The sequence below is a fragment of the Sphaerodactylus townsendi genome, linkage group LG04 (genome assembly GCF_021028975.2).
Source record: "Sphaerodactylus townsendi isolate TG3544 linkage group LG04, MPM_Stown_v2.3, whole genome shotgun sequence".
Lineage (NCBI taxonomy): Eukaryota > Metazoa > Chordata > Lepidosauria > Squamata > Sphaerodactylidae > Sphaerodactylus > Sphaerodactylus townsendi.
Window position 1 is genome coordinate 68,636,160 of NC_059428.1, and position 121,896 is coordinate 68,758,055.

The following is a 121,896-nucleotide window of genomic DNA, read 5'->3' on the forward strand; positions in this document are numbered from 1 at the left end:
CCCGACCTAATGAACAATTCTTATTCTATTCACAGTAACAGAAAGTCAAGCGAATGTTTTTGTTATATTTGTTTTAGATCAGGGTCATGGGGGAGTCTAGATGGAATTTTTGTCATGGAGGAGGGTTTGTGACAGCCAAGTGCTTTGTCAGTTGCCCACCCGCCATATCTTGTGGCAGCAGTGGCCGCAGAGGTGTACAGCCTACAGAGACATGGGGTCACCTATTACCCCCTGTGCATTCCATTGAGCCCTGCCCCCCCACCTCCCTGCAGGCCGGCTCAGGAGCTGGCCTGCAGAGGGGGGGTGAGACTAGGCAGTGGGCAGCCACAGTGCCCACCTGGGCTGCCCACTGCCGCCGAGCCCACCTCCTTGTGCAGGCCAGCTTTTGGCCTCCCCAGGCCCTGCCAGCCTGCACAGAGGCCTGGGGGCGGGGCTCAGTCTGCATGGAGGCCAGGGGCAGGACTCAGCAGCAGGGTTGTCTCTGGGGGCCATTTCTCCCCGATATGCCTCTGTGGTTGAGTGGGTTTTAGTTATGGTGTAGACTAAGTTGTCAGTAAGGCAATATTAACAAATAACTGCTGGATTATGTGCTGTAATTATAGAGCAAACATGGGGAGGTAGATTAGGAATCTGAGATGATTTCTACTACTTCTTCCCTTTTCTTCTCCTGGAGCGTTTCACATCAATGGCTTCCTTTCACAACACAAAAAATAAGTTTATTGTCTCTTGTTTGGAAAGATTCAGTGATCAGTGGTAACAAGTTATTGGTTAGTGATCAGTGGTAAACAGTGATCAGTGGTAATAGGTTATTGGTTAGTACAGCAAGGGACAACAGAATTCTACTGTAAAACAGTTACAAATTCACAAACCTACAGACTGATTGAATAGATAGGCCATTCTGTCAGACAGACAGATTTTATTTGGAGCTCCTTAAACCCAAGAATCTCAGCTAAATAGGACTAGCTTGAGGGGGGCTTGGGGAAATATTTCTGTTAATCCTCTCACAAATCCCTCCTAGCAGCCTCCTTATCTTTAAATTTCCCTGCTTCTTTCTGTTCTTCATTTATAACCTAACTTCCTCCAACATGGGAAGCCAAAGCATCCTACATCATTCTCCTCTCTTCCATTTAATCCTCGCAACAACTCTGAAAGGTAGCTTAGGCTGAGAGTGTGTGATGAGTCAAAAGTCACCCTGTGAGCTTCCACAGCGGATTAAGGATTCAAACCTGGGTCTTTCAGATCCTTACTTGAAACTCTAACCACTACACCACATTGGCTATTGTGAGGTGGCTGCTTTTGAATAATAACATGCAGCCAGACTTGAGTGGGTTAAGCAGGTCATGTAGTGGCAAGCCACCCAGTCGCTGCTGCTGCACCTTGCCTGTGTGAGTCCCTGCCTCAAAGGCCAAGACAGCCCTGAGAAGGGACATTCCCTTATTATAATTCCTTCCCTGCCTTTTACTTACCTGCCTTTTACTTACAGAAACCAAGACTTAAGGCTGGTAATACTGTAGTAGTCATCTCACAAAGATCACTGAGGGCATTTGTTTCTTAAAGGCACAGGTGTTGCTTCTATCATTTGGGAGACTTTTAACCCTCAATGTTTTTGGTTTTTTAGATTTCAAATGTTTCTGTAAGCTTAGTAAAATCAGGATGACTGTGTTATCTCTATTTATTATCTTTGAAAATAGTTTGGGGGAATCTAAAGTAAGAGAACTTCCTATGTCATAAATAATGTTTGCCATTTCTTACATGGCTGGGATTATGACAAGGAAGAGTGCATCATGATTACTACCCCAATGTTATCCAATGTGTTGTTTAGTATTTTTATTCTCTGTTTTCAACCTCAGCCAGTTTTTTTTCCAATGGCAAATCTGATGTATATACTGCCCATTCCTCAATTTTGGTTAGATACTAAACTCCAAAGCCAGTAGTAAGAAAACCCCGAGGTTCTAATCTTCAATAATATGTGTACTTCTCTTCAAAAAGGCCTTCTACCTGTGCATATTATCCAAGTTGTTTCTTGCCCTTAGGTTTGCTCGCAATCCAAACAATCATGACCTAGATTTTCAGCCTGCAATTATTTGTGGATTTCATCTTTCTAGGCCATGTGATGCCTGAGTATCCAAATGGGGACACCCAAATGTCATTCGTTTCACCTGCAATTATTGCACTTGTAATGTTGTGAGCACAAAAAAGCAGCTGGATAATAATTTGGCCTGAAGTGACTGGAATATACAAGACACCTAATTTATAGGTTCAAATCACATACTGTGCCAGTTTGGTTTGTACATTCCACCCACTTACATAAACTTTCTGCCTCCACATCTGCCTTGGTACAGTAGGTCACCTGTGGACGCAGAGATGCTCCTGCAGACACCGTGACACTCTGATAAACACCACATAATAATTGCCACCTTCTCTGTGACCCACTTCACACAAAATGTACATGAACACATTTATATCCACAAACATATTAGCAAAAAAGAAAATACTCCAATGTATTTATACATCCACACATGCACACAATCCTCAAAATATTGTCATTTGAACTAATATTGCCCTACTGATGCGATAAAAATACCTTTCTTTTAAAGAGGAGTTTGCCTTATTATAATTAGAGATTGTTAAGGAAGTGGTATTGTCAGTTCTCTTGAAAATGAAAGATATAAGCGGTTTAGATACATTCTTTCCAATGCAAGGTTTTTTTAAAAAAATACAATTCCTACATTTTGGAAGGAACATATCTCCCAAATCCAAAATGTATTTGTTTTATTTAAAACATTATGCCACCTTTTCACCCAAATGAATCCCTCAAGGAAGTGAACATTAACTGATTCAAATATTTCAGCATTAAAACAACATTTAAAATAAAGAATCTAATTGTATAAAAGGCTAACCATGGTAGCAACAACTCACTTCCAGCCAATCACCATGCACAGGTCACTTACAGCCAATTGCCACACACACATATAACTTGGGGGCAGGGCTTACAGAGAACAGGAAAAAATGACATAGAAGAACAGAATATGGCAGTTACTATTTTGCACACTCGCCATTCTCCCCCACTGCTAAATGAGGAGGAGCAGGCACAGACATTGACCAGTGCCCATTGGAGGGTCCCAACTGCTGATGACCACAATTACACTGTTAACTGTTGCATAATAATACAAGCATCAAGGAAGAGGAGCAGGTGTCTGGGAAGAGGAGGAGAAGGAGGATGGACATGGTGACATGAGGCCAAGAGGGGAGGAAAGGCAGGAGGGGTCGCCCTCTCAGTGGCTTCCAATAACTCTTGAATGCCAATGAAGGCATCTGGGAAGAGGAGGAGATCGAGGAGGTAGCTGGTGATGCGGGGTCAAGGGATGAGGAAAGGCAGGACAGATTGGCCCCCCTCGATGGCTGCCATTAACACACTAACACATTTCTAGAGCCCACTGCATTTCTTCATGCAAGGGCTTTACTGCTTGTCCTACTATATAAAAGCCCAGTATTTCAGACAACTTACTCTTTAAAGTGAAGGACTCTTGGAGATGTAGTCCAGAGGGTGCCGTTTCCTAAAGAAAGAGGGGCCAACTGCAGGACAACTCCCACAATCCTTCTCATTCAGCTGGTAACACATTTAAAGCTCAGGGGTCCTCACAGTGCTGTCCTAGTCCTTGCCTGTCCTAGGCCTTCCCTGCAAAGCCAGGACCTAGCTTTGCAAATGCGGGGGGGCACATATTGAGTTGGAAAAAACTCTTTCCATCTTCACAGACACCCTGCTGCCCCCTCCCTTAGCAAAGCTGGGGTGTTGAGGGGGCACAATTTCAGTATTTGCCCTGGGCACCATTTCCTATAAATACAAACCTGACCATGTCTCGTGAACAGGAAGCATTAGTTTTCTAGACCTCTTAATTTATTTGCAAAATAGGATTTATTGGTAGCATATGAAATAAACAAAAACACTTAATATTTCAACCAGAAAGGAAGTCCAATAATCCTTATTGAAGGTTTGCCAAACAAATAAAAAAATCCTCAACTACTGGCATAAGATGATAGCAGGAGAAGGGAGCTTCAAGGTTTTGGTTCCACCTCCAAGAAGACCCTTTCTCAGGTATAGCCGCAGATTATAGGGGCACTCAAAGCAGGGTCTCTAAAAATTACCAAAAAGGACAGGAAAGCCTAGAGATCAGGAGGTTTCCAGATAAATTAGAACTGGTTTCATCAAAGCTTCCCCAGCATGGCCAATTGGCCATGCTGGTAGGGGCTGATGGGAATTGTAGTTCCTGAACATCTGGAGAGCCGCAGGTTCCCTACCCCTGGTATAGAAGAAGGCAGCCCTTCAGTTATGCCGGCCTTAAGTCTTATATGGCATTGTTACTACCAGCACTGTGAACTGGTGGCTTGGAACAAATTGGGAACCAGTATGGGCAAAAGTGGAGCAATATAGTGTCCCAATGATCTATTCCAGTTAACATTCTTGCCACAGCATTTTGTACGAACAGTAGCTTCAAGACAGTCTTCAAGAACAGCCCCACATAGCAGTAATCTAATACAGATGTTATCAGGGCATGCACCACAATGACATGGATGAATGAAGAATTATACCCCAAATTTATGTCCATTGAAGTTTAATTTTCCCTAGGGTGAAATGTGTTAACATTGTTCTGAATATCCACATTTAGTTCAATGAAGAAAACCTAGCTTCTGTCCTAAATACAGTTACCCCCTTCTAAAACTACTGAAGTTAATGGGCTTAGGAAGTATAGCTCTGCTTCAGATTGCATTTATATTTCCTATCTGTCTTGAGGAGGAGGGGAAAATCCCAGCACGAGGATCCAGGAGTCCCAGTCCTGGCTGCAAGTCTATTACCATAAAAAGATGGAATTTATTTCACTTCAAAAAAATAAAATAGAACTTGTTTCATGATTTGTGAGATTGAGATGGGGTCATGTCTATTAGAGGCCCATGTGGGACTGCCAACTGTGGTTTAAAAATTATTGGAGATTTGGGGTCAGAGTCTGGGGAGGCAGAGTTTGGGGAAGGAATTCAGCAGGAATGTGATGCCATAGAGTTCACTCTCCAAAACTGCCATTTGCTCCAGAGGAACTGAGCTCCACGGTCTGAAGATCAGTTATAATCTGGAAAACTCCGGGCCCAACTGAAGTCTGGCTTCCCAAGGCCCATGTTACAATTTTTTAATAAACTGCAGTTCATAGATATAAACTGGACATGTTAAGGCAGCCTTCCTTGCTTCATACCTTCTGCCTGAAAATATTGTGATGAAACCAATCCTCAGTTACAAGCACTCACATTTACAAGAACTGAAATTCACCTTGCATGAAAACATGGGGTTCAATGTATCAAACAAACTGCATGCTGCAAACACTCACTTGGCGCTAATCATCTGCAGCACCCTTTTGAGTTAACACAGAATATAAGCAGATACCTTTATTTACTCTTCTTCCATCTTATTCTCCAGATGTTCAAATTAGGATCTCATTTTCTGAAGGATTTTATTTACATGTTGAATGAAAACTTGGTTGAGTATCTGAAATAAAATGGTACATTCACACTCTGCAGTGACCATCTTTGGCCAGCGGGCTCTAAACACAATCAACATGGTGCTGCCGTCTTGATGTAAATAACTAGCTTTACTGTTTACTGATGACAGATAAGCAGTGTCTCCCACACAGGGCCCTTCCCACTGCCACTTGACCCATGAAAAAAATTATGACAAATGGTATGAATTGAGACATCATCAAATGTAATCATTTGGGGCTTTTATGTTCTAATAATATTTTCTCATAAGCAAAGAAACAGAAGTGCATGGTAGGGAAACTGGTCATAAGTGGATTTTCTGGAACTCTTTGTACAATGACCCCTGTGTATCTTGCACAAGCCACACTTAATTTAAATGTAAATCTAGGAGAAAACAGACACTGAACTATTCACTGCCTCAGGGCTATCATATCTTCTCCATTTGTAGAAAGGGTCACTGAGTCCAAACCCAGAAATGATCTCTTCAGAAGTATTGTCACAAACAGTGTATGTGCTGAATATCATTTTTAAAAAGGACAGAAAAATTAACATTCCACTTTTTTAGAAGGGCTAACTCAGATATCTGTTTTTTAAAGTTAATTGTTATTCTGTCTTTGCTGAAGCTTGAAGATTATAAATCTCTGTTCCCAACTCATGTTTGTTTTGCTATGTAGATTTGTGCAGATTGTTTCATAATACTAATCCAGTTTTAAAATAAATGACTTTATGACTGATGCAATAGTTGACAAACATGTATGTGTGGGGCAGTCTCTTATTAAAAGATATGTTCCTGCAATTTTCACTTTATCCATTTGCTGCAACAATACCTGTGCAATACTGATTTATCATCATCATCATCATCAACCTTTTATTGGCATGAGTTTAAAATACAACAGAGAGGTTGAGGAGAATCAAGTTAAAATAAGTAAATAAAATAAGTAAAAAACATTTCCAGCAGTTAAAACAATAAATAAATAAATAAACTAAAATCTGTGGCGAATATGTTGTGCCAGCGCCAGGAATTTGGCAACGTCTAGGGATCTCTGAGGAGACTGATCACAAAGCAGATAGAAAGATTTGACCTTGTCTGATGAGTAGGCATAGTTCTCAGTGTATGGGTCTATATATTGTGTCTTCTAGATGAAGCATATAGTTAAGCAATCTAGGAGGATGTGCTCGATTGTTTTTGATGGCTTTTTTGTGAGCAGGGACCACGTTCTTTGTTGGTATGGGATCTGGAGAAATCTGCCGCTCAGGACTGCTGCTGAGGGTAGGGCGTTCAGTCAGACTAGCATTAAAAGAATATACGTCGGAGAATGCGGCGAAGATATATTGTAGAAATACCTTGGTAGCCCTTTACTGACGAGGGGAAGGGAGGAGCCCTCAGGTTAAATGCCCTTCATGTGCTGAGTAGAAAGCAGTTGGTTTAGAAAAATTGGCGTCGAGTAGCTTATAGCGACAGAAGTTTGACTAACTGCGCTAACCGTCCATGTTCATGAAGAAGTCTAAAGCGAAGCCTAATGAATTAATTTTTTCCTTGATCAGAAGACTCCAAGTGGAGAGGTAGGAATCCGAAAGCATTCGCTTTGTTAGGCTGTCCTGCTCTGATCGAAAATGGAGGCGCAGCCAGTATCGAAGCGAGGAGAGCCATATACGTGTTTCGAGAAGATTTAGACCTAATTCCGAACATAAAGAGAGATATGACACGGTGTTCGAAATTCCAAGTAGTTTGCGAAAAAAGCTAGATACTGATTTATCTAATACTGATGTATTTACACTACAAAGCAATCCTGATTTATAACTCAGACCTCAATACACTTTCACAGTTTTTAAAGCAGTGGAGAAATCCAGCCTCTTTTTCAAACCTGATTCCACAAGCAGATTTTGCCCCTTGTGAAATGCTGGAAGCCCCAAGAGTAAAGGGGAATGTCTATATGACATTTTGCTCATTCTGAGTATGACTTACGGTGTTCCCAAGGCTAATCCAAAGGAAAAAAACACAGCTGTTTTCTCCAGCTTAAGGGGGCAACTCTGGGATCATTGTGGATGGAGTTGTTCAATTTGACACTCCAATCACACCATTGTGATTTTCTCCGGGCAGAGGTGTAGCAAGGGAAAATGGAGCCTGGGCGGCCGCTGTGATGCTAGAATCCACCCCCAAACAGCATCACTTTCAGTGTTTAAACTGGGGACCTCAGGTTCTCCCTTTAAATCCATGCCGGGGGGGGGGGTGGATTTAAAAAGAGAATCTGAGGAAATTTGGGGGGTGCCTGCTGCCAGGGGTGCAATTGTTAAGCTAGCAGCACCAGACTTTCAGGGTATCTCTAGGAGACTCTCCTGGTGATACCACCCAGGTTTGGTGAAGTTTGGTTCAGGGAGTCCACAGTTATGGACCCTCAAATGTGTAGTCCCCATCTCCTATTAGCTTCCATTGGAAACAGTGGGGGATGGGGGCACCCCTTTTGGGAGTCCATAACTTTGGACTCCCTGAACCAAACCTCACCAAACTTGGGTGGTATCATCAGGAGAGTCTCCCACCAAATCCCTGCTAGCCTAAAAACTGCACCCACTGCAGGCCAAAAACTGAAAAAACACTAAAAAATGCAAAACCCCCACAAATGGGGGGCAGAGCTTTGGATATGTAATGGGGGGGTTAGGGTTACCTACCTACATCCTTGATCAAAATGATATACCAGACAATGGGTGCAGTCCAGTGTCAGATGTGCTTCTGTCCCACTGAACTAAAACAGACATATTAAATACAAGGTTAGGAACATTTCTAAATATTCGGAATCTGCTATTTCAAATATTTGAAAATGTATCTTTGAACTTTACATAACAGATCTAAAATGAAGACAAATTGCAGGTTGACCACCATGTTGTTCTCTATAAAGACTGAAATCAAGTAAACAACATTTAATTACTAGTTGCGGAGTAGAATAATGTTGGTTTGTCAAACTGCCAATGGCACAAGCCTAAACTGGATAATCCACACAGTAGCCGTGATTTAAGTTTATGGAGACAAATAAAATAAATGTTAGACCTCCAACCAAGGATATACATAGTTTTATCTTCCTGGAAAGGTTACTAATGCTTCACACTGCATTCATGTTGTAATAGGATAATAGATCATAAAACATTTTCTGGAATTTTAAAACAGTGAATCCTCCACAGGTTCTGAAAAGTGTGTTTGAGGGTCAGTCTCTGTGGAGTTTACAACAAAAAAAATACAAAAAGATGTTAATATTTTGCATTTCACTCTTAGTAGGGGAGTGGAATTTCTTAAAGCAATTTTTTATTACTGTTCCCAATTAGTTTTGTGGCTATTCTGGGTCATGTGCAAGAATGATAATGCATACTTAGGTTAGACATGACCAATCCTAGTTTTTTACATTTAAGTGGAACTGTTACCAAGAATGCTCAGAGCACACATGCAAACTCTGTCTACCCATGCACTCCTACATTTCCATGTCAAGGAATGTTTTGCCTAGTCTTGAAATGAGCACAAATTTGGACAGTACCTCAGGGATGGGCTTGGAATAGCAGGCACTGAGGGAGACAATATTTGTTTAAATATTTATTGGATATATAAAATTAATAGAAAGAACATTGGGAAATGCAGGTAGATTGAAAGAACAATATAAAATACTATGTATTGAGAAATCATGGAGGTGATCCAAAAACATGGTTCTGACTCAGAATGGTATGTAGGGATTATACATTTTTTGTCACATAAAAATGAAATGGGTTCTCTTCTACCAAGTTTCTCTACTTCCATTTTCCTTTTAGCAAATGTTTTGAATTTTAAAGCAATTTTCCAAGCATGGAACATGTAAATCTTCAGAATTTTCTACACAGTGTACAGCAAAAATGGTCTACTATCACAATATTATTAATGCTCAACATGAGACTTTTACAAACATTGCTAAATACTTCACAATGGGTTGGACTCTATGGATGTTCTGCTAGCAGGAAACTGAATCATTCTTCAGCTTCCCCTTTCCCAGCATTGCCCTAGAAAGGCATTTCTGGAAAGGAGGAATTGTTCCAGATAAAAAGTTGCAAGGCTACAGTGAAGAGGAGAATCAGGCAAGATCATCCCTTTTCTCCTGTTAGCAAAACATCAATAAAATACAGTCCTATATTAATTTTGTTTACCTTCACCATAATGCTGTGAAATAAGTTACTGTCACGCATAGTTCCTCATCTTTTACAGATGGAGAAACAAAACTACCAAATTCACAAGTGACTTTGTAGCAAAGGTGGAACTTGACCATAAGTTTCCAAACTTCAGTTTAAAAATTTTTAGATTGCATTTTCCCTACACAGGTGGCTTTATGCTGTAGCATAAACCAGACATTGCCAAGAACATGCAGTGATAAACAAGAAATGTGTTTTCTACTAGGAGTGAGGAGATGAGTCATAAGGGAGGATGCTTGTGGCAGGACAAGATAAGACCCCTGGATGACTAGGCTGAAGGGCAAGGCTTGTATCAGATTGTATGTATTGAGTATGCTTAACAGGCTAACACATATTAACTTCTCCTCTTGCTCTGACAACAAACTGTATTATAATGAACATACAGGAAGAATATGGGAGGGAGCCACATATTAAAGAGAAACCTGTAAATAGGCAGACTGGAAAGTTGTGACTGAGTACCCTTAGCCAATGGGGAAACAGAGAGGGTATGGCGAATTTGGGAGAAGGAAATAAACATGAAGTGGATGTGTGTTTAGGCAGAGTCTGCCAGTGTGGGGCCGGCTCCCCTTTATTTGCAAATAAAGTTACTTAAAACTCTCTTCTATTGGCTTGATATTTGGTAAAGAAATATTGAGCACCACAATAGGAAGTACTTCATAAGAAATGTCAAAAATGTGGGGCTTTTGCTCAGATTTTGCCATGCTGAAGTGTACCAAACACAGCTCCTCAAAATCACTAGTATACTAGCAAAGTCAGTAAAACAACACGAAGATCTGTACAGTTACGTGTAGTAGAACAGCTCTGATTTGACCTGCAGGCTCTATTTCACCCAGCCCTCTCCCCGGGGTTCCTAACTCCTCCTGGAAAGTCTCTCTCTCTCTCTCTCCTCTCTCTCTCTCTCTCTCTCGGTTAACAGCTGCCACCCTCAGACCTTCATAGGAACTTCCCACAGGAGAGGTTCAGGATCCTCCACCTTCCTTTCCAACTGAGGCCTTTCCTCTGTATCTCCCGCTTCCCCACTCCTGGGTACATGGGAATGGTTTACGGTCTGGTATGCCCCTGGAAGAATATTTGCTTGTCAACTCTCAGCCCTTCCCCTCCTGGCACTCTTTTCATAAAATAGCATGTCCAAGGCAGTGGAGGTCTATATGGTACAGAGAACTGCTACCAACCTCCAAGGTTAAAAATATTTATTTAAAAGAGAATATTTAGAAGCATACATTTAGCACAGCACCAGAGGGATAAACACAAATCTTCTGCCCCTTCCTCTATACACATCCTATCAGTTGTTAGCTCTTACGTTGAGGATGTTACAGCTGACTGCAGATACTCCATTACCTGGAAGATGTCCTTCAGCACCTTGGGCAAGCACATGGCCAAAATGGCTGCCTCCTCCAGAACATAGGTAAGAGCTCTGTCCCCTTCAATGGTCCCAGCCAGAAAAGAGCTTCCTCCTGACTCCCAAGAGTTTTATCAATTCCCAGTCCCCACCCCCTTGACCTGGTCAGTCTGGGTCAAGGAAGTTTTTCCAGTTCGCTCCAGGTATCCTCTTCCTGAGGCCCTTCCATCCTTTTAAGACCTCCCAGTCTGTGATACCTGCTTGCAGGGTGGGGGGAGATATAACACATTCCATTGGCTTTCTCTACCTGTTCTAGTGTTTCTAAAAGGAAACTTCCTGCCCAAAGGACAAAAAAAAATGCTTAGATGTTCTCTTCAAAACTCAAGGTGGAGGGGAAGCCATTTCTTCACATGGGTAGGTATGGTTCTTCTAAATTAAATTAGTGTATAGGGTCCAGTCTTGTTGAGAAACAATTATCCTTTCCACAACACAGCTATACCACCTTCAGCAAGCACTTGCATAAGGAGGAAATAGTATTTTGAGGAAAAATGTCCAAGGGGCTGGTCATTACCTGATGTGAGTGCAGACATTGAAGAAAGAATCATAGACACTCCCTGGAAAACCTGCATGAAAAGGAAAGGGTATTTTGAGGGGGGAAAGTCCTATGGGCCTTCATTATGTGACAGCAATCTTTGAGGACCTTAGGCACCCCCTAGAAGACTATCTGTGAACAACGGCTCTATTCATGTTTCAATGCAATCAGAGCTGACCCTTGCTACAGAATAATATGGAATGTATATATGCCTGAATCCAAATAACAGAGTCTTATGGCACCTGGAAAGCACATGTGTTGTGCTATGAGCTTCTTGTGAGCTACAGTTCAGTTTATAAGATGCGAAATGTATTTGTTAAGGCTTAAAATGCCACAAACTTTATTATCTTGACTGCAGCAGACTAAGGTTACTCCTTGAGAATGTGCCCATAGTTCTGCATGTCAAGCTCTGACATTTTGTTTCCAAACACTAATCTGACATATGGCAAAAAGTTTCGACAACATGATTTTTTGTGGTGAGACTGTGAACATTTTCTTCTTATGGAAAAATGTCTATAATGAAACTAATCCAAACAGTGTTTGCATGGTGCTTGAAAATGTTTGGATGCACAGTCTTGACATGCAGTCTGGCACATATACTAGCAGGGCTTACGAAACAACCAAACCAATAAAAGTGACTTGAAAATGGAGACACCGACATTTTATTCTTTATGCAAATTCAGCATCAGAAAAAACTCCCCACAGTAGCTGAGGTTGCAATAGCTTCCTACATGTATGAACTGTTAATCTGGTAGATTTTTTTACAGACCTGCTCACCAAAGAAAAAAAATTGTTGGCTTAGGCAATCACAATAAGGCAATCATAATGAACAGCAAATGTCTGAGTTTGCTCACTGCATTCTCTTGGTATCACGTCTGTCTTCCCACTTTTAAAACTATTTAGACCTTTTACAGGTATTTATTATTAATTTACTTCTTTTATTCCTTTCTTGTATACTCCTAGTGGGGACCCAACATGGCTTACATCATTCTTCTCTTTTCCTTTTTATCCTTACAATAACCATGCATGGTAGGTTAGGCTGAGCATGTGTGACATGCCCAGGTTCACCCATCATGAGTCTCTTTCCATGGCAAGGCAGGGAATTGAAACTTGGTCTTCCCAGATCCTAATTCAACTTTCTAAACACTACATCACACTGGTTTTCTGGTGAACCACTGTAGGGTTGCCACTCCAGGTTGGGGAATTCTTGGAGATTTGGAGGGTGGAGCCTGAGAGTGGCAGGGTTTGGGGAGGGGAAAGGTCTGTTTGGGGTAAGTGTGGGCATGATCCACAGTGTCTGCAGATGGGGGGGACACTTGGGATTTAGATGTATAGATGAGCAAAGCAATGAAAGTTTCCTATAATTTAACAGGAAGATGGCACACAGCATAAATATAACTTATTCAGGACACTATTAAAAAGTGTTTTGGAAAAGAACTTTGCACAGCTCTCTCCCCCAAAATCATTTCAGCCTGTTTTATTCCTCTCAATTTGGGGTTGGGTGAATATGGTGCCCGGTTGGGCCACCTACCACCACAGAGTGCTATGCAGGTTGGCTTTTGCCCAAAAACTGGGGCTCAGGGGCAGGGTCCCACCCCTGCCCTGCTCTGGCCTGGCCTGCACGGAGGTTGGGGGTGGGGTTCAGGGGCATGGCCCCCAGACCTGCCTTTGAGCACAGGGGGCAGGGGAGTGCGCAGAGAAGGAGTTTTCTCCGGGTACCATTTCCCCTCGATATTCCACTGTGCTTATGCCTGCCATTATGTAAGCTGCAACAGATTCTCTGTGAAGATTTTTTGTTTTGTTTTGAGGGGGATATTTGCAAAGCTACGGTGACACACATATGCACATTATTGCAGCTTCTGTAATTGTGTTACCATAGTGAATCTTTTTTTATCAGCTCTTTCTTTGAATCTGTTCTTTCTTGCTATAAGGAGCTATGTATATCAGATGTAAGACCCACACTTTCTAATTTCGCAATATTTTGAGTTGGGTTTAGTATCCAATCAGCAATCCAAGTTAGTCTAGCTGCATAATAATATAATTTAATATTTGCTAATGCTATTCTTCCTCTTTTTTTTTCATCTTGTAATACTTTAAATCTTACTCTTGCTCTTTTGTAGGCCCAGATAAATTTCTTAATGTATGTTTGCCACATCATCTGCATAGCTTTTCATCTTATTTTTTTAATCATATATTTTCAAACCTTTGATTCCAGGATCTTGTCTGATTCTAGTGGACATCCTTGTCTTGTTCCTTTTTCGATTTGAATATCTTCTGTTAAAGCACCATTAATTAAAATTCTCACTTTTTGTCTAGTATTTATTCTTTGTATCCATTCTAAAAATCTGGGACCACAATTTAAATGTTCTAGAATCTTTAGCATAAATTTCCAGGAAGTATTGTCAAAAGTTTTCTCTGAATCTAAAAAGATAAACATAGTCTTCTTTTTCAATATTTGAAAGTTCAAAGGCATCAGTCACATATCATATGTTATCTTTCATGAACCTTTTAGGAACAAAGTCTGTCTGATCTTCATGAATCATCTCATGAATACAATTTCTCAGTCTTTTAGCCACAATATAAGCAAATAATTTATAGTCCACATTTTTTAAATTTTTATTTGTGTATACAAAAAAACCAAACATATAGGTCGAGTCACCCTCTGACATATCGTCATTATAATTTTTACACTATCACATATATACAGTTTTCAAAAGATAAAAAATATATTAAAAACCTAAATAGACTTCCTTGTTTTAGTTCAGGAGTTAATTTGCCTTTAGAATATGCATCTTATTCCATTCAGTAATCCATATCTCATTTTAATCTCTAGGTTTCTTCCTAAGAGCTTTGCTTAAATTTTTCAGACTTAATTTTTATCTCGATAATCGTCATATATCCAAATAATTGACATTTCAAGATAATTAATACAACTTCATCCTATGCAATTATAACATTAATTAGAATCAAGTCAAAAAACAAATAACAAGATCAAGCATACAAACAAAAAAACCATAATCGCTATGCTTATCGTGTTTCATTTTACAGCACACTTATTAGTTATCTAGTTTAATTACAAAGAGAAAAAAGTAAGAGAATTCTATAGTTTTATCAAGTTTACTTTCTTGACATTTTACATATCCGATCTTATTGCTTTCGTTTGTTGTTTCTTAAATTTATTTCATTTCATTTCCATCTTCTTTCTAGGTACTGGCTGAAGGTCATCCATGTTTTTTCAAACCTTGATGTTGGCAAATCCTTCAGGTAAGTAGATTATCTATGTCTTTGTATTCTACTAATGTCTCTATCCAGCTGTTACAGTTTGGTTTTTTTATTTTTTTTTACTTTTTTGTAATTTGCAATCTAGCTGCTGTTGAAAGGTATAGAAATAGATTCATGTTATTCACTGCTAGGTTGTCTTGAAAGATTCCAAGTAGATAGTTTTCTGGGTACATCTCAAATTTTTCTCCTAGAATTTTTTGGGCTTTTTTATGCACTTGGGCCCAGAATCTTTTTATTTTTGGGCAACTCCACCAGATATGAAAGTGTATGCCTATACTCTTTTTGCATCTCCAACATAGAGGGGAACATTTTTTATTTATCTTGGCCATTCTTTGAGGGGTGAGATACCACCTATGACATATTTTGTAGAAGTTTTCCTTTAGATCTGAGCTAAGGGAATATTTCCAATTCCTTCTCCAGGTCTCTTCCCAAATGTATAGCCTTGCCCAGGTCTTGTGCCCATTTAACCATAGTTTCTTTTATAGTCTCCTGTTCTAATTCCAGTTCTAGAATGTATCTATACAATTTGCTAATTATTTTCTTCCTTGGGCCTAATAAGATTTGGTCAAAACCATTCAGTCCCTCTTCCAATCCTATCATCTGTTGGTCTTCTATAAATTCCTCTCGAAGTTGAAAGTACGTAAACCAATGGCACTTAGAAACACCTACTTTTATTTGGTCACAAGTTTTCAATTCTGGTACATCTTGATTCCAAAGGATGATGTTTTCATATTTTAACCATCCATTGATTCCCATTGTATCTCTGTTTTGAATATTTTGGAGGGATTCCAACCGTGATACCCATGGTGGTATCTTTTGATATATTTTCCTTTTATATATTTGCCATGTATTAATCAGAGCCTTTCTGATATGTTCTTTGAATTTCCCTAGCATTTACTGTTCCTGGGCCAGAGGTAGGCATGCCAGCCCCCACATTTTCCCTTACCTTCAAGATTTAAGATTTGTATATCCTCTAAGAGTACCCACTCTCTGATCCAAAGTAATGCACTTGCATCATGGTATAATTTTAAATTGCGGAGGGCTAACCCTCCTCTTTCTTTCAAATCTATGAGAGTAGGAGGTTAATAGCTCGTGTATCTAATCTGGAGGAACCGGGTTTGATTCCCCGCTCTGCTGCCTGAGCTGTGGAGGCTTATCTGGGGAATTCAGATTAGCCTGTGCACTCCCACACACGCCAGCTGGGTGACCTTGGGCTAGTCACAGCTTCTCGGAGCTCTCTTAGCCCCACCTACCTCACAGGGTGTTTGTTGTGAGGGGGGAAGGGCAAGGAGATTGTCAGCCCCTTTGAGTCTCCTGCAGGAGAGAAAGGGGGGATATAAATCCAAACTCCTCCTCTTCCTCCTCCTCCTCCCCTTACATCCCCACCCAGCCTCTGCACTCTGCAAAGGCCTATTTACTGGTGGTCCCAGGCCCCTCTACAATCTGGCTGCCTTCCACCAGGTCCAGGGCTTTCAGTGCATTAGCCCCTGTATGCTGGAATTCTCTGCCATCATCCGTCTGGGCCCTGTAAGACCTTGAGCAGTTTCAAAGGGCCTGCAAAATGGTATTATTCCACCAGGCCTTGAGGGGGCATAGCCATAGAAAAGATGCCATCACTATGTTTCTACTGATTTACCATCTTGATCTACCCTAGCACCGGGAACTGAGATATCACTTTTGCCATCTGATTTTTAATATTTACATGTTAATTTAGCATACTGGTTTTAACTGTAATTTTGTATTTTGCAAATTGTTTTATTTGGAAAGTTTTAAAATGTTGTACACCACCCAGAGCCCTTTGGGGGTGGATGGTCTATAAAATTCAATCAATCAATAAACAAATAAAGATGTTCAGTTTGCTGTTGCAACTGATTGAGTTTAGAGATGTCCTGGGTGTTATTTTGAATCTGTTTTCTGATGTCAGTAAGCTCTTTTACAAATGCTGCTTTTAAATTAATTAATTCTTCCTTAGATTCTTTCACAACTTGTGAATATTGTGCATACATTTCCTTTTTAAAATCCTGAAGTTGCCTTGCTTGTTATTCATTTAAATGCTTAGTTTGCTCCAGGATTTCAAATAAGACATCTTTAGTAATGAAAGTGTCTTCCTCTTCCTCTATAATTGCTTTCTTCCCTGTTTTCCTGGATTGTGCCATTGCCTTATAACGTTTCTCCTTAATCTTGGCAACAAATTTATCATATTTACCATACTTAAACTCTATGCAATATCATCAATCACTTGGATATACAATAACAGTTCAATCAATTTTATCACTTTCAATTATAAAAAATCCAGCTAAAGTATTAATATATCAGATTATTCACTATAAAGGTTAATAAGTATAATTACTGAAATTATTCAAAGATTGCTAATGAACAATTTATACACTTTAACCATAATATGGAATATACATCAGGATAGAAAGTAAAAAGTATAGCAATAGTATTATATTTACTATGTATTAATGCAAAACTGAGAAACATTACTAATAAACAAGGGAAGAAGAAAGGGAAACACAAGGAGAGAGTGCAGAAAGTAATAACACAATAGGAGGATTAAAATAGGATAGGGTGATTAGTTTGTAATTAGTTTATTAATTCTATCAATAATAATATTAGTTACAACCTGTACAAACTCAATTGGAACATTATAAAATAATTAGTTATAGGTTATATATAATTGTCCAAAATTGTCTCCTGTTACAATTGTCTCCTGATATTTGGTCTGCACAGACAGCTTCAGCAAATAGCCAAAAATTGGGAATATATCACCATGGCAGAGTATAATCAAGTTTCTTTGGTGCCAGATCTTTTAGGAGCCTTTACAGTATGCCATAAAAGCAGTTTCTTCATTGCTGCTGCTCTCATTAGGAACGATAGTTCTTACATATGACTCCTAAATATCTTCTTCCTTTCCTATGTGATAAACAGAACTCAGCCATAAGGCTCAGTGGTTCTGGGAAATCTTCCCATTCTTTTGAAATATAATCTGGTCAATACCTACTTGTTATATTAAACCAAGAACAACTGCTCTTTCATGGAATTCTCTGGTAGAAGTGTCAGCTCTCCAGGAGAAGGTCTCTTCCTTAAGATGGGATTTATCACAATCTAGATTGCGAATCTGTTATCAGGATTCCATGAAGGTTAATGCAATGAAATTACTGATTTCACAGCATTGGATTCCACTCTAGACAATCACAATTCCGAAGAATTTACACCTGCAGATGAGTTGAAGATTCATCTAAGAAAAAGATGTTCAAATGCTTCCAGTCTCTGCAAAAGCATTCAGTTAAGAAAAAAACAGATGATTCAATCACAAATCATACCTATGTGGTGCCAATTTTGAACTAATTGTAGCTGTGAGCATTTGCTGAGTGAATCCCATGTGTCTCCCTCTTGGACATAAATAGTTAACAAATGCCTGTCCCATAAGATGTACTCAGGCTGCATCTTTTACACTGCATAGCCTGACTGGGCTTCAGCCAGCTCCCTACTTGGTCCAATACTGATGCAAGCCCTGCAGGGTTGGCATTGGTGGGCCTGCAATTGTGGTGGCCTCCAGTGCTACAAGGGGTCCAGGGCTCATCAGCTGTGGCACCCCCCCCCCCACACACACACACACAATTCTACTGCCTGGGAACCAGCTCAGTTTCTGGCAAGTTCTGGATTGTCAGCAGGGCTTCGAGGATGTCCAAGGAGGCTGAGAGGGCCAACACTGGACATGTGTGTTCTGGGAGCTCTGTGTTTCATAGATAAATGGTGTTCTAATTCATTTCAAGACCAGCAGACATTGGAAGCTTTCATTTCCCGCTGCACTACTTTCTCAATCTGAAACTGCCTCAGGGAGCTGCTATTTGCCCAGTACAAGTCTCAGTACTTATACTGATATAGCAACATGTCAGTTTCCCCAGAAGAGCAAATACTGGCTCCCTAGGGCCATTTTGGGTCAGGGAATTAGTGGGGGAGGTCCCAAGCTCCTTCTTCCTGCACACTGAAGTCCCAATCCAAATCGCTCCCACACACATGCACACGCACACGCACCCATATATGCAATGGTGGGACTCAGCAGGTTCGCACCACTTCGGCAGAACCAGTTGTTAAAATGGTGCTTGTAAACAACCAGTTGTTAAATTATTTGAATCCCACCACTGGAACCAGTTGTTAAATTACTTGAGTCCCACCACTGCATACATGCCTAGAATTCACAAAATACATCCATAACCTGACCTTAAGATGTATCTGGGGAAAAGATAACATACCTGGGCCCAAAGCTATGCATTATGAATTTAGAAAGACTGGAGTTTCAGACAGTCCAGATTTAAACAACTGTTTTTTTACTACATGACAGCATACAAGCTTTCCGGTTCTTTGAAGCTCTTCATCAGACTGTTCAGCAAAGAAAACCAAAGGAGGGAGAGAGAAAAAAAATAGTTTAAAGGCCCAGAGGCAAAATCGAAATAATGGTAGCGATCCATTTAATGCCAGAAGTTGAGGATGTGTGACTCCAGTCTTTTTCTGCTCTGTGCCCTCTATAAGTCACTGAACAAAAGTAACTGCATATGATTTCAGTCTGGTCCAGCAGCAATCCTTGTCAAAAGTCTAGCACAAACACCAAGAAATTCACTAGCTCTACCCCATCTGCTCTGCATTCCTATCACTGGCTCCAGCAGTTGCAGATAAATAAACTTTAGTTTACCATCAGGCCTTCAAAGGGAAATGGCTCTTAAATGGCTAAATAAGGACAGGTTTGTACATTGTTTAATTGCACAAGGGAGAGCTGTAATGAGGAAAGCATTCTTCCCTGTAAGCATCCCTTATTCTTGCTGGCCCCAGACCAAGTGTCCACTTCCAGTTAATTTTCTTACACTTCTAGATTGCACAAGTTCACCTTAACACCAGACAAATATAAAATATTAGAGGCATGTCAGATAAGTCTTCTGCCATGAAAGGCCAGCAAAACGGTACGCATGCAAATATTGTCTGGTTCTCTTGAGCGCATATCACCAAACTGAGAAATCTAATCAACTAGCTTTGTTGGGAGCTCTGACATACTGGCATAAGAGACACTGAATTCATTTTAAAATCAAACTTTAATGGAATATAAAATTCAAAAGCTGTTTGGTTTCCTCTTCCATAGAACCATCAAGTCATAACTACATCCCCCTTTGTCCCATCAAGAAAGAAAAGAAACCCTCCCCCAAAGCACAACTTCTCCAGGCAAGTTGCTACATACATTGACAAAGACAAATCAGACATCTTTCATAGTTAAGGAACAAGTATCAGCACAACTTCAAATAAGATTTCATTCCAAGAAATGTGTTTATGTTAAAGCCCATCTATATATGCATTTGGCTGTTGCGATTTTGAGGTATCAGTTTCCAAACTGTTCTTCTTAGCAAGAACTGGTTCAGACAGGTTCTCTCGTCCTTTCCACAGCTGCATCCTTTGCCGTCTGAGGGTGGAGCTCATTCAGGGCAAAGTCCCTGCCCAAGAATCACACCACATATTTCTGGCTGGGGTAAATCAATTGGCCATAGCCATTCTTTATTAATCACATAAAAGCGTGAGATGCAGCATGGGTCTTGATCTGATCATATAAGCATCACAGCGAAGCTCCCACGGGTGGATACCTCATACTGGAGCTCTGCTCCGCTGTGGGGCTCTGCTGGGTGGACGCTCCTGGCAAGAGGGGCTCCCCAGACGCCCTGTTGGCAGGGCAGTAGTCCCTTGCCGCTGTCAGCCATTCCTGAGGGGAAGGGTTAACTTGCCAGCTCCCTTCCCCTGGCCCTTCCAAATCAATACCCATGTGCCAAACCGCCGAAGGCTATGACAATCAAGGATGCATTAACAAAGCTAAGCAAAATAAGGTCGAAGTGGGCAGGCAAATTGCTAGCCGGCCCAAGCACATGGCCGGTACAAAGGATGGCTTGGCCCTTTAAAGTCTTGGGCTACCCTCCCCTTTCCTGATGTGGCCACCGGCTGCCGGCACACTGGCTCTTGCCCTGGACAAACATGGCCAACCACTTGCTTCTGCCCTCACTGAGGTTGGAACAGGGAAATTCCGCCTTGCCCACCCCGCTCGACAACTTTGAACTGTGGTAATTCACAGCCATCTTTTGCCGTCCAGGGTGGAGCTCATTCAGGGCAAAGTCCCTGCCCAAGAATCACATCACACATTTCTGGCTGGGGTAAATCAATTGGCCATAGCCATTCTTTATTAATCACATAGAAGTGTGAGGCGCATGGATCTTGATCTGATTATATAAGCTTCACAGCAAAGCCCCTGCGGGTGGATGCCTTGTACTGGTGCTTCGCTCCACTGTGGGGCTCTGTCGGGCAGATGTTCCTGGCAAGAGGTGCTCCCCACACATCCTGTTGGGAGGGCGGTAGCCCCTTGCCGCTGTCGGCCATTCCTGAGAGGGTTAGCTAGCCTCTGAATGTGGAGGTTCCTTTTAGTAGCTGTGGCTAGTAGCCACTGATATACCTGTCCACCAATCAATTTCATATGGTGCCAGAAATTCTAGCATTCTGGGAGGGAGAAAAATTCTCTCTGTCCATTCTTTCTCTGTCCATTCTGTCCATTCTTTCTCATGAATAATTGTGAGAAACATGACCAGAACCACTGACAGTATTCTAAACGAGACTGCACCCTGCACCCTAGATCAGGGGCATCACAAAATTGACTGTTTTATTTTCAATCCTTTTCCTAATAATTCCCAGCATAAAATTTGTTGTTTTCCCCACTGCAGCACACTGGATTGATATTTTCATTGAGCAATCCACTATGACTTCAAGATTCTATTTTCCTCTCAGTCTCAGAAAGTTCAGACCCCTGTAGCTTACATTTAAAGATGGGATTTTTCCCTAGCCAGCTGCCTGTGTAGTGTAGCAAGTACAATATCAAACTGTGACCACGGAGACCTGCCTTTGAATTTTTAGCCTGCCATGTAGTTCTTAGTGTGACTGACTATGGGCTGATCACTCAGTCTTAGCCTGACCTACCTCACAGGATTGTTTTGAGGATAAAATTGGATGGAGAGGAATGTGAACTCCTGAACGCTTTGGAAGAAGGGCAGGATAATAATATAAACTAAATAAATGCCTGTACTACTTAGTATGTACAGCCAATACTGGATCTGCTTGACAGAAAGTAACATCACAGGAAGTAACATAACTAGGAATCCCAAAGATCTCTATAATAAATAACTCAGAGATTTAGGGAACTCCTAGAGTGTCACCCATCGCTTCCGGGTTTTGACATGATTCCCCACTCCACTCTCTCAGTAGCCATATGTATCATGAGGTGCTGCCCAGCCAGACAGCCCCATGTGGCAAGCCCTGAGACTCCAGATAGTCTGGAGACTTGAGTAGCAGATGGTGGCAACACAGGGCTGATTGTTTTTGGTGCCCCTGCCCTCTGGTACCTTAGGTAATTTCCTGGTAACATCTAATGGACAGGCCATTCCTGTACGTACAGTATTATGATGGCTATTGCTCTCTCTCTGACCACTTTTTCAGTAGACAAAAAAAATGGGAACAACTCAAGATAGGAATGATAGCAATTGCTATAAATTAAAGATGCTATGTGTAAATGACAAGAAAAACGAATGCTATTAAGAAGTTAAGCTGAAGCAAAAACTCACTGTGAAAAAGCCCTATCAAACAGTTTTTAGTTGCGCTTTAACATTGTGCTTTCTGTCTATTAGCCCTTCTTCATTCTATATAAAGAGGCTGCTGTTTCTTCCGGAATGAATCGTTTTTATCTTGAATTCTCTCCACACCACCACAGCTTTCCTCTTCATGTGGTGGAATTCCCCTCATAAATATATTGAGCCCACTGTTTTGGTTACTGGTTTATTATTAATGTAAAAGTACTTTGCTTCACTCGTAGGGGGAGGGAAAGAAACTTTTCTACTTGCTTTGTTCATCCATACTGTTTCTCAAAGTCTCAACATAAAGAAAGGATAGCTAGGTTCTTCCCCACCCCCCACAAAAGAAAAACAGGCTTTTTCAGTCCATTTAATTCCCTAATGTTGCGCAGTTTGTTACTTATGTGACCTCAGCTTTTATCACCACAAACACAGCTGTAATGTTGAATAAACAAAGCAGGAGGGAAGGGACTGACAATAAAGCACAGCTTTGGTGTTTATACACAGATAGCTTGCTAATAAATCAGCAGTGACTGGAAAACTAATACAAAGAAACTTTGCATGTAATGGGAAAGGCTGGTTTTATGGAAATGCCTCTGACGTACCTCTCCGGATTATCTTCAATGACTCATCAACTTCAGAGAAAATGCCTTTTCCATAGACAGCAAGGACTACTTGGCAAAGGATTTCCACTAGCTCCAGCTTCACTTTGCTTGTGCACTCAAGAAACTGTTGTTGTTTTTTTAAAAAAAAGATTATTAACACTCTCCCCCCCCCCAAAAAAAAGCCCTGTAGTATGCAGATTTCACAAGGCCTTAAATTCCTTGTTAAACACACCCAGCACTCATCCTGGTGATTGTTTTCTCCATTTTAAAACTAATTTGAACATGAGATTATTTTCTGTTAAGGGTAATTTTCATGGTGTGCAAAGTAAAATCCACATCTTATTTATCCTCACAATATACTGCAGGATAGGTTGAAGTGAGGAGCCAACAGAACGTCCCTAATGAGATCTTTGGAAATTAAAAAGAAAAGAAAGAAATTGGAAGTCATCTGGCCCATTTGGGATCAAATTGTGCCAGATGAGGACAGAGGGTTTCTACACCTGCATAATTTCTTCCATCAGAATCAACCCCTAACTCAGCCAGGGGAAAAGGCAGGTAAGAGATGTCTGCCCTCCCCTTCTGGCTGCAGAAAGCCAATATGCTATAGCGTAGTGATGGCGAACCTATGGCACGCGTGTCACTCGGAGGCCTCTTGCTGGGCATGCGAGTGCCGAATCTTCCCCTACCCATACAGGCCAATAAAGAAGTTCATTGAAATTTATAAAATGCTTCAAACAAGTGATATCCGGATAAGAGGACAGGTGGTAAAACCATGATCATCATCATCATCATCATCATCATCATCATCATCATCATCATCATCATCATCATCATCCAGGGCACAACACTAAATTAAAATGAGCTGTGTATATGATGTAAGAATCTTCTCCAGGTTTTTCCTTCTGTACAACCAGTTCTTTTTGGTGAGAAATGGGATGTAACAATCTGACTGGAAAGATCTCCATATCATCAATGGTGCATCTTGGGAAGGTAGGAGGGACATTTGACCTAGGCGGCTGACCCGATGGCTCGCTTGCCTGCCCACCACCATCTCATGCACCTGGCTTGCTTGCCTGCCCACCACAGCTGCTTGCCCTGCTTCCCATCACCCCCGCTAGCCTGCCCCATTCGCACACTAGCCTGCCTGCCATTGCCATTCACAACTAAGCTTACTCACCTGCCTGCTGCTATTCGCCTCCCTCCCCAAGCATTTCTCGGCACTGCAGCAGGGCAGGGCAGCCTCTACAGCCTCCCCAGGCTGTCCCCTCTGTGGCCTCCAGGGTGAGGGGAATCCCCTGATGGGATGGGGGCAGTGGAAGCAAATCTCCCATGGCTCACACTTCCTCTCCCTTTCATCCCATTCTGCTTCCCTCCTCGTTCTCGCCATTCCCCTCGTCCTACTATTCTTTCTTTCTATTTCCCTTTCTATTTCCCTTTCTCTCCCTTTCTCCTGATTCTGTTTCTCTCCTCATTCTCTTCTTTCCCTTAGTTCTGCTGTCTTTTCTTTCTACCATTTTAAAATAAAAATTATTGTCAAAAAAATGACAGGCCCCTAGTCCCTGCATTGTCCCTAGGTTTCAGTCTAATCAGCCTTATGGATAATATGGCTCTGTCCTTCTTCTTACATCCTTCACTAGCCAAAACCTCCAAATTGTCTTCAACAGCTGTTCCACAATGTAGTAATCAAACCTGGAAGTTACTAATTTGATAAAGACAGCTCTGTCCAAGAATGGAGTCTTCTGATGAGATGGAGATTGAAAAAGTACTTTTGGTCATAACAATATGCACATTCACTAATGAGTGCACTGGAAAATGATGTCAGGTTGCAAGGTTATGAAGTTAAGCAGAACAATTTTTAATTGCATGAATGCCAAATAATACACCCTTTAATAAAAACAGAGCCTTGAGGGTATTATATAATAAAATTCTGAATGAAGGAGCACATGGAAGCAACTCAGGAGATGTATCTGTGGAGAAATCACAAGTTACAAGGAAGGTAAATAATGAATTTGCACTCAGTATATGCATAGCAGTTAACTTAAACCTTTACAAGGCAGGCAAAAAGCTGTAGATCAGGTTTATCAATCTAACCTCTAGCCTGCCAAATTAGGAAGATGACAACTGATATATTAATGTGAAAGACAACAGAACAAAATAATTTTCCTTGATACCAGAATTTGCAAGCAATCAATGAAGTTGCAAGAGTTGTAGAAGCTAGCAGTTTTTCATTGGGTAGGATAGGGGTCTGATGGGCAGTAGAGGAAGAAATCTATTGTGTGTTTTAAAGATTTGAGATGGGGGGAGTGTTTCTGGGGATAGCAGGAGGAGAACTTGGAGCTGAAATAGAAAGTGTATCAATGAAAAAAAGGCCAGGAATAAATGCAAGAAAGAGATCCCTATGCATAGCCTGAAACAGATTCTAGGTAATTTTTTTTTATTCCGCTCGCCCCTTAATTCACCCATATAGAGGGTAAATTTAAGGAGAGAGAATGTATCTAAGGTTCATTTACTTTCCATTCTTAGTAGGTGTTAGACAATTGTTCCTCATCCATGTGGTTTTTCTTTTTTGTATCAATGACTAATTAATCTGAGTGCAAGTAAAGGCCAACTTTTCCTTTCCTGAAAATAACATTATATTGTTCTTTCAGCACTAAATCCACATAAAATCCTAACTTGACTTACATGTACCAAAATAGAAACAGATGCATTCACCTGGATACGAATCTGTCTAAGTTATTTTAAATAGAAGATGTGCAATATTTAATTGGGGAAATATCTTTTAAAAGGTAAAGAGTCTAAGACCTTTTCATCAGGCTGGAATTATTCCAGATCTTGGGAGTTGATACACAAGCAATGGAACTGGTTTAGACATAGCTCCTCCATATATCTGCCCTCTCTGTGTATTATTATAGTTATGGGTTCAGTTTATTTTTGTCCACACTTTGCTTAAATAAAGAGTATTTTCAGGGGAGAGTGCTTTCACCATCGATGTCTGTTTATTTTTTCAAAAATAGCCCTAAAATATCAATATAATGCTGTAGTGTTTTAATGATAGTTTAAGTGGGTTCTCTGAATTCCCAGGTTTCATTTTGTTAAAAAATAAGTCTCTATCCTCTTCCCTTTTGGAGAAGTAAGGGGAAAGGCGTATCTCCATGAGGGGAGCTAACAGAGACTTGCTTTTTTAAAACATGAAAGCTGAGAATTCAGAGAAACTGCTTAAACTATCATTATGACACTATAATCTTGTGTCAATATTTCGGGCCCATTAAAAAATGGAAATCACTGTCTTGGGGGTGGAAATGGTTTAATGATGACAACAGTCTTATTGAAAAGTGGATACATGGGAGTAGGCCGGACAAAGAAAACTAATATAAACATTATGCATGAGGAAAAAACCAACTCAAAATTGACTTCCAAAAAAACATTAGGAGTAAAGCGGTCTCAAAAGAGTTGGAAAAAAGGGGTGGTGGTGAAATGAAGTGAAAACTGAAGATACAAAAGCAATAATCGGGGATAAACCAAAGTAGTATGCAGAAAAGTCCTAAGTTCAGGTAAAGAGACGACTACAAACTGGAGCCTATAAAGACTTGTGGGGGTTATCCACCACTATTCATCTTTCCTTTCCAGCCCCCATGGCATCTTCCCTTTTCTGCCCCTTCTCTCCTTCCCACCCACCGACCCACCACTTCCACTTCCTACACTTCAAATGGACAAGACATGGCTTCCCTAATTTTGCTTGGGCCTCAATCAGGCTGGAAGCCACCTGGCATGGAGCTAGGGTAGGCCAAACCGAGTACCACCTTCTCTTCTGCTTTGACTTACCTTGGGTCAGCTAGGAAATCTTTGGGTGGGACAGGCCTCAGGTGGATGTCTCTAACCTATATTCTGATAATGGCAACATAAAGGAATCTTATACTTGGAATCCTGCACATGAGCGTGCATGGGGTCATGGTGGTATAAAACTGGAGAGAAGAACTCCTCATTAGGGTCCAGTGGCTTGGAGCTTGGGCCATCTGAGAAAATTAACCACTCCCCATGACAGAATGAGGTGCCTGTGGAGCCCATTTTGCCATAGTCTCTATGGCACTAGAAAGGTACTGGTGCTGTGAGCTACTTGCAACCTCTGTATATTCCTAAAGACAAGTAAAAGCCATGACAAAGAGATCCAATAGGTTTATTTTAAAATGAATAAAGGATTTATAATGTCACTTGTTCCAATAAAATCTGTAACACCACAGAAAAGCAGTATCTGATCTAGATAATTTTACTACTAGGGAAAGCTTCGCAGTAAAAAAAAAAGCACCAGTACACAAGTAGATATGTATCCATAGTCTTTCAAGTACCAGCCATTGACTCAATTGGTTTTTAAGGAGTGTTGTGATCGCTGGAGGAATTGGGAAAGTATGTTACATCACAAACATTATCCAGCACGTACCCTCCACCATCACACCAAAACAAATATGCATCTCCTGCAACAACACTGGTCAGGCTTCTTTCAGCTTTTCATTTCCCTCGAGGGACAGCTTAAAATGGTACAAAGACCTGTTCAAATAAATATCATTGCAAGTTAAAAATAAATGTATGTACCAAGGGCAAGGACAACTCCACAACATTACTTGCAAGACGCAAACAAGTTAGTATTTGTACATAGTTTATACTGTCACTAAAGAAGTTGCCCAGATCCTTTCTGCTTTTGGTATATGCATTTCCTGGGAAAATTTGTTACTTTGCCTCTAATGGTTAAATCACAAAATGAGGGAGAAGAGAGACCCTGGCTGCTCTAGAAGGTGAATTATAACAGTGCTTTCTAAACACTCCTTGATAGTTGTTTTTCTTCTACGAGTGTCTACAGAAGAGGTGAAATCACGCAGCTACATATGTTGGGGGAAGGGGTTTTCGAGGTGCTTAGCTTTAGCCAAATGGAAACCAGACTGGAACCTCTCCAGGCCCAGAGGCATGGCCTTCCAAAAGGTTTGCAATTAATTAAGACTGAAGGAGAGCTTTGAATGACCCTTTTATAGAACAAAACATACAGTCAAAACCCAGCTGGCAAACACAACAAAACTGACTATGGTTTCTCTCAAGAAAACATTAATGCTTCCAAAAATAAAGAAATGCCTTGTTTAAGCCACTTGTGTGTACAAATTAAGTTCATATTACAAAGAACGATTGCTCCGTTATAATAAATACAATAGTTTTATCTAGAGGCAAGCAGCTGTATATGAGCCAACAAAAATATGTGCAAGTTTAAATAGGTCTATAGCGTGTAGTGTGGTGTTTTCAAAGAGTCCTTTTACAAAAGAACAGTCCGATATCAACCATCTTTCCTATTCCACAGACATTAAAGTAAAACCCTTATATCTATTATATATGTACCCTTTTCAGGTAATTGGTTCTGCTATTCAGTTCTGAAATTGACCTTTTTCAATATTCAAAAGTTTAAGGAATCTGGTTTACATCAGAGACACAGCTGTCCTTTTTTTTCTACAGAAAACAAAATTTGTCATGCATTAATTAAAAACTGGGGATTGTTCTGAGGTGAAGCTTTGTTTTAATATTTTCCATGTGGAGCTGTTTCTCAACACCTTACCCACGTGAAATGGCATTGCCAAGCTTCAATGGGAGGAAATCCCCATATCACTAAAGAAATTCAGATTTGGCCTTCTGTCAATCAGTCAAAAATAAAAGCCAGTGTTTCTGGTGTGGAATGCACCCTGTGGTTTTGCAATTCATGCTTGTAAACTGGGAAGGCTGCAGGATTTGCAAGGAGCCTTCTAAATCATTTGAAAGTCTCTCCTACCTGCAAAGCAAAGCCCTTAGGGGCTTAAGCAGGGACATTTCTCCACTGCCATTTGTTTTCCTCTCACTACCTTTAACTGACTCTCAACTGTTCTTAGTGTTTTGATAGCAATATCCATGCTCAGTTCTCATTAGACTGTTTTTGTTTTAGGACTTCTTTTTACTATCCAGTCCGAAGGCAGAGGAGGGGGGGGGGGCAGGTTGAGCAGTGGCTGTGGCTGCCACTGTAACACTGGCTCAAAGAGGCAATCAGCAGCACAGGTTCCAGGGGAAAAAGAGAAATTCCTTTCCTAACCTGGAAAACCCATAGAGGGATATGACTTACATCACCCTTTTGGGTGATGTAATACCACCTGCTGAAGGGTGGTGTTCCTGATCCAAAACTCTTTCAGGAGCTGACTAAAGTCAGCTTTCCTCCTGGGAACACACCCAGAACACACATTCACCATGCCAGCATGGCCTCCTGTAGTACAGAAGCAACAGTGTGGAAGGGAAACTTCTGGGCTCTGACATTGCGCCGCCCACTGTTGAGAAAAGTCCCTCTGCATTGGAGTTCATGTCACTTTACACTGCTTTGGTGACACTGGTGGCACTCTTCCTCTGCTTCAGCCCACCCCCCTTAAATTGCACAGATAATTTACTTTTTTGATCTTGGCATATTTAAGGAGTTCCTCAAGTACATAACAGCCCCAGCCTTGCCTACAGGTCCTATTTCATTGCCATCTTAGTTGGCACACAGCTTGCAATTAGAAGGAACAACCTAGAATCCTACTGAGAATTGCAAAGATCAATGGACTAGAGATTTTTTGCTTGGGTCTTCCCACCAGGATTCCATAAACTCTTAGAGGCCTGAGGAAATAAATTTCTACTTCCTTCTCCCCTTCCCTGCCCCTAAAAAATTCGCAACCATTTTCATAATGCTTACCTCCTGCCCCTAGACTAGAGCATACCCAGATCTCAGTGGGTCATTTGTGGGAAAAGGTTGGAGGTTCATTTCTATTTTCTTTTTCCCCTGAGTATTTGGAGAGCCTTATCAATTCTGTAAAAATGCTTGCTTTGTCAGTGGATGACTTAGTGTTGAGGCTTTCACAATTTGCATGGACCAACAGATATAGTGATGATGTTTAAATTTAGTTTAAATTTAATGGATTAGACACACTGATACATCAACCAAAATATTTTATGCAGTTGATAGGCATAGTGAAATGTATACATTATGATGTACAGCTGAACTTAGGTAATGTATACATTATGATGTACAGCTGAACTTAGGTAGATAATTGGTACGTCTAGGGACGAGGTTGCCAGTTGCAGATGTCCTGCTGGCTGTGGGCAGGTGTCCATGAAAGAGAGGGGTGTGGGGAGGGTTGCTGGGTATTGTAAGACAGCCCCATTCACTGACAATTTGACACAGGATGGAGACCAGCCTCAACTGTGTACTGAAAGAGCACATTGTGGAAAAAATTAACAGTGGTATCCTAAGCATAACTATTCACTTTATGGTCTTAGAAGATATGGCTCTGCTTAGGATTGCGCTGATAGATACTAAAAAGTATATTTTAAGAGCATTTCTTGCAGTTACTTTTTATATCTATAGCAATACTACCAGTACACTAAACAGTCTCTCGAACACACATGCACATACTTTTAACAATCAATTTTTGCTGTTGGAATATGTGTTTAGCCCATTTAATTCGATATAATTTAATTAGATTTAATTAGATATAGCCCATTTAATTAGATATAATTGTAGTCACCAGTGATGCGGCCATTAATAGATCTACTCTGGGGGTAATAATCATACAGTTCTTAAACATGAGAGGTGTTAAATGCAAATAGGAAATACAGCCATGTGCAGAAGATGGAAGCAAAGTGATTTTGCCCAGTTTCCCCTTCTCAAGCAGTTGTGTGTCCTGTATGGTTCCTATAACTCCAGGCAAGGGGCAAAAGGGAGGCTGGGAGAAGGTGCATGTGGGAGAAATCTGTTTGCATTTCACTGGCAATTGGTTGAATACAACCCAACGTCTGAATCGGCCAACCATCCTAACACGTTTATTGACATGGGGGGAAAAACACCAATCTACTTGCCTGTATATTAATGTTCATAGTTTTTCACATAGGAATTTGCATTGTTCTATAAAATGATCTTGGAAGAACTAATTTTTATAAGTCGTTTAAAATGATATCAGAAATTAATACACAGATGTTATGCACAGAAAAGACTCTTATTCATAAATGAACTACAATTCTGTTTATACTTTACAGATTTCATTGCAACTGCCTCTGCATACCTTCTTCTGCATGTTCAGCAATGGAGCAGAGATCCTCTGGGTTAGATTATCTGACTCAAACTGCACAGACTCGTGAAAGATGCAAAACAATGACCTGAAGCTGGCCTGTTGCCTAAGAGTTATATTTCCAGTAACTTGACTAGGATTGAACTCGAAGGGCAGGACTATACTTGTACTAGCCCATATGACATCTAGAATCAAGTATCTAGTTCCCATATACTTGTTAAGGAGGAAAAGAATCAGACTTGTGGGGAAGTAGTCATGTTTGGTTGCTTTAGCAAACTGACCTGGAAAGCTTCCAAGCCTTCAGACCCCTGCCCCTTTACAATCCAAGGCAAGGTTTATGAAATAGCAAGGCAATGCAAAATCAATGGGATAAGCTTCCTGCTTAAACACACACACAAATGTTTATAGACTTTTAAATAAACTTTAAATTATACAGGGTATCTTCTGTACCATATCTAAATAACAGAATTTAACCATAGCCAATGGGCTCAATCCACACTCCCCAAAAGGCACTTCCACATATGTACTTGTTATTTCAGCCAATAGCCCCTTCTTCCTTGTAGACCCCCTCCACCACCATTAAGGCTTTCAAACTGTAAGCAATATAGATTACACATTTTAACGTTACACCCTTCTTGAGACTGTAATTTTAAACAGAGGATACAGAAGATAATCAGATGTTTAATATAAAATTTAAAACAAATTTTGAAAAATCTTCTTTAAAGGAATTTCCAGTTATGCACAGCATAAATAAAATGACTCCTAATTTTTGTTTGAACAGCACAGACAAAAAAGACTTCAGAGGAGAAAGAGGCTTTTCCCCTCCATTCGACCATTAAAGTCTCTTGTCAGTTTCATCTGCAACTAGTGCCCAACATTTTGTGGTGCTGCAGAGATTCTCCATCGCTGCAGCTTTTTGCTAAACTTTTTCCCCAGCATGCTTGCTCGGCAGGCACCAATCCTGGGTGCCTTTTGAACCTGAAAAGTACATGGTTGTGCTCTGTTCATCCTGCCAATTCAGGCAATATATAGTTTCCCCTTTTTTATTTTCGATGAGCTATCTTCGAATACACAAACAGGGGCATACAAGAAGCGCCTCTCTCTTTTGCCTGGTCCCACTTCTGGGCTGCCTTCTGAACCTTGCTCCTCCCCCATTCCTCCCCCTCCCCCACTGACTGTTAGCCAACTTGTTGGTCAGTCCCGTCCCCTCAACACTGGCACTCCTGTTACACATTCTTTTCTTTTTTTTGCTGCTACTGCCTTTTTTGTGCATTCTAGGGCTGGCCATGGTGCAGCTTCCCAGTTGGGAGGCAGCTCAGCTGTGCTGAGTTGTCCCAGCCATAGTGCCCCTCCCTCTCTCTTTACAGATTCCCCACTTACATATTCTATGTAATTGTGCCTGGTTCACATGGGTAGGAGAATGAGGGTATCAGAATAGACTTAACCACTTCAGACTGTAGATGGGGATTCCTTCTTGTGGGTTCCTTTGCATTAAAAATCTCAAAGCAAATACAAAATTAACATAGTAAAGAGAATGGTTCTACTAACGCTGGCAGTGTTGATTTTCTATTTGCTGGGACTATTAATACAAGGAAGCATTCCAAATGTGATCCTCCGCATACATTCTGTAGTGGTGCACTCAATTCTACCATCTCAGCATTCTTACCATGCCGTTCTTTAAACATGTGTGAACCAGACTTGAATCATTTGGCATTACCAAGCTGGAATCTCAGAATCTTCACCCTCTAGTTTTTAAGAACAATGAATCTACTGAAATATTTTTGCTCTGTTCTTTGTAAACTCCACACACCAATGAGCATTGATGCTTTGGTGTTTCCAATCAGTAAATAGTGCTGATATTCTTTACCAGAAATGTGGTGTTGTGGCAGTGCTCCAGCTACATTGTTACATCGAATATCTCATCATTACAATGGAAAAAGAACAAACCTCATAGTTTTCAGTATATGTTACAAACATAAATACTTTTGAGACAGCATCATTTTTATTTAATAAGTTTGAAAGATAGCTTTGTTTCCTTTTTTATTTAGGAAAGAAGAAAGCCAAAAGAAGTTTCTATATAACAGCTTAATCACAAAATCTGGAGGGAATATGGTTATGTGTACCAGATGCTCATACATGTCATGCTGAAAGGGAAAAGCACAGCAGGCATTTCAGTGAAAATGGATTTACCAAACTTTTCTTGCATGTATCTCGTATCTCTTTATTCAGGGACCAGGGTCCAAATGCTTCTAATGCCACTTTTCTTATTCATTGATAAATAGTAGTCATATGAATAGCTATTGACTTTCATGTGTATAATACAGCCCACAGCCAACACATCAATACTGTCATTTTACTACTAGACATTAATATAGTGCCCTCTGTGTGTATAGTGCTGAAATGCATAGGGAAAAGTTGAAGGAAATTTTGTGTTGACTTGGAAACACACAGTGTACAGCTACCATCTAGTGGCTCTGTAGAATATTTGTTGCAGTGAATCTAAATCTAGAGAGGGACCCCTGTCTTGTACAATATACGCATCAGTTCAATGGCTTGGATTCACCAGAGTGTTTTCTGTAGGTGAAAAGATTACAGTGGACATTTTGGGCTGCAGCATGAGTGGGAGAGACAGAAGAACAAGAAATACTTCCATCCACGGAATCCTTCTGAGGGATCCAAACTAATAGTTTGGATGATTATGGTTTTTTTTAAATGTACAATAAAATAAAAAACATCCAAGGATTACTGTTATGCAGCTATAAACAGGCCTTTTGTGCACTTACTGTTTGCGTCGCTACTGCGTGCTTCACAGTGGGCTTCCCCATGGCTCTCCATTCAAAAGGCAAGTCTCCTGCTGCAAAGTATCATGAGATGAGACAATCTGCCATTTTTCCCACCTACTGCTGCCTTACCTGCTTCTGTGCAATCCACTTTGGATACCTTTTTGTTTCTTCTCATCTTTGGTTTAGTATTATTTTGTTGGATTAAAGATAGATCTTCATTACTAATGTTTTAGAAGTGCCCTTTTGATTGTGCTTAATGTAATGGTGGAACCAGTGGAACCACTGCCTTGTCTTCATTGCCTGGCACCTTTTTTGTTTGTTTTCTGACTTCTTTTTGCTTTTTAAAAAATGACTTTTAGAAAATGTCTTTTAGAAAATGGAAGTCCAGTTTGACTGATGAAGAATATGAGAGGGAACACAAATGGTGGCAAAAGAGAAGCAAGTTAGCTGTAAGGGAGGCAAAAAAGAATTATGAGGAACGCATGGCTGTGAACATCAAAACCAGCAACAAACAGTTCTTCAAGTATAGCAAAAGAAGGAAGCCAGCTAGGGAAGCGGTAGGCCCATTAGATGACAAAGGAACAAAGGGTGTGCTAAAAGATGACAGGGAGATTGCAGAGAAGCTGAATGAATTCTTTGCATCTGTCTTCACCCAAGAGGAGGTGAGGAAAATTCCTGCACCTGAACCATGCTTCTTAGGAGGCGAATCCGAGGAACTAGCAAAGATAGTGGTAGTCAAGGAAGAAGTTCTGGCAGCCACTGATAAACTAAATGCTACCAAATCCCCTGGCCCAGATTGCATTCACCCAAGAGTTCTTAAAGAGCTCAAGCATGACATTGCTGATCTTCTCACTTTAATATGCAACTTATCAAATTAGGCTCCATCCCTGAAGACTGGAAGATGGCCAATGTCACACCAATCTTTAAGAAAGGATCTAGGGGGGACCCTGGAAATTACAGGTGGCCAGTCAGTTTGACATCTGTTCCTGGGGTAAATTAGTAGAATCTATCATTAAAGATAAAATTATAAAACATGTAGAAAAGCAAGACCTGCTGAGAAAGAGTCAGCATGGCTTTTGCAGAGGCAAATCCTGTCTTACAAACTTACTAGAGTTCTTTGAGGGTGTAAACAGGCATGTGGATAAGGGGGAACCAGTGGACATTGTCTACTTGGATTTCCAAAAGGCTTTTGACAAAGTTCCTCACCAGAGACTGTTGAGAAAACTCAGCAGTGAGGGAATAAGAAGCGAAGTCCTCCTATGGATTAAAAACTGGTTGAGAAACAGGAAGCAAAGAGTGGGTGTAAACAGAGGTGGGATCCAGCAGATTCTCACAGGTTCTCGAGAGTAGGTTACTGATTATTTGTGTGTGCCGAGAGGGGGTTACTAATTGGTGATTTTGCCATGTGATTTTTGCCTTAGTTACACCCCTCCTCTCAGCAGTAGCGCACAGAACTTGAAGCACTCTAGCAGGAGGTGCACCGGCATGTGTGGCAGCCTGCGCCTGCGTGCATTAGTTTCCCGCCCAAGGACCAGCGCAGCGGCTGTGTCCTTGCCACAGCACCGCCCAGGAATGCCCGCCCCCAAAATGCCCGGCCATGCCCCTGTCATGCCGCACCCAGCCCCATTGGCGCTACACCACAGTTTGAATCCCACCACCATGGTCGATTCCGCACTTGCGTTATCAACCTAAGTTTGAACTGCGTTCGACCTAAGTGCTCTTCACAACCACTGGGATCAACGTGGTTTTGTACCAGCTTCGCCCCATGTAACGGTCAAATTTCCGACTCCAGTTGGGAACTACTACTTTTTCAGGGAACCACGTTCGAACTCAGCTCGATTCCAGTAAAGTGTGGAATCTCTGGTGCCAGGAGTCCCCCATTCATCCAATCACAGCTGAGTGTTTCGGGCATGCGTACAGCTGGCCAATCAAAAAACGCCACCTTCGTCCCTCCATTCCTGTGGCAGTTTTTTTTTATAACATGTGTGGGGATAGACGGAACATGGCCGTAGAACAGTAGCCAATCGGAACGGAGCGGCGAAGAGGCACAGGATGATTCTGCCCTCAGAACTGGGATCAAGCTGGTTGCAGTGGGGAACAACAATGGCTTCGACCTAGGTCAGTACCCTTCTCAGGGAACTGGGTCAAACCTATTTTACTCATGTGCGGAATCGCCCCATGGGAACCTGTTACTGAAATTTTTGGATCCCACCACTGGGTGTAAATGGGAAATTCTCACAATGGAGAGATGTAGGAAGTGGTGTCCCCCAAGGATCCGTTTTGGGACCAGTGCTCTTTAACCTATTCATAAATGACCTGGAAGTAGGGGTGGGTAGCATGGTGGCCAAGTTTGCAGATGATACCAAATTATGTAGGGTGGTGAGAACCACAAAGGATTGCAAAGAGCTCCAAGCGGACCTTGATAAATTAGGTGAATGGGCTAAGAAATGGCAAATGCAGTTCAATGTAGCAAAATGTAAAGTGATGCACATAGGGGCAAAAAATCCAAACTTCACATACACGCTACAGGGTCAGTGCTATCAGTCACAGACCAGGAAAGGGATTTGGGCGTCTTAGTTGATAGTTCCATGGGAATGTCAACTCAATGCATGGCAGCTGTGAAAAAGGCAAACTCTATGCTGGGGATAATTAGGAAAGGAGTTGAGAATAAAACTGCAAAGATTGTCATGCCCTTATATAAAGCAGTGGTGCGACCGCACTTGGAGTACTGTGTCCAGTTCTGGTCGCCACATCTCGAAAAGGATATCGAAGAGATAGAAAAAGTGCAGAGAAGGGCAACAAGGATGATTGAGGGACTGGAGCACCTTCCTTATGAAGAGAGGCTGCAGCGTTTGGAACTCTTTAGTTTGGAGAGGAGACGTCTGAGGGGGGATATGATTGAAGTCTATAAAATTATGCATGGGGTAGAAAATGTTGACAGAGAGAAATTTTTCTGTCTTTCTCGCAATACTAGAACCAGGGGTCATACATTGAAAATGCTGGGGGGAAGAATTAGGACTAATAAAAGGAAACACTTCTTCACATAACGTGTGATTGGTGTTTGGAATATGCTGCCACAGGAGGTGGCGATGGCCACTGGATAGCTTTAAAAGGGGCTTGGACAGATTTATGGAGGAGAAGTCGATCTCTGGCTACCAATCTTGATCCTTCTTGATCTGAGGTTGCAAATGCCTTAGCAGACCAGGTGCTCGGGAACAGCAGCAGCAGAAGGCCATTGCTTTCACATCCTACATGTGAGCTCCCAAAGGCACCTGGTGGGCCACTGCGAGTAGCAGAGTGCTGGACTAGATGGACTCTGGTCTGATCCAGCAGGCTCTTTCTTATGTTCTTATGTTCTTATGACTTCTGTGTTGCTTCGCTGGCAGAGTTTTGTTGCATTGATACTCCTTTAGACTCATATAAAAAGAAGCCCTTACTGTCAATCTCAAATGGCAGAACTAGGCTAGCAGGAATGGGGGAGGAGTGAGAGAAACTGAAGAGGATGTAATGCATGCCTTCACTTTTTTTGTGAAGGCAGGCAAAAATGTTGAACTTTCTCTGCTTTTGGAAACCAGGGGAATCTCTAATTTACAGCATAGTGAATTTGGGAGCAGGGAAAGTATGTGCATAATTGAGAATCTGACCCGAAAATAATGTAGCCTTGCTGTGGAACAAACCACAGTGCACAAATGGTCACATTTTATCTCTTCCTCTTCTTCCTCTTCTTCCTCTTCTTCCTCTTCTTCCTCCTCTTCCTCCTCTTCTTCCTCTTCTTCCTCCTCTTCCTCTTCCTCTTCTTCCTCTTCCTCTTCCTCCTCTTCTTCCTCTTCCTCCTCCTCCTTCCCCCCCTTTTTTGGCATAACAAGCAAATAAAACAGAACATCAAGAAAAGAAATCACATCAGCTAAAACAAGCAAAAATAAGCCATCAGCATTTAAGTGAAATATAGACATAATGAGACACACCAATACCCTATATGATTGCAGATGTATGGCAGGATATAGGAATTTTGCAACCTTTTTAGTTATTTCTGACTTGCAGTTGTTTAAAAGGAAGAATGTTTGTGGGGGAGGGGGGAATCTGAAAGCTCCTTCTTATTGACTAAAAGAGGCATTAATAGCTTAGCCCAAATAGTTGTGTGGAAGGGACAATAAAAGAGAACATAGGATATGGATTCTATGCAGCTCTTCTTACAAGGGCAGGTCCTATCTGAGTGTGGGGGTTCTTAGAACCTCCCCAATAAAATTGCAGATGGCATCATGTTGTACCTGGTGAGAGAAAAAGCTCTGCATTGAATGAGAACATCTGGGTGGTAGAAATAAGAGGCTGTTTGGTTTACTTTTAAAGGCATCCCTAAATTAAGAGGGGAACTGAACTTATTTGCTGCACTGCTAAAGTTTTGGTATTCAGTATCAATAAGTTTGCATTTTATGATCTGAAAGGCTTCCTTGGCTGGAAGAAATAATGTGATACAAAATCCATATTTGCAATATGCTTCCTTAAGGTTTACTTTGTTTCTGACAAGATGGCAGTACTAGGTATTTCAAATGTGCATGACGTTCACCCATTTGGCAATGAATTGGAGATAACCAGGAATTGAGAACACTAAAAACAACATTAAGAGAGCTTTCATTTGCAGGCCATTTTCCTTTCAGGTAATTTTTATATTAGCATGCCAAAAGCAGTTCCTTAGGTAAATGTGTGTGGCTACATAGGGTACACCATCTTTCATGGATACTACTGTAGGCTTGTTTGCTTCCTTTGCCACTTTTCCTTGATTTGCTGCTTTTATTGATTTCTAGTTCACATTGACCTTGCACAAGCACTAGGGAAAGAGAAACAGAGAAAGGTTTGTGGGGAGGGGGATGAAACTCTTCTTGAAATCTGAGCAGCAAGGTTGCAGTTCTGAAATGAACACTTGACAGTACACGGTTTGAAACCTACTTTTGCCAGTTACAGTAGATTAGTAGTATCACACCCAAAGTTTTCCAAAAATGTCAGACAAGTTTACCACAGCAATTAAGCTGTCTACCATCTGCAAAAGATTTAGCCAAGAGGCTTAGTTCTCCTCCAGCCTCCCACCAGAATCTATTTCACTTAAGCTTTTCATCAATTTTCCCTCCCATTGAAATCCATAAGCATAAGGGATTGGAAAGATTTTCAAGGGATAACTTTCCCTTTACAAGGATTAGTTGTGCACTGTATACATTGTATTATGTTACATATGCTGTTATACAAGTTAAAGGTAATATGCAAAGTGTATTGAATGCCCGATTTCATAAGGGAGTGCTGGTAACCAAGGATGACTTTTGTGAATGTCTGAATTATATATATATATATAATTAAATATATATAATTTAATATATATAATATATATATAATTATATAATTATAATTATATTATATATAATTAAATATATATAATTAAATATATATAATATATATAACTCTTTTTCAGAATCACACAAAGGAATGTTGACAATCCTATTCAGTTGACAGTGACATTCACTAGTTCTCTTTTGAGATTTTAGACATATATAACATTTCCACAGGATTGTCAACATTGACCAAATTCAGAAACTCTCTCTGTCTCTGTCTCTCTCTCTCTCAAACACCCCCCCCCCCCGCAGCCAGGTGTATTGCTCCTATTTTTGAAAACAAAAATATGACTTGAAATGAAGCCTAGGACTAAAGATTAACACTCTTTATTCCCTTCCTGAAAAGTATGTTATTTTCAGAAAAATAAGCCCTGGTGTGAATTTAATGGGTCCGCTACACTATGCTTAAAAGCTCCCTCAGAGAACATAAGGACTTTCAAACAACAATAGTGGAGTATATTAAGCATGCTTGGGGAAACGTTGCATTTTCTGGGCCAAGCTCAGAGTGCTACGTAGCCAAACTAAAACCGTTATGAGCAAAGGGTGTTCTTTACTGCTACCGCCTCTGTGGGTTGCAGGCCTGCTGATTGCTTCCAGTTGTCTGCCTCAGCAGCATGTTATTTTTCACTCCTCTTGATGGAAACTATTCCAAAGGCACCAGGGCTGTAATTTTAACTCCCTTCTGTAAACACAAATTGCATATGACAAATAATCAAGCTGCCTACATTCCTACTCCTTTTCCTAAATGTTTATGCGTTTCATTGTGAAGGATCGGGCCATGCCACAGGAGTCTTCACATGAGAGTAAATCATCTTTCACAAACCTACATGATTATTGCTGCAGTATACGATGCACATGCATCTCCATCTGTAAGCACTTATTGGCTTCTTTTTCAGAGTTCATTGGTGATTATCAGGATAAAGCTTAGCCCAGAGACCTCCATACAAATTACACAGGTCTGCCAACAATCTAGAAAAAAATGTCCTGCCATTTAATACAAGGCTAATGTGTGGAAATGGGCAGATGAAGCCTTTTGTAACTTGGAAGGGAGACCACCAAGGAAGACTTTGTAGAGGAAGGCAATGAAACTGCTTCTCACTTGCCTTTAAAATCCCTTGTTGGGGTCACCATAAGTTTTCTACAACTGGATGGCACTTCATATACACACAGAGAGATGCTTTTGATGGCATGGAATTATCAACCCATGGAATTTTGATTAAGGGAATGGGATACTTTTTCTCAAAATGGTTGGCAACCCTAAAATTACACTTTTGTTGATCCCCACTGCTCTCTCTCGGCTTCCTTTGCCAGTGCAGGCCTCTCTGGAGGCAAAATGATAGGGGAAAGATCAAGAGACAATGCTTTCATTTGTCTCACAAGTAGTGCTCCTACAGTATTGTGTCTATGGTTTCAAACACATTATGACAATTCAGAATAATAACCCTCTAGCTAGGTGACAGAAGTAGAACCTTAGAGTTATGAGAATCTTGAGTCATGAGGTTGTTCTATAGAACAGTCATGGGAAGGTTCTCAAGGAGTTTATAACATTAATCAATACCTTAGATTCACTGCATCCAAATATTCATCTGCAGTTTTTCTAGTTCCTTGAAATTCCAGAACCAAGGTTTCTTCTGTGACCTTCTGATTAATACCTGGATAGACCAGCTGAAGAATAACTCTTATATATAATAAGGATGATAAAATATTTTTCATCACCATAGTGCTAATACATGATAAATGGACACAACAGTAGTTTATTCATACAGGTCCAGAACTGGGGTTATTCACTTTTATTAGTCTGTACAGTTTAAAGAAATGCACATACTAGTTAGTATCAAGATGGACAGACAAACTAATCTATAGCATAAATAAATCAGGAATGCAATGGCACATTTAAGAGTAATAGTTATGCTGGAACAAATTTTCTCAATCTTTGAGATGGTTGTACTGTTATATTAATTCATATCTAAATATTGTCAAAAAGATTGACCAAAGTAGATAAGAATGAAAGCTGAAATCCCAGATGATTTGGAAAAATTGAATCAATGAGCCAGATGGACTTTTAACAGCCTAATCCAGAGTGGGGGGTGGGGGTGGACCCATCTCTTGGGCAAACGTGCCAGCAAAGGAGCAACTTATCTGGGCAGATGGGCTCTGTGACACCCAACTGAGAAGCCACCATCCGTCCCCAGACCTGCTAGTGCAGAAAGCTGCACTGACGTGACTGAGGGCATTTTGGGGGAAGGCCAAGAGGTGGAGCTGACCTTAGTCAGCTTCCACTAACCACCCAGCCCCCACATGCTTATGGAGCTGGCGCCGGAGATATGCCATGTTTTTCATGTTGTATCTCAATTATCCCCCATGGAGGATTTTTGCCGGCAGTGGGGTTTTTTCTCTCTCTTCAACTTCCTGCACTGCAGGGAAGCTCTTTGGGGAGGGCGGGGTGTTACCCAAGCAGCGCCATCCCCACCTGCCCACCCACTCTGGATTGGGCTGGTAGACTTTCACATTAGTTACAATGGAACTCTAAACTTGCTGAAAATATTTGTAAAATCCTGATTTTCTATTCTAAAAGTTAGTCCATTCCCTAAGCCAGTGGTGGCGAACCTATGGCACGGGTGCCAAAGGTGGCACTCAGAGCCCTCTCTGTGGGCACTCACAGAGTGCCTCCCCCCCCCCCCACACACACATCTAGGCGGGCCTGGGCTGCTGGGCTCAATTATTCGCATTAAACCTAAGACCTAGTTTTGGGGAAGCAGTGTAGGTAACTCTGTGAAGCGCTGTTAAACCCCACTGATTTTCATGTGAAGAACTATAGCACGATCCTTTACCTGGGAGTAAGCTCGGTTGCTGGCAATGGGGCTTGCTTCTGAGTAAACCCTCCTACGGTCATGATTCACCCGTTGGAAGAGTTGCACGGTTGCTTCAAAGCAAAGCCACCAACTACCACCAAACTTACTCCCGAGTAACGCATGCCTTGGAGCCAACCGTTTTCTTACACTAAAACCTCAGCAGTCAGGTTAAATTGCTGTGTCAGCACTTTGCGATAAATAAGTGGGTTATGGTTTGCAATTTGGGCACTCGGTCTCGAAAAGGTTCGCCATCACTGCCCTAAGCCCTTTCAGCATGGGAATGCCCCCAAACAAAGGCATAAAGGCTCTAACAAAGGCTCTAACAAAAAACACTGAGAGGCCTGTAGGCACCTTCTGCTCCATGGGGCCGGGGGGGGGGGGGCAGTGTGGTGTATCCATGGGGGGAGGAATCCTGGCTCATACCAACACTGGCAGGTGCCCTGGGATTTGTGGTGTGACTTGGATGCTTTAAGTGGCGAATGCTGCTAACAGTGAGTCAGCATCCCTTGCCACACCCATTTCTACCCCTTAGCTCTGGCAGCCTCAGAGCCTCACCTCAGGCTCACTACACAGCTCGAGGCTGAGGGACTCCTGCAGCTCATTTCTGAGCTGCCCACCCACATGCCGCCCGCTGCCAAGGCCCCTGCAGCAGGGTTGCTCATCAGCGTGCTGCTCCAGCATCAGGTAGGCCTCCTTTTGAACTCCGCTACTTCTCCTGCACACTCCCCGGATCTGCTTGGGTGCCCAGCGGCTTCCTGCGGGGGAATCTACCAGCCCTTCTTCCTGGCAAAGGATGCCCAGGAACTGCTCCGCAGGGCCAGGGGTGGTGGTGGGCTGTCCCTGGCCTTGAACACTCTGTTGGGGCGCAGCAGGGGAGAGGAGGAGGGGTGGCATAAATATGAAGTGGAGGAGGTCAGCCACCTATGGGGGGGCTTTTGCCCATGGGGGGGCAGAAAACTAAGTTCTTGCCCCGGGCTCCGTTTTCTGTTGATACACCCTTGCTGCAGGGTATGCTGATGCTGTTGCAATCTTTTTTCTCTGGCTTCCACATAACAAAACCTTTAGGGACTGGACTTGCAGAGCCACATTTACTCTGGACCAGCCAGCATATGCATCTCACAGGATTGATCTGCCTGATTAAGAACTGTTCAGGTTACATCATCTTTGGAACTTTTCTGAACAAATACAAATCCATGGGTCAGTTTAACATAAACTATGCTCTGGTGTACAACTGAGAATAAAGTCCTAAACAGAGTTCTATCCTTTGTTCCCCATTCAACTTTTCACCAACAAGTCAGCATTTTGGCAGAAGTTACTTTGTCATACTCACATGCTCATGCAGACACACACACACACAAAGAAGCATTACACTGAAAGAATGTGCAGCTTACAGTGATTAGATATGCCATGCGACAGAACTGATCTTGAAGGAACAGGGATGCAAGCCATACATATGATAGTATAAGTTAAGCAGGATTTTCTCCCAATATGTTCACTATCCTATCTGATTTGGCACTCTTATTTCTCACCTAAACAGTATTTTTAAGTCAACCTGTCCTCCCCCCAACTTTTTCTGCTTGCTGGGGTTCTTTGCTTCAGACTGGAAAAGGACCGTGGCCTGTGTTACTTACACCAGTCTAGGAATTATGGCACATTTACTGCCTAGGTCTTGACCATATGAGAACAGACCAATCTCAGAGAAGCATTGCAAATCCAGGCCCAGTAGTGGATTCTGAAGCTGATTAGTTTGGATGTATAAATGAACAGTAGGATTAGCTGGAGAACAAACTGCACTCTTTGTACTTTATAGACACCACATCAGCATTTTCCTTGGTAGTTTACTGAGTGATGCCCCTGTCAACACACTGAAGGATTTGGCTTCCACCAGGCCATGTACAGCCAGGACACCCTGGCAAAGATACCACAATGAATTTTGCCAAGTCTGTTTACAACCAGTATAAGCATGAAAGCTGCCAAGCTCCTGTCAACCCTGATGCCATCTCTCTGGGGTTCTTTGCTGGATTTATTGCCACAAACCAGACCAATGTACTATGATGTAATGTCTCTAACGACTCAGATATACAGTAGGTGATAGTATTAAATTCATGTCATACTTCAAGGAGCAGTTATTTCAAATTAACCCAAACATTTGCTGCCCATGGGCAACACTGAAAGTTGTACCAGTAGGCCCCTGTGAATTAAGCTACAATACCATGCTATTATTACAAGTATTAGTATGCTTTTTGTATCCCATCTCTGCCTTGCATGCTGTGTTAAACTGGCGTAAATTAGCAGGTATGAAAGAGCAACTAGATTTGTCTTCTACTCAAAAGTTTGCTTCACCTTTTCTCTATGTAGGTTAGGCAGGGTTTACCTTATGGAGGCCATATGTTTTGTCACAGAGTAGGACTGAATCACATGAGCCTTGTGCCCATTTCTTTTCTCTTTCCCCCTGAACTACAGCTAGATGTCAATGCTACAACCCATTAGCATCTTTTTAAATTGCATAATTCTTCCTTCCCCAAGGCCTCTTCCATACATGCAGAATAATGCATTTTCAATCCACTTTCAATGCACTTTGCAGCTGGATTTTACTGTGCAGAATAGCAAATCCACTTTCAAACATTGTGAAAGGGAATTGAAAGTGCATTATTCTGCATGTGCGGAAGGAGTTGAAGTGAGTCCCATGGAATATATTTGTTTTTATCATGTAGTGGTGGTAGAAAGCGATGTAAACTCACAGCAAGCTTATGACGACCCCATAGCGTTTTCAAGGCAAGAGCAAACAGAGATAGTTTGCCATTGCCTGCCTCTGCATAGCAATACTGGACTTCCTTGGTGGTCTCTCATTCAAGTTCCAACTAGAGCTGTCCCTGCTTAGCTTCCAAGATATGACTAGCATGACCCATCATGTAGACCCCCGTGAGTGTGTGTGTGTGCGCACGCGCAGCTATCCCAGTCTCATCAGATCTTGGAAGCCAAGCAAGGTCAGGTTTAGTAAGTATTTGGATGGGATGCCACTAAGGAATTCCAGGGTTTCTATGCAGAGGAAGGCAGTGGCAAACCACTTCCATTAGTGTCTTGTCTTGAAAACCTTACTGGGTTACCATAAGCTGGCTGCAACTTGACATCACTTTCCACCACCATCACATATTGTGTTGTTATTATGTGTTGTTATTGTCTTCTAATGGAACATATCTCTGACATCACTGACAAAGGACAATGTACCTTACTGCTTCTCAGATAATTTTAGAAGTCTTTAATGAGCAGAACATGAACTTAGCAACACACCATAGTAACTTTTTTAAAACACACACAATTCAACTCCCTTTTTCTAGAGTATTCATCCATCAATGATAGGAAACTTGCATTTTGTTTTGCCTCTACAACCTGTGCACTGTCAAATGATACAAGAAGCACTTCATTTGAATCACTTGCCTACAAAACCCCAGTCCCTGTTCAGCCAGAATTTTGGAAGAATGTCAGTGTTTGATAAGTAACAATCCCATCACGTATCAGAAGCACCTTCAATCACTACTCTGTCAACATCCCTTCTCGTAAGGCATGGTGTTTTCAGTACATTTGCAGTGACACCAGAAATGTTACCTGAATTGGCTCCCAGCTTTTAGACTAACGAAGGGGAAGTATATTTCCATGAAACTAATGGTATGCTAAGACAACTACTTAAAAACATGTAGTTTTCTGAGTCTTCAACCTTTCTATTATACTCAGAAATTATGGCTCCTTTGTAGCCAGTCAGAAGTCCAAGGAAGTAGATAAATATTAACAGTGAATTCAACCAAGAGCTGATCTATTGCTGACAACTTCCCTAGCGGATTATGGAGGGTACTGACAATCTATTGAATAGTATACAGTGATGTGAATCCATCCAAGAGAGGCAGGCAAGCTATACAAAGATGGCCAATAGTTTTGCAATGTCTGGTACACATCCCTAGGGGTCTAACATGCCTAGCACATTATAGTTCAAGCATTTGCCTCGCTTCATATTAGTGGTGCCCTCTATCCCATGAAAAGATAACTCTATTGGCAGTATTTGGCTTTCCGCTCTTTGTGCCACGAAATCCGAAATTTGCTCAATGGGTTCCCTTCAAATGAAAAACATGCAAAGGGATCTGTAGCCCGTCACCCTGAATGCAGTTACAGATTGAAAATTCTTTCAGCTTCCTTTGCACAGCATAGTCTGGAAATAAAACATATGGAGTTAGCACAATGGCTGATTGGATTTTGATTGCTCTGAAACACAGCCAAGTTTAAAGTGGAGTGTAGGCTGAAAGGAAATACAGTAGACACTAGACAATTTATTTGTTTCTGAGAGGGGACCTGGCTGACAGATTGCTTCGAAGGTGGCTAACAAAAGCAATATGTTCCCATCTGGAAACCATATGGGGAACTCAGTCTGTATCTTGAAAAAAAATGGCACAGTGGATATATGTTCTATGAAAACAGAGACGTTATAGTCTTGTAAAACTGGAGCCAGGCAGTCACAAGCATCACACCTGATGAATGGCACTGATGAAGAGCTGAAATAGTTAAGCCAAAAACAGGTGTTCAGTAAAATAAATATAAAGGTGATACACAGTAATGGCAAAAGAGGAACCACTGAGTAGGTTAACAGTATTGCAGATAGGACCAGCAGAACAGCTTTTCATTCACTTAAAATATATTTATGGCCCCTGCCCAACTTTAGCCACATGCAATCAGCCATGTAGAAGAGCTAGTAGCCCTGGATGGAAATACATACTCATCTGTACCAAAGGGTGCATCTAGCCATTTCAGTGAGAACCAGATATATTGCAGTTGGCAGTACATGTCCAGGATTCCCATTACATCTATATTGGCTGTCCTTACACAATAAAGATCAGCATGAAAACCTCCCTTGCTGATTTGGGGGCAAAATACAAACAGGAAAAATAACAAATGATCTGGTACAGCGCTAAACCAATTGTTCCGCTCGGTACTGTAATTCAATATCCCACAGACTGTGCCATGACATCTGAAAGCAAGCCTGCATGGCAAGAAAGGGAAGTTTGAAAAGGTAATATTATTATTATTTAAATGATACTTTTTTACAAACTTTAATTGTATGTATTGGAAACCGCTCTGAGCCTGCTTTGGTGAGGAGAGTGGGGTTTCAGATCAAAAGAGTAAGAATACTGGAATTTATGCAAGCATTAAAACATTAGGACAGCTAAAAACTGGTGGGAACGTTGTTCAGTGAAACTCATGAAAAATGAGAAGGTCAAGATCTTGTGGGACTTTTGAATCCAAAAGGACAAAGTATTGGCACTTAATACAGCAGACATCACAGTGATCAAGGACAAGAAAGTGACCATCATCGACATAGCCGGCACTTGGTGACAACAGAGGCATGGAAAAAGAACATGAGGTCAGTAAATACCACAATTTGAAAAGCGAGATACAGTAACTATGGCACAAACCAAGGTAGTCCCAGTGGTAATCAGCACCCTGGGCACCATTCCAAAAATGCTAGGGCAGCACTTGAAACATTTTCAAATCAACAAAATCAACATCTGCAAGATTACGCTGATACATTACAACTTCCTAGGCCTCTGAGAAAGGCTCGAATTGCAATGAGAGGCCAACAGCTACCGTGTTTCCCCGAATATAAGACAGTGTCTTATATTAATTTTTGCTCCCAAAGATGCGCTATGTCTTATTTTCAGGGGATGTCTTATTTTTTCTGTGTTCTGTTCGTCGGGCATACTTCCAAACAAAAACTTTGCTACGTCTTACTTTCGGGGGATGCCTTATATTTCGCACTTCAGCAAAACCTCTACTATGTCTTATTTTTTGGGGATGTCCTATATTCGGGGAAACAGGGTAGCTAAAGAACTGGCAACTGTGATATTAAACAAAACTTAATAATAAATTAATAATTTCATTCAGTGCAGAAGTGCCCCAGAGGTTCCTATCACAATACAACAGCACTGATGTGTATTCCTATTGCTGAAATCTGCAATCAATGCAGCTGAATTTTGGGTTAATGTTATGCAAAAGCAATTGTAAAAATAGTAGAGTACAGATTTATTTAAAACATATTAGGTACTCAAGGTGATACATAAGTCAATGACATTGCAATCAAAACAAATGCCTGTTTATTCACTGAATCAAAACAAGCAAGATATAATCATCTTTATAATGTGAGTTACACACAGACTTTTCTCTGTGATACACCTCTGAAGTTGCCAGCCACAGATGCAGGCAAAACGTTAGGAACAAGATCCACCAGACCACGGCCACACAGCCCAGAAAATTCACCACAACCAAAAGTGGTTTATGTTTTCAGAGGATTTTGATGGCTGAGTACTACAAGCTGGATACACAATGAATATAGATCATTCGCAAAGTTGATTTGAGTGACTGCAGATTTAAAATCAGTATTTGGATGTCAAGAATAACATTTAACATTATATCTAAAGTTAAGTACATAAGAAGCTTCAAATGAGCATGCTTGCTAGGAGCACTTAATGGAGGGGCAGTTAACAAAGCATGAAAAAGGACAGAAGGTTAAATGTGAATGTTGGAACATTTGCTTAAATGATTGAAGGCCCTCTTTTGCAAAACAGAAAAAAAAAGAAATTCGGTCAAAGATTAAACAGTTACACATTTAAATAATTTACAGTTACACTTACACATTTAAATTATTTGCAGATGCATCTCCACTATTTTGCTAATGGGTTTTACTTGGATGGGATAACCCTACAGGCAAGAGAACAAAATAATTTGTGATGTGGATCATATGGGAGCAAAACTGCCACACAGTACACACCAAATTTTTTTTGCTGTAAAAACTATGCTGCCCTCTTGTGCTAAAATACTAACCAAAAAAATTTAACAAAGTCTTCAATTAGAAAAAGTTTTCCAGCCAGTTTCTCCACACCATGCTTGTTTCATAAATCTCTATTCAATCGTAGTCTCACTTGGGTTACCCTTTGGACTGGATCGTGTTTTAAACTGGCCTTTATTGATAGCACCCCCTTCCTGCTGCATATAAATCAAGTCTGATAAATTCACATTCCTGTGCATCTGATGCAGTGAGTTCTAATTCACCAAAGATTATGCTGGAATAAATATTGTAAGTCTTTAAAGTGCCATGGGCCTCCTATTTTATTCTGCTGCTACAAATTTAACTTTGCTCCCCAGCTCAATTCTGCTTGTTAGTCTTAACTGAAACTGAACACCTCCAGGGTTTATTTATACCTTTCCTAATGTGCAGGCTGTGTTTGTATATACTCACTCATATATACATACACACACACATATACTCCATCAGAGCTGTTAGTAACGTGGCTCCAAGAAGCCTGAACATATTTGTCCTTTTAAAATAAAAATTATCCCATTAGTTTCCAGAAGTTTTCTCTTTTGAAATTAAGTGCCATTGCTGAACTTCAATAGCAACTTTCCATTTACAAAGGGGGGAAAAAAAGGCGGGGGAGAGAAACCAGAAGTTGCAAGATGTTTATTTGACAATCTGCAGCTAATTAAAAAATGAGCAGTAGTTACTGCAAAAGATGCAATATCAAATAATATGAACATTAAAGTTTCAAACGGCTAGCCAAAAATAGAAAAGCATTTAGTATAAACTGTTATTTTAAGTAATAACAGAACAATTGTAAGCCACATCATGCATATAATTGTAATGGACAGAAATCAACCATTAGTTGTAGTACAAAAACTACAATAGGGCAAAAACCCACAACAGTACAGTCTGCCAGCTAATTTCTCATTTCAATGTCTCTTCTTCAAACTGTGACCTTGTTAGCCTACAATAAACATAAAAAGTACAGCTACCACACAATATAAACATATTGCTAATTACCAGCCAGGTTACATAGGACTTACTGTAACTATCTTGTATGAAATACAAGCCTGTATTTAGGTTAAAAAAGGTAGTTTCCCCTTCAGTCGTGTCCAACCCTGGGGTATCACTGCAAGCAGTGATTTCATAGGCAAGCCTCTTTTGTGGGGTAGTTTGCCATTGCTTTCCCCGGCTATTCTTTACCCCTTAGCTATGAGCTAGGTATTCATTTACCAACCAAGAAATGGATGGATGGCTGAGTTGACCATGAGCCAGCTGCCAGGATATCTGACCCACAGGGGGCTCAAACTCCTGACCGTGTGAGTGGCAGTGCAAGCACTTAACCACTACGCCACGTGGCTACTAATTAGGTAAACAGACATGAAAAATCTCTCAAACCCAGTTTAAAAACTCACAGTCTCTGTCAATGATGCCACAAATTCAAATTAAGATTACTGTGAAGTTAATTGGTTCCCTTCGAATTCCCATTTACTACATATATGGTGAATTTGATAGCAACATGAACATATTCCACAAAAGCTTTGATAGCATGAGCCCCACTCTTCTACTCGAGAAGTTGGGATGACTGGAAGTAGTCACCATCAAAGTGGTATCAAACACTCTACCTTTCCCCTGAAGTGTACCTGTTTTGGTAGAGATCTACAAGCACACAGTTCACAACAGCAGATAAGAACTTACCAGGAAAAGTCAATTTTCAGGACTTGTGGGTTTGGGATTAGTTCCTACTTCTCAAAATTCTTTTTATTCCATACCAGAGACTTTGGAAGGATGTGCTTCTAATGTACTATGGAATCAAGGTATGTAATGGGTAATATGCAGTGGTGGGATGCAGCAGGTTCGCACCACTTTGGCTGAACCGGTTGTTAAAATGGTGCTTGTAAACAACTAGTAGTTAAATTATTTGGATCCCACCACCAGAACCGGTTGTTAAATTATTTGAATCTGACCACTGGTAATATGCTTTTAATATGTTTGAACTATTGGATACTATTAGATGAGCTTCAAGTGACTGTTGGTTCATAAAAGGGAAACAAGGGTTTTCTGAACATGGCAGGCGAATTCATTTGTCATAGTATGTTGCCACATTTGTAACAAATGAGAAATTTATTCTTTCCCATTGTCATTTACATCTTGCATAATGTTCTGAGCTAAGGATGATTAAGCCAGACAAACCAGTTTTTTTTTTAAAAAAGCTTTTATCTATTAAATATTAAAGTAAACCTGTAGTAAGTGTTATGGGATTGGGGGCAGGGTTTTCTAAAGGATGCTGATTCCCATATCGATTTCCAATTTTGTAGAAATGCAGTTTTATAGGACTCCAAACCATTTTGGAAATGATTGCACTTAATAAGAGTTCACTGATGTGTAAATGTGTGAAGCATGCTAAAAGTTTTTTTAAAAATCTACTCCAAGAACATAGGAGATCTTACGTTGGCTATTTTAAAACAATGTCATTCAGGTGGCAAAATTATTATGCATTGAATTCATCAAGTACATTTTTGTAAAAAATTCAGTTTCAAATATATTGTGGTGACTATGCAGCAGTCTGGCAACCACATGTGGCTAAAGGAATGAGGTCTATTTTGAAACATGAAAGATTGCTCCTGAAAATGAGCCTCACATTAGTATCCTATTCAACAGGGGAGATGCAGGAGTAGATGACCTTATGAAGCCATCCCTTATTTTTTATTTTATTGGTACTGGCTTAGATCCTCTGCTGTGCATTCTCAGTCTAGCGCTGTATTGCAGAAACAGTCCTCTGAAGGTGTATTGTCCCATTCACACACCACCTTTCAGAAGATCATCCATGCACAGCTGTTTAACCGCCTTCAGAGATAAATAAAAGTCTGAAAGTCTTCTTGGGTCTTTTTTCCCTCTTTTCCCCATGATTTCAGTGAGAGTTGTGCAGCTCTCAGTTCTATGTCCTCGTTTAGGCAGTCCAGTCAATCCCAAAGCCACCCAATCCCAAAGGAACATGTTCTACCATGGAGGGGTGATACAAGGATAGGATCCAAGCCATTATAGATCTCGTGTATCATGACAGATGCTATTGCATTTTTCAGTTTTCACAGAGGTCCAATGCCTTTCCTTTTCCAGATGACAGACACTTGACAATTCTTCCATAAGGATTGTGAGTAGCACTGCTGCAGCTCTATCAACCCGAGGTTTTGACATAGGTTAGGTTGGTGATACTGACCCTCCGGGGTGATAGAAACATCAAACAGGTTGGTGAGGAATTTTTGGGTGGTGACAGGAAGGTGCAGGGATTCCAGCTGACAAAAAAAAATCTTGTCCTTCCATCCTGGTAACTGTTGAGTTTTAAGGAAAAGTAGCAACACTGTCCTTACACTGTAGCAGTGGAAGGGGGGAACAAAGGCAAAGAGCCAGCATCTTCATTTCTCAATTTCTGTGTCCAATTTAAATGGTTCTCTCAAAATGACCTTCCTGACTGCTACCCTGTACTGTGGGACAAAGTCAAGATATACTTTACTGTCTTCCCAACATCATAATCAGTGCAATCACCCAGCTTCCTTCCAGAGAAACTGAAAATTACTGGATGTGGCAAGATTATGAGAAACATAGAAGGACCTAAATAATACAGAAAATCCACGAGTGTCAAGTGATGGAGTGGAAATGATCAGAACTGTAAAATCTCCCATCTAGGCAGGGATCAATGTTCAGCTCAGTTGCATAGCCCTGCCTGAGGAGAAAGCATGAGTCAGCAACGCTGAGTATCCTTCTCCAAGGACAGAGGAACAAGTTCATCCCTCTCACTGCATGGCGAGTCTAGGTGCAATACTGGAGATATTCACACTTGGTTTTCTGTCACTGGCACCCAGCAGCAATCCCTTATACTGCATCAGTTCTAGGGTTCCCCCTAATTCCAGAAGTTGGATTATCCTGGGGCAGGAAAGGATGGATGTGCAATGATTTTGTTCTATAAAAAAGAGAAGTAGCTCAGAAGCCACAGGAAGTAAGGAGAACTTGCCCCCAGGCCCTTTAGAATGAAGTCAAGGTTTGCACACCAATGGATGCTTTAGTCCACGGGTGTTCAAACTATGGCCCTCCAGATGTTCATGGACTACAATTCCCATCAGTCCCATCAGCATGGCCAAGTGGTAGGGCTCATGGGAATTGTAGTCTATGAACATCTGGAGGGCCATAGTTTGAACACCCCTGCTTTAGTCAGACACAAGCAGCTTACAGCAGCTCATTAAAAACTTTCTCATTTGAATAGCTGTCAGGATGCTACACTGCTTTTGAAACTGCTTTCTGTTTCAAAAGATAACTACAGGCCAAAGACACAGCATTTTGTGTTCAATCTGAGTTAGTTAAATCTAAGTTTTAAAAAATCTTATTTGAAGAAAGTGCTTGACAGGTCCAACAATACTTGTTAGATTACACAGGGAAGCCAGTGAAATACACAAGCATCAGCACAGTTTTAATAAAAAGAAAGTTTGAAAATAAACGAAATTTGGCTACCTGTACTAAAAGACATCAAACTCAACCTTCAAAAGGCTCCTCAAAACCACCCCCTCCTCTTTCTGAACAGTTGTCAGTTAACATCATGAACGTTGCACACTCACCACCATGAAACAAGACTTATAGAGAAAACCTCTGAAAGTGCAGCTAGTCACAGGTGCTGGGGAACAACATGAATAAAGATATTCAGACCACAGCTAGATAACCCGAAAACCACACGACATTTCAGAACTTTTGTTTGAAACTTTCTTATGCAATATTGATTTACTATAACATGACAAACAATTAAAATCTACTTGCTATTCTAAAGTTGAAAGTAAATGTCCATTTTACACCAAAGTGAATTTCAGATTCAAGGAGGTTGGGGATTTCTATTATCATTTAAAGTTTGCTTAATTCCAAAAGTTATTAAAACAAGCTAAAGAATCCAATCAACTTTCACGTTAAATACCTTTTTAAGTTAACATGGAAAAATAAAGCACTGAAATAACTAACGTTCTGAACAGATATATTTTATTTAGGGAGTTTTTGTTTTAGAACTCAAGAAGACACAACAACATAATGGACTTCAGTTGTTTGTTTGTAATGTACTAATTCTCAGAAGGTAATCTCAGGTGGCCCACAGGGATAAATTAAAATGTCTGTTATGCTTAATATACTTTTCACAAAATTAAAACAAATGGAGCCACACTAAAATAAATTCGTAATCCCCACAAAAGGGGAGGAGGAAGTTTAAATGCCTTACACCCCCAAAGAAGGCATACCTGAGTGGAGTGTTGTAACTAAAAAAAATTGCACATATTTCACCATTAAACAATTATACAATACCATGTATTTCCCATTCTTGTTATGCAACAATGAAGATAGATCACATTTGTTTTCGACAGTGCCAGCCTAAACACCACCAACATGAAGGTGCTGTACATCGACAAGTCAGGAGGCAGTGAAATTTCAGTGCATCAAAAATCTAAGTTACAATTAATTAAATCTTCAGGAATCAGGCATCAAGCTCTAGCAAAACACCTTAAATACTAGTACTCTTAACATAAGATAAGTTTTAAGTTTTTAATCCTTTTTTGAAAACAACCCCACAAAGCTCAAGCTTTAGTAATAATTTTGTTTTTTCTGTAACAAACCACCCCCCAAAATAATAATCTTAGGCTCAAGTGATCATCTGTATTCAATGATCCAAAATGTACAGTGTGGAAACCATATATTAAAAGACTGTTATTTGACAGCAAAAACCTTTATCCACATATTTATAATTGGGCAAGTATTGTATTACCAATTAGTTCAAGGTGCATATTTTGAAAATTGATAGCACCGCTCATTAACGGGATTCTATGTTTGGTTCCAGAAATTTTAAAATTTCTTGGCCTAAATGTTTTTAAAGGGTCAAATGTTATTAATCTTAATAAATAATAATTGGTTCTTATAGACCCATTTTGTTATGAAAAACCAGATTCTATGTCATGTTAATGTAACTATTTCTACAATTTTTAGGTTTAATGTTTTTAATGACTTATATATTGTTAAAATTAGTAATAGTTAACCGACTCACCTATTTTAAAAGCAAAGTTGCAATTAGATTTAGATTTCATTATGTGTTTTATGTATTTTGTATTTTAAACTTTTTAGGCCAATTGTTTTTCTGGGCTACTGATAGATTATGATTATGTATGCGTACATGGCTTTTGGCTAATAAATGTGTATTTACTGCTGCTACATTAACAGGTTGTCACATTATTTTCATGGGAACCTTTTATGTCTGTTATTCTTAAATCAGTATCTATTTTGTTTATAATACACAGTATTAGATGCTTGTCTGACTGATTTATACAGTCTCAAACAGAACTGTTCAAATTATCTGTTCCTGAATACCCTATTACAGGATGACATAGCTAGTGTCTCTGTGCAGCACTTATAATACTAAACATACAGCTTTTAAGTTGTTGCTTAATATTCTCTTCCACACACTCCTAATCTACTACCATATTTAGCAAAATACCAATAAAGATAAGTTTTGCCCCTATAATGAGGCACATATTTGGCATATGTGCTAAATGCAGCTACACAAGCAGACAAGTGCAAAATCACCATATGAAAGTAGCGCCTCCATATTTTAAACTTTTTCATAGAAAAATATAAATATATATTCCCTGAATTATAGGAAGAGAAAAACCAACATGTGTCATTAACTGAAGAATCACTGTTGGGTTACATTTCACAATCATCTTCATCGTCTGCATATCTTACAGTTCTCCTGCCTCCATTTCTAGTTCTTATTTTGGAACGCCGATTCACCCTTTTATACTTTGTGTAATCCAGATCCTCAGAATCATTTTCTTCATTCACTTTTGGCCGCTTCCTTCTCTGGTATGCTCTGGAAAGTTCAGAGATGCCATTGCTTACACTTCTATCTGTTGCTGTGGCACTCCTTTTCCTCTTTTTTATTGTTCTACTCTGGCTATTATCAATGTCCTTAAATTCTGTTTGAGATTCTGAATCAGATGGAAGATTAGAACAGTCATCAGGTTCAGATTTTGAGCGTCTCAAAGTTCCAGGCTTCCTGATCTTTAACAAAGAACTTCTTTGCTTTTGCTCTTCTGTTACAGCCTCTGTTATGCTCTTGACATTTTTACCACCGTATTTTTTTTCAGATTCAGAATCTGCTAGCGAGTTGCTTGATATGTTATGGTTATCTGCAGACGTTGATTGGCTTAAGTTGCTCTGATTTTCAAATGAAAGACTATTAGATGATCCTTCTAAAAATTCTACAAGCTTTTTTCGTTTAGGATAAACACGACGTACAGTTCTGAGAGATTGCTGTCTTGAGCTAGTACTTTGTCTGCTCTTTCGATTTACCATACACTCTTTATTACAGTCTAAATGTTTCATGCTTGGTTCTCCAGTAAATTTTCTAACTGTGCAGGAACTGGTCTGAAATTGTTTTTTTACCTCACATTCCGTAAGTTCTGTTTCACTTTCAGAAGGGGAAGGTAGGACATCCAGTATCAACTTTCTGGCTGCAGCAGACATACTGCGGTATGGAAGTCTTTGGGCTGTCTTTTTAGCATCTCCAACTTCGGGACTTGAGATGCTTTCCCTGGTATTGCTAATTAGCTTAATCTTACTAGCAGCCACAGCAGCACTATGGCGTGGATTTTTTTTTCCATTTACAACATTGATATTCATTATTTCACTATTTGATTCCACATACATTCCGAAGCTTCTCTTGTTCCTGAGTACTACTGGACTTTGCCTTATTCCTTGAAAATCTGATACTGCAAAACAAAGATTTTAAGTTTAAAATGCAGAAATTATTTAAACAAATGGCATAATGAAGTAATACTGAGAAGCCAGTTACATTATATGACAGCAACAGAACTGTGAATCTGAAACCCTTCCTTAGAATATTTTTATATTTAATTTGATTTTTATATACTTAAAAATATTCATATGATATGAAGCAAGAATTAATAAAAAACATTAGTATGATAGCATTTTAGCAGGCACACATTTCCAGTGCTAGTCCTTGATCACTCATCATACCTTAGAGTTCTTTCTCCACCCTCTAGTTCTTAACATAAACTATGAAATTCTTGGATGCTTTTTGTGTAATCAGAAACCCAACAGTATGCATCACTTCTTCAGTTCACACATCATTTGTAATGCTTCTTCAGTTCACACTCATCATAGGCAAGGGAGAAGGGCAACCCCAAAATGTTAGCTGGGTTCAGAGAACAAAACTGGGTCTAAGACATAACATCAAAGCTCCTTGTGGCCCTGCCCTTAGTACCAGCAACTCATACCAATGGTGAGTGTTGTCCTGCAGAGGAGTATCACATTGCTGTTCAGTGTGCTCAGGCTGTAAGAAGGCCTTGAACAGTTGCAAGCAACACATGTGGAACTTCTGGCTTTCTGAACAACAGAAACTACTGCCATTCTTCTTCAGCAGAGATGCTTCTGAGGCCAGTAGGGAACAAGCTATGTAGGAAACAGACTATGTAGTTGCCTGCTATGTTCTACTGCCCTCCAACACATCATTGTTGCTGCCTTCATCCATCTGGCATGATTCACTGGAAATGCTGGAGAAAGGAATAAGCCTGAACCACCACCACACCACCCCCACCCCAAGAGGGGGTATGAGGTGTCAATGTGGTATGGAACACCATCCACTTGCTCCTTCCCAGCTGAGCATCACATTCCTGAGCATCATGTGCCTGAAACATAGGCTGGGGAAATGAGAACAAGAGGTCAGGTAGAAAGCCAGTAGAACCTTGAGGAAGTACCTATCATTGTTGTTGTCTTCTGTGCAGGCACACATGGGTCTGCACATGCACAGGGCCAACCATGGTAGAAGATTTGTCAGCTTCAGTAAGATCCTTCTAGAACTCTCCAAGCGCTCCCTTCCCCCTGCATTAGGCAGGAAAATCTCCTGAGGTGAGGTGAGGACAGAGGGAGGAGGGAGCACTCTATCAGCTGTTGCATCAAACAAAATCACACCCAAAAAGTGAAATGCCAACCTGGCATAACAAAGCACAGTAAGGCTGGTGGGAGGGTATGAGTGTCTGCAAAGAAAATCACTCTATGCACAACAACAGATCCACATGGGAGAGTAGCAGGCTAAACCAGCAGGAGGTAGGGTGCAAATGTTATGCTAAGGAGAAAATCACCTTGCCCAGATAGGGACAGGTAAGTGGAAACTATATTAATGTTTACTTGAACATCGATTGTAACACCGCTTTCCCCACTGCAGAGTCTACAACAGAGTCTATACCCATTGCATAATAACTAGCAAAAGTGGACAATGAAGATCATGTCATCACCTTGCAGATGACTTCAATGCTGATTTTTGCCAAAAAAGCAGCCAAGGAGGCTTGTGGACCAGACCTTCACAGGACGGTCCACCTTGGCCAAGACGCAAACTCTTAAGATGGCCTTGGTGACCCAATGTGCCAGCGTTTGAGTGGGCTGCCTTCCCCTTTGTTGAGTCTACGAAAAAGCAATCAACAAGGAACTATCTTGCTTAAAGTATCTCATACGTTCTGTATAAAACAGGAGTGCTCTCTGGAGGTCTAGGGAATGGAGAGCCCTTTCAGAATAATTACAAGGCTTGGGGGGAAAGGTAGGTGGGATGATGACCTGGGAAAAGTGGAAGGAAGGAACCACCTTGGGGAGGTACTGTAAGCTAGGGTACAGCACCACCCTGTCTGGATAGATCTTAAGAAAAGGAGGGTCAGCAATCAATGCCCTAAGATCACTAACCTTCCTTGCAGAGGTGATGGTGACCAAAAATGCCACTTCATAGGAGTGATGAGCCATATTGCATGTGACCATAGGTTCAAAGGGCTTCTCCATGAGACCCGACAGCAGCAGAAACAAACTTTATTGTGGCACAGGTTCTTTAACTTGTGGGGAAAAATTACCAAGGCCCTTCAAAAATGTAGTGCAGAACGGGTAAGAAAATAATGAATCAGAGTTGAAACCCACATGAAAAGCTGAAACAGCAGCCAAGTGCACCTTAACAAATTTGTCAAATTACAGTCTTTTAACAAGTCACAGGATCAACATTTCTGGCAACTGCCCAATCACAAAAATGTCTCCACTGTACTTCAAATGACCTGCGAGTAGAGGGTTTTCTAGTGGAGAGTAGAACCTCCTTCACCCTGTTAGGCAAACTGCTCAGGGAAGGATCAACCAGGCAGTCAAGTGGAGAGAGGGAATATCATGATGGCGAACTCTTCTGCTCAGAAGCAGATCCTTAGTTTCTGGAAAGAAGTACACCCTCCCTTTGGCCATCCTGTGCAGCAATGGGAGCCACATCACCTTATCCAGTATGGTGCTATGAGGATGCAGGACAACCAATCCTCCTTGATCTTGGACACCATCCAAGAGCAAGAGAGCAGAAAAATGGGATGAACCCACCTCATGAGCAGACATTAAATCCCGGAGAGATGTATAAGAGTCCCTGGAAAAACCTTGAGAGGCTCTTGAAGCCAAAACTTCCATTGGTGATGGGGTCCTGCTTCTCCAATATGTGGAGCAGCCCCTTGGCGTTGACAATCCTGACTCCAATCAGCACCGTTTATGGTGCTTGGGCGTTGAGGACTGTTCCACCGCCAAACACACTCCAAAGCAGCAGTTGAAGCTCTCAAAGCTACAGTCAGCGCTGATGACAGTGAAGCTGATTTCTTATGAACCCTGGTGATAGCAGACTTATCCAGGGCAATGGAACCCTCATAAGACGCTGCCTTGAGACAAGATGCCCTCACAGTCAAAGCTTTAGGTGTTAACTGCGGACAGGCTCTACACATCGAGGTAGTGTGCCCTTCTGTTAGGTCCCAGACCTTCAATCAATAAATGGGCTCTGGATTTGTTGATCAGTAGTGTTTATTGGAAAGCAACAAAATACCCAGCTTGAGAAAGCCAGTTCTAACTCTACTGCCACAGAGTTTATGACCCTCGATACCATGAATGGGCCAATGAACTTGTGCCCTAGTTTGCAATACCCCTGGAGTCCATGTAGGTTTTTGGTGGAGAGGTATGCATACTGCCCTTTGTCTTTTTTTGTCTGCCTGTTGTTTGTACTCCCCCTCTGCCTTTTGTAGTGCTTTCTGAATCGCTTCCCATGACCCCTGGAGGTTAGTGACCCATCTCTGTAAATCTCCAGGTTCCTCCACCCGTTGCTCCAGAAGTGGGAGTGGCTTCGCTTCCTGCCCTGAAACTATATGGAAGGGGCTTTTGCCCGTACTGCTGTAGACTGCATTACTATAGGCAAAAGGGGATAATTCCACCGTTGTATTGATGGTGGTTGACATAGCACCTCAGGTACTGTTCTAACACCACATTGGTCCTCTCCGTCTGGCCATCTGTTGCCATGTGATAAGCGAATGATAGAATTCCACCCCTAGAAGTTTAAGAAATTGTCTCCAAAATCGGGACATGAATTGACTCCTCCAGTCTGAAATTATCTTCAGGTGGAGTACAAGCAGTAAACTTGCACAATAAAAAGCTGTGCAAGCCGCAGGGCGGATGGGATTCCTGAGCAAGGGATAAAGTATGCTTGCTTTGGAACAGGTCTACAACCACCCATATCACCATTTCTCCCTGACTTGAGAGTAGGTCCGTAATGAAATCTGGCAGGCGCTGGAATCGACTATAAGAGCCCTGGTTGTTTACCTGGCACCGATTTTGCCATGGCACATATGGGGCACCCTTTTAACATACACCTCCACATCATTTCAGAGAGTGCGCCACCAGAACTGTCTCCTTACCAAGTGCAGTGTTTTCACAAAGCTGAAGTGCCCGGCCGATTTTACATCATGACATCCTGGTAACACCTTATGCCTAATACCAGAAGGAGCATACAGTTTGTTCCACGCCACCAAAGTCCTCCGTCTTCCACTAACCCCCACCCCCCCGCCATTTCTTTGATGTCTGGATCTTTTAAACTGAAGGCTTTAAATTCCTCCCTGCAGACTTTTAATTTCAATGTAGAAGGAAAACTTCATATTTTAATGGAAGATCGAATTAACTAATATTGTTTTACACACAAATTTTATCTTATTTTATGTCATTTAAGAGATTATTGCAATTCATTGTTTTTCTTATGCCAGTAAAGGTTTTCGAAATTTGAAATTCCTCCCCTAGTGACTGGAAAAGGGGGATGACTGGTGAGGGCATTGGGGCAATTTCTTGTCTTTTTACTTGTGCTTGGATTGTTACCGGTAGTCTCAACTGAGAGGGGGTGAAGATCGTACATGTTTGTGGGTCCTTCCCCGCCATCCCCCCCTCCCCATTTTGTGGCAGGCAGGGGAGTGCATCAGTGAGATAGTGCAGGGTGAAATTAAATTTCAATAAAAAGTCTGCCCACCGCAATTGTTTTGCATTCAGCTTACTTGGGGTTTTCAGGGCAGCACAATTCTTATGGTCAGTCCAGACCTCAAAGGGGTGTTTTGCCCCCTCTAGCCAATGACACCATGTGGCTAGGGATTTCTTAATAGCCCCCGTTTCTTTGTCCCCTACGGTCCAATTCATTTCTGATCCCACAAACTTTTTGGATAGGTATGCGCAGGCATGGAGTTTTCAGTCCTCCCTCCTTGGAAGAAGCGCAGCGCCCATGTCTATGTCCAAGGAATCTTGGTGTGTCCGGTTGGCATGGATTAAGACCGGCTTGGAAGTAAATGCCCGCTTAAGGCAGTCAAAGGCTGCCTTCAATTTCCATTCCAGTATAATTTCTCCCCTGGCCCTTTCCCTTTGGTTTGGAAAAGGTGGGGGGGGGGATATCTTTGCAAACCCTTCAATAACATCCCTGTAGAAGTTAGCGAACCCAAGGCTGCCTCTAGTTTTGTGAGGTCTCCCATGCTAGTACATCTTGGACCTTATTAGGGTCCATTTCTAACCCCTCAGCCGAGATTCTAGCTTGGTTTGGTGGAATTCACAGTTAGACAACTTGACGTATAACTCGTTTGGCCTCAGTCATTTAAGGACCTCTCTGACCTCTCTGACATGGATGTCCACTGAATCTGTATAAATAAGATCATTAAAGTGATGTACCCACCTGCCAAGGAACAACAAATCATAAGGGTGCTATTTTTGCACTGATGAGGGTTAATGAAAACCCAAGCAGCACCCCTAATGCACTTAGTCCAAAATGGGCATTATGTGCATAAGGTAAACTTGAACTGTCCATATCTGGTGTTAAATGCCATCATCCCCTCCTGACCTTCCGCAATACTAACTCAGTAGTTAGTGTCCCTTAAGTCAAAGTTTAGTAAAAATCTTTCCCTGAGATAAGCTCCCCAACAAGCCCTTAATCAGTGGCAGTGGGTATTTATTGCACGTGGAGATGGCATTTAGTCTTCAGTAGCCAGCTAACCAGTTGGTGGAATTCAGCCCTGTAATCGGCCACCAAGTGGGTCCCCCTGCTGTAGGCCCTGCAACACAGCCCAGGCCTTGTCTTCCAGGAATGGGTCTTTGAAGTGGTGGCGCAGTGTTAATACGAATTGGTCAAAGTCCAGTAGCTCTGGGGCATCTTCCTCACAGAACCCCACCAACCAGGCCGTCATCTTTCCCTCAAGGAGCACCCCGACCTTGTACACATGTTCGGAATCGTCGAATTCCTCACGCATTATGCGCAACTGGGATCCCACTTGCACAAGAAGATAGGGGAAAGTCTCAAGGTTGCCGTTGAAGGTGGCCTTCAGCTCCTTCCTCTTTCTCGGACTTGGGGCCAGAGATGCTGGTGCTGCTGGTGCAGCAACACCAGTGGGCTGTACACCAGCTCCATCTCTGCCCCTCCCGCAGTACTAGCTGTCTGTCCGTTGTTGGTGGGGCTTGGCCATCGGTGCCCCCACTGGCAGATGCTGGGCCACCAACAGGCCTGCTAACTGTTGTTGGAGGAATCGTAGCTTGTGGTGGAGCTCGTCTTGGTTGTGGCGCAGGAGGATTATCTCTTGCCTCGAGCCGCAGCCAAAGTAGAGAGGGCTCCATTGCTCAATCTCAAGTAGCTCCCCCTCTCTGAACTCCGGGCCCTGGTGTTTTGGCATGGCTCCTAGCCAGGAGGCCCGTTGATTCAGGGTGCATCTGGTCTGTTCCCAGGGGAACAAGTCCGAGGGCATCTCGTCCTGCCATACAGCTCTTGCTGCCATGGGGGTTTCATTGGGGAGTCACTCCCCTGAGCCATCTTGGCCTGGCAGAACTGGCTTTCGCTGGCCCATTGAACCCCAAAGAAAGTGTGAAAGCAGTTAGCTTGGAGCTTTGGCACCCCAAGGTCGGAGATAGGGAGAGATACAGTCACCTGGCATGTCTAGCCCCACAGGGCAACAAACACTTCCCATTTTCCCCAGGAGTATTGTGCTAGGGTCAGCCTACTTATCTATACATATTAAAAGCCATGAAGATCAAGGAAGACGGAAAAGGAAATATCCATTACATACAGCAGGGCATTGGCATATCTCATCAGAACTGCACTGAAGTACCCTTTCATCACCTAGATACCCTTTCTATCAGTGTAAGGTGACACATATAGCACTGAGTTAGGAATGCACCTCAATCACCAGGCACAATTCCTGACACCTTCCCCGAGACACAGGAAGCAGTCGGCATGACCACAGTTTTCGGCTACCTTGCCTCCACATTTTGAGCATTTGTTGAACAAGGCGCCTTTCTGCTCCATAGACACAGAAAGGGCTAAGAAATTTTACCTCAGAAAACAAAACCGCACATGCCAAATACTGACAGATGTCCTCAACCCATGGCAGCAAGAAGAGAACTGAGGGAAGTGCTCTCTCCTCCCTGTTCTCGCCTCTTGATTGGGCTAAAGATTTTCCCACCTAATGCAAGTAGCTGGGGGACAGAGCACAGACAGTTCTAGAAGGATCATACTGAAGCTGACAAACCTTCTACTGTAACTGGCCCTGCGTATGTGCAGACTGTTGTGGATCTGGACAGAAGGCCCAAATAGGAAAATTTCCAGCAGATAAGCAATCCTGTAACATCAGAATCTGGAGTATGGTGGTTCAGAAAGTGTAAGCTAGAGTAGAACTTTTACCACTGTTCACATCAACTTGTAGAACCAGATGGTGGTCTGATATTATTTTCATCCATTGCAATTCTATTCCTGGATACATCCCAAGTAAAACTACTGATGTTTCATACAACACTTTCTAAAGGTGGCTTACTTTAGTCCCTTCTATACCAAAAGAAACTTCCAGATACAATATTGCAGTACATTTAGATAAATAAAAAGCTTGCATCTATTTCCATGCTCCCTTGTTTGCCATCAAATCAATATCTTTCTATGTAGATTTTAAAGGGGAGGGGGGTTCTGCACAGGTTAAAAAGGCATGCTACACGTTCCTGGTCTAGACAAAGTTAACCGTTCTTAAAAAATACCTTTCCTGATATTTTCTGTTTTCTCCTTTTTCACATGTTTTTGTTTTGTGGCATCACTACAGGTGCTACTATCTGAGTAGGAAGCAGTTTCTGAATGTGCTTTGCCTCCAGATTTAAGTCTTCTTAAAGGTCTGCTCCTGTCCTGCAGACAGCCTATTCCATCACTTTTATGCTCTACATCAAATTCTGCTGTTGCTTCAATGTGATTTTTTACTTTTGATCTATTGGAAAAAACTGGAGTCTTTTTATGATTCTGCTGCTCCTCAATTTTTTCACTGCGATTGTTCAACTCAGTGTCTACTTCAGATTCAGAAGTATTTATAGCATTCTGTGTATGTGAATAAGCCCAAAGGCGGGAAAGACATCTATCCTTTGAAACACGGCTTTTGGAGTTTCTCTTTGAAAATTCTACCCTGGGTTGTATTTTAAGAGATTCATCACATGTAGTTCTGAGCTGATATTTAAGGGTTTTAACATTCCTGTTCTTTCTTCCAGGCCTTTCAGAATCTAAACTGTTTTCAGATTCACTATTATATCTCGGTATACCAGAAACAGCAGGTGAAGTAGCCATAGACAGCTTTCTCCTGTTATTGCACCCAGTTATTTTTTCATCAGACTGTTGACTTTCATCCTCTGAACTATCAAATATTTTTTTAACTCCAGAAGCAACATTTTGATTAGGAAGTCCTCCGTTCTTACTCCCACAGGCTCCCAAGTTTGAAAGATTTTCCACATCACTCAAGAGCCTCAATTTAGTAACTGTTACAGTAGGATATCTGTGTAGTAATCTTTTGCAACTACAATGCTCACTATTTTGTATTTTATTAGCTCCTTCTTCTTTCGGAGAATCACTTTCATGTAGTCTTTTTCTGGCAGATTTTCTGTGATGACCATTCCGCTGGATGACACATTCTACAAAGGTATGCAAAAATAATGCATAGCACAGTATTAGACATTAACAAAAACTGTTAAAAATGAATGTGTTTATAGTAACCATATTCAATAGCTAAATAAAGCTGAAGATACTGGAGTAAATACAGACAACCCTAATGCTAAGGCAGAATTCCTCTTATTAATCACATCTATCATAAAAAGAGCTACAAAATGTTTCATATATTTCTTTGTTTGGACTTAAGTATTTGCCATTGCTGGTTATTTTAAGTATTATTTTTATGGTTTTATGACACACTGATTTTACTGTCACTTCTTTGGATTCCAGTTATCAGGGAGAAAGCGCAGTGGATTTATAAATATTTTAAATAAAAATAAATAAATGACCTGTTGGGCCTGGTCCAAGTAATCTCTGGCCCCACATAATTAGCAAGATGCACAGCAGATCCGATCAATTATACTGATGGGAAGGGTGAGCTGGAGGCGGGGGAGTTAAAGCTTACTCCCTTGTCATGGACAGACCATTATATGACAAAATTGAAACTTACTGCTTCCACCTTCTTACGCTGGGGTGCTGACCCATTATAATGGGCTGCCCCAAACATCTGATGGATCCCAATGGTTTCCTACTAGCACTTAAAGATTTGCCCACTTCAGCTGCTGACAATTCTGACAGGGCCCTGACCACGCTTTGGAACAGGGGAATGGCCTGGGCTTTTGACACAATCACCCCTAAGAATCCTCTCCACTCAGACAGAGCCAAGAAGTCTCCCTAGATTACCAGGGAACTGATGGTGATAAAACAAGAGCGATGACAGGTAGAGTGCCACTGGTGGACAATTCTGAGTGAGACTGATCAAACATAGCACAGAGCCTATATTAGATCCTATTCTGTGGTGGTGAGAACAGCAAAAAGACAATGTTTCTCTGTCACCACCGCATTTGTACATAAAAATCCAGCTGAATGGTTTTGTGTGGTTTTGTGAGTTTTTACATCACAGCCCAGGGAACTGGATTCTGACAATGATGGCCCACTGCGATAAATTTGCTACTTGCTTTGCAGACAAAATCACCCAGATCTATTCTGGCTTAGATGCAGGACTGGAAAAATATTCAGATGATAAACTTTTGGCATCTGCTTGTCTGATTTATATGGATACTTTTCAGCTTCTGGAGTCTGGGGAAGTAGATAAGATCCTTGGAAAGATGAGACCTCACTTGTGTTCTTGCCCCTTGCCCCTCCTAGCTGATAAAAACTGCTGAAATGCCTCCTTGACAACAGGAGTTGTACAACCTATGTTCAAGGAAGAAGTGATTAAACATTTTCAAGGAGGGGGGAAATACCATAAGCCCAATTGAGTTGAATAACCTCTGCCCCTTATCTAACCTTTCAATCTTGGGCAAGGTGCCTGAGCTGGTTGCTACTTCTCAGACCAGAGACTGATTTTTCTGGGCCTAGTTCATTCTAGCATCAGGCAGGAATTTGGAACACACACTGCTTTGGTTGCCTCAGCTGATTACCTTTCTTGAGAACTACACACTGGGAAGGTGACCCTGCTAGTTCTGCTGGATCTTTCAGCGGCTTCTAATACTATCAACCACAGTATCCTAGTGAGCTGCTTCTTAGAACTGTGATTGAGTAACACCATGTTATGGTGGTTCAAGTTCCAGAAGGAGGTGCTAGGGGATTCCTATTCAGTTATATGGTCATTGGTCTATGGGGATCTTCAGGGTTCAATCTTATCCTTCATGCTACTTAATATCTAGGTAAAACCACTGAGAGAGGTCATCAAGAGGTTTGGCCTAGGGTGTCACCAAAATGCAGATGATACCCAGCTTCATCTTTCTTTTCCACCGAATTGAGGATACTACTGATGTTCTGAATCTTTGCTTAGTCAGTAAAGAGCTGGATGAAGATGAACAAGCTGAAACTTAATCCTGACAAGACAGAGGCTCTCTTGTTAGCAGAAAGGCAGACCAGGCTCTTCAGATCATTCCTGTCTTAGATGAGGTTATACTCCCCTAAAAAAGCCAAGTTTGTTGTTTGAGAGTGCAACTCAGCACAGAAGGCTATAAGGAAATACATTTTAATTTAACCTTGCATTAAACTGCTTTATACATTACCTTTCCTGACACCTTTCCTTTTCCATCTTTTTGATGCATTGCTGTAGTTACTGCTATCAGACTCTGTTTTGGATTCCTGATTAGATGAGCACTTGGCACCAAGGTCTAATTGTCTTAAAGTTCCAGCTCCTCTGTCCTCTAAAAGAGTAATTTTCTCATCCTCTGCCACAGACTCTGCCTCTATTTCCTCTGAGTCACTTAAAACTTTTGCTTTCCTGTAGCGAGTTGTTGCCTTTTTAAGAGTCTGTTTTGGTAAGTTACATTTGTCTGATCCAGAATCTGTGTCAGAGTTGCTCCTGGATGGACTTTTACGTGCGGAATGATCAAAATCTCGTTGAATGCTCCCGTTGTCTGAAGAATGATTTTTAGAGTCATCTTCAGAAAATTCTACAGTAGGCTTTATTTTGGGAGGTGAACAGGAGGCAGCTTTATGTGGCTGCTTATGGCCATTGTCATGAGAGTGCTTTAATTTTTTGTGCATGCTGCTTTCAGAATCTGAACTTTCACTTTCAGATTCACTAATATGCCTTTTTTTAACTGTACCACTAGCAGAAACATCTTCAAAAGTTTTCCTTCGGCTATACTGTTCTTTCACTTCCTTATCACTTTCGCTTTGGACAGAACTGTAAGACACATTTAGCAACACTTTTCTTGCAGCAGCAGAAGCATTGCGATGAGGCAGTTTTCTGTTTTTGCTCCCAATGGTGCTTTCTGAGCTAGAGTGCTCCTCTTCTACATCGCTCATCAGTCTTAGTTTATTAGCTGCCACAGTAGCACTCTTGCGTGGAACTTTTCTGTGCCTTCGATGTCTGTTGCTCACGGAATCACAAGGTTTTGTTGAACATTCAATGTCTTTTTCATATAATCTTCTCCTACTAGTTCTTTGTAGATTTCCAGCCTCCTGAGAATCTGGGCATTAAAAAAATGCAAATTTGTTTGCAAATTTTGAACATTTTTGACCATACATATTTTGCAAAGCCACAAGTTTTCAGTCAACAAAAGCTCTGGGCCAAACTTTTAATAACTCTAATGTGGGCATTTTAGTCCACTTTGGTGTATGAAGAGAAGTATTTTTGTTGCTGAACTTTCAATAAAGATAGATCAAGATCCTAAAATAATGTTCCTTTAAGAACACAACAGGATACCATAAGTTTTGTACTCATACAAATTGTACTCATACAATTTATGACTGAAAGACTATAAGCAGCAGAACTCAGGTATTTGGCCACTCATGACACATGGGCTCCCACCTCTATGGAGTAAATGATGTACAAGCTGCTGACAATACTCATACATTTAATGTTCTAATGCTTCATAGCTTATTTTTTTGTTATTGCTAATGCAACCTCATGTGATGGTCATCTTTGAGGTGTTTTCAGGGGGCATGGGGTACCCCTTCCCCAGCTGACCTTATATTGTTGGTGTGATTTGAAGTGCCTAAGTTCCATCCTTGTAAACTAGACTACCATCTCCTGCTCAATTCTTGGGCTATCACACATAAGGGTTGCAAGTGCAAAGTAGCTGATTAATTACAGCATGTGCTTATCAAACACCTGAGAATACTCTGCGGAAATGCTGATTTGAGCTACTGAAGTAGTTTTAGGATTAGCAGCCTCTTGGTCTGCCTATAAAACGCAAATTGCAGGCAGACAGCCCCGTCCAAATGGCGAGGTGGACAGCTACAGCACCACAACTGTGCCGCCGCTCCCAGAGAGGCTTCCTAGCAGCAAGAAAAGGCTTGCAAAACAAAACAGCCTCCCCACAGTCAAGAAGCCTCTATGGGGCTGAATGGACTTACACAATTCTTTTTTGGATTCACTGCTGCCAGCATAAACCAGTGAATGGCTCCTCCTCCAGCCATGCCCCTGCTGAAGTGGTGGCAGGGGCATTGAGACGCTAGCAAAGCATCCCAGTGCCAGGGGAGGCTGCCAGTGTCTGTATGCCAGCAGTTTTGCCCTTCGGCTAAGGTAAGTGGCCCAGGGAGGGCACTTCCACTGGTGGGAGCCCGTGCTGCTTCCACCAGTACATTCAGCATCTCTTCCCCACCCCAACCCCCAGATGGGGCTCATATACAACCTCAAATTACCTCAGGACTTGGCAAGAAAGGGTTTCAGTTTTTCTTTTGGTTTGCTATATGAAATCAGTTTTCTGTTCTGATTCTCTTTCTTTACAATACAAATACCTTTTAGAAACACATTTTCTTTAAAATGCTAACAGAGTGAGAAAGATGCTTTCCAATAGCAAAACTGAGTGAAAAAGGATTTAAACACTGTCTCTTTCCTGTTCTGCCCTGGGACGTGCTGAGGCTTCAAGAACCTTTAAGCTGCATTTTATAGACATTTGGTCTTTGCCTTGTTTGCTTGTGCCCCTGGTTGCTTGGCACAGAAAGTGCACTTGAGAGTACCCATTTTAGTGCTTTCATATTTTTATTAGCTTTGACTATTAAAACTTAAATATGTGCATCCAGTGTGGTTACTTTGAGAATTCTTCCTGTAGCATGGACCCCACTATGTCTGCCATCTGATGGAACCTTGCTTCATGGAAAATTAGGCCAATATAGGCAACAGGGAATTTTTAGTCATGTACTCTTTTATTAAGGTTCCTCCTCATGGAGCCTTGCCAAGCTCATGCTTTTAGGAAATAGGCCAAGACTTTTAAAGGTATTTCACAAGACTTCTACAAAGGGGAGTTCGTTGGATTGCTTTATATTGTGATGTGATATTTGTAATTGTATTTATTGAGTGATTACTGGTTTTAATAGTTATATAATTATTTTAGCCAATTTAGAAACATGATTACATCTAACCTTAATTTGGTTTTTTTGTCTATAAACAATATTGAGAACTCATTGCATTAAACAGTGGGATAGGCATTTCAAAACGACACAGCTGCAAACTTGGATGTAACAGTTCTATAATTACTGTTGACTAAAGTACTCTTACCCATTTGTTTCTGCCGATATACTCTATTTCTAGTCACTCTGAAGTTACTGTTCTTTTTCCCAGATATTCCATTATGTAACATAGGAGAGGAGAGCTCTGCAGAACTTTCTTTGCTTTCCTCTGAACTACTTGAAGATGAAGTAGCTATTGAATGTTCTAATTCACTTTCTGGGGGGAAATGTAATTTAATGTTAATCAGACATTACATTTAAATATTTGTAGCTTGTATTCATTCAAATCCTGTTTCTCAATTCTCAAAAGCTTTTAAAGTGACTAAAAACCTTTACTAAATAAATGCAGTCCCAGATGTGCACACAACTATGCAAACCTGAATTACTCAAGAGGGCTTTTCAACACAGGCAGTACACCTGCACTGTACTAAACAATTCAAAGTTAGTTAGAAAAATTATTAGGTACCGTGGTCTACACTATTGTATATAGCTTGCTGGAACTAGGATCCTACTATGTAATTCTGTATCATTTAATCATGTGTCATGTAAATATGTATGCTTCGTGTCAGTTCTATTTTTGGACTTCTGGATGTTTCTACACCCTAATCCAGTGGTGGCGAACCTTTGGCACTCCAGATGTTGTGGACTACAATTCCCATCAGCCCCTACCAGCATGGCCAATTGGCCGTGTTGGCAGGGGCTGATGGGAATTGTAGTCCACAACATCTGGAGTGCCAAAGGTTCGCCACCACGGCCATCCTATTGCACTGTTTACTGAATGTCCTACCTGTCTATTGTACTGTCTCACTCTACGTAATCTATGTTGAGTCCAAGTGGGAAGGCAGACTATAAATAATGTAAATAATAAATAAGTGGCAAAAGCTTAATTTCTAAAGAAGTCACACTTTCACCAGAATAAACCTGGAACATACCGTAGTCTTAGTAATAATTTTATTTGCTTCTCTAGAACTTAAAAATATATTTTATACTTTAAACAGAAGAACTACTAAAGGTTGGATCCTGCCAGCTTTCCAGTTGGTGCAAAAGGGAAGAACTAACCGATTTCAGCCCAAGGCTGTCTTGTGGACTGTGAGATGTGTGCCTGTGTGTTGTCAAGTAACAGCTGATTTATGGCAACCTCATAGGGTTTTAAAGGCAAGAGACATTCGGAGTTGGCCTGCCTCTGTGTAGGCTAAGAGTTCCTAGAGAACTGTGACTGGCCCAAGGTCACCCAGCAACTTTTATGTGGACGAAAGGGCAATTAAATTCACTTTTCCAAACTCGAGTCTGCCTCTCTTAACCACTATACCACAATGGCTCTTAGACTGTGGGGTATATGTAGACAAATAGCCACAGAATAAAGCAACACTTCCCTCCTGCACCAGCAGAAACGCTAGTAAGTTATGGGTTGGAGCCAAGTACTAAAAATGGCCCTCTCTCATGATGATCAAATAGCAAAACATGGCTATCCAGACAAAAAAGGAATTTCTACCTACTTTGGACTCTCCACATAAGAAAAAAACTGTGACTATGTAACGTAAACAAAAGAAAAAACCTTGCATTGACTATACTGTATAAGTACAAAAGACTGAAAAGGGGAGGTAACAGCAGGAGAGTATGTATTCTGTTTTTAACAGATGGCAGAATTTATGATTTATAACTATTGAGTGTAAGTTGACTATGGAATTATTACTGAAAACTGCCACCAGTTTAAAAGAAGCATGCTAGAAATTTAGTCAATAAGATAAATTCAGTTTCGCAGAACAGATGTGCAGTGTCTTAATGGAAAATGTGGTTTGTTCTATAAGATATTTAGTGCTTAAAGTAAGGCTTGGACTCAGTAATATTAACAGCAAGACAGAGGAGCAAAAAGCTTCCTTTAACAAGTTCTTCAAAATATGATACTAACCTGATAATGTGGAATTGTGAGCTTTGACGGCACTCCTTGTTCGTCCATTTTTCCCAAAGGACAATGCAGAGGTACAATCAAAAGACACACCAGAAATGCTACGGTTTGAGCAGCTACAATTCATTTTATGGCTTGTAACATAGAACGCTCTGCCTGATGTATATTGATTGGAAGAGTCTTCTGCCTCTGACGGACTTCTTGAATGAGATTTATTTTGCTTCTGCTTTGTATTTCTTGACAATACAAAATGAAAACCGTTTACAATCCATATATGGATGTATTTAATAAAATTACAATGGCATACTTTAACAAAGTGAATTTTAAGATGCAAGAAAGCACAAAAGTGCTACCAAAAAGCTTTCAATTTATTCAAAAACATATCTATGTTTATCATTGTTTTACTTTTCTACCCAAGCCCCCATGATCCACATATTCTTAACTGTTTTTTAAAGATCTGAATACATTTTTAAAGGCAGGAGAGCATAATTTGTTATAGTTTAATTTGTATAATATGGTTTACTAACAAGAAAAAAATCATCAACAGCAACCAAGAAATCTGTGGGAGACTGAGGCCCCTTCCGCACACACAGAATAATGCGTTTTCAAACCACTTTCACAACTGTTGGCAAGTGGATTTTGCTATTCCGCACAGCTTCAAAGAGCACTGAAAGCAGTTTGAAAGTGCATTATTCTGCATGTGTGGAAGGAGCCTGAGACTGGGAACAGCAGCTATGAAAGCAAACAAAGTAACTTACTTGTAACTGTTGTTTATTAAGTGTCTTCTGTGCAGGCGCAGGTTGGACCACTCAGGCTGCCTGTGGAAAACTGACTAGAAGGCGTCTAGAAGCTTCAATGGATTTGGAGAACCAATAAAGCAAATGGCACCTCACAGCAGGGAAAGGAGGGAGGGATGCAGGCCTGCACAGAAGACACTCAGTGAACAACAGTTACAGATAGGTGCAACTTTGTTTTCATCATTGTGTCTTCACTGCAGTCCTGCATGGGGGGTGGCAAGCTCACTTAGCATGGGGGCTGGGGTGGGCCTGTCACTGAAAAAAAATATTGTAAAACTGCTCTTCCCACTGCTGCATCTCTCTAGGAATCTGCATTGATGGAGTAATGTTGGAGGAACATGAATGGAGTAGACCAGGTAGACGCTTTGCAGACATCCTGAAGACTGACCCTGACAAAGAAAGCAGCTGTAGAGGCTTTGGCCCTGGTGCAATGAGCCTAAACATAGAGTGGACAGTCAAGTTTAGCACAGAAATAATCCAAACAAAATTGGAAAAACCACCTATCTAGAAATGGTCTGTGAGGAAGCAGCTTTATCATTTTAGGCTCTCTAAAACAAATAATTTTGTATCCAGCCTTGTATAGTTTACAAATTTATCTGTATAGTTTAAATAAAAAGGAATGATCTAATGACATCGAGTGAGTGGAGTGATAACTGAGAATTTGGGGGGGAAATGGGTAATGTCCTGGGACATATGGAACTGGGACACTACTTTGTGCCTAAATTCTAAGCTAGGATGTAGCACTATTTTATTGGGGTGAAACCTGGTGAAAGGGGAATCAACCCATACAGCCAATATCACGCACTCTCCTGGCCAAGGTGAAAACAACAACAAAAGGACAATTTAGACACTGCCATTGCCTCCAAGGGTATAATTTGTGATAAAACCAAAGACAAACTACACACAGAAAGAGGAGGCATTAACTTTTCAAAAATCCCTTGTAATTGGGGGGTGAAAACACAATGTGAGAATCAACTCAAATATGACATGCAGAGATGGCAGCCAAATGGACTTCAACAGAACTAGTTGTTGGACCCTTCTCTTTTAACCATAACAATTTTTTTTAAGTATCATGTAAGGAGCAAGTGTCCGGAGGTACACATTCAGAATGAGCCCACTGCACAAAGAAAAAATGTTCCTTGAGATAGAGTAGAGTGAGAAATCAAATTCTTTCTGGCTAACAGGGAGCTATGAAATTTCTTGCTGCCTGATCTGAGGCCATTATCACTATGATCTTGTGAAGAAGAGGAAAAGGAGAGAAGGCACAGAAAAGGCCACACGACCAACAGAGTCTGAAGGCACATCTCAATGACTCCTTGTCTGTTCCTGCTGTGGAACAGAACAGGGACCATTTTGTGTCAGCACTGGTGGCAAATATGTTGACATGTCAGACAGACGTGGAATCCATGCCCCCTTGCTTGTTGATCTGCTGGTCGCATCTAGCTTGCCACTTGAACATTGGCAGCTGAGGAAATGCACCTCCCCTTCCTCCTCTGAGTCAGGAGGAACATAACTTTTGGCATGCTTTTTCCCAAAGCAATGTCCTTTCACAGGCTCTGCAACAGAGCCGGCGCCATCTTGAGTTGCCCCGGCTCTAGAGGTAAGGTCTTGAATTGGACTCAACAGCCACCCCTTCAGGCGGCAGGAAGGGTACTGTGCCCCCAGAAGTTCCTCACGTTCCCCAGTGGGCAGGCTGAGGGAGAGGGGGTGGCACAAGTGATGAGCCCCTGCCAGATTCAATCTAATGCCTTCTATGCTGCTCTATGGCAGATATCAACAAATTGATAAACAGAGGAGGCTATGTCCATGCAACATGGGTCAGGTGGAGACACTCGATCATACCCTCTTTCATTGTGTAAGGTTTGCAAAAATCAGAATGTCGCAATCTGCACTTATCCCATTTCTGTATAACAATCTAACCGATGCTCTTAAGATACCTATGCTTTTGAACAACATGGATCCCACAGTGTGCGAGAATGTAGCAAAATTTCTGCTAACGATAATAGACGTAAGTCTAGATGAATACCAATCAATGTCTATGTATTATGACCACATATAGCCAGCAGTAATTTTTCTAGCTTCTGTCAGTATCCAATGACGTTCAAGTGAGTCAACTTAGCTGAAAGAATGTCCTATAGTTACAGAAGGACCATGTATATATTTTAGTACCAGTGTCTATGACTGTGAGCAATGGTGGGCAGGTTTTGTATGCTTGTTTTGTATGTTTATTTTATGCCAATAAAGGCTTGTTACTACTAAAAAAAAAGTGATGAGCCCCAGGTAAATCTCCATTACTGCTGAGTCCATTGGGATAGAAATGCAGGCTACAGGAAGCCATACCTGGCACACTTCCTGGCTGATAGAAGCCTGACTGTAGACATGAGTCTCACCAAGACAGAGAAGACATTCATTATGCACATTTTAAGATATCTTTGTTCCACACTTTCAACATTTCTTCGGAAACAACATTTCAACAAAAAAGACAAAAAGAAAAACTGAAGTAAATAACTTCAGTTCATCTGAAGCTAGTATTCTCTCCATAGCAGCAAAGAGAGAACTAGTGGAGAGTTCTCTTCCTGACTCCCCCACATAATTTTCTGGGCAGGAAACCAGTCCACTCTTGGCTCCAGATGGAGGGGAAGGCTCCATGTGCTCTGAAGCTTCTAGAAGTCTTCTAGTCAGTTCTCTGTGGCTGACTGCACAATCCCTTGCAGCACTGCACTGAAAACACGATGATGAACTAGAAAAAGTTCTTAAGTGTAAGAATGTGTCACTGGTGATCAATTTCAAGATAATTCATACCACAGATATTCCACCAAAATCTTAACAAGAATATGCCAACAAATATAGAAAACAAACAATAGTAACTCTCAATTTACATTCCAGTTCCCAAAAAAGGGATGTCAATGACTGCAGGAACACTGTTAATGATTGGTCATTTTGGAGGTCATTAATTCATAGGGTCACCATATGTCAGAAGCGACTTAACAGCACTTACACACATCAAGGAAAAAAATCTGGGTTTATTAAGCATAATATAGGGCTGTAGCTTACTATATCTCCAGATATGCATGTCTTCACTGACTTCTAACAATCATGCCTCTGGACAACTCAAGAGTACAAGCACAATTTGCTTCCATTAAATCTAGAAAGTTTAGAGTTTTATTAGAATTAGGGTTTTATTAGCATTAGTTTCCTTAGGCAAAGCAGAAAAAGCAGCCTGAGACAGTGGGTTCTGTTAGCTGTACTGACTCCGTATACAAACTGTTTCAAGGTTTCAGTTCTAACATGTAAAGCCTTTTACTGTCTGGGATCAGCATATCTGCAAAACCACCTCTTCTGATACATATCGCCCAGAGAGTGTTATGCTCCAGTAACTTTTTGCAAGTGGTCCCTGACCCAAAAAGTGTCCAGAGGTCCTGAACTAGGGCCAGTGCGTTTTCAGCCCTGGCTCTGGCCTGGTGGAATGCTCTGTCAAATGCCCCGTAAAATGGATCTCAATTCCGCAAGGCCTGCAAGATGGAGCTTTTCCGTCAGGCCTATAGTTGAGGGCAGCACCATGAGTGAATTATCCATCTTGTTGACCTCCCTTCCCTTTTCTGCTCCCCTTCTTACAAATTGAGGGGTGGTGTGTGTCACCCACACCTGTGCATATTTCAGTGCTATAGAACAACTATTTTATACATTACTGGTTATGTTTGGGAGGCTACTGCCCTGAAAGAACTGCCCCCACCCAGTTTTCAGTTCTCCATCAGTCATGGACAAAGGGTCAGGGTGGGGGGTGGTGATGCTTATCCAGAAGCCTTTCTCTTTTATGGCACTCCCCACCTCAAAGATCCCAGGCCAGGGGTAGGGAACCTGCGCCTCTCCAGATGTTCAGGAACTACAATTCCCATCAGCCTCTGTCAGCATGGCCATGCTGACATTGGCCATGCTGGTAGGCCATGCTGGTAGGGGCTGATGGGAATTGTAGTTCCTGAACATCTGGAGAGCCGCAGGTTCCCTACCCCTGTCCCAGGCATTGTGTGGGATGCCAAAGAGTCTGGCTAGTGTTCTGTCTACCTAAAGCATTGGCCAATACCCTGCTGAACCTGTTGGAAGCGGTGGTTGGGTGGGCCTTGTAGTTTCCCAGGTTAATAATCCCGATGACTCCAATGTCCACATAGATGCTGCTGCTTCCAATCGGGCTATGGACCTAGTGTCTTCTATATTACTATACCTTACAAATTGTCAGCATGAAAGAAAATAAACTTTGGTGAAAAATTTGACAGTTTATTTCACAGTGCTCCTACTTATAGGTTATTTACCTGAGTGTTTTGATAGAATATTGTGCAGGTTTGCTCTTACTTCGCCATCTCCTACTATATTTCTGAATTCTTTGCAATCTTTCATTGTGTTTCTGGCCAGTTCTAAAGTCAGAGAGGATTCTTCTTATTTTTTCTTCAAACAATGCAGATAACCTCAACGTCATACTACATATCTAGGTTAAAAACAACAAATTAAAAGTTAACACTTAAATCAGAACTATTTTAAATAGAGATCCCAGTGGCATTTATTTTCCTCAAAATGGTATTTTTGGCAGTCGTCTGTTTCTGTTTAACACATTTACTGAAAAATAATTTCAATTACTACAAGATAAGCCATATTAGTGAGAATAAGTTTTTAAAAAGAGTTAATCAAAACTAATTCCCACCATATGTTAAGAAAATGTGCTAATGGAATCCAAAGTGTATTTAAGCTTCTTCAAAGTCTGATGAAATCTGATTTCACTGCAGTTTTCCTTAAATCAAACATGAAAGTGATACTGAAGTTTTTGTAAAAAGAATAGTAGTGCAAATCTACATCCACCCCACATCAACTAGACAACAACTCTTGCCCATATGTTTATAAAGCTTTAGGGGTGGAATTGTCACTGAGTTGCATGGTAACTACTTAACAATGAGACACTGCTCCTTATCAAGCTTGTATTCAATGCTGGACTGATCCCTCAGCCCCCCACCCCCACCCCCCGCAAATGACTATCCACTGGTTCTTTACAGTTACTTTGCAACTAGAAATCAAGCTGTACTTCAAATCAGTATCTTTTACAGAAATAGAATTTTAACTTACAACATCAGTTCATCAGCCTTAGACTCTGATTTTTTGTTTTCTTAACCATTATGTTACTTTAATAGATGCCAATTTGAGTAATATGGTACACAATATAAAATATTACCTTGGACCTTTTGTTTGGGGTATACAATTTAGCATTGCTAAATATTAATCTGATATCTTTGCACAATTCCATAGGCGTATCATAATTTCCAGCTTCTAATGTCTCTTTCACAGTTCCCAAATCCATTGGTGTGTCTATGATCTCTCTGTAATCCTGCATAAAGAAGCATATGATAAAAAGCCTCAGTTATTTAAGAGTTTTGATAAACCCCTTACACTGAAAGACAAATACAAAAATGAATCAGAATGATTTTTTCTAGAGGCTTAAACAAAAGGATAACCATATTAATCAAGATGGAATATGCTGCTTTAGTATTGAGGAAAGATTCTTAGATGAACATAAGCTAAGATTGCTGATTCCTACATAAAGATTCTCCTGCTCTCCAAAATTTCCAGATTTCCCAATTCCAGAGTAACATCCTTCTCCCATGGATATTCTTCCATCATCATTCTTTTGTGCACATGTTTGAAAGCAATCAACACATGGAAACACACTTGTGTGATATACAACAGTTTGTTAGAATCCACCCTACTGCCCCAAAACATATTTCCTGTGTTTCTAATGTTTGCGGCTGTTGAGAAATTCTATTCTTATAAAAGTTGAGAGGTATACATTCAGTATCCCTAAATCAAGATTAAGAATCCCTGCTTAAAATATTCAGCAGATCTACTATTTCACATAGATCAGGATGGGAAAAGATCTTTTCCCCTACTATGTGTATAAATGGAGTGGCAAATTAAGAGTGATTATTCTGGAATAAAATGACAATGATATGATTTATCTTCTCCAATCAGTACATTCAGCCTAGAAAGCAGAATCAGTCATATTTCTTTTTTGAGAGTATTTATATTTCTACTGAATTATAAAGCTTATGCAGTCGTCTAAGGAAAAAAAGCTCTCAGTGTAAACTGCTTCATAACACCAAAGAGAAGAGAAACAAAAAAGCACTATATAAATACAGCTATAAACTGAACATGTTAAAAATAATATTAATGACCAGCAACTTACAGGGTACTGATCCAGGTCAACAGGTTGTCTGAATGGCTCAGAATCCTCACATTGGAAAATTAAATTTACAAGTTCCATACATTGCTTCTTCCAACTATTTTCATCGTAGCTGGGTTTCACCTTGGTCTTCTTCAAAGCCCATCTCTAGAAAATAAAAATATAATGCTCCTACGCATGAAGACTATTTTAAGGAAGTTTGCTAATTACCTGTCAAGCCATCCAAACATACGGGGTATAACTTGAACAAGATCATATTTAACATCTATTCAGTAACATCATTACAAGGCTAATATCTTGATCAGGAAAAGGTGAGGTTACAGCATAATTACTTACTTTTCTGGAAGTTGATCTTGGTACATAGGTCTCTTCATCATCCTGCAATACATATCAGATATGCACACTAAAATCACCATGTATATATATTGTCCCAGAAAACATCACAATAAGCAAACTCATGATACTGAATACAAACTAGTGTTACTGGAGTGAAGGGAGGGGACATGTTTTGATAAAGAAACAGTAAATATAAGAAGATTAGCAGTTGGCTACACAAGCAACAATCATTACCAGGTCATCAGCATCAGTGCTATCTTCTTTGTTTGTTGCAATGCACAGCTCAAAAATATCTGTACAATCAGGATTTCTAAAAAACAAAAACATGATGTTTAAGTCACAACAATATTATTTATGTATACCCAACACAATTACAGAGTGTCCCCCAAACTCCAGGGACAACAGGAAAGTGTCCTGTGAAAGTAGTTCCCTGGATGGGTTCACTAGTCAGTGCTACAGAAAATTCAAACTATATCTGGTTTCTCATTTTGTGTTGCTTCACCAACAATCACTATTTTAGAAATATACATCCAATTATTTTTTTCTTAAAACTTGCAGCTACTCTGAATAGCAAAAAGAGGATGTGACAGCAGTAGTCAATTTATAACGCACCAAGTTTTCCACATGTTATGTTTCAGTCTGAAATACTTCTTACCGTATGAATTCTAAGAGCTGATCTGTGATCTTCTGAGCAGATCTAGTGATGGCACTGTTGGGCTCATTAAAGGTCCTGGCGTTGCTCACAACACACCTGACTTCCCAAATCAATGCAGAGAGTCTCCTACAGGCAACAGTAAGAAAAAAAGAATAGTTTAATGGTCATGGGAAGTAAACATGATGGAAGCTCTCAGCATGAAAACTAGACATTAGAGGTTGGCTACACAAGATTTCTAGTAAGTGAAAGGATCCCACTGTTACTTTCTTCAAGTTTTCTTTAGAGAGATAAAACTGTATTCCTGAACAGAAGCAGAAGTACATCAGCATCCTTCACACTTTTGTCGCCTGAAATCCTTACTCGTCACATCTGACTCATCTGCCACCCTGAATTTATTTTAATCATGTTAAATGATGGGTAAAATGTATAATATTTCATATTTTTGGATAGCCCAGAAGTGGCCCTGTAACTCCAAACCACTAGAAGACTACCCATTTATAACTTTTGACAGCACACAACAACTATGGAAGTGCAGCATATGATCACTATGATGCTGATTAACTAAAGGCTTTTTTTTTTTTGGAATATGAAACCCCTGAAATGCTGTTATAATATGGAACTGTATCTAATCAGAAAAAGGCTCTTTGGAAAAATCTAAACAAAGACAGACACAAGATACAAGGCACACAGCATATGAGCACACAAATGAAACTTGTTTATATATTTTTGTTTATTGTGTAATCCTACAGTTATTCCAGTCAAATCCCACTGAAATCAAAAGGATTGCACTGTAAGTATTTTGAATATCCACTAAAGTTAAAGGGAGCTGGGAAAATACTGATTAATCAAACATATTGTGAGGATTTTCCAAAGATTCTGAACGTGAATGGCAGATAGCTTAACATTGCAGAAATTCTGCAAGACAAACATGCTCTCTTCTCTCTTATACTAAATTAGACTAACCTGTAAAATTGGTTGACTAGTCTCGTCCGAATAGTCCAAAGGTCTGTTGGATAAGCTATTACTGTACTGTACTTTGGATATGTGTTCAGATCAACTGGACCAGCAAATGCTGCTGAAATATCTGTCAAAACAGTGATTTCAGTCAATTAATGCAGCTAAATAACACACTGGCTTAGATATTACCCCAATATATAAAAATACTTTGTTAATTTAAAAAGGCATTAAATCTTGCTTTAGAAAAAGTGGAAGAGTAAACTGAATAAGCTTGCAGTTTATCATCCTATATACCTTCAATCTATTAATTACAGAAATAATTACAGAGAGCAATCAGATTTCTAAACCCTTACCTAGTGTCAGAAGTTGATCAATTCCACAAATAATCCGTCCACATTCTTCACTTTGAGATTTTCCCTGCCACTCTCCTTTTTGAGGTTTGTACAGTAGTTTTGCCATTTCTTCAGCAGTCACAGAAACACTAGCACCTAATTCTTCAGGCTGATCAACTACTTATTTACAACAAATAATAAAATGGTATTAGGAGAAAAAAACACCCCAATGCAGTAAATGTAATGTTCTATACACTGGTGAAACAAAATTTTAAGATCAAAGACAATCACATATTCAGGAATAATCATATTCTTAATTCTGAACCTAGCCCTGATATTAAAAACTCCAGAGAATGGGGCTAGATACAGTCAAGGATTATTTTTCTACAGGTGTGGAAGAACTCCCAGGTTTGCCAAAAATTACAAATATTTTTAAAATGGTAGGATCACAAAAATCCAAAAAATGCAGAAGCACCAGATAACGTCCAGTGTGAATACTGATGGCTGTGTGGTGAGCTTTTCCACATTCCTGTACATACACAGGAGAGAAGGCAGGCAAGCAATAGCTGTGAAAAGGAGATCTTAGCTTCTGTAGTTGAGGGGAAGCACTAGAAGGGAAAAGAAAAAGGCAACTGCAGCAGGTGGTACTGACGGTAGGCAATATTTGGTTTGCCACCACTGCCTCATACTTTCTCTACCCCCAGCTATGATGGAAACCGAAGGGCAACCCAGGGAAATGAATGAGAATGCCACAGGATATGGGCTGCCACCACTATCCCCCGCTTCCTCTGCCTTACCACCTCCTTCTTCTTGTTGCCAAGAGGTGAAGAGAAGATAGAATCGACCAAGCAGGCACTCAGAGCCAGCAGTGCTAGGACTGGGAAGGAGCTTGGGAGTCCATAATCCCCAACCTATGCTGCAAACTGATCTTTGGGCTGTTGAGCACTGGCAGTGTATGAGCTGGGAGGAAGCCTGTGGTCAGTGCCACCTCTCCCAAGATACGTGGTTGGTAGGTGTTTCTCACCTTGAAACAGCTACTGCCACAGAAACTGGAAGATGGGTGAGCTTCCCTAAGCAATGGGCCTCATCCTCACTCTCATATCAACACTTAGGCAGTTGCCAAGAGGAGAGCAAGGCAGCTGCACAGAACAGATTACAGCCACTACCATGCCAGCAACTATGGAAAAACTGGCCATGGGCACAGGGCACATAGTTTTACTCCTTTTTTTCTTTACAACTAGCTTGCTTTCCTACTTAAACCCTGTCCCTCATTCTGAGGAGACAGTAAGAAGGCAGAGAGGGAAGCACCTCCCCTTCACTCCAGATACACAAAGGCTGGCAAAGGTTCAGTAGCAGTAGAGACAAATAATTAGGGAATTACATCTCGACCATAATTAAAAATTATTAATGAAACAGGAAAAATTATTAATGAAACAGGCAAAGATATTTAAAAGTTTACAGAATATGTTATAACAACAAATTCAATTGCATATTTGTAATTACATATTTGGGAATAAACCTGACTGGACAAAATGAAACTTTACTCAGAGACAACTTGGTTGAAGATACGAAAGGACATGCAAAGGTTGTCTAAATTGATATTTTCATGGCTAGGAAGAATCTCTACAGTAATAATTAATGTATTATCTTCTATATCAGATGTTGCTAATCAATATACAACACAAAAATCTTGAAAGACTGGCAGAAATAGACTTCAGTGCCAAAAAGCCAAGAATCAGATTTAGAGAAGAGAGCTACCAGTACTCAATATTAAATTATATAACCAAGCAGCTGGCTTGGTCTTGATTGTGAACTAGATTAAAAACCCAGATCAACAAAAATGCAACAAGGCAGACATGTACTTAGAGATAGACTTTTTAGAATTCAGGAATCTACACAAAAAAGAATAAGTCCTCCAATATCCTCACTAATCTCTCCTGTAGAGGTTTATCATGACAAAAATGTGAGGAATAATAACCAATGGGTAATGTATGAAGGTATCGTAAATACCCAAGGGGAAAAGAAGTCTTAAAACACGTATGATTAAATGTATGCTAAATTTTGAGGAAGACATGTCTTTTAAACTCTGAGAAACTACGGACAAAAGACAAAAATTTACAGCTAGCCAAACATTAAGAGACAATTGATACAAGATGTTTTATACATGGTATATTACCCAGAAGAATATTGAGAAGATGAAAGAAAGAAAGAAAGAAAGAAAGAAAGAAAGAAAGAAAGAAAGAAAGATCAAATTTGTTGTAGTTGCCACCAATAATCCTAGAACTGTTTCAAAATATGATAACAGTGGCTAGAATTATAGTCGCAGCAAAATGGAAGGCAGAAGAATGTCCAAGCTGAGATGACTGGGAAAGCAAGCTAACTGAATATGCAGTAATAGCAATATTTATGAACTTTGTAAATAAGAGACCAATCAAAGAATTTCAAGATAAGTAAGCATGCCATTAATATGGTTCTTTTCAAAGGGAAGTTGACAAGGAAGTTGTTGAAATAATATACATAAACTATCAATAATCTCAATGAAATGCTGTATTGATAAGCAGTTTAAAGGGAAGATGACATATATAATATTTAAATATATTATGGATAGATGATAATAACTATGCTGACTCCAGTATGAACATGTGAGAAATAATATCATAATAATTATGTTATCAAATTTTCCTATTTGTTTGAGTTTAATAGAATTTTTATTATAGCATTGTCAAATATTATTAGTTTTATCGCATAACATAGCATAGTTTATTGCATAACATTATTTTAAGATTTCTGTACAATTAAGGTAATATTATTTCATGTCATTTATATAATTTTATATCCTCAATAACACCTATTTTCCTAAATGCCCATTGCTTGTTAGATTATTAGATAACTGTGCACAATTTTATATGAGTAATTTCTATTTTCTTAGTCTTTGAATATATTATAACTCTTTTGATCCTTTTTCTGTTCTGTTCATATTTATAGAAAATTTTTAAAAACATAAAAATTTTAAAGCACATTTGTAAATGCAGATAAAAGCACATTTGTAAATGCAGATTCCTTTGTGAAATAATAGTAGCCACTGATGCCAAACCTGCTGAACAGCAATTAACCGCAAGATGAGCATGCTGGTGGAGCTTCCACTTGAAAAAAATGTGAGACCATAAGGATTTTTATGTCCAATCCTAGTCCGACTGGGACAGTTTCCTCACCCACCATGGGTGTCGATAGATCAGAAGGACCAAGACTTTATAAATGTCAATTAGTTCAGCTTGGCAGATGTTTTGTTGCACCTTTCTTGGATTAGATGTGATTATATGTTCATCCTACCTCTAACTGCAGGTTGATGCCTACAATTTGCAGGGTTCCTCCCCTGATTGAATGGACCAAATTTTCTTTTGTTGGTTACTGTTTCTAACTTTATTTCACCACATCCACCTTTCTGTTGCTTGCATTTTTTTAAAGTATAAATTTATTTCCCGAAGAGGTTCTTGCCATGTTTTTGATAAAATGAGCTGATTCATGAAAGCTTATGACAGAATACATTTTGCAATCTTTAAGATACCACTGGTATTTTGCTTAATTTTGTTGCATCAGACTAACACAGGTACCCTGGTGGAATTAAGATCTATTGCTCAGTAATATAGTACAATAAGGAAAAGGGGATATATGAAAAGTATGAATTACTGAATATAAAAGTGCTTCACTAATTAATCTGTAGATTTTAAATAGAGCCCTTCCCAGTTTTACAGAATGCATTCTATCATAGTTGAGGCAAGGGATTTTGTGCTTATTTCCATGGACTGTTTTCAAACATATGAAAACAGGTACCTTGAAGGCTGTGGTTCTGAAAAAAAGAAAAACTGTGGGAGTGGGTAAAGGAGGAAAGAGAGACTGTTTAACTATTAGATCATTTTTCAGCTCAGGACTGTCCAGCTTCCCTATCAGTTACCATGACAGTATGCATCACATACTGATCTGGATAACAGTGACTTTGGAGAGAATATAAAGCAACTCTTTAAAAAAAATTCTGAAGAAACTGCTGAAGTGATATATGAAAGTTAAACCTATTTAAATGAAGGTATATTATCTAAGTACGGAAAGAGTTGCGCAACTACTGCTTCTCCGGAATGCATGAAACTGCCTTAATTTTTTCTTTCATGTATACATCTCAAGTAAAACTGTTAATGAATGATTGATGCATACCATTCTCAGGAATTGGTTCCATATCCCATGGACTAAGTCTTTCTGTTTCACCATTGTCCCACCTATTTAATAAAGAAAAAAGTCAACAATGAAGATATCATAAAATATTATTCCTAATACTGCCCATATTTAAGACATATTTTAAAGTGTTTCAGGGAGGTTTGCTGATGCTACAGGAAATACAGAAAAGAGGAAAAGCAAATTTAAAGCAAAACAGAATGAACAGGTAATGTTTTTTCACCTATATATTTAGTGACTCATTAACCTTTCCTCCTCACAAATTCTCCAGATTTAACAATAGGCAAAACAAATAAACAATAAATGTTTCTGCATTGCCCTGCATTGCCCTCCAATTGGCCATGCTGGCAGGGGCTGATGGGAATTGTAGTCCATCAACATCTGGAGTGCCATAGGTTAGCCGTCACTGCAATATTCTGACTATAATCAGTAAACTTTCTGACAGTTCAGTATTTCACAACCTTAGTTGCACATCATTTTGCCATGTGGTGCTTAGCATCCTCTCCAAGTTACTGTATATACTCACATATAAGTTGAATTTTTCAGCACATTTTTGTGCTGAAAAAGCCCCCCTTGACTTATACACGAATGAGGTGTACTTTAAAGAATATTTAGGGTTTTTACTTTGTCGGCCTCCAGGGGGTGCAGTTTATAGGCTAGTGGCACCAAAATTTCAGGGATTTTTCAAGATACTCTCCTGAGGATACCATCCAAGATTGGTAAAGTTTGGTTCAGGGGGTCCAAGGTTATGGACCCCCAAAGGGGGTGCCCCCATCCCTCATTGTTTCCAATGGGAGCTAATAGTAGATGGGGCTACATTTTGAGGGTCCATAACTTTGGACCCCTTGAACCAAACTTCATCAAACCTGGGTGGAATCTCTTGCTGATACCAGCCAGGTTTGGTGATGTTTGGTTTAGGGGGTCCAAAGTTATGGATCCCCAAAGTGGGTGCCCCATCCCCCATTGTTTTCAATGAGAGCTAATAGTAGATGGGGCTACATTTTGAGGGTCCATAACTTTGGACCCCCTGAACCAAACTTCACCAAACCTGGGTGGTATCATCAGGAGGGTCTCCTAAAGATACTCTGAAATGTTGGTACTGCTAACATAAACATTCCTCCCCTGACCAAAAATCCAGTTTTGAAGGATTTTAACTCTTGTGTTTTAGCTTGGCTGCTGGTTGAGCTAAGGTTTTTGTACTTTTAAAGTTATTGTTGACACCATATTGTTTTTGATGACCCTCTTTTCCACTTACAGAGCTAGTTTGGTTTTCTTTGAAATAAATATTTGAAAACATTTAACCCACTGATGCCTCAATTAATGTAATTTTATTGGTGTCTATTTTTATTTTTGAAATTTACCAGTAGCTGCTGCATTTCCCACCCTCGACTTAGACGCGAGTCAATAAGTTTTCCCAGTTTTTTGTGGAAAAATTAGGTGCCTCGACTTATATGCAGGTCGACTTATAAACAAGTATATACAGTAACTATTCCTCTCCAAATAATTATTCCTCTCCAAATCACTATTGTCCATTATAAAATATATTTGTCATACAGTATGGGTTTTTTATTCTGAATGAAAGTACTGAGATCTAACCCAGTGTATCTGTGGAATTTAACTGGATACAGATTCTCATTTTTCACAAGTGTCACTTTTAGAATCCACTAAGGTAAATGCAGGATCCAAACCCAGAACTACTATAGCTGTCAATTCTCTCATTCTAAATAGGTTTTATACAACCAGATTTCATGAGCCTTTAACTCTCTGAATGAAGGCTAACCAAGGAAGCAGTCCTGTGTTCAAAGTTGTTTAGTGAAGTCAAGGAGTGAACTGTGGAAACTTCTACCTGATCATATGTTGTTTTTAAAATCCTGAGCCTCCGAAATTGTCTTTTAATTCATGTATATTGCTGCTCAATATAAAACATCACAAAGCACAGGGAAAAATCAAGACTGAAAAGACAAGTTTTTCTTCCTCCTTGTTCTCCAGTTCTTCATTAAACAATTGATGCAAGTAAAGCCTTTGAACTACAGCTTCATTCTGTTTTATTTAGTAGTCATATTTAAAGTATTTTAACTTAAATTCTACGTGAGGTGATTACATAAGTGCTCACTGTACCAAAAATGTCGACTTTGGAACATTACTATTTGGAACATTAATGACTACAGTTACTGACTATTAATTGTTGACTATTAATTCCTTGATAATTAATAACCATTCTATTCATGTTCTCTATAATGTATTGTTATTATAATTCATAAATACTGCTGATAAATAATGTAAACAACATGAACATACTTAACACTGTAACACTGAAAAGGGCTGTCTGGATATTGCAGTTGATATGGTTCTTGGCTCAAAATAGTTCCAAACCACCAAGCATCATCAATAATTGAACGAAAGCGGTCATCTGTAAGAAAAAATGGTATGCAGTTCTCTGAAACCACCTTTTTTTGGTTAGAATCCCATGGAAAATAAGGCCAGCTGTTTTATAACAGACTGGTACACAATGCAATTTCATAGTTCAACATCAACACTGTAGATTATGAGCTTAATGGTGTCCTGCCCCAAAATGAACCAGTTAATGGGATTTTTGCCACTTGCCTCGTCCAGCTGCAGGTCCCCAAGTCCTGAAAAACTGCCTCAAATGTAGGGTTTGGAAATGAAAGGGAAGAAGCTGTCCCTTGGCATGAGTACTGCAAATTGTTTGGGGGTGGGGGAGAGATTTCTGCCAGTCCCCCACTCTTGGTTGCACTCTCCTGTAACTCACATTATTCCCAAGGCTGTCCTCCACAGTGTAGCTTTTCAGTAAGAGTAATACATAGCCAAAATCTTGCATAAAGTCATTCTGTGAGTCAACAGCATCCAACCCTGTGGATAGTATCCATGACAGAACTTGGAATAGAATTCTTTACTCATTTCCCTGATCCATAGTGTTGACTAAGGGCATATTTTCTGTGCCACTCCTACTTGAGAGGACTACTACACAAAGTTGTATTCTTTCTCCTCTTATTTTTGATATATGTTTGGAACGTGTCTTGTGCTATTAGACAAAATAATAACACTCATGGCTTTATATATAACTCCTTGGAATTTAAAGTTATTCTTTATGCAGATGATCTTTTATTTATTCATTTCAGACTCAGTTTTCCATTCCTGCATTCATAAATAACTTTGGAGACCTGTCTGCATATTCAATAAATTGGACAAAGTATGAGCGGATGCCAGACCATACATCACAGAATATATTTGCCTTTGGATATTGCCAATAGTACCAAGATGTTATTACTTACCTTGGAACACTGAGTTTTACAGACATTATGCACATGATTATGCTAAATTATAACAACCTAATATATCTTTGGATTTCGATAGATTGGCAACTTTAAACTTGCCTATATGGGGGAAAGCAAATATACTCAAAATGTATACTACACCTAGGATTATTTATGTTTTATGTGCAATATACTCATACAATTAATAATTTGTTTTTGAAATGTATTTAGGGTTCCTCACCATCTCAGATTTCTTTGAAGGGAATGCAATTTCCATTTAATGAAGGAGGATTTGGTTTCCTTGATCTTAACTTATACACACTGCTTATATTAGAACTATAAAATATACAGGAATAAAAGAACTACAAAATTTACAGGAAGAAAAAGATATTCAGCTATGTGTTATAATATACACATTTTAATTGACAGGCTAGGGAGCGGGCCCCCTATTTATCCAGCCCTGACTTAGCCTTAGTGATCCATGTGACAGTCACCTCTAGGTTAGATTACCGTAACTCGCTCTATGCAGGCCTACCCTTGAGACTGACTGGGAAGTTGACACTTGTCCAGAATGCAGCTGCAAGTCTTCTCACCAGAGTATCGGTGAGACAGAACATAATGCTGGTGCTGCAACAGCTGCACTGGTTGCTGGTGGAATTCTGAGTCAAGTTCAAGGTTTTGGTTATAACCTTTAAGGCCTGAGCGGTCTGGGACTATCATATTTGGAAGATTGCATCACCCCATAGTGCCCATGGAAGAAACTCTGATGGCAAAAATCAACCAGGGGTTCTCAGTCCCAAGAATGTGAAGTTGACCTCAACCAGAGCCAGGTCTTTTTCTATCTTAGCTCCAGCCTAGTGGAACTTTGTCAGTAGACACTACAGCCTTGCAGGGCCTGTAAGACAGAGATTTTCCACTGGCCCTTTGGCTGAGGCCATGCATCTTCTCTTCTCTGATCAGCTGGCCTCTTGCCAAACTAACCAGCAATGGGCTATTGTCACCTGGTGCCACCTCCTCTATTAAATCTTTCCCACACCCAGACAGGGGGCGTTTGGTTGAAATGAGATGGATGGTTCTGATAGATTTAGCTTGTTGATTCACCATCTGTTTTCTGGTGATTTGATTTTATAAATGATTCTATATATTGTTTTTGAATGTATATGCGCCACCCTGTGCCCAGCATATATAAATAAATAAAATAAATATCCAGTTTGGTGTAGACAACACTAAAGCCTGAAAAAACACAAAGGTTTATTAAATCAATCATAGTAAAGTACTAGCAATAATTTGTCAAGGAGTTGGAAGTTTTAAAAGTTTGTTTTACGGTTGAAATCTCTTCACATAGACTTGCTACTACCACAGACTATTAAAAAGTATAAATAAAAACTTACAAGGCTGCCAGTTTCTCTGTCGTGCTTCATCAAAGAACTGACGTAATACAAGGAAGTCAATGACATCTGGCATATCATGGTATCTAGATAGAAGATTTAGGCCCATTAGTCCCCAAATGCATACAAACTACTTACATTATCTCTAAACTTAGAAAAGACATGTGGAGAAAAATACATACTTGAGAGAAAAGGATTTGTCCAGAAGCTGTCCGCTAACATGATCCATAAGAGTAAGCTTGAGACAACAGAGCGTAGGAGGACCAACTTCATAATGTATCCCAACAATTTTTACCAATTCTTGTTCCTAACATGAGAATATAATAAAGATTCTCATTAATACTTGCATAATGGTCTAGTAAGTCATTCATAGTTTTGTTGGAAGCAGCAACAGCAAGTCAGGGATATACTGAGAATAACGGAGGCTTACAACAATCTTAAACAAAAATTACAAAAAACAAAAAAGGTTTAGTTTCTGTTGCATATTTACTACGCTTTCAATAGTTCTGAAACAACAGTGCACCATCAATGCAGAGAGGAGGGATCCTGCCCCACCTGCTAACCCCCTCTCCCCAAATATGCAGTTATTTAAGTATCCTTAAAAACAAAACCCATAATCATTTGGTTTATTATCCACATTCTTAATCACAACAAATCAATGCTGCTGAAAGATACATGTAACCAGCCTGCTATATATAACCACTGACATCTGGGGAATTCTTTGTAGATTACTAGGATTTCCCCTGACACCCCAGTCTCATGAGAAAGGGTTACATTCGTTATCTCGTGGGGCAGAAAGCTAGGTGGCTCTCTACTACCATCTGCTTGCGACCTTGGGACGCCTTAGCTCCAAAGACTGTTTTTCATAACTTCTTGGGAAAATGGGAGGGGGACTTGCTTTGGAGATAAATGGGACTGTGAATGCCAGCTTCGGCAGAACTGGCTTTTTAAGTGTGGTGCTTTGATTCTTGCTCAATAAACGCTACTGATCGATACCTCAGAGTCCATTTGTTGGTTTAAGGGTTCGAGACCTAACATATATATAATCATGGACAGATCATTCTCATGTCAGATTCCCTATCACTTTAAATGCTAGAACAGTGAGAAACAGTATTGACAGCTATATGTTTATTGTAGTTTACAGAAAACACAACTTGTATTATTTATTTATTTATTATTATTAGACTGATAGCCCGCCCTTCCCAATATGACTCAGGGTGGCAAACATCAATATAAACCAGATAAAATAGTACAACAAAAATGGTAAAGTCAATAGAATTACCTTCATTGTAAATATCAAAATGGGAGACACTGCAGCTAAACAATCGATGGACATTATTACAACTAAGACTAAATAATATACTGCACACATTATATAAATAAACATGATACAGTACAACAAGAATGCAGAAGGCTCAGATTCAAACTCCTACCCCATCACAAAGTTGAAACTACATTTCTATCTATCTTTCTATGATTTTGCACAATTGTTTTTTGTTTTTTGACAGAGCCAATGAGTTAAGATCTACAATGCATTTGATATTTAGAGAACTGACAAACACTAATGTTGAACTAATCTTACCCTAAGAACCATTTTTCGCCATGGCTCCTTGTGAGGATTCAACTCATAGATATTGTTTTTTCTTACTGCTTCGATATAAGCTTCATGGCCTTGTCGAAAATATATTACCTAATTAAAAAGTAAAAAATCAATGAAGAAATCACCTGACAAAAAATTAATCAAATTAGGTTTTGCTGGCTTCTAAATCAACTACTTAGAAAGGTGCTGCTGCCGGGTACGTTTACCTGCCCTTCCTCTAACCGCTATATAATTAGCCAAGTTAAATGGAGAAGCCACAGAGAAATGTTCCTACACCATCCCACAGGGGAAGCAGAATACAGCAGTAAATTTCCCAGGCTACAGCATCAAACTGCATGTGTAAACAATCCTTTCTGCCTCAAGACGCAGTACCCCTAAAAAAATGAAGGTGAGAAATGCATGCAGACTCTCATACCAGTGATCAATTACAGAGTGCCCTACTACTGCAATATGGCTTATTCTTTTTGAAGCCTTAAAAGGGATATAAGTTGCTTATGGCTACAAGAATACCAGTGGAGTAGTTTGTTTGCAAGTGTCAGCACATCAGAATTGTTATTTTCCTGTGATGTGGGATAAGTTACAAGACAAAAAAAGCCACTTTAAAAAGAGTGTAAATCAGGTAGCATTGCTTAATTCTCACCTCATCACCCATTTGAGGGACAAAGGGAGATCTTCGGAGTCTTGTGTCTGTAATCCAATCAGGAGGGTGAAAATCATAGGATGGTTGTAGGCTGACTGATTGGCTTGGAGCATTTTCTTGTGCTTCCTTGTAAAATAGTTCTCATATTAGCATACAACCTTCTACAATTGTTAAGACTATTATATTATCCATACATTTTTTTCTAAACCATACAGAGATTTCCATTACTATAGAAAGCACTGTGATTTTCCTGTCACAACACAGCACTTAATTTATAGTGTATCCTCTGCTTACAGTTATACTTCTCAAAAATAAAAATTATGACTCCTCTATCATGCAAATGTGGACAACCCTTTCAGCAAAAGGGTACTTAAACACAAGTCTATTTTTATGAACAGCAGTTCAAAAAGTCAGCATTTTACAACTTCACAGCCACTGTGTTGCCAGACTGATCTATGGCAGACCAAGGGCCCTATTTTAAGACAGACAGTGGCACCTCCACCACCTCAGCCAACCTTGGGATGCCCAGCAGCAGTGCCAAAGAGAAGCTTGTTTGGGGCAGTCACAAGGAAAAAGAGCTTGGTCAGGACTAGTCTCCCTCCAAAGCAACTTGCATAATGTCCTCTCACACCCTTCCTGATAGGATTAAGTCTACCGGAGTTCAATACTGACGGAGGTTGGCTTCAGGTAGGCAACTCAAGATGAACTCAGCCTTCTATGCTTCCAAGGTTGGTCAAATAAGTACCCAGATTGCTGGGGGTAAAGTGTAGATGACTGGGGATGGCAGTGACAAAACACCCTGTAAACACAGCCTGCCTAGTAAATATTGTAACGTAATGTCATCCAGTGGGTCCAATAATGACCCAGTTCCTGCACAGAGGAACAATCTTTACCTGCTTAACCCCAATTAACCATTAAAGCATATTTAGGTAAATGAAAGGTGATGAAATACCTCCTCATGTTTTTTTGGTTTGTATTTTTTCCGTCTTTTTTTCCTCTTTCTTGATGGAGATAATAGTTCCAATGATACTTCATCTTCAGAAGTACTACAGTATTTAACAGCTTTGCGGCGAGAAGTTCGTACAGGAGGTTGTAGATTAATCCCTGCATCTGCTATCCAGTCAGAATACCTGCTTGAGGAGTCACTACTGAAGAACCATTCCAAACAAAAGAAACAAAAAGTTAGAGATCCAAGACATGTATTGGTTTGTAATTGCTGTAATTGGAATTGATCAGCTTCATACAGTTGCTTAAAAAAAAACTTTAACAAAATTGTCTTTCCTGAAGCTTAATCAGGCTAGGTCATGGAAAATATCAAACAGAAGTTCTTTTCTACACAATGTTTTGTAAGTGGTTCCACTGATAGAACTTTCTAGAACTCTAAAAGGGAAGCAACACTCACACCACCCTTGTTTTACTTGTGTTGAATAGATATCCTTTCTATTTCTACTGAAGGAACATCCCAGCATGGAGCTAGCCAGTGCAATTTTAAACAAGAGTGGAAGTCAGTGGAGTTAGAAGGGTGTGCAACTCTGCTTAGGTTCATGATCACTTATTTATGTTAAGGGCGATTTCCCTCAAAGTAACCTTATTCTTGGAAATGCAAGGGCTGATACAGTAGAACAATACCTGACAAAATAATAGGTTATTAATATTTTTAAAAATCACATGCTAAAATTAAAATGTATTATAAGGCTTCGAAATAAGATACATTGAAATTGATTTTACCTGGAACGATTACTATTGGTTTTCTTTTCACTCTCCCATTCTTCTTCAGGAAAAGACAAGTCTTCACTTTCTTCTGCTTTCTAGATGAAAATAAATTAGCTAAGACTCCTAAACTATAAAAGAGATTAGATGACTTTTTATACTGTGGTTTTGTCCTTATTACTAGAAGTAAATGTATGTTTAAATCTGAAAAGGATATCTATTGCTCTCCCTTCCTCTATCTTATCCTCACAATGATCACGTGAGGTGGGTTAGACTTCGACTATGGAACCTGTCCAAGGTCATCTAGCAAGCTTTGTGGTAGTGAAGGGACTTGCATTTGGGTCTCCCAGATCCTACTGCAACATTCTAAGTATTATACTATACTGGCTGTCTATAGAATCTAAAGAGGCTGGGCTCTAGATAGCTGTTTTATAAGCAGAGGTGCAATTTTACAATGCAAAAAAGATCACTACTGTTACAACGTTCAAGGTTTGATCTTGAACAACATTGAGCACACAGTGTTTGTGGTCAGTGGAATGAGCAAGTTTCCAGCTCAAAACTTACCCTCATAAAACCTAAGCCCCTACACTACCTCTGCAATAACTCAGCCAATAAGTGGCTGGCAAAGTTTAATCACCTCTCTGCTTTCGACATTTGTTAATTAAAATGCATATTTGTAGTATCTAATTAATAGCATTTATGTGAGTCCAACAAATGTGCACAGGGATGGTTAGTAGCTCCAGCTGTCTGAAACAGTTTGTGATATTGCAGCAGGCTCACCCAGGACAACCAGAATTACAGTCCAACTCTTATTACGCATATTAATTTCTCCTCTAAAATAGTTTATTACTAGAAATAGAAGTCTCCTAAATCTTTCTATCTCCCATCTGTAAACTAACATTAAGTGCTTACTCATGATGGGAGGGCTGTGGCTCAGGGGTACAGCAAACGCTTGGTATGCAGAAGATCGCAGGTTCAATTCCTGGCATCTCCAGTTGAAAGAATCAGGTGGAAGGTGATGAGAAAGACCTCTAACGGAATCCTGATACAGCCACTGCCAGTCTGAACAGACAGTACTGAACATGATAGACTAAGGGCCTGATTCAGTATATAGAATTTTCATGTGTTCATAACAAGGCCTTCCCACGATTTTTCTTGTACATTTTTCAACTATCAATGTTAACTATCTGAGTGATTTGAAAATGGCCTGAGTTTAGATACACACAGAAACCTTGCTGAAGCTAAGTGGGAATGGGTACGGTCAAGTACCTGGATGGGAAACATGCTAGGATGTATGTATACTACCTTGAGTTCCATGATGGAAAAAGACAACATATAAATTTGTTCCTACTGGCAAGCCACCCAATAGACCCAATATAACATAATCAGCTGTACCCACACCATTATTCTACATTGTGCTTCATGAACACAAACCACTCCTTTCAAATGTAAGCATAGAGATTAAGTTTCTACTATTTTCAATTATTAAAATGAAATAGAACAGTTTACCTACCTGTTCCATAAATCCAGAACAGTCATGGACTTCTTCACTCGAAGAATCAGACTGCTCAATATTATTCCGTGATTGATATGCTGCATATTTACGTCTATAAAGTCTCCTCTTGGACTGTATCAGTGAATCTTCAGAGTCACTCTAGATATTAAAGAATAATTGACTCAATATGAGAAATACACATTACTGAATTATCAGGACCAACTTTGTCAGAATGGGCATTTATTTTAAAGGCACAGTCAGCAGAATCCAGAGAAGGCCCTATTTCAGCCGTAATGACAAAGTGGAAATCCAGAAACATTTCTTCTTTAAATTTAGTTTATTCCTAATCAGAATAATCACTGATGACAAAAAATCCTTTTGATTTCCTACCTTTTCTGAAGACAGAAGTAACTTCTTTTTCTGTTCTGCTGTATACAGCCACTTCTCTTCTTCACCTTTTGCAATTCTATATTCTTCTTGATTTCTAAAAAAACAAAACATTTTTGAAAACTTGTCAGATACACAATAACTGCTGTGGAATATTAACTGTTCACAGTTTACTAAATTCAAATTATTGGCATATGGTCATTAGTTTACAGTTCATCATTTGTCATCATTATGTACTTTGAAGAAGATAAGCAACAATTAGCCAATTTCTCTCTAGGTAAAAAATAAAATGCCTCAAATTTCGGCTCAATAACCTTCAATGAGTTACTCTTTGATACCAGCATTTTGGAACACTTATCAGGCTGAAGACAGGACAAAACAAAATTGGGGTATACAAAAACATCAATGTGTTAATAGTATCTGCCAAGAAAGATAATATCATGAAGAAGGGTGTAAAGAGGGTTGATTCTGAAGTCATATGGTATGCCAAAGGAGGATAATCTGCAAAAACCATCCATCAGTCAGTAAGATTCTGATAGTATAGCAATGTCTCTGATGAAAAAAGTATTTTAAGAAACAATTTTATAAGAGAAATAGTATATGAGCAACTACTTTTACTTTTCAGTCATCTTGGCCTCTCAGAAAGGCAGAATGTAAATATTTGACAACAAACAAAATATTAATTTATATGTTGGTAGACCTGCACACCTGAATATGCTTGATGTTACTTCTGGAACAACTACTCGCCGTCTCCACGCCTGCAGATCTCTCTCTGTGGCAATCTGACTCCTCGGAGCATTCTGATGCATCTGGCGCACACCTTCAACTTGACCACTGCGCCGCAAGCCAATATTAGGTGGAGACTGGATATCCGAGCTAAGCATCCGATAGACTAGAATACATTTTGGTAACATACAATAAATGAACCATCTAGAATAACTAGGCATTGTGTCTTTCTTGAATCTTCACTGCTGGGTAAATAGTTTGAGTCACAGCAATTGCTCTCAGGCTCAGTTTACACTGCAGAATCTGATTTCATTCTGGAATTTTACTCCAGTAATACTACCACCCTCTTAAAAATGAATAGAATATCTGCAGAAAATCAGGCCATATTGACACAGTGGTAGCATACACTTCTTGCACATACAGCTTTATAACTCACAATATTGTCTTTCTGATTTTAATAAGTATGTTGCAGCACCCAGACTATATTAGAGATTTAACAAAAGTGTAAATGATGTACAGACAAACAATACCAAAAGATACCACAAAAATTTCAGGGGCAACAATGGAAATCAAGTAGCATTCCACCTGACTATTTTTTTTTTATAGCCAATAACAATGTGGCTATTTGGTAAGAGTTATCTAGAATTGGTTTTAATAGGGAGACAGGGCTGGTATTATATTTGTACTGGTTTTTAACTTTCCCCTGTCTGCATATATTCATTTGTACACCGCCCTGAGCCCTCCAGGGGAGGGCGGTATAAAAATCTAACAATAAAATAAAATAAAATATAGTTGCAGAGCTCTGAGAAATCTTTACATAATTATGCAGAGTAACAAATTTGGCATGTTAACTCTCCATTAAGAGCACCCCCACCCACTTTAGGAAGGGGAGGCTGCTCCAGGTTTTCTTCAAAGTTCTAACACAAAGGACTGCATTGCCTAGAACATTTAAGTATTGAAAAAAACCTGCATGTTTTGAGTTCTTCACAGTTTATGTTCAAAAACAACTCAACAATTCTGAAAAAAAAAGGTTTTAAATTGAGGAAAATGGAAGATGCAAGCCACACAATATGCTACTTGAAACACACACAGCAGAAAATAGCCAGTTTTAGGCTCAACTTTTAACCCTGCGTGAGCTGCGCTGAAAGTTTCCTGATACCAATTTATTCTTATTTTTTTATTTACTTCATTTATATACCACCTTTCCCCCACTGGGATTCCTACTACTTTTTCATTTATATACCACCTTTCTCCACAATGGGATTCAAGACAGCTGACATTGTTCTCGCCTCCATTTTTATCCTCAGAACAACCCAGTGAAGTAGGCTAGGTTTAGTGTATGTGTGACTGGCCCAAAGTCACCCAGCAGGGTTAGAGCAGGGATTCAAACCTGAGCCTCCCAGGTTGTAGTTCAACACTCAAATCTCTAGGCCACACTGGCTCTTCAGAGTCTTTTAGCAGTGTTAAGATGAACTCGTTTATTCCAGCAGTAACATTTTAATTCACCTGAAGCAACGGAGCCTGACTACTTCTCTGGACTTGGAAGTTTACAAAACAAATCTAGAATATAGGGATGATCATGTGTATATGGCATTTATCACAAATAAATTACATAAATGTCTATTATCCACTTGAATTCCACCTGAATTATAATTGGATAATCTAGTAGTGTTATTTTGATTAAATTCCATGCACTTTCCATTTGCACAGGTGGATTCCTCCCACATAAGAAAGGACAATCCTAGGGAAGCCTTATGGACAACATTCTGAATGGCGTGGCATGGAAGGGCAATAAACAAGGTCAATCAGGTTAAATTGCCATTTTATTCTTGTACAAGAAAAAAATTTATAATCCATTTGTATGTAATAACAAGCTTGAATTTCTATAATACCTGCAAAGTACATTCTTTCTAAAACTCATCCTCCCCAAACATCCTGCCTATATAGCAATGTTTGACAAAGCATCAGGCTCCATGGATTCAGCATACTCCCTATGTATTTCTGTCTCATATAAATGACCAACGTGGTCTTCACAATTATATTCCAAAAGTGATTCATTTGTTTTCCCATAAAAGTAAGGGGATGTGTTTTGGGATACTAACTGGTAAGGTAAAAAGCTTTAGCTACAGACACCTAAAAAGATAAGAAGAAGAGTTTGGATTTATATCCCAACTTTCTCTTCTGTTAAGAGACACAAAGGAGCTTAAAAACTCCTTCCCTTCCTCTTCCTGCAACAGATACCTTGTGAAGTAGGTGGGGCTGAGAGTTCCAAAGAACTGTGACAAGCCCAAGGTCACCCAGGAGGCTTCAAGTGGAGGATTGGGAAATCAAACCCGGATTTCCAGACTATAGTCCACTGCTCTTAACTAGTGACAAAGGGAGGGGGAACTGTGGCCGGGGCATCAGCTGCCCGTATCCCCTTCCCACCCAACCTCCTGCCATGTGGTGGCAATGGTGGCACCCAGGATAAGCCGCTCTGGATGTCCCCATTGCCACTACGCATCTGCTCTTAACCACTATACCATATTGGCTTCCTAGAGGTGACCATTTTCCCTTTCCCAGAGTAAACACTGACCTCTTCTCGGAGTTTCTTCTCCATTCTGTGGCCCAAGAGGAAGGATGTCTTGATCTATGCCATTTCTTTGGTCTTGTTGCTGTTGCAACTGTCTGATCATGCCATCAAGTATGCTGCGTTCTAGACCTTGCTCATCCTGATCAGCAGTTTGTTGACCTATTACTTGCTCCACAACCTCTCCATCACCTGCAAAATATAAATGCAAAGCAGGCACTTTAAATAACTTTAGAGTTATGGAAGATATTTAGCATTTTGATCTAAATCACGCTACAAACTGCCAACAGCATATTATTAACACATACAGCATTCAATATACATGTTTAACAAATCTTTTGGTTTGCTCTAATACAGTGATACTCACTCAGTGGTTTGGTTCTTATTTTATTTTTCAATTTATAGCCCACCCTCCCCTGCAGGGCTCAGGGTGGTGGACAGCAACAATATAAAACAGCATAAACTGTCAACAATCATAAAACATCAATCAGCATAAAACCAATACCAAGAGGTGACAACATCCCACCCCCCTCTGCGTCCACAAGTGGCCACTAATGATGAAATTAATTTAATTCAGACCCAACTGGCCAGATGTAAAAGCCTGGCAGAATAGCTCCGTCTCACAGGCCCGTGGAAACAATTTAAGTCCCCCAGGGCCCTAACCATTCTGGGGAGCCTATTCTACCAGGTGGGGGCCAGATGTCTTTTGGGCCAGGGTCCACCAGCAGGTTTTCCTCCAACGAGCAGAGGGACTCTAAGGGGAAAAACAGGGAGACGCAATCCTGAGAGTATGTAGGTCCAAGACCGCTCACAGCCTTAAAGGTCAATACCAGAACTTTGAATATGATCCAGTTCCAATTGGCAACCAGTGGAGGTGATATAGGACCAGACTGATTGGTTCCTATACAACGCTCTGGTAAGGAGCCCGGCTGCCACATGTTGTATGAACTTCAATTTCCAGGTCACAGACAAAAGTAGGCCAGCATACAGCAAGTTACAATAGTCCAGTCTGGAGGGGACTGTTGCATGGATTACTGTGGCTAGGTCAGAACGGAAGAGCTACGGAGCCAACTGCCGTGCCTGTTGCAGGTGGTAGAAGGCCACCTGGGCAGTCCTGGTGACACGGGACTCAAACAAAAATGCCGATTCTGAAGTGACCCCCAGGCTTTTGATGGTAGGCAAGGTGTAAAACCTCGCTGTCTAGCGAAGGCAGACCGAAGGCTACCTGTCACTCCCCCCGACCCACCCACAGAACCTCCATCTTCGCGGGATGCAGCTTCAGCTGGCTCACTCTCAACCAGTTAGGGCAGGGGTAGGGAACCTGCGGCTCTCCAGATGTTCAGGAACTACAATTCCCATCAGCCTCTGTCAGCATGGCCAATTGGCCATGCTGGTAGGGGCTGATGGGAATTGTAGTTCCTGAACATCTGGAGAGCCACAGGTTCCCTACCCCTGAGTTAGGGCCTCTAAACAATGCTGAAGAACCCCAGGGGCCGAGGTTGGGTGGACAGCCATCGTGAAGAAGAGCTGGGTGTCATCCGCATATTGGTGACACTGCAGCCCAAAATTCATGACCAGCTTAGCTAGGGAGTGCATGTAGATGTTAAAAAGCATCAGGGAGAGGATCGCTCCCTGCAGCACCACACAAACCATGGACTGATGCCTGGAAAGGGCTCTGCTCTACCCCTGCCTTTTCCTGACAGAAATCAGGACTTGAAGAGTAACATACTATTATGGTTGCTTAGCAGCGGCTACTGAAGGCATCAATATCTTACAAGTACAGACACTCTTTTTATCATTTAGAGTGGGTTTAATACCCCCTTGTGAGTGTATATCAGATATGATTGGGTCTCCCAGATCCTATTCTGAAACTCTAATTGCTACACTACAATGACTTCTTAGGACAGTCTAGACTACACATGGAACTAGTAACAGACAACATACTGGACACCAGATCCTAGATCATAACACTGATTTCCTGCTTTGAGAGTTGAGGGGCTTTTTCGAGCTGAATTTCTAAAGCACTCAGCATTAATGAACAATATTGTTAATAAGCTAGTTGGAGAGCAAAAATGGTGTCCAATGTATGCTTGATTAAAGCAGCAAGTCATAACTTACTTTGCTTACTCCAACACAATTACTTTAAACTAAACTATGGATTAATGTAGTTCTTGCATTCTGTTGCGTTCTAATACCAAAGTTAGACCAAGAGCCAGAGGTTGAAAACTGCCACTCGTACTTGTTGCTACATAACCCAGCTGAGGAACCAGATGCTCATCTGCACAATTCTCTCGTCCTGGTACCAATCGCTGGTACTTTGTTGGATGAGGGTTTCCATCCACATCAACCAAGAATGGTGGGGGCATGAGATGAGGAGCCTGCTGAGTCTGCTCATCTAGGACATAATTGTTAGAATCTCGAATCAGTGGTCGGTAATCAGTGTGGAAGAACATCTGATCGGGAATCTAGAAAAAAATGAAGCTTGCATAAAATCAATTTAGAAATAAAAGATTTGAAAACTTAACCTCTATATTTAGCTTCAAAAACCATGAAACATTTTCTCCAGAATATTATTACTGCTCTATGTATATGTGTGTGTGTGTGTGTGTGTGTGTGTGTGTGTGTGTGTGTGTGTGAGAGAGAGAGAGAGAGAGAGAGAGAGAGAGAGAGAGAAGTTGTGTATTTGAAGTATTAATTTTGTATTTTAAAATTAACGTTCATGAAACAGCAGTTCTTAAAGAAGTTCATTTTAAACATTAGTTTAAATATACTTATTACAAAAGCCTTTATATATGACCTGAAGGTTTGATTTAAAAAAACCCCACCACTTAGAAGAACTGTTCAATATTGTCAATTACAGCAGCACACTTGAACAAAAAAACTTCCAGAAAAAAAACTTATCTACCCTTCAGCTTCAGGGAATTAAAGTCTGTCTCAGTTTAAGGAACAACTAACAACTCAATCCACAGCCCCCAGGATCTGAGGGTGGTGACACCCCACTGCCTCCAGAGGGCTTTCAGACAGCACACAGGAAAAAAAGCTTTAAAAAACCCAACCCTGCTGCTGGAAAGCCCTCCATATGGATTAATAGACTTACACCACCCAAAAAGATGGTGTAAGTCCAGGACCTGGGCCACAGCACAACTAGCTGCAAAGCCAGGATGGAAGCCAACTAAATGTCAGCTCCACCCCTGGGAACACCCCACTTCCATGCCAGCATCAGACTAGGATGCCAGCACAGCTCTGCAGCAGCCAAACCTGTGCTGGCAGGAGGCAAACGCATTGGCATGCCCCTCTGCCGTTCCCTAATGCCATTTGACCCCCCCCCCCTTGCCCCTCTGGATTGGACTCCAAAGCATACATGAGGGTCTGGGGAAATGAAAACTTGGTTTCAAAGGTGTTTATCAGTGCTGCTAATATTACTGGCAATAAAGTGCTAATGTAATAAATGGAAAATTAAGAATACCTTTTCATAAGATTTGCTGCAACCAAAGCCAAATATCAAGAGGTGTCCATGAGAATCCGTACAGGCAAAGTGATGCCCATCTGAAGAAAACTTGCAGTCAAATACGGCACCATGTCCTTGTCCTTCAATCTGCATTTTTAAAAAATCCTTTAGCATTCTGTAAACATTTTAAAATTCAACACTGGCTACCCATTATATTAAGGACCTAATTCTATCATTTCACCTGCCTGCAGAAATAACACTACATAAAGTGACATTGGAAGGCAAAAAGCAACATTTAAAAGACCTTTTGATGCACCTGTTTAAATGAAGTTGTGCAAAAATAAGATTATGAAAATCTGATGAATCTTCCAGGGTGAATCAAGCAGAAAAGTTGATGGAAAGAGGTAACAGAGCAGATCGTTCCCCACTTTCCCGTACCATTCTGCTGTTCCAAAATCTTCTCTAAGGATTTGGAAGCCTTACAAGCAAAAGGTGATGAGCATTAAAGCAATGAGGGAACAGCAGGCAAAAATCACCACCACAAACCATGCCCATTCTGACAAAGTTGGTCCTGATGCAAGCCAAGACCAAAAGGTGAAAAAGGTGATTTTATTCAGTTCCCCTCACTGAAAAAGTTGGGTTTTGTACCCTGCTTTTCTCTCCTGCAAGGAGCCTAAGAGCAACTTTCAACTGCCTTCCTTCCACTTACACAACAAGCACCTTGCAAGGTAGGTGGGGCTATGAGGGTTCTGAGAGAACTGTGACTAGCCCAAGGTCACCCAGCAGGCTTCAGGTGGAGGAGCAGGGCATTAAACCTGGTTTTCCAGACTAGAGTCCACCACTCGTGTGGAGGAATGGGGAGACCACTGCTCTTCACCACTACCCCATGCTGGCTCCCACACTGCATTGCTACAACACTCTGACCTGCAGTGCATTTTGTTTATGAGGCCTTTCTGACCCTCAGAGAGAAGCTTCAGAACACATGGCAGCCTGCTTGCAAAACAAGAAAGATCTGCTCCACTAACTCCTTCTATGAACACTTCAAGGCGATCCAATTCACTGCTTTGTAGAACAAGTACTCCGGTGATTCCTTCCTGATTATAGTAGTTCAAACAAGCAGATAAATAATATACTGAATGGAAGAGAAAAATGAGAGTGAACACAGGAAAAATAGAGGTTGTTTCAAGTGAATGATACTTACCATATTAAAATAATGTTTCATTTGGATGCCTTTTGTTATGTCCCAAATAAAAATATTGCCATCATGGCCTGCAGAAAGAATGATCTTAGAATCAAATGGGTGGGGTTCCAAAACAAATACTTCATCCGTATGACCCTTTTTGAACACAGGAAAAGATGCAAAAACAACATTACAGTGGTAAACAGAACTAGAATTCTAATTTAAACGACTCTCTGTATATTGGATGCAACATTGTTCACTGAGATTGTACAACACATAAAAACAATTTGACCAGTTTTTATACTTCAGATAGCTTTTTTTTGAAACACACACACTTTCAAGCAAACACAGCAACATTACATACTGTAAGATCATGAAGCAGCTGTCCAGTGTAAGAATTCCACACTTTGAGCAGATGATTGTTCACAGCGGTAACCACCAACTTGTCATTTTGACTCCAAGCTATCATGGTCACCTTCGGCTTCATAAATTTATCTTCTTCTGAACATAAATCACTGTTTCAAACAAAGCAAACACATTTTAACAAACTTCTCAACCATGTAACTCTGTACACATTTCTTTGATAAAATAGCTTTTTCTTTAGCCACAATACTAAAAATGTTTCTACAGCCTACATAGATGTAGCATTGTTGACTTTTACTTCCAATACTACATACAAATGAAACTACATACAAATGAACCTACCCAGGTAATTTGTCAGACATGTCCAACAAAATGCTCTTCCACTCAGCTTGCTGGAATTGCCAGATTCTGGCTGTACCATCTCTACTGCCACTTATGAACCTTGGTATAAAAAAGATATTAGGTGAGATATAAAAAGAATGACGTTAAGAGCTCTTGAACTATGCACAAATCATATACAAAAACAATTAAAGTGAAGAAGTTATCCAAAGGCTTGCCTCCAACTGTGCACAAGCACACAGGAGGAGAACCACTTTACAAAAGCCATGTTTCATAAAGCTTGGTACTAGTAAGTTAAGCCTATCAGTGTAGCCATCATTCACATTTACTGCCCAAGTACTGATGCTGATGAGGAAGAAATTGAAAGCTTTTATGCAAGTGTCCAAGAAATACCTAAAAGGGGTGTGCAATAATCATAGGTGACTAGAACACAAAAGTAGGAAACAAATCATAATCAAATACCATTGAGAGATTTGGCTTAGAAATGGAGCAGGAAAACAAATCTTAGAATTTGCTCACTGCTACCAAACAGACAACTGTATACATGGACACATCACTGGGTGGCAAATGCAGAAATCAAAATACATTGCATAAAAGCATAAAATGGGACATCTATGACAACAGTATCACAAAAAGGACATCACAGAGCTGGAAAAAGTCAACAGAGGGCAATCAACATGATTGGTGGGGAGGTTGAGCGGCTTCCATTTGACAAAAGGCTAAAAAGTCTGAGAATTCTCAATTTAAAAAAGAGACAACTAAGGGGGTCATGACAGAAGTTTATAAAATTAAGTATGGGGTGGACAAACAGAACATTTCCCCCCTTTGCCAAAATACTAGAACTCAAGGGCAACTAAGTAAACTGATTGGTACTAGATTCAAAATGGAACAACAGAATATTTCTAAATGACAAATAATTAAAAAGTGGATTTTGCTGCCAGAGGATATAGTGATAAACCACTTTAAACGACTATTAGACAAATTCCTAGAAGACAGAACTATCAGTGGCTACTAGACATGGTGACTGAAGGGAACCACCCCATTCAGCCTCTAAATCCTGGTACCAAGATGCAGCATCAGGGGAAGGCCTCAGACCCTATGGCCTGTTTACTGGACTTCCAGAGGAACTATTTGGACACTCTGAGGGACCGGATGCTGGACTAGATGGACAAATGGGTTGATCTGGCAGGGCTGTTCTTATGCTCTTAAGGTACATTTACGGCACAAGAAAATTAATGCACCTTGTGTGTTTTTTTAGAGGGAAAGACAGTGATTTCTACCATTGCTACCTCTAGCACATGAACCCAAACTGGCCTCTGCCTTAACTTCTCTCATTCATCTTTTTCTACTGCCTCGTGCGTACATACTGGTTGCCAAAAATGCTTGCAACAGTGAAGGTTTACCACAAACCCCTCTAAATAAATACTAAAAAAAATTATCACACTTATGAACATACCTATTATTAGTATTAGAAAACTGAATGCTGTCAACTTTGTCCTGCAAAAAAACAAGAAGTGTGTTGAATTGCATGCGAACAATGTGAATCTTTTAGTCCAGACCCACAGGGCGTTAAATATAATCAAGAATATAATCAAGAAAACAATATAATCAAGAAATATATAATATAATTATTAAATATAATCAAGAAAACAAATACTAAATTCAAGGACTATGGGAGAAAGTTCCAATAAAGGGCACAACAGTTGAACTGGAAGCCTTAGTTTACAATGTACATTCTTTTCAGCACAATATCCCCACAGGTTGCTGAACATAAAAAGAACAAAATCCATCCTTATATCCTAAATGCCTCAGTGTGTGTGTACAAGCATATGAGTGAGTGAAGGGGATACTGGGGCTGAAGCAATGTTTAATCAGCAGTAAATAAATGTTTTATCGATGTTACAGTCTGAACATGTAATCCTACTTCACTGCAGACTATTTCTAATGTTAACATTTTATTACTTACCACATGGCTTTCCAGCTCTGCAATTTTTTCAGGAATTTCAGAACCAAAGTAATACATTCTGATAACCTGATCGGTACTGCCAGTAGCTAAAAACATCCCACCTGAAAATTTAAAGAATACTTTAGCACACTGACAAGTGTTTATAAAGTACCAGGGGGAGGAGACCTGCAAGGACTTGTAGGGAGGCTCATTTTCCCATCCCCCACTATTTCCTCATTTATTTTCCTAAAAATCCCCATAGCCTCTCTGCCCCTTTCCTGTTTCCTTCACTCCTTACCACCCATCATTGTCTGCCCTCGTCATCACCTTTATTATTTACTTGTTGCATTTTACACTCTGCCTTTCACCACAAAGAAGTCCCACAGCAACTCATAATTTCCATCTCCTTCTTATCATCACAACAGTCATGCAAGGTAGGTTTAGGCTGGCCCAAGCTCATCCAGCAACATTCCTTGGCAGAGAGCAGATTCAAACTTGGGTCTCCCAGATCCTGTCTGGAACTCCAGCCACTACACAACACTGGCTTCTGTGGGGTGGTGGCTGCTGCTGATCAGAAGCAAACAATTGGGCATTTGTGAGTCATGCAAGTCAGGGGTTAACAAGTCACCTAGTAGTTACTAATGGGCCTGGCCTTGAGGAGGCCTCCATCAAACAGTCATAGAAAGAGCCATTCCTCATCCTCCCTGCTTTTTACTGACATAAATCAAAGCTTGAGAAGTGGCATTACTGTTGATGTTGACTAGCAAAAACCACAACAATCACAGAGAGGGCATTGATTTTTTTTAAGGCTACAGACAATGCTTCTATTAATTTGGAGGGTTTTAACAACCTAACTTTTTTGTTAAAATTTCACATTTTTCTGTAAGTCTGGGACTTTTTTTAGCGCATAGAAAGCTCTATGTTCAAGCCATGCTTGTTCATGGCTTCAATTTCTGGGTTTAAGTGCCCACAGATGTTGAAAATCAGTAACACTGATGTGCAGTCTAGACTCCTTCAACTTCTGCAGACCTTGCTGGAGAGGAGGTATTTTCACTGATCAGCATACCCTACAGGTAAAATTAATCTTTTAGGGATATTCACATGGTGCTGTAATCTTTTAGGCACTGGGCAAAGTTTGCTCTGCTTTCAGAAGTTAAAGTTTTATGGTGTGGGGTTTAATCTGATTTTTAATCTACACCATTGTTTTCTATTTTATTTTATGTGTCAGGGGTGTATATATACCGCTGCCTTAGATTTTATCAGGGTAGACATTTTATTTTTAAAAGTTTGTCTATGCTTAGATCTAGAACGAAACTTATGTAGAACTGAAGGAATTCTTCTGCAAACATGCAACACTTTTAATTTGAGAACTACATTACAATATTCAATCTGTTAATCTCCATAAAACCCTGTGAGGTATTTACTGTCATACATTCAATTTTAGACATCATGGAGAAGTATGGCTCTAAAATACAGAACAGAAATGAGACTATCTGCACAAGAGGGTATTAGGGAACAGGCTCACGAAATACTTCTACCACTGAAGCATAATCTGAAGATTGGGAAGTACGATGAATGAAATAAGATATCGTATTCAAACAGTTATTAAAACTGGAGCGTTATATCTTGTCAATTAAAATACAACAGGAAGGGCTTTGCAACTGGTCTGTTCAAGTAAATGCAAGACCTTCTACTGGATGTACTTACCAACACTAAATGAAGAACAAAGCATCTGAACGCCAGGTCTAGACTTTTCTGTAAATTTCAGTGGCCGGTTACTTTAGAGACAATAAGAAGTGTATGAATATGCAATAGGATAGTAAAAAATTCCAGAGAGATCTGTAATGTTAATTGCAGCTAACATGCCTATGGCCCAATAAGCTAGAATATTAAAATCACAACTTTCTTGCTATGTTTCTGCAATAGCAAACTTTATCACCCTGTTACATTTTTTTCTATATAGCAACACAAGTAAATATATCCAATAGACCCCAACTGCTTCATGCACTATGGTGACAAATGACATATGCAGTAATCTGGTTACGTACTTGAATTTCATAGAACTGGGATCCCATTGCCAGAAGCAAACTGTTCCATCTGCACCTGTGGAGGCCATGTATCGCATGGAGTTTTTCACCAGTGGGCTAAACTAGAAGTTAAAACCATAAATGATAAGCACATACTTTAACAGGAAGATAAATGCTTTAAAATAATTTCTCTGCATTTTCTTACATCTTTTAATTCTGCAAAATTTCAGTTTATGTTCATCATTAAGAAGACTAATTTCATTCACTATTTAAAACATGTGTAAAAAAATGTATAAAAATAATGATTGTATTGTGTATTGTACTGTATAATTTATATACCGCCCTCCCCCGAGAGGCTCAGGGCGATTAATAGGCTCTGTGTGATTATTCAAAACTTCATTTTTTTCCAGTGGAAAATCATCAGCTTCATAATAGGCGTAAACAAAAATCAGGACACAGGAAATAAAGTGTATTTTTACTTTGTGCTAAGAATCAATAACGTCTGAACAATCCCTTGTCTCTTCAGATGAAGACCTATTTGCCTATGCTATAACAAACTTGATATGTATATTTGAGATGGTCATTTGCAATTCTGGGTCCTGCATTTAACAACTGTAATTAGCCAATCCTAGATATGTTCAATGCCTTGCAACAGTAAGAAAATATTTGAATAGGTTTGCTAGAAATATTGTTTTGTGGTTTTAAGCAAACAGACTAAATGAACTGAATACATATGACTACACATTTTAAACAAATCAATATACAGTTGAACATACTTGTAAAGATGTAATGGATCCTGTGTGTCCTTGTAGAACAGCAACTGGAGCACATGTTCTGAGGCACCAAACTCTGATAATCTTATCACAGCTGCCAGCAGCAATCATTGTGTTTTCATAATTCACAGCCATATCAGAAATTTCTGCTGAATGTCCTCTAAGTGTAGCAAGCAACCGGCCATTGTGAGTCGACCAGATCTTCACCAAACAATCATCTGACCCCTGAAGATATATATTAAAAATAAAATTTAAATGTATCTTTAAAATCAAATCAAGCCCTTATGGAAACTTAAGTACTGACACATTAAAAATCACAAGAGGTTGTGAGAAACTCTAAGAACAAACAATTCTAAATGCAGTCCAGGAACAGTCAGCAGTAATTCTTCTACAAGATTATTGTCTTGTTCAGATGAATCAAAGATTGATGGGAGAGAGAGAGAAAACAACGTTTGAGGTTTCCTGCATGATGTTACTGTGTTGGTTCTGGCATCTTACTGCTTCAGTTTATCACACCTTGCACATGATCTTTAGAGTCACCAGTTGTCACCTCACCTTGCTTTTGTTTCTCCATTGTACTCTCACCTCTTTCTAGCAATCAAACTTCAGTTGCATTTGTTTACATGCTGCCTGAGCTTCTGTTGGCACCTCCCATCTTTCAGACTGGACTGTGACTATGGGACGGTCCTATCCTGTGCTCTTTCCCTCTCCCCACCACTGTAATGAGGAATTTTTACCTTTTAAGAACATAAGAACATAAGAACTAGCCTGTTGGATCAGACCAGAGTCCATCTAGTCCAGCATTCTGCTACTCGCAGTGGCCCACCAGGTGCCTTTGGGAGCTCACATGCAGGATGTGAAAGCAATGGCCTTCTGCTGCTGCTGCTGCTGCTGCTGCTCCTGAGCACCTGGTCTGCTAAGGCATTTGCAATCTAAGATCGAGGATCAAGATTGGTAGCCATAGATTGACTTCTCCTCCATAAATCTGTCCAAGCCCTTTTTAAAGCTATCCAGGTTAGTGGCCATCACCACCTCCTGTGGCAGCATATTCCAAACACCAATCACACGTTGCGTGAAGAAGTGTTTCCTTTTATTAGTCCTAATTCTTCCCCCTAATTTTATTAGTCCTAATTCTTCCCCCTAATTCTTCCTCTTCAATGTATGCCCCCTGGTTCTAGTATTGTGAGAAAGAGAGAAAAATTTCTCTCTGTCAACATTTTCTACCCCATGCATAATTTTATAGACTTCAATCGTATCCCCCCTCAGACGTCTCCTCTCCAAACTAAAGAGTCCCAAACGCTGCAGCCTCTCCTCATAAGGAAGGTGCTCCAATCCTTCAATCATCCTCGTTGCCCTTCTCTGCACTTTTTCTATCTCTTCGATATCCTTTTTGAGATGTGGCTACCCAGAACTGAACACACAGTACTCCAAATATGGTCGCATCTACTGCTTTTTATATAAGGGCATGACAATCCTTGCAGTTTTATTATCAACTCCTTTCCTAATTATCCCCAGCATAGAGTTTGCCTTTTTCACAGCTGCCATGCATTGAGTTGACATTCCCATGGAACTATCAACTAAGACACCCAAATCCCTTTCCTGGTCTGTGACTGATAGCACTGACCCCTGTAGTGTGTATGTGAAGTTTGGATTTTTTTGCCCCTATGTGCATCACTTTACATTTTGCTACATTGAACAGCAATTTTTTTGACAGCAATTTTTTTAATCACTCACTTGAATATCTTTCTGTAATGTTATAAGACACAGAAGTGATCCTCCTGTGTACTTGGAGCAACTGGTTCATTTTTTCCCTCTGCTCCTCCACTTCGGTGCTGGGCCCGTTTGTTTCCTTTCACTTTCACAAAGCGTAAGAGCACTTATTGCTTATTCCGGCCACTCTGCATTCCCTTTTCGTGCTTTGTTCTGCTGAGATGCGCTGACCCCTTCCTTTACACCCCACAGAAAGAGGGAACCTTTTCCTTGTATAGACATGTCTGATTTTTAAGTTTTTTTTAAAAAAATCTCTGAAAACAATATACTGTATTCCTGTTCTTTGATATCCAGTGCCTTCTTCCTTTTCTATATTTTCATGGGAAATTCATTTTTATGGGGTTTGGGGCAGAGGTGGGATCCAACCAGTTCTCACCACTTCTCTAGAAGTGGTTACTAATTTTTTCTGAGTGCCGAGAAGGGGTTACTAAAGCAACTTCCCTGCCCAATGGGGACTGGAGGTGTGTGTGTGCAGCGACGCCACTGTTTGAATCCCACCACCATCGGAACCTGTTATTAAAATTTTTGGATCGCACCACTGGTTTGTGGATATTTATCATCTCTTTCAATTCTTATGAAGACTGTACCAGAATGGTCTGCTTGGTCTACATCATGGTTCTCAACCTGCAAGACATTTGAAAACAGTTTAAAACCAACTAGCTAGTAGGGGGAGTGGGACCAAATGACTCCCTGTTTGCCTGATAACAGGATTTTTAAAAACCAATTTGCAGATCTTAACATCCAAATATTGGTAAGAACATCTGAATGGAGGACATTTTTCCACAGGAGTAATATAGTGTTTCCCATGCATGAATGTGCCAACTTCTTGCACATGTGCAACAAAAAGAAGGGGTGGCACTGACATTGTGATGAGACCAGTTTCAACAGCACTCTCACTCAAAAATCCTGGTTTTTTCCAGGCTCACCTGTAAGACAATAAACCAACGAGGCAACAAACAAAATGTGAAGGGAGAGAAAATTTGAGGAATACCCATGCTCAACAGGATTCTCATGCTAACAAACTGACTGCTAGATGGAAAAAATCATGTATGCTGAAAACCCCTCTGTCAAACTGTAGTTTTCTATTATTTCATGAAACTTACTATACTGGTATTATATTGTTTTAGGGGACAGAAATATGGCTGTTTCATTCAAACAGGATAATTAAGAACATAAGAAAGAGCCTGCTGGATCAGACCAGAGTCCATCTAGTCCAGAACTCTGCTTCTCGCAGTGGCCCACCAGATGCCTTTGGAAGCTCACAAGCAGGATATGAAACCAATGGCTTTCTGCTGCTGCAGATCCTGAGCACCTGGTATGCTAAGGCATTTGCAATCTCAGATCAAGGAGGATCAAGATTGGTAGCCATGGATCGATTTCTCCTCCATAAATTTCCCCTTCTGAAGGTGAATGTAACTACATTAGTAGTTGTCACCTGCTCACATGCAGAGATACTGAACATGACACCATTGTGGTCGCTGTTCCCTATCGGCTCAACAACAATGACTTCCCATACCAGGTCCTGGGTCCCAAATAGAATTAGATCTAGGATCACCTCTCCCCTGGTTGGTTCCACAACCATCTGCTCTAAGCCACAGTTATTTAGCATATCTAGGAATGCTCTCTCCTTACTATGACCTCTCTCCTTACTATGTGGGGATAGCTGAAATCACCCATTACCACTACGTTTTTGCTTTTGTTGGCCTCTCTAATTTCTTTTTCCATCCCAGAATCCTCTTGTGCACTTTGGTGAAGGGGACAATGATACATTCCTAATATTAGACTATCCATCACACCTGGTATGACATCCACAGTGCTTCTGTAGAGGAATCAGCTCCCCTTGCATTGTCTATTTTATGTGACACTATGCTCTCTTTGACATAGAGGGCAACACCACCCCCAATATGCCCTGTCCTATCCTTCCTGTAGAGCCTGTAACCTGGGATAACAGCATCCCACTAGTTCTCCTCATTCCACCATGCCTCTGTGATGCCCACTATATCAATGTCCTCCTTCAAAACTCTGTACTCCAGCCCCACCATTTTAGGTCGAAGGCTTCTACTATTAGCACAGAGACACCTGTATACCCTGTCTCTGTCCCTAACCTGGGATTTATATGCTTTGGCCTCTAACCCTTTGTACACACTATCACATGCACATTGCTATGTTCCACGCTTGTATGTGGTTGTTTTAGAAAAACCTCCCTCTCTGTCTGCATCTCCATAGATACTGTAGTCCAAACTGAAGTCACCTAAGCTCCTGTCAGCTTTCCCCCAGGAATCAGTTTAAAAGCAGAATGTTCTGCCACCTTTTTAATGTTGAGCGCCAGCAGTCTGGTCCCTTTTTGGTTAAGATGAAGCCCGTCCCTTTTGTACAGACCTGCCTTATCCCAAAAGGCTCCCCAGTTCCTAACAAATCTGAAACCCTCTGCCTTACACCACCTTTTCATCCACACAGTGAGACCCTGTATCTCTGCTTGCCCAGCTCTCCTTGCGTGTGGAACAGGTAGCATTTCTGAGAATGCCACCTTGGGGGTCCTGGACTTCAACCTGTTACCTAGCAGTCTAAAGCGTGACATCCGCAACCTTCGCACCAGCCAGGCAAGTCACCACGCGATCATCATGTCTCTCACAAACCTAACTCTGTACATTCCTAATGATCAAATCGCCTACTACGAGGAGGCCCCCATCTCCCCGAGGGGTATCCTCGGTGTGAGAGGATAGCTGATCACCAGCTAAGGAAGGGGTCCCATCTAAGGGAGCATCTTCCACTATCTCAGACTGGCACCCTCCATCCCCCAGACCCTCAATCTCCAGGACGTCACTTTGAGAGTGGAACCTGGCTGTTAGGTTCCTGAAAGCCTCGTCTGTCACCCTTTCTGCCTCTCTCAGCTTCTCCAGGTCTGCCCTGTTGGCATCAAGAGAACACACATGTTCCCAGAGTGACAGGAGCTCATTGCAGTGAGGGCACACCCACGACTAGTGTCCTAGTGATAGACAGTCGTACATGTGACACTCAGTACAAAACACTGAAAACCCCCCATGCCCCTGCTGGCTTTCTGCCTTTATATCTAATTCTGTTTAGATATTCAAATATTAAACTTTTAATGCCTCCCCCTTGAGCTTTCTGTATCTTCCACTATCCCTCAACATATGTACTTATTCAGTAAAACACCTGCGTGCACCATTAGCAAGCCCCACCTCTCAGAAGCCTGGGGCAAGCACATGGCCAGGACAAAGAGAAAAAAGAAAACCCCTGTTAAAACCCCCTGTTAACAACACACTGTTGAAAAGATGTGGCTTTGATAAAAGCCATCCAAAAAGAAAACAAGAGCTCACTTAGCACTTTCTGTCCCACTCTTCTCCACTGCTACTCCTCTCCACTGCTTCCAGAGACTGAGCCACACAGCTAATGTTATGTTACCATAACATAATTGATGTTATGTTACCAAGAGGACCCAAATTTTAACACATTGTATTAAGGAGCATAAACGTTTGAAGTTCTGTTCCCTGATTTAAGCCTCTTATCTTCCAAATTAAAGCACTTATGCTCAGAAGCAAAGCCACTTCCCAAGAGAAGTTTTTTCCCCACAAAAATACAATTATACAATTTCCCACAAAAATACAATTATTTTTGTGCAAAAACACAAAAAACCTAATTAATTTTACATGCACAAAGTAAACTATAGCTATAATTTTCTCAAAGTACAACCAAAATTAACACAACTATATTAAAAGCAACAAGCAAAATAAGATCACAGCTTCCATAGAAAGGAGGAGGGGAAGGGAGTGGGCGGAGAGGATAATAGCCCTATAATAGCCTTTAAGTCCGGACAGAGAGAGTTAAGAGAAGCAGAGACCAAGTAGAGTTCAGCAGACAAACTACGCGGCAGGCTGCCTCCTCGCCTGTAAACAAGAGAAATGTGAGGAGAGCCCACTACCAGAGAATAGGCTAGATGTAAGTGTTCCATGTGTATTGGGTCACATACTCAATACAAAAAAATTTTTAAGTACTTTTCCAATAGAGGTTTGCTGGCCTAGTCTTTCTATCAGGATATCTGCTGAACTTCCGATGCTCATTCAGAATTCATTTAGATTCCAAGTAATCCCATTTTTGCAACAAATTTATGTCAGTTCAGGGACTCCAGAAACTCAAAGAGGCCCAGAAGACTTCTACAGAAGAACAACAAAGTCTGTCATTTCACTGAAGTCTTCCAGACATGTGACAAAGCCTAGCAGACCGTCCACACTGTGGTCCAACTGTAATGTGAATCATATATCACTGTAAAGTTCTGATTGAGCAGAATTTTGAGACCTCTATAAAGATCAAGCCTTAAACATTAGAATGTGTGGCAATTATAAGTTACTTTCCGTGTGCTTGACCAAAATGAACAACAGTAACTCACGGTAAATATTCTGTGTCCAGTTCTATCAAATGCTACACAATAAACTGCAGAGAGATGACCAAGTATGCGCCTGTGCATCTTTATATGCTGATACATGCTTCCTGGAAATGAAGAACTGTATCTTGTCCATCCGGTCAATTGTTTTGCATAATTTACTTCCACTAGAACAAAAATCAAAAATTACATTAGTGTTAAAATGTTTTTTCTTTTAAAAATTAAGATAAATAGTGTTTATTTTTGGCCTTATCTGGTGTTTTTATTCAAAAGTCCTATCAAGATAAGCATCATAAAACAGTAACAGTAGATGGTAACTCCTCAAAATTTGTTACCTTTTCTTACTGCCCACCACTGTCAGGGTTAGAGAAAGCCTAGATATGTATCTAAGTTTATAGCCCCAACTATTTATCTGCCTGCACAGTAACATTCAAAATGGACAAAACTTGTAGCAACAAATGAACAGAACTACAAAATCATGCACAGCTTCATTCACTTCTCCAAACACTCACACCTGTGCTTTAGTAACATTAGTTACTATTGCAGACATAAAGAATTTGGGAAGAGGGAACAGAGAGAGTTATCATAGCCTTCTATAAAACCAGGCACATGCCCTATTGAATGACCATCTGGCATTGCAGCCCCAAGAGCAAAACAGTCTATACTTATGGTAAAGAGAATTAAGCTTGAAAGCAAATTGGAACAGAATTGCTGGTCTACATTTTGCAGTGAGTAACAAGTAAATACACAATTAGTCTCCTTGTGCTTGAACAAGATGGCACACCAGTACAACAAAGAATGGTCTGTCAAAAACAGGCAAGTATTTATTGTATCCTTGTTATAAAATGTATTAATAATTTGTTTACATCGTCTCCTACAGTAGAAATTCTTACCTCACACTATCTTTTCAGTTCTCTTACTCCAACTTTGGTAAGGCAGACATTAAATGCTTTTAGTACATAAGAGAAACAGAATAGTAGCTCCTCAAAGTCACACCTTTCATTGACTGAATAAAAAGTACCCAGGACTAGCCAGCACAACATATTGCAAAAGAAAGGACAATTAGATATAGAGAACAAAATATAATTATTTGGCCCCAGCTTCAGTACAATCATTTTTACAATATATCTGAGGAATGTATTATCAGTAAAACTTCAGTGAATAGAACAATCATGTTTCCATGAAGTCAATCTTAAAATTAATTCTTCAGTCATAACTGTTCACATCAGGTACACTGTGTTCTAACTGTATTCCCCTTCTTTCTCCATCTGCTGTTTTGCGGTATATTTATCAACAGCTGGTGCACTTACCAAGATTTGATTGTTGATCATAGTTAACAGGTATTTCAAGGGGTCTTCCTCTAAGAAGAGCGGCAATGAAAGAGCTTTTCTGAATTGCATTTCTGCTGTCTGTAAAGGAAGTTTCAGTTGTATACCAGTTACTCATGATTCTTTGTAGTCATATTCCTTGCTTTGCTTTTTATACATATGAAATATTAATTCAAATGAATATGACAGATATGACAACAAGTGTGAAAAAAGAGCACACAATCCCTGGGTCTGATCCCAACCCATTAACTATTTTTACAGAATAATTAGTCTTAGAGAAAACAGCAGTAAAAATATTTTAATAAAAAGAACCTCTGTTCTGGCCATTTAATCACCAAAATACCAGCTTAACTTCACTGGTTACAATCATACGTTGATTTTCACACCTAAGGGTCTTCCTGTATTACAGATAATTCCAGCAACTAATGCTGTACTTCAAGAGGGAAGTCACAGAGTCAGGAGATGTCAAACCTCCTCTATTCATCTTTTGCCTTGAAAACTCTATGAGGTCACCATAAGTTGGCTGTGACTGGATGGCAAAAAACCTTAAACAATAGCGGGGATGAATGTACTTAGAGAAAAATCAACCAGTCATGGCAAAGCACCATATAGAACAACATACAGCATTTTTGTTCAACAATCCTAAAATTAGAAGTCCAAACCAGTACATTGAAAACCAACATTGACATGGGTTTCTACAGAAGGCAAACATATGTTCAAAGGTGAATGAGTCCTGAAGGCATCAATCTGTGAATAAGAAATGTTCACACCCTGGTTTGAAAGCCAGCTAGCAATGTTAACATCTGCAAAGTTCATATTCCTTTGATTTAATGTACTATAAAATCAGAATGTACCTTTTGCTGTGCGCAGTAAGGACTGCTTCCCTGCACCCAGCAAGGAGTTCGCTCTCGGAATGCTAGGTGGAATCTCCTTATCAAGTATAGGCCCAATCCGTTTACAGATTTGCAGCAAGTGATCTGGAGCCACATGTTTATTAGATAAGACCTACACACAAATAAAATTTAGACTTAATGCAGAACCACTAACAAGATATGAAAATATACAATCAAACCACTACCAGAAGCAAACCCAAACACAGCACAGCCACTCTGCATAAGGCTCCTTTCTCACTCCATTCTATACATTTATCAGAACGACTGAGTAGTCTGCTAATGATAAAAGCAAGAAACATAACAGAAAAAGACACTGTCTTACACCATTGTGACTGCTAGTCCTACAACTATGCATTAAATGGAATGTGCTGGAATCTAACTAACTGTAAGCACAATTAACACACACCAAATTATCAAGTCCTAACCCATAAGCTTAAGCTGGTAACGAAAACCTCAGCAATTAATAAGTCATCTTGTTTGTTACCATTCAAGTCACTGCCTTTCTGAAGAACACACATGACACTGTCAATGATCTGCATCGTTCAAAGGACAAAATATTCATCAGTATCCAAGGAAGTTCCCCCCCCCCAAAAAAATCTCCTTTCTTTGATAATTCAAAATATTTCACTAGTTAGTTATGAAACTGAAATTCAATGCAGACGATCCAAATTCAACACTGGCAGATTCAAAACTTTCAGATTACCATCATGATATGTTACTGAGAGCTTCATATCAACTTTCACAAAACAGAATTTTGAAGTATCTATAATCAAATAATCATAAATATAACCACTGCATATTCGGGCCTTTCCTGCTGCTCAGGCATATAATTGCTTTGAATGATTAATACTGAATACTGAACTTTTGCACTGTAACAAATACCAATGTTGTCAGAGAACGCTATGTTAACATAAAGTTCAACATCACAGTTCCAATATAATATTTTCAAAAGTTAGCTGCACTGGCTGAAGTTACTTACAGCCCAATTTTATGTATCTACTCAAAAATCAGCCCTGCAAAATTTAATGGGGATCCTCAAAAAAATTAATATAGACCTACTGTCAACACACTGCTTTTTTTAAGTAACTCTCATAATTCAGTCTACGGCTTTAAAAAAAAAGCAGTAAAGATACAAACTAGGTACCCCTAATGATCAACTATGCTTACTTTAAAAAATTCATTCAAAACTGGAGTATAATGTAATTTAAGCTTCAACTACCTGTAACGTCTGAAGGAGAAATGTGAAAGACAAAGCAGTTATGGAACTCTACACCTAGCCTGCAACACAACAGGTAATTCCTCTCTGCCTCCATAAACCTCAAAGTTCTCAAGAAGAGTTAGACATGATAAAGCATTTTTAACAAGAATACGTCCTTAAATACATGATGAATCTTCAGAATAAAAACCTTAGTTTAAGTTGGTTGTGGTGGTTTTCCAGGCTGTGTGGCCATGGTCTGGTGGATCTTGTTCCTAAAGTTTCACCAGACCATGGCCACACAGCCCGGAAAACCCACCACAACCAGCTGAATCCGGCCGTGAAAGCCTTCGACAATACATTAGCTGAAGTTGTCAACTGCAAATCTAGAACCAATCCAAACCTATAGTGAAAAAGACTCCCTCTATTTTCTGAATAAAAATATCAGATACTAATAACAAAACCATTTTGAAACTAAAGGGGTTTTTAAGCAATCTTTGACAGAATTTAAGAAATATAACCTTTCTCAGACTATTTCACCCTAAACCACAGGCAAAAAAACAAAACACTGGTAACAGTCTCTTATGCTCCACCTCTGAGATGACAGCATCTTCCGTCTACTGTCCCATTTACGACTTCTGTTGACTAGTTTACTGATGAAGCCTTTCTAACAAAGTACATGTGAGCAATAAAATGAAAAATATTACTTCTCCCATAAATGAACTTTTTATTATTCCCTAAACAAGAAACCCCCTTCTAAAAATCTCACCAAGTCTTCATAACTTCTACAATGTTCTTTGCCTTTCCAATCCAACCGTTTAGGAAGTAACTAAAATGTAATAGAAAAGACACCAAATGAGAAATGGGGGGGGGGGGGGGGAGAGAAAGCCATGACAGAAAGCTAGTACAAATGTCTGCACAACAGTACAGAATTTATGCCTGCCTGTTAAAGTGCCAACATAAAGCCAGGAAAGTGACGGACAGGTAAAACTGAGGAGCAAGAAGAAAGAGGAAAATCCAATCTAACAAAAAAAGTGACACAGACCTGGTGCTGCTCCAGCTCCTGCACTAGCGCCTGCAGCGGGGGGGGGGGGGGAACAGTGGATAATTAGGGGGTGGGAGAGAAGAGATCCCGATTAAAGTTAAAGTTATTACGCGTCTCTTCTAACTGAAGCGCGGGGGGGCGCTATGAAGCCCTTCAGCGCACGCCTGGTGGCCGGGGGTGAGTAAGGGGCAGTTTCCAGAGGACTCACCTCCGCCGCTCTCCTGCAAGGCCCTGTGGTCAAGAAGCGAGCTATGAGGAAGTACAGTTCTACAAGAGAGAGAGACACACACAGAGAGAGATTAATTTTGGGGCCGGGCTATGTTGGGGAGGGGGGACGTGGTGTCTGCGGGGAAGGGGGGATCCCCTCAGGTGACTGCAATTCACAACCAAGGAACAGTAAGATGGCGGCACGGGGAAACCTCGCTCGGTTGCCTCGCCGGCTCGGTCCCAACGGTCGCGCCTCTTCTCCAGCAGAGTCTCTCGCGTATTACCTGATTCAATGAGCGGCAGGGAAACGCTGCCAGCGCTGGAGGCCGTCGAGGACTCGGCCATATTCACAGCCACCGCCGTTGCCAAAACAAGATGAGGGCTCCGTGTCTGGCGCAGCGGGCCAGGCCCGGCTAGACGTAACTCAGCAGCACTACCCCTCCCCCTCTGCTCTATGTGTTCAAAAAAGAAGTCCCGCGGGAACGCGCGCGCACTCGCGCGCCCACTCACGAGCTCCACCCTCACTCTTGCGCTCCAGATAATCGTTCACCGCAGCCGCCATTATTTGCTGAGGGCGCTGGCACGGCTCTGACGTCTCTTGACTAACAAGCGAGAAGCAGAAAAGTAGTCCCTTTTACATCGAGTGACAGGGAATTGACACGGGGCAGAAGAGAAAAAACTGTTATGTAATCCGCCCACTATCGATTTGGAGTGGGTTTTTTTTTTCATATTGTAATGTAATGAGTCCGATGCGATCTAATAAAGGAATCAAGCGCTTGTCAGGAAGAACCCAAACGACTCGTCGCGGAAGGAGATAACTTTTCTATTTTAGTGACTGATAGCGAAAGGACTCTTTGGAGAAGAGCGGGGCCCAGTGGTCTGTTGTGATTGAAGAGAATCCGGTCAATCACATTTGTATACCCTTCTGCGTGCGACAGTTCCTGGTTTTCTCTCCATGTTATGCTCACAGCAACCCTGTGAGGTGTGGTGAGCAGAAAGAGAGAGTGCTGTGTGATTTCCGGGCTATATGGCCGTGTTCTAGCAGCATTCTCTCCTGACGTTTCGCCTGCGTCTGTGGCTGGCATCTTCAGAGGATCTTCAGAAGATGCCAGCCACAGATGCAGGTGAAACGTCAGGAGAGAATGCTGCTAGAACACGGCCATACAGCCCGGAAACCACACAGCACCCCAGTGATTCCGGCCGTGAAAGCCTTCGACAATACACAGAAAGAGAGAGCTCGTTACCCAGATCATGATTTCATGGACAAGCAGGGCCTTGAACCTGCATCTACCAGTCTGACACTCTATCACGCTACTG

At 40.5% G+C, this 121,896-nt stretch overlaps 1 protein-coding gene across 3 annotated transcripts; it reads right to left on the reverse strand.

Moving 5' to 3' along the window:
* Positions 1-54,139: 54,139 nt before the first annotated feature.
* Positions 54,140-121,165, reverse strand: BRWD1 (bromodomain and WD repeat domain containing 1). Of its 3 annotated transcripts, none has more exons than XM_048492622.1 (42): positions 120,864-121,165; positions 120,581-120,639; positions 120,373-120,402; positions 120,097-120,156; positions 118,094-118,244; positions 117,222-117,320; positions 115,918-116,078; positions 109,746-109,967; positions 108,991-109,091; positions 108,650-108,720; positions 106,964-107,064; positions 106,454-106,494; positions 105,001-105,099; positions 104,660-104,810; positions 104,317-104,451; positions 103,134-103,262; positions 101,907-102,132; positions 99,674-99,859; positions 97,081-97,264; positions 96,376-96,469; positions 96,004-96,144; positions 94,509-94,588; positions 93,733-93,928; positions 92,781-92,906; positions 92,123-92,230; positions 90,723-90,847; positions 90,544-90,626; positions 88,176-88,287; positions 85,860-85,921; positions 81,675-81,830; positions 81,328-81,448; positions 80,365-80,490; positions 79,944-80,019; positions 79,710-79,751; positions 79,377-79,520; positions 78,369-78,521; positions 77,461-77,633; positions 72,360-72,592; positions 70,500-70,667; positions 67,558-68,466; positions 65,353-65,454; positions 54,140-56,927 (listed from the first exon to the last, which is right to left on the reverse strand). In XM_048492622.1, the coding sequence occupies exons 1-42, from the start codon at positions 120,922-120,924 to the stop codon at positions 55,861-55,863; spliced, it is 6,864 nt and encodes a 2,287-aa protein (XP_048348579.1). In that variant the 5' UTR covers positions 120,925-121,165; the 3' UTR covers positions 54,140-55,860. The 3 variants fall into 3 exon arrangements, with proteins under 3 accessions (XP_048348579.1, XP_048348578.1, XP_048348580.1); XM_048492621.1 differs by having other exon boundaries at positions 81,675-81,833; XM_048492623.1 differs by lacking the exons at positions 115,918-116,078; positions 117,222-117,320; positions 118,094-118,244; ... (2 more) ...; positions 120,581-120,639; positions 120,864-121,165 and adding an exon at positions 111,477-112,639 and having other exon boundaries at positions 81,675-81,833.
* Positions 121,166-121,896: the final 731 nt, after the last annotated feature.

Excerpts from the sequence above, each read along its gene's own strand:
- BRWD1 (XM_048492621.1), bottom strand. The coding sequence starts at position 120,924 with ATGGCCGAGTCCTCGACGGCCTCCAGCGCTGGCAGCGTTTCCCTGCCG. Across the intron at positions 108,721-108,990 it reads CCCAGTTCTATGAAATTCAA|TAACCGGCCACTGAAATTTA; the intron begins GTACGTAACCAG and ends TTGTCTCTAAAG. Across the intron at positions 81,834-85,859 it reads GGAACCAATTCCTGAGAATG|TAGTTGATCAGCCTGAAGAA; the intron begins GTATGCATCAAT and ends GTTGTAAATAAG.